A 144,179-nucleotide genomic window follows, 5' to 3' on the forward strand; every position below is an offset into this window, starting at 1 on the left:
TTCATCAAAAGAATCAACATATTAGGCAAGCAGCAGTAATATTATTTGGCGCTGAACAACGAGTTCATTGATTTAGTATAAAAACTAATACTAATACACATACTTTCAACTTGAGCTTAGTTTTTTTCATTTGCACATTGTGTTTGCATTCGTAAATGTTTTACTGACTTAGCAGCTAAGGCGATAGTTGATGTATAGCCTAGACCTAACTAGCTCGCTCTATATAATGTATCCATATTCGTTATCATGTGCCTTTTGTATGTGTATTCGTAAACGTTATACTTCACTTTCTGAACTCAATTGGAAATATGGACTGGAAAAGTGGATAGCGTAAATTTTAATTGTTATCAGCTCCATTAATCTGAAAGTATGTCAGCAAAATTTTCATATTCTCTCTGTATTGTATTCGTAAATGTTTTGTTCTTCTAAGGCCGGCTCAGAGATCTGTGCAGCATCAAATAGCATAACTTTTGGCTCTTTGCCACTCACATTAATCTTCAGTCTTATCAACGGATTCATGACCAGTCACAGACGCGTTTAGCGCTTCATAAACTCATCGCTGATTTAATAATATTAAGTTCAGCGTCATAAAATGCTAGCGTTAATGTTGTTCAGTTAACATTTTTATGCGCGGCCCATAAGACTAAAGTGGCAAACGGGCTAAATTGCTGCCAGCGAGACAACAAAAGGGCAGAAAGAGAGACAGAGATAGAGAGAGAGGGAGCTGGCTGACAGAGTAGATGCCATGGCCCGACTGACATCTGTTGTTTGTAACATAATAATCATTATAATTTATTTTAAAATGCAATTTACGCGACACCGAGTCGAGTCGAACGAGTTGATGTTCTGCATGCTAAGCAGCAGGACATTTAGCCAGGAGCTGCTTATTGTTGTTGTTGTTGCTTTTTTATTTCCATTCAGGCCTTGAGTTAATTAGCGCTGATTTTGTCTTTGTTTTTGGCATTGCGTTGATTACAACTGCAAAATAAATACGACTATTTATTTATTAGGAACACAGGTCACGTCAGCGAGCGCACAAATAATAAAATCGACACCGTAACCGAGACCGGTTAGTGATATAGGAGCAATTCACTAACATTTCGCCATCCTGCCTGGGCTGCAGCAACTTGTATTGCCGCCCTCGCAGCTGGCTGTTGCCCATTTACAATTAGGCCGCGTTGTCGTTTGTTTTGTTGCAAAAACCGAAAAAGGTAAATAACAGGAAACATTTTACACTAATTAGCGACGCACGCAAATGGGAGCTGCTCTATGAGGGCATGGGGCGAGGGGTGAGGGGTGGCGGCTTGGCGCGCCACTTGGCTATAAAAGTCACTGGCATAAGCCTTATTATGTTGTACGAGTTGTCGTCAGAGTTGTTCCAACGAAAACCTCAATTGTAAAAGCGGGGCGAGCAGCTGAAATCTTATGCGTGGCTTTTAGCTCCGGCTTTTTGTGCGGGGGCGGTTGGGCGCTGCTCTGCTTAATTTGCATTAATTGGACTTGTACGCGGATTAGCTTAAGTGGGTCAATTTGTTGAACGCCACTAAAATCAGGTATTTGACTTTTTTTAGCGGTCAAAAAACGCTGTAAGCTCTGCGCACCGTAAACGTTTTGACACTCATTCAAATCTAGTGCACTTTATGAAAATATTTATAGAAAACTGAATTAAATTACACAAGTTAATTTTACGAATTACGCAGTATTATTTAAATTTTTTCAATATTATTATCTCATTTTGCTGTTCAGCATTTAGTGCTATTTTTATGAACAACGCTGTTCACACAAATACATCATATTCATATCACTAAAGATAAGCTTTGTAAGAAGAGTTTGTTTAAGAGTTTTACGAGTAGACATTTCATCTGACTTCAATATTTTATTTTTATTGAAATTATCTTTAACAAGATAAATACAATATAATACAATTTTATATATTTCTTGAAACTATCCTTAGCTAAATAAATTTAATAATTTTATTATTAAAATTAAATTATCTTCAACAAAATAAATTGAACAATTTTATATTTTGAATTGAATTATTTTTAACAAAATAAATGTTATAATTTTATTGAAATTATCCGTAACAAAATTGAATTTATATCAATATTCTTACGTTGTCAAAATAAATAATTATTTTAAGCAATTTAATTGCATTAAATCTACATTAAATAGCAGTCCAACCAAAAATAAAAAAGTAAGAAAATTCCATTGCAGCCGCAATGCAAATCAAACAACATTCAAAAACGAGCAACAAACACATTGCCGCAAAACACAAAATTTGAAAATAAATTAAACAATGCGCCAAAATGAAGACCGCAAAACATGCCAAATTGTTCGCATTACCCAACAAGCAACACGCAACAACAGCAAATAACAAAAACAATTCTTAAAATGTGCAAAAATAAATTGTAATTAAATTGACAAACGTCAATATGGCCGAAGGCAGAATTCCAACTTTCGCGTTGTGCCACAAAATGATTTGCGCGTTAATTATGCCAAATGGCCGAAACACGTGCCATCGTCCGATTGTCCAACTGTCCAAATGTCCCGCTGTCCTATTACCCGATTCTCATACTGCAACTGTCGCTCAATCACGAAAAACTCGAATGCCAGAAATCAATGACAAGAGGCCGGTTTCGAATTGTGGTCTTTTGGCCATTAGAGCGCTGGCCGCCTTAATTTCCAGCTGCAGTAATTTACAAAATTATATAACATTTGTGTTTCAAAGTGGCCACAGTTTGGCAGTCTGGCAACGCTCTGACCTCTGACCCAAATGCTGTTGCTTTGTGCTTGTGGTCTTTGCGTTTGAGCTAACCCGTTTTTGTAATCTGTTTTAATGAACGAAAAAACTTTGACAGTCTAAATCATATATTTTATATTATTAAATCAAATATATTTAACAACAAATAAAAATATGAGTAATATATGTATAATCAAAGTTTTGTATAATCAAATTTAAATTAGACAATATATATTTTAATATATAAGTAAATAGAAATAAATAAAATTTGTCTGATATTTGAATTAAATCTTTAGTCAAAATAGAAATTTGTATTATTCATAAAATATTTAGAAAGTATGTTATTATATAAAAATATATATAACAAATATTTTAATGCTTATTAAAATTATATAACATAAATAAGTTAAATTAAAATTAAATTTTAATATACAAATACTAATATGTAAGAGCGTTGCAGCCAGGCGCAATCGACTTCATTTATTATCCAAAAACATTCAATTTAGAAAATACAAATCTATTTATAGTTAAAAAACTATATTCAGCTTAAAATTTGTTATTTCAGTTGCTGAGAAAGATAAAGTCGCTTCCGATTTGGGTATTACTAAGTTAGTCTCACACTCAAGCCGAAGTCCACGGTAACTTAGCTAACATATTTTGTGTTTCTAGTTGTTAAGCTGTAGAGTATACGGCTTATGTCAAAGTGCCAAGCTCCTGGTGGGTGCAACGAATAAGTCTTAACAGCTTACAAGACTTTTGCAAGTCGCAAGCTTCAAAAGCAGCGAAATGGTTTCATACCATCAATGCACCAAGCCAATATACTCATTTTACTTCGTGATATAAATGTATGCTAAAACATGTCCGTAGACAGTTTGAATATTTTTAAAAATGTAACTTTAAATAAATTTTTATTAAACTATATTTATATTTTCTAACTTAAATTTAAATTTAAGAGAATATGAATTCAGTAAATATAAATTCAGTTATTTAAGAATTAATAATATTATTAATAATAAGCAATTTGTAGAATTTTAACATATTAAAATAAATTAAATAAAATTAAATTAAAAAAAAAAAATAGTTACTTTAAAATAAATAAATAATAAATTAACTTTTCCTTTTAAAAATGTATAATTAAATTTAAAATTGTTCAAACGCTGGAAAAATGTGTGCATATTTTAAACTTTCACAGTTTTCAAAGACTGCCAGCTGAGCTGTCAGCACAGCTATAATAGTTGAACCCAAGGTCCGTATACAGTACTCATTGCAGCTAAACGAATTCCATAAAAGCGCTTATGCGGTATGAGTGCCTGTTCGCTTGTCTATCTCAATGTCCGCCTGTCTGTTCGTCTATTTGTTTGCTTGCCTGCCTGTCTATCTAGCTGACCCTCGACGCAGTTGGGCAATTTAACTAAAATAATCCCCATTGCATAATTTCATAGAGCAGCTCAACAGAGCAATTGCGAACGGAAATATATAAACAAATTTATATATATACATATATATATATATATATATATATATATATATATATATATATAGGTATATATGAATATATACATATATATAGTTGGACCTATGAAACTCTACTCTACAAAGACATAAACATATTTTACGAGTCGAGTGTGGGCGTGGGAGCAAGCGAAGGGCCTGCTTTTTGGACTGCCCCAGAGCCCAACTAGCTGCCACTTTGGTCTGTCATCATGCGTCACTTTGAGCAGCTGTTGCTCCTTACTCTCTCTATGTCGTTCTCTCTGGTTCTCTCATCTTTCTCTATGTGGCTGTGGCTCTGGTAAACTTTATTACCACACGACCTCGAAAAACTGTAAAACGGTGCTGTCATTTCAAATTTATGTGACTTTTGTGTGCAACTTCACACACACACACACACACACACACACTCATGCATGCTATAAGGTTGCTCCAGTTTTTCGCATTTTGCCAGTTTATGATATGGCAATGGCGCAAATACTTAGCTAATTTTTCCTTTTCGGAAATTAGAGCATAAATTTTGCTCTTAAAACTTGCCACCCCAAAAACAGCGCCAAGTAGAAGAAGAAGTAAAAGAAACTGATGTTGAAGTAAGAGTACATATGCCAGCAGCCCCCAGAAACCGCGCACTTAACACTTTTGCATAAGAATCGCAGTTGCAACAAACAAAAAAAAACAGCAAAAATTTATTTGCTTTTGGCAAACTTTTCTGTATGCAGTCCCTGTTCAAACAGCCATATGGGGTATATTGTGTTTTAAAAATCATTTGTATTTTTGTACATTATTTTTTTTATTTTTGGATACATTTATTTTTTTACTTATGTAAAATTTTTTTTTTGTGAAATTTTTTTTATTTAATTATTATTTTGTATTTGTATTTTATAAAGTGTTTTTTTTTTATAAATTAAAAATGCTTTAAGAGCTGAGCTGCAAGTCCAGATTTGGTTCATATTATTCTTTCCCTGTCTGCGCTGAGCTCAATATTTATAAAGTTTATAAAGATTTATAAAATAAGTCATTTAAATATTTTTTTCATTCTTATAAAATCTTTCCATAAACAATTTTTAATACATTTCTAAAACAATTTAAAAATTGTGCTTTGGTTTTTTTAAACAATAAAGTCAATGCATTTGTCATTGTACAAAATTAATAATAATATAATAATAAACAATGATCAGTTCCAGCTAACACTTCAAATTGCAAACATGAAAACTCTTTTAAAGACAATTATATTTATATTCTATTATATTCTTTTATAATTATATATATTTCACTCAATAATTAATGCTAAAACAGAAACCAATTCAAGCAAATATTACATTATTCAGCAGCTGAGTACACATCATTTCAAAGTTGAGCATCCTCTAACGAAATGCAATTTACACTCATTTGGTTTATTATTAATACACACACATATATATATATGCAGACACAAATACCGGGTAACAACTACAGCGTGTTGTAAAGTTTTTCTCTTTTCGGTTTATTGTTGCTCTGCTGCATATCCTGACCTGCCTCCATCGGGCCCAACTTTCCACTATGCTCTTTGCTTCATCTCAAAGTAAAAGTTATGAGTCGCTGGCGAAGTTTATGCTCACAGTTTGGGTTTTCCCATGTTGTTATTGTTGTTGGTTATTTGTTCCTTTTGTTGTTATTGTTGTTCTTGGTGTTGTTGTCTTGCAACTAGCAGGAAGCTTTAATTATAGTTAAGCTTAAAATCATATGCAAACTTTACCAATAAGCCAACTCATAATTGTTATCAATGTCGAGCTGTGGCCAAAAATCCAAATATATATGCAATTTTGTGTGATCTAAAAACTATATAGAAATAAAATGTGCTTTGTATTAAATATATATATACCATATTATAATATAAGCCTAAAAAGAGATCCAGGAAATTCTTTTAGATACACTATACGAAGACTTTAAATTGGCCAAGTAAGTGTAATGAATAAAAAACAAGTTCGAAGTGTCCAAATGTACTAACTAATATAACGAATCAACTGCAGCTGCTGATTCCATCAAATATATATAAACACATAATTTAATTATTTTGTAAAAAAAAGTTTTGACAGCAGCATATTATTTCGTTTACTAAAATAAATGTTAACAAGCTTCAGTCTTGATAGACTATCGATTATATAAAATATTATATTTATTTAATGCAATCTAAGTAAGCTACAATATTGCTAATTGAAAAAAAATATGCACACCTTTAAAATATGGCAAGCATGTGAAATGCATATTATTAACTGAACACACCACAGCAGCAACAGCTACAACAGCAGCTGTTGCAGCAAGGCAAGGCAAGGCTGGCATTCATATTGCGTATACGCCGCGTGCATCATGCAATATTTGCCATATGCATTGACGGAAATTGGGATTTGTGTTACTTTATTATTGTACACTCACACGCACATATATATATATATATACATATTTTTTATTGACACTACGGAAATGTCCGCCGCATATGCAAGTGGTCGCCATTTTTATGCGCCGCAATTCATTTCCGTTCGACTGACGAGCGTGCAAAATAAATTGCAAAACTTCTCGCAACTCAATCAAAATGCGTAAGTCACAATAACAATAACAATAATAGTCATAGTAATAATAACGACAATGAGCAATGAGTTCAGTGCAACAGTTAGTGTCGGCTTGTTATTGGCTTTATAGATGGCTACAATCGCTCACTTGGCTTAAATCGGCAACTTTTTAAACAAAAAGTTTTGGCATACTTTAAACTTTAAACACACTCAATTAGATAGAATAAAATGTTTAGCCAACTTCAGTTTTTTTTTTTGGCCAGGGCACAGCTTGACCCAAGGGTCAAACTTTTTGACTAGCTGCAAAAATGTTGGGCAAAAGTTTTTTTCTGAACATTTTTCCACATTTATCGTTTTTTTTAAACAACTTTCGGCAATTATCTAGTGAGCCACGCTTAGCTCTTAGCCTGCAGCTGCCAAAATGTCAGCAACTGAGCTACTCTTTCCGATGAATGCACAGAGCTAAACAAAACACAAAAAACTAGTTCGAAATATTTTCTAAATATAATGCCACTTGGCCTGCCAAGACTCTGGCCAACTGTGTCAATAATGTGAACCAGTTTTAAGCCTTTAAGTGCGTTTCAAATGCGCTTTGCTCAACGTTTCACTGACACTACTTTATCAAATTCAATTAAATACGCAAGAATGCAAAATGAGTACTAACAATATTTTGGAACGAAAAGACATTGGCAAATGTTATGCGTAAAAAGGAAGCCAACTTGAAGTATATTTGACTAAAAATAAATAAATAAAATGCTTAAGAGCATATTTAAATAGAAACAGAAATATATACATTTCCTTAAGCCTGACAAATTTAATTATTATTCCTTTGAGGCAAAGAATTTTATATTTCTTTTAGACAGATATGTTCGACCAACTAAAAAGGACTTTCCTTTTTAAGACTATTAACATATTAGTTTGCCAAATTTGCTTGCATTATTTAAGAGCTAAATAAATACTTTTGAACATTTTGAATATACGATACGAAATAAATATGAATTTTTTATTGTTTTGTAAATATTCTAGCAAATACATTAATCAGAAAAATTAATTTTTCATGGATAATTGTATTTAAAAATAACTAAATTAAAAAATAAAATATATATTTGTGTTACAATAAATTTTAATATATTATTATTAGTTTATTAATGATTCATAAACTATACTTCTTAAAAATCATGTTCTAGATATTAAAAAATATAATATAAATATTAAAAAAATAGGTCAAACAAAAATGAGCAATATTTAAAAATTAATTAATTAAAAATTAAAAATTTATAAAATAAATAGCTGTAGTTTTCTTATCAATATATGTAACTGTTTATGTATGATATTTTAATGAATTTAATATTTATTTAATTTTAATTCCAATTTATTATTTATATTATTTAAATTAAAATAAGCACAATAATATGTAGCTCGCTAAAATAAGCTATACGCGAAGCCTTAAAAAACCGTTAAAAGTATTCAAATATAGTGAGTGAACTCTGTTCCCTTCGCTCGCATGTCTCTTAAATGAACACTGGAAATTTCCAGTGGTTGCTTAAGAGCAAACGAAAGAGCGCGCAACATATTCAGTTTCGAACATAAACAAGAAGCGACAGGCAGCTAAGTAGCCCGCATATGCTGTCACACACACACACACAAGCACACACACATGCACACACATTGCACTCTATATTGGCTTGCATTACAAAGCATGACCGAAAGGCATTATAAAAACGCCGAAAAGCAAACGCACAACGGCAGCAGGCGGCAGGCGGCATGCGACACAAGTTGCAATAGCAAAGGCAAAAAAATCAAAGCAAAAACAAAATAAAAGAGCAAAAAAAAAATAAAAACAGTCACACACAAAAAGCAAAGCAATGCAGGGAAAACACTTTGCTGATAAAATGGGGTCAACATGGCGTATGCTCGATGTTTGTTTGTCTGTTAAATGAGCCCGTTGAACGTAATGCATCACACATACGCACAGACACGCACACAGATGCTAATCAAAGACAAGTAAATTCAGAGAGATATCAAAATCTTATATATATCTTCGTACATAGCGTGGCACATAAAGTTGCAGCACTTTTTGGCGCATTTGCTTGACTTGGCAGTTTTTAAAAAGTCTGCCAGGGTTGGTTGGCTTATGTTGTCGACTTTTGTCATGCCACAAGAAAAAGAAGTTCTTTGAAGTAGTTGCACAAAATGCATAAAAACTTGTTGAGATTTATCTTGCCGCACGCGCAAAGGACGACGACGCTGCTGCTAGCTGCTAGCTGCTCTCAGTTACTCTGCGGGCTCTGCAACTGCATTAGTGTCTGTCGTGCCGCAATACTTCATGCCGCATATGCCACTTTATTTATGGCGCAAATGTGACTGGCTGCTGCCGCCGCAGTTGGTGTTGAGCATTTAAGCGCCTTAAAGTATGCTACGCATTTCTTTTATGCCACAACATTCTTGACACTTGTTGTTGTGGCACGCGCCGCTCGCCGCTCACCGTCCTCTCTGTCTCTTGTGTTGATATGGCATTATGAAAATCTCTAACCACAATCATGCGCCCAGCAGCGTCCCAGTGCAGCAGCGGGCCATGCATAATTGAAGGACTCGCATTGCTAGCTTAAACATGCAAGTGGGTCGAAAGTTTTTGTTTCCCTTCTTCAGTTTTTGTTTTGTTTTGTTTTTTTCTTCTTTTTTTTGGCAGATGCTGCTTAGTTCAGTGACTCAAAGACAGTTCGGAATTGTTGCAGAAATTATGCTGCACAATTGAGTCAGCTCTTCAAAGCAGTCTGCATGTTAGAGAGATTTGATTAACATATTTTATATATAAATACAATAAGATTCATTCAAGTTAAGTAATTGCTAAGTAAGTAAATAATGCTAAGTAATTAAAGCTGTTTTCTCTGATGCTCGCAGAAGTCTTAAAACGTTTGAAGACACATTTTTACTTGCATTCATAATTCTTTAAGAAGTAAAATTTACTTACCTGTTTATTATTTATTTATTTATTTCTTATTTATAATTTATTATTTATTTATTATTTATTTTAAAATTATTATTTATTTGTTACTTATTATTTATTAAAAATCGATTATTTATTTGGTATTTCATCATTGTTCATTAATTATTTATTTATTATTTATATGTTATTAACTTATCACTTATTTATTATTTATTTATATTTTATTTATTATGAATTCTGCATAAATAAAATAAAATAATAACAATTAAATATTAATAAAAAGTTAAAAAATAATATTTGAAATACTTGAAAATTGATCAAAATCCACGACTTCAGCTTTTTCTTTCTTCAAAGCTGAGGCTGGGAGCCGAAGTTTAAAGACATAACAAAGTGTTCTAACTAGAATAAAGACCCAATTAACATTAATGACTCTTCCAATAACTGGCTGGAGTTTAAAATATATATATACTGGCATACGGGCCCACTCACTTGTTAGGGCTTAGAGCTAACTTTAATGGGAATAACCAAGTCACAAAAAATCAAAAGACATCTACGATGTGAGCTCATATGGCTTTTGGAACTAGTAAGTCTTGATCTTGGTTCATTTTTCTCAAATCGGACCATCTGAAATAACGTTGCAATCATTCGTTGACCACCTCCACGATATTTTGCCATGACAAAACAAGTCACGGTGCGAAAAGCCAAAATTTCTATTCACATCGAGCTTACGAACAATGAATGTGATTTTCTAGCTAAATTATTAATTGAATTTTAAGCTTGTAAACAATACTCAGAACTGTCATTGGGCACATTTATTTATAGGCAGCTGCGACAAAGGCCCAAACTTGGCAGCACGTCAACAGCAAAACCCTGAACAGAAAGATTTTCATGTTAATATATAATTAAATAAAATTATATGCATATTAAGACGATTTCGAGTTCCATTAACGCATTTCATATACTTTACACTTAAATTTCTTCAGTTTTTATAAACTGTTAAGCCAAACGAATTCACATTTCAGTTGTTCCCATTTCATCTTAAGCCCGTCTCCCTGGCTGTCCTCTAATCGCATTTGTGTTTGTCCACTGCGAGAAAACGTGACCATATTGCATCTATTGAATAATTTTATATTTCATTCTTTATTTTTAGTCCGCTGTTGGTGTCCAGCAGCATAGCTGCTGCCTGGTTGGCGCATCCGACGGCATGTTGATAAAAACAATGGACCACAATGTGTGCAAAACAAAATACCAAAATTGTACAAATAAATATACAATGCAGTGCAGCAGCAACAGCAACAGCAACAGCAACAACAAACAACGACAGCAACAACAAAATGAAATGGAACGATAAATTCTGTCGAGTATCGAGCACACAAAATATGCACTCATCGTGGGGTTTTGTCCGGACTTTTACAGATACGGCGTGAAAGCGTGTTCTGAATGCCGTCCATGTTGTTCACCAAGTGCTTGTCTATGGATTAACAAAATGGCATAAGTTTCAATGCAAATGCAATTCAAGCATAGACGAATTTTGAATGATCTAACTAATCGATGCCGTAATCAATTTAATAGAAAATAAAACAAAATAATATATTAAGTTGCGTATATTATTTAATTTTAGTTAATTTTAGAAAATAGATATAAAAATAAAGCAGACAACAATGAAAGAGCCTATCCAAATTGACAAGAAATATGTAATAAAATATTTATATTTTTCCGTTTTTAATTTAAGTATAAAAATTTTAGTATGCTTATGCAGGAGACTCTAAATTAATACAACTTTATATTTATTTATTTCATTTTATATGATTAGAAAATTAGCAGAAATATTTTTATTTAAAATTTTAATAATTAATTTTTTAATTAATTTTAATTTTAATTATATATGTAAATATATAAAATATTTCTATTTGAAAAATATTATGACAACTTTTAAACACTTTTTTGGTATTTTTGATTTTATATTTTACATTTATATTTTAATTTTCATAAAAAATATATATAAGCTTATTTTAATAATACGAAAATTTTTATTCCTTTTTTAAATAAATTAAAGAAAGTTTTAATATAGTAAAACCATTTTTAATTTGTATGTTAGATAATTGTCTAAAAAATATTATATTTAGTTTTTAAATGAAATATATTTTGCTAATCAAAAAATTGTGCAGCTCTTGTGAAATAAACATTTCGTTATAATATATATTTCCAAACTTAATTTATTTTGATTTTAGATTTATTTAATTTCCTTATCACAATCTATATCATTATCAATGAAAAGTCCTTCAAGAATAACTCTCAGCAAATCGTCCTAATCCCTATCTTAGCCCGCAATCGATAGTGCTCAACATAGCAACTTGAAATGGTGAAAGGCACAACCGCTAGAAACAATTGAAATATAACCCAAATATGCAAAAACAGTTTCTGGCACAAGATAAAATGCGGAAAGCGATGCCGCACAATTCGAACCGAACCGATGCGAACCGAACCGAACCAAACAACTGTTGAGTGCTGTCCGGCAAACGCCCAACAATTTGTATTTGTTAGCATTTAAATAACCGGAAGCGCTGGCCCCCCAACTCCCGCCCTTGGCCACTTTCATGGCAAAAAGCAGCGCGAAGGAACAGCTTCGCATAGATCCACAAAAAAGGGAATGAAAGAAAGAAATACAAAAGCGTTTGCAAAAACCAGGCAAATGAAACAAAATACTTGTGCAGAGCGAGAGAGAGTGCCACACGGTCTCTGTGAAGAGTGCGAGTGAGTGGGGGAACAGGAGCAGGAGAGTCGGGCAGAGCAGAGGCTAGAGAACTCAACGCTCAACTATCAATAACACTTAAAAGCTTTTTTAAATATTTTCTGCTCTCGTTGTTGTTGCTTTTGTGTGTGTTGCATATTTATTATTTTCTCTCTTTTTATTTATTAGTGAAAACCATTTTTCTTTCCCCTTCTCCTCGCTTCCCCGCTTTCCCCTTGCCATTTGCCGCATCTATTTAAAAATGCAATATTGCTCGTGTTGAAATGAAAAATGTGCCACATTTGGTGCTTGGGGAAGCAGTTTGCAACTGGTTACTGGGGCAGCCAACAACATGAATTATTTGCCTAGATTCATAAGTATTTCAATATTTATTGATATCTTCTATTTCGTGTATGCATTGCACTGCATTCTCCAAATCTATGAAGCGAGCCGTTTTGCAAAATCCCACAGGTCCCAAACCAAGCGATGACAAGGCTTAAATATATTTTATTACATTGTTTTTACATGAGGAAAATACTTAGGAAATGTCTGTTAGAAAGGCAAGAATTTTATGTGAATTATTGTTGATTTTTGGCAGATGTTCTGAGTGAAAGTAAAGTAATAAATTGTTGTGTGAACTAAATGAAATTGTTATTCATTTTATTATTTGTTTGCATTATCTTTGCTTCTTATTTGAATTTAAAATATTTTTTGTTTTAAATTAATTTTTTTATTTATTTTATTTTTTTTTAACTAATTTTAAAGTTATTTTTTTTTAGTTTAATTAATATATATTATTATATTATATATATTATATATATTATATATATTATATAAGTAGAAGAATGAGCCAAATCTATATATATTTTATTATTATAATATAATTAGGGAAACAAATTGTTCACCTGCTTCATTCAACAATCTAAATCAAGTCAATACGTAGAATAAGCTGAGAAGCTATGATAAGTAGACTGAGTACAGAAGAATGATATTATACAAAGACTAATTTCGTTTTGATACAAAAACTATATTAAATAAAATTAAGAAAACATAAACTTGAAGCAGATTTCGAGCTAGAATTGATACAGCTCACAGTTGAAGTGAAAGGATTAAAGCTGGCATACAGAAAATTCTGAGCAGCTAATCTAATTGTACAAAGCAAACCATATGCAAACTCAATTAGGCCCAAAAGCCGTAGCAGTAGCAGTCGGATCAATAGACGCAGCAACAGCAGCAGCAGCTGCAGCTGTTGAAACAGTTTAGTACAGCATTTACACCAACAATTACCAGGCAAACCAAATGGCAGTCGGTCAACACCTGCTGCACACCATGTAGCAGCAGAGCGAGAGTGCGGGACACGGGGTCAATTCTGTTTAGTCGTGCGTGCGACGGCAGCCTTTGACGAAAAATATTTAGATGCTTGAGAGCGTTCGACAAAAGACGTTGTAAACGATACGAACGAGCCGGGTCAGGGCTTGAACTGGCAATTAACTAAAATGTAGCAGCTTTTTGGCACGTCTACACTGTGTGTGTGTGTGTGGGGGGGTGTGTGCTTTGTCAGCCGTTTCGCTTGAACCAGACGAACATGTTATCTGACCTAGCAGGTCAAGCATCAGTTCATTTTATTGACATAAATGTTTATGTTTATTTGTCTGTGTTTAAGCATTAATGTTTATAGTATTATTGTTGTAACTGCTACTGCTTTTGTTGTTATTGTGCAAACACAAACACAAACAGCAACAACAACAAAAACATTTGCAAAAGTCGAGTATTTTCGTACTACTTATTACAAGTGGCTGCTCGTGTGCGATACTCGCTTTTGGCCTGAATCTCTAATGAGAACATTGCATTGATTTAATTAAATGTTTTTGTTGTCCAAATTAAGCTTCAATATAATTATATTAATTTTGTAAAATGCAAATAACCGCACACATGTGTTCGCATTTTGTTTCAATTATTTAATGGAATTTTGCTTAAAATCAATGCAATGCGAATAATTCATGGAGCCAAGCCAATTAAGTGGATTCAACGAACGCCAAGAGAAACCTGATTTAAAAATAAAAAATTTATTATGTAAAGTAGTACCACAATTTACTAATAATCCTTATCAAATTTATAAACAATATCAAAAAATGCATATATTATATTATATAATTATTATTTTTAAATTTTTCTAATTAACATTTAAGTTTTAGAATAATATTTATTTAATTTATGTCAAAACACAAGTTTCATAGAAGCATTATGCTTAACTAGTGAATTGGATAAACAGCTTAAAGCTTAAGTTTTAGGGGAAAGCTTTTAAAAGTTCAACTGGGTGAGTGCATATGATAAGTATTCTAGCTTTCACCTCTTCTAAATGTATAAGACTTTAGTTATAAGAGCCATAGGCGAAGCAAAGATTTGCAATTCAGAAATAATAAGATTCTATAAATATACATAATATTGGTAAAAATTATGTATTTTAAAATTTATAATAGGTACATTTTAACATATATATTTATATAAATACTTATAACCGTATGAAAAACTTGAAAATCAATCAAATTTAACTTGAAATACATATACAAAAAACATTATTAATTAGAAAATATATATATTTTAAATATATATTTAAATAATATTGAAATAATTTTTTTTTCAAGAATATTTATATTAATTTATTTAAATATGAGGACCTAATAAATTATTTACAAGTTAAAAATAGTAACTATATAATTGTTCATAATTTAAACATTTTCTTTTGAATATTTATTCAACTGAAACCATATTCGCCTTTGGTAAAATTTGCCTAATGAAAAAAACCCATAAGAAAACTTTTATAATGCAGCAAAAGCAGAATATCAAAAGATTTCGCTGGGGAAGTCTCAACAAATTCGACTTTGGTCCAAATTGAAAAGCGCTAATTATGCGCAAATAATAAAGCATACTTAGCGCAGAATCACAGCTCGCAGGACGCAACACGGCACACATACGTGGAAATGGAGAAAAGTGCGAATATTGCAAAAAAGTAAAAGCAATGCGTAAACAAAAGATATGTAGGGAAAATCAGCAGCGAATATGTGTGGCATATTGGGCATAATTAGACAAAGATTGCAGTCTAAACGAAAGGGAGAGTTGCCAAAGAAATTGTTGGCCGCAAACTCTTGCCAGGTGGCAAAGGTTGCCAAAGGCAAATAACAAGAAAAGAAAAATTAAATGGTAAACATTCATATACTCAAGAGAATATGAAAAGAACGTCAGTTGTAGTATGCAAATTTTATAGCTTTGGTAATATTTACTTAGTATTACAAGATTAGACTTTGAATCTAATACTATTTCTTGATAAAAGCTACATTCAAATCTAGTTAACATACTTTTCTATTTTGACATCTATTGCAATTCGACGAGTTTTCTGTTTATAACACTGTTATAATCTACTTCTTAATAGAGTAGATAGAGAATAAATTTGCTTTAGAGATAGTTAATCAAAACAAAGCTTGATTTATATATAATTATTTAAATAAACTTGAATAATTAATAAGCAAACATGAATAAATATAATAAAAATGTAAAATAATATACTAAATTATAATATTTTTATTTGGCTTTTTTTTATAATTTAATAAATTCAATTTATTTTATTTATATTTTTTTTACGCAGTTTAGTTATATTAAATTTGATTTCTTTTAGTCAGTTAAACATATTTAACTTTTGATTGACAGCTCTTTGATCAGAGTTTTTAATTGAAAATACCCAATCTGAGTGGAAAGTGCACGTGCACGTGCCACAAATAGCAACAGCGACGTATATCGCGACACGTGCATATGAAAATGTTACGCTATGCACTTTATGAATGAAACATTTACTATTTTATACCTTTTGGCTGGCCTCCCCGGGGCAGTAGTAGCAGTCGCTGTGGCAGTAGCAACAGCCGGCGTCAACACCTTGGCGACTGCCCGGCGTCGGGCTTCGGGCAGCAGCAGCAGCAAGCAGCAACGTTTGTGGCGCCACTTGGCAGGCTGCAGGACACATGCGCAGCGCCATGGCCAGTGACTCGCAATCGGAGTCGTTCTCGTAGTCGTAGTCGTAGTCGTAGTCAGAGTCGGAGTCGCAGCCAGCGCCTGGCAGTATTTGAATTTTTGAATATGAATTTTGACACTTGATTATCAGCGGCATTTCGCGCAGTTCGCGGCGAGTTGTAACTGTGTGCAGACGCGTCCGGAAGCGACAACTTTTTGGCGAAAGGCGGAAAAAATAAATCCACGATAGTGCAGTGCGGAAACTCTTTGGCCATTTGGCAGTGAAAGTGATAAAGAAAAAACGAAAGAAAGTTTACTTTAGAGTTTGCACTTGAAGTTTGCAGTTCGGTTAATGTGAGCCACAGCGTGGAATATGAAAAAAGTCCTCGTTCATATCCTGTTAATTCTGCAAAATGTGTGGCCAGGCAGCACAACTTTCTCAGAGCTGAATAATTGTGAGTTGAAGTTGAAGTTTAATCTGAAGACTGACTTTAATCTTAGATATAAATTTATATAAATAAATAATTTATATTTTTTTATAGTTGACCAGCCTGCTAACTACACTATTATTTATAAATAATTTTACCAGCTGAAAGAAAAATGTTTTAAAATCAAATTTGAGCAGGAGTTAAAGTTTCGCTTTAGATTTGTATTTTTCTAGCTTTACATTCTTTCATTTAATATGATTTCAAGAGAGATCCAAATAGACAAAATAACTTTAATATTAATTTGTTTTAAATTAAAGTAAAAGCAATAACAGAAAATATATTTAATTTTCTTTCTGCTAATTCAGTTATTTACATAAAGAATAGTCACAACAATAACTAAAAGTCGAAGTCTATTAGTGTTGATGCATGAAATTATTAACTAATATGAGTAATATGAGTTCTTGAGAACCTAGAGAATAATGTAAAGGCAACAAAAGACACAGATAGAGAAGGATTGAAGTAGAATAAAGGAGCGAAATGGGAAGGCGGAGATTAAGGAAGCGAAATAAAGAACAAGAGAGAGACAAAAAGAGAATGATTAAGAAGAGAGAGAAAGATGGATAGAAAGATAGAGACAGAGAGAGTGAAAGAGAAAGAGAGAGCAAGATAGAGACAGAGAGAAATATAGAAAATGATATGAAGTCAGAAAACGAGACAGAGAGAAACAGAGAGCGCTGTAGATACAAAGTGAGAGAAAGAGAGAGAGAGAAAGAGATAAAGTTATAAAATGAGCAATAGAGAGAGCAGCAGCGAAGCAGCTATAGAGTAAGAGAGATAGAGACATAGAGAGAAAGACCAAAAATGAGCAGAGATAGCGATAGAAAGAGATGAAGTCAGAGAATGAGACAGGCCGATAGAGAGATATTGAGAGAGAGAGTCAGTTTATTTTACAATTTACTTTTCAATAAGTCAATAAACTGCAAGCATAAATTTAAAAAAAAAGTTATATTTATATTACTTTTAAATATTTTCTATATACTCCACTTAAAGTGTTTAGAATAGCATTTTTTAACTTATGTTTACTCCTTATTTCCATTCACTGAAAGCCAACATAAACTATAATTCAAAATGCAAAACTTCAATACCAATCAAATCTTGCCGCAACGCCCAGAACACTATATAAATAACTATCTGTGCAGGCTATATAAAAGCATAAACAAGTCTATCTCTAGCATTTTGAGGTGTTTAGCTAATTGAGTACATTTAACTTGGCCGAAAATAGCTAAGCGCAAAGGCCCGCCGAGCGGTACTAACGAGCGGAAGTTCAGCGGTTCCCCTAAGTGAATAAACTGCGGCCAACATATAATGTCGAGAGGGGGCAGAGCGACGGCGACGGAGCAACGACGAGCGACTTCCGTTTGCTGGGACTACAACCCAAATCAAAAATGTGCAAAGAAAAAGGGGAAAATTGTTGAAGAAAAAGAGGAAAAACAATGCAATTTTACTAACGTTGGCCGCAAATATTGATAAACATATCAAAAATTGTTGCTTAAATCAATGTGTCAAGAGCTGGAAAATATTGGCAAGCTCGCCGACGCACGATAAGAGTGAGAAGACGGCACAAACAAAGCGGAAAGGCGACATTATTTTTTTTCCTCTTTTTTCATTCGACTTCCTATGGCACTTTGGTGAAGTTTTCTATTTCGCCCTTCAGTTTTTTGTTGAGCGAGAGAGAGAGAAGTCGGACCAACTGCAGCGTTTTTGGCAGACATTGCGTGCTGGCATATTTCGTTACGCGATTTCCTTGCCTGCATTTCACCAAAATGTCAGACAGTTGGAGTGTCTAACAGACAGGACATTCACTTTCCGTTTCAAGTTCAACGGTATGAGAGGTGTGCAGTCAGCATAACCTGGCCAACCAACTAGTTGTCTGCAACTGTTAGCAACCTGCCGGGGCACTGCCAGCTGTCATATCCACACCATCCCCCTGGGCATTGACAAATCGCACTGCAACAACGTGTAAATAGACTCAAAACTCAAAAATGAAACTGAAAATGGTTTCGGCACTTTCAATATACAGTAAAACCGATCTAGCTGCTATGTTTTCAAATTTAACATGAATGTCAAGCTTAGACAAAGATAAATATAAAATATTATTTAGAGTTCCAGAATTTGAATTTGAAGACTTGCTGAAGCGGAATCTGAAGTAAATGTTGATTTAATTTATATTAAAACATTTTTCAAATATTAAAAAACTGTTTTCCAGGAGAGGTGTGGCTCCTACTCTTATGATACTCTTATAACTATGACACAAATGTTTAAAGCAAAATCAATGTTGGCTTCCTAAATGTTTGATGTGATATTTCATACCTAGCTACAGCTTCAGATTCAACAAAGCTCTACGCCAAAATTCAGTCTGTTATTTTAATATTATTATTTATTATTTAAAAAAAGAAACGAGTGAACAATATCTATATCAAATATTAAATAAAAAAATCGAAAGATCTAAACAGTCTACGACAGATTTTATTGCCATTTTGGCTATTTTACCGCCAGTTATGCGGTTAAATTCAGCTTTAACAGGTACTAGCAAGACTTAGAGCAGTATTTAATAATGAAGTGCCTTTATTTTATCTTTGACAACACCTGAGTCCACTCGAAGCCGTCAGGAGGTGAACGTCAGTAATATGTTCATGCTTGAAATTACATTTTACGATTTTCTCAATGAGTATAGACCTAAATACTTGGGTTATATACTCAAATAAAGAATAAATAAAAAAATGAAAAAAAAAATAAATAAATAAAAAGAAAAAAATAAGCACAAATAAAATAAATTGCAAGTAAATATGAAAAAAATTAAAATAAAATAAATATAAATAAAAATAAATAAAAACAAAATAAAGTTAAAATAAAAATATATAAAAATAAATAAATGAAATAATAGTTATAATTATACCTTTCACATACATTATTTCTAAATAGTTTTATAGTCAGGAAATAAAAGGCTGTTTAACACTTTTAGTAAAGCATCTCTTTCCAAAGAATCTATAAAGGTCTGCTATGAAATATAAAATGCCTGAATCTTAGATTAGAAAACTATATAAAATTATATATATATATATTTCGCGCAAAAACTTTTACAAATTTAATTCCGCTGCTTTTTAAGTCTTTGGCTTTCTTGCTTTCGGCTTAAAAAGCCGAAACCAACAAAACATTTAGTAATCAACCAGACGTGAAGTTACCCTCAAACTTTGCCAGACAAGTGTGTGTGTGTGTGTGAGCTTAGTTGTTCATAAGGTAAAAAGTGTTTAGACGTTGGAATGTTTCAATATGCAAACATGCAATAGCCAAATTGCAATAACAACACAAACCGAAGCGTTCCAAACAATGGGCGACGTTTGCAGCGAACCCAAACATAATCGCAAATTATAGGCTATATATGGCATGGTACATAGGCTCCCTTGAAACTAGTTGGACAACACACACACTCGCACGCACACACACACACACACTTAGGCACACTCTGCAAAATGGGCAAATAAAAAGGTTGCGCCGTATTTTTACATTTTTTCCAGGTATTCTCACTCTCTCTCCCTCTCCCTTTCGCGCTCACTCAGACTCCACCAGTTGTTTTTTTTTGAATTTTTTCGGGTTATTATTTGCTCATAATTGTAATTTAGGTATTTGCTATGTGAGGCGTCGACGAGCCGCAAAATCATGCACTTGTTAGGGCGAAGCGATGTGATTTTTTACGGCCCCCCATTCATTTTTTTTTTTGGGGCGTGATGGTTACCGTTATGGCCGGCAGGGCGACGCCACAGTTTTAAGGGTGTTCAAGCTGTCGCTTCTAACGAGTTGAGCTCGTTGTTTCGGCTACCCTTAAATTATCAGTTAGCCCCAAATGCGATGCCAAAGTTGCATAAAGTTGACGCTCTCAACTTTACATTACAAACAATCAAAATTAGTTTCCAAGAATCAAATGTCATTTATTTGTCTAGTTATTCAACGGAATACAATATAGAGCTGTCAATCAGCTAATAGGTTATACAATTTACATTTTTATTTAATTATATTTAAGTATAATAAAGTTAAAATGGGTTTTAATAAAATATAATAAAATACATAAAAAATAATAATTAAAAAAAGTTATATAAAAAACGGTTAATGAATAAAATTATTTTATTGAATTTAATTATTCAATATTATAAAAATTTATATATATATAAAAATAATTAAATATATAAATATATAAACACATAAATAATTAAATTCATAAGTTCGTATTATATACAAATATTATAAAATAATTTTAGACTATGCTCTCATATCAAAAAAATACATTTTAAATGCAAGTAATTGGATATGTGTTACAAAAATTATTATTTTACAAATATTTACAAATATATAAAAAAAATAAAGAATTTGTTCCACTGAAACAACTCAACAATTTAGGTCAAATTATTTCCGAATAAAATACACAATAATATTATTTTTAAAATACTTTAAAGCTCTTACAGATTAGCTCTAGCCACTTTTTGGCCTAGTCATGACAAAAAAATAATTATAAGCAGCTGTACAAACAAAATATAATATAATTTTCAGCAATGATTCAGACACATCGCCATCTCAACACGCCGCACCACAAATTATGAGCAGCTTATCATTTTTTTGGCTATATAGGTCATTTTGGGTCACCCTAAAAGCTAATTTCACTAATTATTAGATTATTTGCCAGCCTGTTCACAACATCAAATTTATGAGCGTGACAGAAAAAATTTAGACAACAACAAGAACATCATTTGGCTTAGCTCAAAGGGCATCTGGAAAAGTTTAAAGTATTTTCCTTCTCCTTGGGATTTTTGATATTTTGCAGACACTCGCAAAAATGTAAAATAAATAATTATTATCTTGCCTAATTATGGATTAAAAATGAAAAGCTGTGAAAATGAATGTGAATTTCAGAACTAGAGCACAAAAAGTGGACATAAGTTGGATTTATTTATAAATAATATAAAATAGAAAAATCTTGAATATTTCGAATTTAAAATTTAATATTAATATAATAATAAAATGAATATAATAATAAATAAATAAGACAAAAGATTTAAATATTTAAACATATTGAAGAAAATTTAAAAAAATAAAAAAATCAACAAATATTTAAATTTTTAATAAAATATGTAAAATGAAGCATTCTATATATATTTAATTTAATATCCTGTAGAAGATATATAGTACATGTAACACTCATGAGTTAACGAAAAATGGCTACACCGACTCAGCTCGCTGTCTGATCAAGAATATGTATACACTATGGTGTATGACATTTTTAAATAAATAAATAATTTTTGGAAAACAGCTGAGCTTGAAAATCTCGAACAACAAATCGGCCTGAATGAAAGAGTTTCTACCATGATCAAATCGCAATCCAAATATTCAAACAGATTCAATGTCATAATAATCATAATAATTTTATTTTATGCATTTTTAAATAATATTAAATAAAGTTTATTATTTTATATTTTAGTTAATTGCATAATTTTAATAAATTTAAGTTCAATTTTATTTCATTTAGTTCCCTGCCTAATGCAATTCAATTAAATTCATTTGGAAAATATCACAATTTGACATTTGTATGCCTCATCAAAAATTCGCACCGCTACCTTTGCTAAGCGCCGTTAATCGAGCACCATTTAACACCCCTAATGGGGGCTAACATCGTAAATGTCGAGCAATTGTTAAAGTCGGTGTTACTTTTTACTCCCTTTTCGGCAGCGGATCCCAAATTTAGTGGCCCCATAAACAATGTAACGGTGCCCGTGGGACGAGATGCGCTGCTCACGTGCATCGTACACGATCTGGTTAGCTATAAGGTGGCCTGGCTACGCGTCGACACGCAAACCATATTGAGCATACAGAATCACGTTATTACCAAAAATCATCGCATTGGCATCTCGCACACGGAACATCGCATCTGGCAGCTGCGAATACGCGATGTCCACGAATCGGATCGTGGATGGTTAGTAAATAAATATAAAGAAATTATACTATATATATATGGGAAATATTTTATTATATATTAAACCTTAATCACTTCTCTCAAATTCAATTATTCATTTTGCAGGTGATAAGGAAATTTATTTCAGAATAATAATAATTTTTTATATTTAATATTTATTTACCACTTCACTTTTTTAACAACAAAATGCGCTTGATGTCAAATGGAAAAACTTTTACTATAAGAAAATATCATAAATATTTAATATATAATATTTATTATTTAAATATTTATACAGGAGTTGCCTATAAAATCTCTAACTTCCTTTGCTCTTCTTGCCTTACTTTCCCCTTTCCTGTTAAGGTACATGTGCCAGATCAATACGGATCCGATGAAAAGTCAAATGGGTTATTTGGATGTAGTTGTGCCGCCGGACATCGTTGACTACCAGACCAGCCAGGATGTGGTGCGTGCCAGCGGTCAGAATGTGACGCTCACCTGCACAGCGACGGGCGTGCCGTTGCCCACGATCACCTGGCGGCGAGAAGAGAACACGCCAATGCCAATGCTGCTGCCAGCGATGAGCGAAGATGACAATGACAACGAATTACAGCCGAAAGAGATCTACAGCGTGGAGTCTCAAAATCTGACCTTGTGGCAGCTGCAACGCGGCCATATGGGCGCCTATCTGTGCATCGCCTCCAACGGAGTGCCCCCCACGGTCAGCAAGCGGATAATGCTGGTGGTTAATTGTGAGTATGTTAGTTATTTGGAATCTTAGTAGTCTCTAAATCCGTGATATTTGCCGGACAGTTGCGCCGACGATCTGGACGCGTTACGATACTATCTATGTGGGCGTGGGTCAAAAGCTAACGCTCGAGTGCATTACCGAATCGCAGCCGGCCTCCATAAATTTCTGGCTCAAAAATAAGGAACTGTTGCAGGGCGGCAGCTACGATTCCCTGATCGTTGGTCACGTGCATCGGATTGTGATGCGCATCACGCTGCGGCCGTTGACGAAACACGATTTTGGCGAATACAAATGCATTGCAAAGAATGCATTAGGCGAGACAGAGCGCAGCATAACATTACATCGTGAGTAGCGAAAAATATATGTGCATATAATATGGAATATATATATATTTATATATTTAAATCATTTTCAGATAAAGCCAAAAAGCACGTGCAACACTCGCATCAGACATCATCGCGCGACAATCAGTTTATTGTCATCGAAGGTATATATGGAATATATTTATAATTATCCATAATAAACCATATTTTATTTCTAATTCGTCATTTTCAGAGTATATGGCAAATAAGGCTTCTACGGGCTGCCATACAAATATCATCAGCTATATGTGTTTCGTAATTGTGAATTATATAAATAAAGTTTTGAGTTTGTAAGCAATAATTTAAAAAAAAAAAAAAATATATATATATATATATAAATGTATATAAAAGGTTTTATTCTACTTAAACTAACGCATTAAGACTCATACACAGGATAGATTTTTTTTAATCATATATGTTTTCTTACCACACATTTTAATTATTTTTTCTGTATTACAAGTTGCTTGATAAAATATATAATACTCTTTGAAAGGGTATAACAAAGTGATTTTCTCGCATATGAGCACGCACTTTCTCTGCCTCTATCTCTCTCTTCTCTCCCTCTGCTTGTTGAACAAGTGCTGAAGCTTAGACTTGCTTAAAGTAAAATATTAAGCAATTGCGCAATTAAACAATGAAAAAAACACATTTTTTGCTTTTTCTTTTTATTAATGTATGAAATTGCTTAACAAATCTCTTTTGAGCACTCGCAACACACATACATACATAGGACAGTACGCGAAGCCCGTATTTACACTAATGCATTGACAGCTAAGAGAGCGCACATATATAGTGTGTGTGTAGAATTAAGAGCATTACACTCAGTGTTGCTTACGTGATGAAATACCATCCACAAAGCTCGCTCTGTGCCTGCAGACGTAAAAATTACCTTCCGCTCTCACAACATCCACACTGGTTGTGTTCTTCTCAGAGAAGAGTCGGCGCAAATTGTCCAAACGTTTGTTTTATAACTTCTTTTTTACTTAACGGCTTAGTAAAGAGGCAAACCCCTTCACATATTGGTCCCATTCCAAACTGAACTTAAATTTAAATAATTTGAGTAAATTTAAAGCCAGTAACCAATATATAAAAAAATCAAAATGGTATCAAATAAACATAAAACTAAATACAAAAATTGACTCTAGCTCTCAATACTCAGGATAATTTTATAACTGCATTTTGATCATGTTTTTAATAAGATAACAATAACATGGAAATAATTACCGATTATTTAAATTCTGAGATCGACGCGGACAGACATTGATGGACAGGGCTAAATCGACTGAGCTTTTCAAACTGCTCACAAATATTTATGGGGTCTGTCACTGCATTTTAATAAAACATTATACAATAATTTCGCATTTTTAATGGGTTCAGGGTATAAGGACAGCTACAACCAAGAGAGCATACCCATCCACAATTCTCAGTTTTTGTGTCCACACAACGGGATCAAAAACATTTCGACCAATCGCATTTACCAAGTGTACATGTAAATTAGCATCCACAATACACTCTCTGGCATCGATAAAGCAGTATAAAAAATCCTCTCTCTTAGCATCCACAATTCCCCCTCACTGTGTAAGTACACCAGCATTATGCTTGTATAGCATGTAACTACTTCATTTTATATAATGTAAACAATAATTTTTCGTTTTTTTGTTGTCAGTTTTGTAGCATGACTTAACTTATTGTTTTTTTATTATTCTTATAATTTTTTCTTATATAGTTTATAGTTATAGTACATCAAGTGTTTGTCAAGGAAAAGTAAATTTAGGAAATGAATAAAAATTAGATTTGAATTGTTGAATAAAATAGTTTAAGCGTTTTCTTTTGATGCTCGAGACAAGATTCGAGTTGTTAAGTTGTAAATTTTAGCTACAATTTGTTTAAGCTGATTTTCTTTTTATATACAATTATTAATTTTTCTTTGAATCAAGTATTTAGCTAAAGCTTTAACGCTTTTTCTATAATATTTAAACATAAATTGAACTAAGGTGTGTGACAAATGGTGTCAAGTTAGCTACAAATTTAAAGATGTTTAATAAATTAAAATTACAAACATATATGCATATGTACATAAACATTTATGTATATATATGCTAGCTATGAGCGTGTCGAGGTAGGCTGAACAATCTTTGTTAGTTGGATTTGCTTATAAAGTAGGTGGTTGTGTGTGTGTATTGTGGTATTTGCTATGTGAGTGTGTGTGTGAGTAGTATGTGCTAAACCTAAATCTCAAAACTTAAAAACAATTAGAGCGTCACAGTGCATTGGCCTTTCCTTCCTCCCACATCCTTGCAACGTTTTCAACTTGAGCTGCCACGCCCATTGGCCAAATTTGTGGGCGTTGCCGCCATGTTAGGCACTTCAATGGCTGGTGGCGGCGTGGCACCTTTAGCCTTCGCCAGCACCTGACGCTGCTCATAGATCTCGTTGACCAGCTTCTTGACAAACGGATGATTAAATTTGCCCTCGGTTGAATCGAAGAACTCCTGATGCTTCAGCAGGCAATTGTCACGTTTCTCGTACTCGAACGCCTGCATCACCATATCCAAACGATCCAGATCCTTAACAAACTTGGACTCAGCACTCTGTGCATTTTCATATTCCTAGAAAAGCAGATGAAGAATAAGTTGGATTTTAGTTTAAATGTTATCTATATTGTCTCACCTCGAAAAGCTCCATAATGCGCTTGCCACGCGGCTCGATCAGCTTGCATATATCCTCCATGGCCTTAAATTCGAGCACACGTTTGTCCTCCTTGGAGACGCCACAGAAGGGCGTGATATCACCCACTAAGCTCTCGGCCAGATCGTGGACCAGAGCTAGTTCCATGCAGCGTATCTGATTCAGACCTTCGCTGCCGTCTAGCAAAAAGGTCAACATGCTCATCCGATACATATGTCCAGAGATCGATTCACAGTCGTTCACGTCCCTCAATACCCAGCCAGTACGTTTGGTGTGCTATAGACACAGAACAGGAAGAGCAAATAAGTTAAAGTAAATGTTTGTTAATCTGAACTTAGTTCTTAACGTTATAATAGTCAACTTTCGGCTGTCTTATGAAGAGAGAATGGTAACCTATAGACAGAATTAGATTCATATTTAAACAAACTGAACGATATAAAAATTCGAGTTTATTTAGCCAATGTTTAACAGTGTGTTAGTCAGGAATTTTAACATGGAACTTGTTTACAATGCCAGCGATATCAAGTATTTGAAATCTATCCGGATTGCATTACCATATTATATAGTGCTCTGAGAAGCAATGCTAAATAAGCTTTAGCATTTGGCTGTTATCTAACGATATGTTAAAGTATTTATCGAAGGGTTTGTTTTATTTATTTATTTAGGAAATTAACTAGATATAATATATTTTGTATTATTATCATTTATATATTTTCTATTTCTATTTCTGTAGATATAGAGACAGCACTAAAAATGAAAATGTTAGTATTTTGCCTATTTATAAATATTTTTTATTTCTAAAATCTTGATAAAGCCAAAATTAATATTTTCCTATATTTGTTTTAGTATATTTTTTTCTATTTCTTTAAAGACATTAAGGGAATGTTAAGATATATATGAAACCATTGATTTCTCTACGCTCTGAAGCCCTAAAAGTCACCATTTACAAAATCTAATATATATATATATATATATATATATAGTGAGCCCCAACTTTTCAACTACTACATATTAGAAGCTTTAACTAATCTCTTTATCAGACAGCTGCCAACACTATTTTATTAAAGCAAATTCAGTATTAGACAGCAAATAACATAAAACTATATTCATTTAGTCAATCTAGTTTTTGTCTGTATTATCCGTCTTATCTTATATCATATTCGTTGATAACGCACATTGGCCATAACGTGACTTTCACATTGAGTTTTAGATAAACCCCATTCGAGATAAGTCGCTGGGTAAATGTGATCATTGTAATTATTATAATTAAATGGAATGTTGGCAACATCTTTGGGCCTTGTTTGTCGCTTGGCTCTCTATAAATAAAACTGTTTATTGATCAAATAGCAACAGCCGCAGCCCCTATACCTCGCTCTCTCCCCACATGGGTTTAAGTTGAAGGTCTGTGCGGCAGGGGATGACGGCATTGTACGACGATGTCACCGGCTTTGTTGCCACACTCGACCGCACTCACACTCTCACTCTGTCTGTCTCTCTCTCTCGTTCTCTTTCTGTCTTATTCATTTCCTTCTTTTTCACTTTCTTTTATTCTTTTTAATTAGGCAAAGTGCTTGAAACATTCTATGCAAAACAAAGCATTCCCTGACTTGCCTTGATTAAAAGCAGTTCAAATCTTGACAAAATATTTCATTAATATTTTTAAATGATTCCAAGATGAAAAAACGTCGAGGAAGTTATATCAGATATCTACTGTTTTATATATTATATATGAATGCTTGAAGGAGTGCGATTAAATATTGCCAATAAAGGAAAGCAGCATTTTATTGTATTAATAATACCGACAAATTATTATTTTATATACATCCCATTCATTTATTTACTATTATTAATTTTGTTATTCTAAAATGCAGTTATTAAATATTATTATTTTGTTGTAAACATTTATAATTTAATTCTTATTTCTTACTTTTTTATATTAAAATTTTTTATTTTTTTTTATAAGTTATTTCTTACTTTTTACATTTTATATTGCTTATTTTCATTTATTTTCTTGTTTTTAATTTTAGATTTATTTTAACTTTTTTAGATTTATTTTTAATTATTGTCTTGTTTTTATATTTTGTATAATTTTTTTAATATATATTGACTTCTTTAAATATTTTTTTCTATATTTATATTTTTTTATATATTATATATATGCATAGTTAATTGTTATATGTATATTTGCTATAAATAAATTTTTTTTATTTCGCTTTACCGGGTATTTTGCTAGTCTAGTCTTCAAATTAGCTTTGAATTATGTATCTGTATTACACGTAACCCAATATTCTTTCTACTTTTGAGCAATGGAATTCAAACAACGAATCTTAGAGTACAAAAGCTCTGCTTACATATATGTATATATATATATATATATTAATATAGCTTATATAATGTAGGTATATGGCATAAGATGTCTATTGCGTCTACATTTTGAAGGCCAAGATCAAAGTCACAAGTTCGCATTTTCTTATTGCTATTTTCTTCTAAACATTTTCTACGCTCTATATATTTTCTCTTTCTATATAGAAATATATTTTTGTGTATATATAATTTACGATGGGAACATTTAAGTTTCTTTGTGATTTTTTTTGCCGATTTGCCTTGCAAATATTCTATTAACTCTCACGTCAATATACATATATATGAAATTCAGTTTGTCTCAGCTATTTCACAAAAATTTCAACGAAATTCAAATACGAACAAAAAGTAATATATATATATATATATATATATATATCGTTTCTTAGCTCACGTGAGCCATTTTCTGAATCTGTTTAGCAGTCTCACAGAGAATACAAAGTTCGATTAGGGAATTGTTTTCTTATTCGAATGTTTCCAATTACGCACGAACATATAGATAAAGAAATTAGACTTCATATATTTCCGCAGCCCATTTGTCTTATTGAAATTATCAATTATGCTGATTAGATAATGCAAATAAACGTGAGTGTGCACAAGGGGCAGTGGGTACAAAGTGAAATGGTTATCGACTGAACGCGTGCGGCACTCATAATAATATTTAATTGTTGTAAATCGAGGCCCTTAATTGAATATATATTTAAAAATGTATGGCTCCCTTTCTATATAAACAAGCGTATTTATCTTCATGATATCGATACACTCGTACGGTGATCGATCAATTGTAAAATTGCCTTGCATTTTATATAGTTTATATTCTACAAAATGAATGCATAAAAATATTTTAATTTATATATATAGATAGATAGATAGATATATATATATATATATATATATATATATATATATATATATATATATATATATATACATACATATCTATACACACATTCTATTTAAATATTCAACATAATGTTTCAGAGAGTGAGATAAAGAGTACCCAGAGAGGGAGAAATATGGCCTCAGGTATTATACAATATATATAGATATACATATAAATTGCGTTTACTCATAGATACACAAACAAATAACAACAAAAACAAATATGAAAACAAAATAACAGAAAACTAATTTTTTGCAGTTTTTTCGCTTTTCAAATTGTTGCTCAAGAACAAATTTTGTTTATTTTCGGGCAAATAGGATAAATCGGATAAGAAACAGAAATTGACGAACTAAATTTTAATTAAAATTCAAGTTCAACTTTATTTTTAATATATAATTTATATATTATATAAATTTTATGTTTCATATTTTATATTTTGTATTTTGCATTATTTTTATTATTAAATATTATAAAAGAAATTTTGCCAATAAGTTTATAAGTATATATATGAAATTTTATATATTTTTTATTTTTTAAGACTTTGTATATTGTAGATTTCTAAAGATGTATATAAATTTTTTAAATTCTTTTCCCAAAATAAAAGCTTTTCACAGTTTTCTGTCAAAATATTGTAATATATATTTATTTAGTGGGTATTCCCCTTGCAGTTTAGCACTATAGAGTGATACTTGTCTGTCAAATCTAGAATAATATATTTATCATTTCTTTTCGCGTTACTTTTGTTAAATTATTTTTCACTTAGCACAAATTGTGTTAACTAAACTTGTGATCAAATGTTCATATATATATATTGATATACACACATATATAAATATATACAATGAAATATCAGTGTAATTAATAACATAATTAATTAACCTGCTCAGACTAATTAACTAATTAATTAAAAGGCTTTTTCGAAGCTTTAGACACCATTTATAAATAATTCCTTCTACTGGTAATTTTGGCTTTTTTATTCGACTTTCAAACGAAAAACTTTCACGGTCGCAACTTCAAAATTTCAAAAACAATAAAACCTTGTGACAGACATTGAAAATCCGTTACGTCCCCTTCGGTACCCTAAAATTTGGCAGTCGCGTTACGAAACGGAATAAAAAAATATAATAATCTCAGCGTCACGCGATAGCGTGTAGGCGATAAAAACGACAAAAAAAAAATAATATAAACAAAACTGAAACAAAAACAGTGAACGCCAGAGAGAGAAAGATAGAGATAGGGAGAGAGAACGAGAAGGGGAACGAAGAAATCAGAACAGCATAATCAGTTTCTGTAGTTGAAAAATCGATGCGTAAGCATGAAGACACAGCAGGAACTGCTTGCATTGCCAACCAGTTTCTGCTTCATTTTCTGATTTACTTTGCTTTGCACTCACCTTCAGGTTCCCAATGAGCTCCATGAACTGCAGTATGTCGGCAAGGCCTGTGTTGAAGCAGGGCTTCTTTCCCGCACTGGAGGCTGCATCGTGACAGGCGGCGCCTTCGCCAGGTGCAGCCGTGGCAGCTGTTAGACTGCTGCCATCGCTGGTGGAGATTTCCGCTTGGAGAGGTTCGGCTGCCAATGAAGACATTGCAAATTTGGTTGTTGTCTGCTGTTGCTGTTGGTGCTGCTGTTGCGGATGCGAGGATTTAGCGTTATTTCCGTTGCGCTGCGTATGTAGCTGTCGCTGTATGTCCTGGCTGCGCTGCTGCAGTATATTGTGTACAAATTGTTTTGATAAATTGACAAAGTGCGCCGACTCCGATTTCGATTCGCTCGAACAGCAACCGTGCGCTAACGAAGGCGAATTGTGACTGACGTTCTCGCTGAAGTTCAATTCGCTTGACGACTCTTGACTAGATAGATTTTGTATTGCTGTATTTGTAGCTTCAGCTGCTGCTACTACTACTGACGATGACGTCACGCCGCGTGCGCTCACAACGACGCTACTGTTGTTGCTGCTGCTGCTAAATTGCCTAAGGAACTTGTATAAATCAACAGCGCCGCCTACGCCACTGCCAGCTGGTGACGCTGTGGCTGTCGCTTTGATCAGTTGCTGTAGTGAGAACATGGCGTGAGAGTAATTTCGTGAGCGGCGAACTTATTCGTTGGGAGAGCGCACAATATGTTGAGCTACAATATTGTGGTCAATGCAAACACGTGATAAGTATGTGTGCTAAAGAAAGAGAATGAGGAAGAGATCAAGAGAGACATAAAGAGTTATTAGCTTATTTTGTGTGGAGGTTTGTAAGAGCAGAATTGCATTACAGTTTTGCAAGCGCTAATGCTCAGATGTCTGCTAACAGTTTGAACAGCAGTTTATAGCTAGTGTGTTTTTCTTTTTTTTTATTGTGTACATAACGGAGATTCCGTATATTTCTGGTTTACTCAAGTTAAGCATTTCATCGTTTCAACGAATATTTCTGGACTAGTAATTAAGCGTATTCATTTACTGGTTTTCACTAGTAATTTCATTTTTGTTCGTTTTTTTGTCATGGATATGTGTATAAACAATCATATATGTAACATTTCCGTTTTGGCTTTGTCATGAACATAATTAAACGAGGGCTTTTTAAGGAGTTTATACTCCTTTTGACTGTTCTATAAGTTTTCATGTACTGATTATGTAGCTGTTACAATTTTTATTATATAAAATAAGTATAGATATTTAAAAAGAATAATTAAAGTAATTAATTCTTTTCTTTGGGTAATTAAATTTCTCTTGCCTAATTCGCCTCTATTTACATGCATTTACATGCTTCATTATTATTAGCAACTTTTTAAGCAGCCCCCGCTTCTAGAGCATTACACGCAAAATTCTACATTGTTTTGCGTTGTTTACGCAATAATTGAAAATTCGCACAGACACAAAAATTATGCTGATATAAGTAAACAAATAAATATTGTGTTTACCAGCAGATTAAAACACGATTGGAGAGAACTAACGGTTAACATGTTTTTAATGTATGTAATTGTACCTATTTCTTTGCCCATATATTTATAGTTGTTTTATTTTTTTCGGTCAAATTTCTATCACCAACCTTGACACCAACACGGCCCAGCAGCAGCGTCTGCCCCAGACTTGGACTTTGTTGTGGGCGAGACGCAGAGGCGGAATAGGTTAGGAAACGGCGAATCGGCGAATAGGCGACAACCGACTGCGAGGGCTCGCGTGCGCCTTGTGACTACGACAGTGGCACTTCAAGGTGACGACGACGACGCTGCCGTTTTATTTATTTATTTTTTTTTCGGCTGTTTTCGTTGTTGCTGTTAAGTGTGCACGTAGACACGAGCTCTGCGGCTGCTTAGCTGTAAATGTGAACTACTGGCGAATGCGGTCGCCACAGCGGAAATTTGAATTTGACAATGGGGCAGAGACGTCGGCGTCAGCGTCGACGATGTCGATGGCAACAATTAAAAATATCACTAAGCTAATTTAGGCACATACACTACAATACACAACACACACACCCACACATCCATACGTGCATAAACGAATGCTAGCGAAATTCATGCTGCTTCATTATGTTTTGGCTCTTGTTTCTATGCGCTTTGCTTAATATCAAGGCAACTTTGTTAGCTAATTTATATATGGTTGCAGCAGCCTGCGGCTAACGGTAAAAATTATACTTGTATTCGTTTTTTCATTTAGCAATTGCACAACAAAAATGTTTTTGGCAAACTATAACGCGCCGCCGAAGAGTTTCGCGACGCTTGCATTTGACCGATGAAATGTGGTGGCCATTCGATATGTACGCGGTATTGCAGCTGGTATGCTGCTAAAAAAACAAACAAAAATCTTACTAACAATGATAAGGTACGGAACACAAGCGGTATTTAAAATTATATATATTGATTTACAATTTAAAGCATTTCATAAAATTAAAATAATAGCCTATTAAAAGTATAGTTATGTATTATGGATATCAATAATTTATGTATTTATACCTTTTTTAAGCATTCAGCATTTTTTAGCCACTACAAATGACTTAGTAGTTTTTTTGTATTTATCGATAACTCTCGAATCGATTGTGTTGCACATGTTTTGGGTTTTTCGTGTTACGCGGTCTTTTCTTAATAAATTGTAAATTATTAAATTTGTATAATGTTGGCGCCTATAAAACACTTGTTAAACAATTATCGAATAGTTCTGGCAAGCGGCTCGCCACGTCGACAGGAACTAGTACAAATGCTGGTAAGTCCATCAAATTCTAACTGAAAAGTTCAGAAAGTAAAGCTTTTGCTTATTATTTTTAGGGTCTCAGTGCGGAGCTCTGCCCTTCGACATTTGAAGAGAATCTTAATAGGACAGACTTCAAAGACTTCTCCGACTACATAGAGGCGACTGCCTTGGGAAAGGCAGAGGAAGTCTTTCAGCGGTTGAGCAGGGTGGGCCATGGCGATGGCCGTCAACTGATTGTCATAGCGGCTGATACGATGGTTACGTTTGGCAAAGAGGTCTTCGGAAAGCCCAAGGATGCGGACGATGCTGTGCGCATGCTGACAAAGTATTGCCTAATTCATTTATCCGCTTTTAAGTGATTGCATGTTTGCCCTTGCAGGCTCTCCGGCGCCTGCAATCGCGTCTTTACGGGCGTCGTCCTCAAACATTCGAATGCCGTTCGTCAATTTACGGACACGGCGGACGTGTACTTTGGCCAACTGACAGAGGAGCAGATCCAGAGCTATGTGGACAGCGGTGATCCACTGTAAGTAGCAGCAAAAACAGAATTTTAATAGATACTGTAGCTAGATGCATTGATGCTGCTAGATTTCATTATCAAACCAATATTCATAAAAGCCGGCACATATATATACATATATATAAATACATATCTATATATATACTAATACATATAACATACAATCATATACATACACGCCATTATATATATTCCTAATCTAACTTCTGTCTTCTCTGGATGGGCGCCTGGTAGAGATACAAAATGGAATGATATATAAAGAGAGATCGAAAAATATATTTATAGACACAGATATCAAGATAGTTAGATATATTGATTAACTAATCGATCAATTGATTGATAGATAAGAGATATATACACAAATAGTTAGTTATGTGAGCTATGCTCACTGCTCACTTTCTTCTCCATCTTCATTCGCTCATTCACCTGACCTACACTCTAGGCGAGACAGAGCAGTACAGAGTGTACTTGTAATCTTGCTAGACTTGACACTTCATTTGTGATTCAACTTTTCACCTACAGTGATAAGGCTGGCGCCTATGGGGTGCAAGGTCCTGGCGGAGCATTAATACATCGCATCGATGGTGACTTCTACTGTGTGATGGGCCTGCCACTGCACCGTCTGTGCTGCGAGCTAAACAAACTCTTTCTGGAGGATCTCTAGTGCGTAGCAACGAAAGAAAAACAAGAATACAATGAAAAGCAACGAGTTATGCTTATCAAAATCCGAAATTTGTAATCTTGCACGTCATAGGCTACACTTCAAGCGCTATGAGTCTGTATAGTTGATAAGGCGTCGTATTTGTGTTAGTAATAATTGTTCGTTTTTGTTTGTCTATAGACTAATTCAAGAGTACAAATTAAAAAAAAAAAAACAACTAAAGAAAAAAAAGCATTTTTTTGCCCTCCTTTTTACACTTAAAGTCAAATGGTTGTGTTATTTATACTAACTACACAGTGGTTCAGATTCGATATAATATAATTATTATTAATTATTTTTTTTTTGCAAATATTTTATCAAGTATTTCGTCTTTGTAATTGTTTTTAACAAGCTTCAAATATATTGTAAAATATAAATGTGTACAAATAAATAAATAAAATTAATATTAGTTTAAAAACTTTATATTTAATAATGATATATATATATATATATATATGTATATATATATATATATATATATATATATAAATAAATTAAATTTAAATTTAGCAATAAAATGATAAATTCATTGCATTTAATAATACAAAAATGGTATAGTTTGATAAACTGTTGAAATATAACAAAAAATAATTGTTGAATGTTCATTGAAAAAATGAAAAAAAAAATATTTTAATTTTTAAACAATTAGTAAAAATATCTTTAATAACTTAAATTAATAATTGTTACATAAATTTTCGTTTAATGTGCGAAAACAAAAACTAATGAATTTTCTAAATGTAACAACTAATTTGCAACCACTGTGCTTGTAGTGCTCTCTTCCGTGCAGGCAACGGATCACTTTGACTCTATCGCTTAAACAAGCGGCCATAAAATCATATGGAAAAGTAACGCATATTTCCAAAGATAACGCTAAGATTATATAAAGAGAAAAGGAAAAAAACCTAACCGAACACAATAATTTCAAAATATATACACAATTATTAATATTTTTATAGAATTGTACCACACATGCAGCTCGCATTCAGAGCGTGATCGTCAGAGGTGAAGCAACCCAATTCAAGACAAATAAAATGACGCAAAAGCCACAAGCGAAGCAAGAGACTGACAACTGCTATCAGCTGTGGGGTGGACGTTTCAGCGAGCAGCCGCACGCGGCGCTGCAGGAGCTCAATATTAGTCTGCCACACGATGCACGACTCTATGCGGTCGACCTGGATGCCAGCAAGGCGTATGCGGAGGCATTGATGCGTGCGGGTCATTTGAATGCCGTTGAGGGCGATAAGTTGATCAAGAGTTTGGAGCTAATACGCTACGATTGGATCGAACGTCTCATCAAGTTCGAGGCGAGCGACGAGGATGTGCACACGGTTAATGAACGGCTGCTCGTACAGCTGACCGGAGATCTGGGCCAGCGTCTGCATACGGGACGCAGTCGCAACGATCAGGTGGTCACCGACATGAAGCTCTGGCTGCGCAAGGCCATACGCGAAACGTTGGGCCGCCTCCGGCTGGTGATCAAGGCAATTGTCCAGCAGGCCGAAACACATTTGGGCATTCTGATGCCGGGCTATACGCACCTGCAGCGCGCCCAACCCGTTCAGTTCTCGCATTGGCTGCTCGCGCACGCCTTTGCCCTGCGCGAGGACTGCCAGCGGCTCGCCGAGCTGCGTGATCGATCGAATGTCCTGCCCTTGGGCAGTGGCGCCCTAGCAGGCAATCCTTTGGGCATCGATCGCCTGTGGCTGGCCGAACGTCTAGGATTCGCTGGCGTTACGGGCAATAGCATGCATGCCGTGGGCGATCGCGACTTTGTGGGTGAGTGCGAGCTAGAATATAACCTTAGATCTGTGAAAAACCGGGCTGCATCATCTCCAATGTGACTCCCTCTTGCTTTTCAGTTGATTTCATTTATTGCTGTTCGATGGTCAGTCTGCATCTGTCGCGACTTGCCGAGGATCTCATTATCTATAGCACTAAGGAATTTGATTTCATCAAAATCGCTGACAGTTTCTCCAGTGGCAGCAGTTTGATGCCACAGAAACGCAATCCAGATAGCCTGGAACTAATACGCGGCATCTCCGGTCTAATCACGTCCAATCTGACAGGCATCATGATGACCATCAAGGGCACACCCTCCACATATAATAAGGATCTGCAATTCGACAAGCAATATTGCTTCCAGGCCTACGACAAGCTGACGCAATGCTTAAATGTCGCTGTGGGTGTGGTTGAAACCATGCAAGTGCAGCGACATCAAATGGAATCGGCGCTCAGCTCAGACATGTTGGCCACGGACTGGGTGAGTAGAGATTCGAAATAGACAGACGTACATATGTTACATAAATACATACGTACAATCAAATGATATGCATATTTATATCCATATTCATTTAAGAAAATATATTTTTCTTCCACATGTTCCAAATGTTTCCTATCCAAATATTTAAGTGCTTAGTTTTCTTTTGTTTTTCTTAATGTTGTTCATCAATCAGCAAGTCCGTCAGTCAGTCAATCATTCACACAATATTCTTAAGCATTTTGCTCTTCAGACATATTCTGTAAGGTGAAATTACTTGCGCTCTTGCTGCCTACGCTTTATCAATCGATCAATCCGATCTGCACGCTTTTGATCTTAATTTTTTCTTTTCCACCTCTCCAAAGTTCAGCTTGACATGCATCATCAATCAGTCAGTCAATTTTACATAATTATTTAATGTTGTTTGTCTCCGCTTCTTGCATATTGCTTTCACATTTATATAAACGCTGGTCATCAATCAGTCAGTCAGTCAGACTTTCAATCAAGCAACAGGCCATTTAGCGATGCATCTTTCCTTGTAATCCTACTAATGCAAATATTCTCTTCTCTCTAGTTCAAGCAGTTTAGGTCTATTAAGCTTTGATTCGTTCTAGATCTTACAGTTACCTTATCTTATCTCAAGCTTACACTTTTTATTCAGTCAGTCAATCAATCAATAAACATTAATTACATTTTGCTTCTGCTTTCAGGCCTACTACCTGGTGCGCAAAGGGATTCCCTTCCGGCAGGCACATCATCACATCGGCTGCGTCGTCGCCTTGGCAGAGCAACGTGGCGTAGACATTACGGAGGTGCCGCTGGGCGAGCTGCAGCAGATATGCTCAGCGTTCGGAGCCGACATAGCCAGCGTGGCTGACTATGGCTACAATGTGCAGCAGTATGATGCAATCGGTGGCACGTCGACGGCCAGCATAGTCGAGCAGTTGCGGCTGCTTAAGAATTTGGACAAAGAATTGCGACAACAGTCCTAGAACCGATTCGCTTTATTTGACTTTGGCTTTGGCTTTCGTTTAGTTAACAAATTAAATATTTTTTTACATTATTATTTAAGTGTTGTTATTTTTATTAATATAATTGCTTGCTGTTGCCTCAGTTGACGCTGGGACTCTGGGGTGTGTAAGTGTAGGGTTCGTGGGTGCCCAGATCGTTGCTATTCTCCAGCTGCTGATAGCCGCTCATTGCCGAATTGGCTGGCAGTCCCACCTTGCCACCGGAAATGAGGACGCCCAGGCTTTGCTGCAGCTGCCAGCGGCGTGCCTCGCGTATCGACTTGTTGCGACGCAATGTCTTGGCCAGCATAAAGGCACAGAGCACGCCCAGCAGCTGGACGAAGGCGACAGTTGTTGCGCCCGTGGCAATCAGCATTGTGCTCTGCGACATGATGAAATTCATCTTGTTGAAGCAGCCATATTCGTAGGGCTCCAAGCAGTTCACCTCGTTGTTGTCGTTGGGATCCTCGGCGAGGCTGCCGCAGCATGAAATTGGCACCACCACATTATCCGAATCCAGATGGCTCATGTTCTTGTTGGGCGAATAGTATTGCTTCCAGTCATCAGGACTGATAACGCCGCAGCAGCCCAACTAAAAAAGACAAATTTAAAAATATTGAATAAATTATAGCTGCAAATAAAACTTATTTTAAACATTTACATTAAATGGAATCATATTCAATAAATATATTTTTAATTGTAATAATTATTTTTTTAGGGTAAAATTTGCAAGGATATTTAAACTTCTGGATTAGTTAATTTAATTATTGAAAATGATGTACAGAAACTCAAGAAGACTTCATTATATTTAATAATATTTTTACATTTAAAAATGGGTTTAACTGTAAACTAAACTTGAATTATTAATTTAAATATTGTATGTTAAGATATTAGTAATTAAATAAAATATAAATATAATAAGACTTAAATTGAGTTCTTTTATTTAATTAAATGGTTGAGTCAATATACTTACTCCAGATTGCATAAAGTCCACTCCGACAGCCACATTGGCGTCCTTTTCGTATATGGATAATGCCTCGGTCATGGTGCGCCAAAGCATTTCCTTAACCTGCGATTGCATGACAAAAGCGGCAATTGCCGCCGACACTTCCAGTATGAAGACGAGGAACAGGCAAACACCATACTGTCAAATATATATGATATGGCTTTATAAAAGACGGTGCTCATTCATTAGCTCTGCGCCCACTCACCAGGTTGATGACCATAACGCTCTCTTTGACCGCTCCATAGGCACCGAGGGTGGCCACGGCAATAAGGATGAAACCAATGGCAATCAAGAGGGCGGGAGGCGACGAGAAGTGTCCATCGATAAAGAGACTAAAGTCGCCAAAAATTGCCTGAATGGTTGTGCCAACCATGATCAGCAATATAGCTGTCAGCTAGGGGTTACAAAAAAAAAAATAAATAAAAAAAAACCATTATATATATATATAATTGAAACATATACAAGTGAAAAAACAGTAAAAATTTTTAAGTTAACAAATTCAGTTAGCAATCGCACGTCAAATAACGTTTAGGCGACGCTGGGGTTCAGTGTCAGATTTTTCTATTATATTGTTTTGCATCGTCTTGAATAGTTTCTAGTATTTAGAAGCTTCAAGCTTGCATTTAATTAACGATTTGTCCTTCCTTTTATTCAGATGTGAAAATATTACTTTATCATATTTTTTTTTTATTAAATTTCTAACAATATTTTTGAATATTTATTATAAGTTAAAAATATTGAATTAAATTTTTGTTTGCAAAAAATGTATTCAATAAAATATTGAAATTTTTGTTTTAATAAAAACTTAAAGAAATTTGTAAAAGAATTCCAACTTTTTGAAGATTTATAATAATAATTTTTTTACCTTTACATAAACAAAACAAAAAACATATTTTCTGTTGTAAATCGGATGTACAATTTTAGGTTTTCCAAAATTTCCTTTTCCATTCAGCTTCCAGATTTATTTGGCATCTAAATTTTTACATATCTAATCATTTGTTATTTTATTTTCTTTTTTATGTATTTTGTCGATTTCTTTTATTTTTAAATTATTGAATTTTACAATTTGTTTTTATATGTAAATAAATAATTAAGGAGAAACTATACTTTTTTTTACATTTTGTCTGAATATAGTTGGAAAGCAGCAAAGCTGATAAGTGAGTATATTTCATTTAGTAAATGCTTTCGACCAATTTGATGTATAGTTTTTTCGTAAAAAAATCAGGTAAGCAACTGATTATAGATACAGGGAAACAGAAATAGATAAGAAATGAAGCAAACGTTGAGTAACGACCTTTCAGGTTTTTCTTCCCTTTGAAATTCTCTTCAAAGTTTAGAAGTACTTAAGTAGAATAAGTAATATTTAACGCTGTCTGGCAGCTGTTTTTATTGTTTGCGTCAGATAATTATGAGGTGAAAAAAAGTAAAATAAAAAACCTTGGAATATACGCACTTACGAACGCTCTTTTCAAGTTTTATATTGATTATCTTGTCGCGAGCATAAAATATTCAGATGTCATTTCAAACATAGCCTTAGACTGGAAGTAGATGTGGGACAAACTCAAGTAAAACATATATAATATTTCCAAATATAGGTTTTGATTTAGTTTCATGGTTTCAACCGAACACGTCATCACAATCGTCTGTTATCTTTATTGGAAAACAAATAGGCGCGTCCGAACCGTTGCTCTCTTTGCGCCCCTTCTCTGCGCTTCTCAAGCAGCAAGCATTTATACAAAAGTACGCTTTACATATGTATGAGATTCACAAATACCAAAACAATTGCTCAACTACTGATAAGCGCGAAATATCGCGTTATCATCAAAGCTTTGATACAAATATATATATTTATATTTATGTACAAGCAAAATAGGTATATATACAATTATATCTATTCGAAATCAAAATGGCGTCGCTTTTCAACTTATGAATCATGTAGATTACTGTTACTTATTTTTTTAAGATTTGAAAAACTTACCGCAAACATAAAGCTCACTATGATGAGCATATATTTGGCGCAGCGCATTCCGGAATTTAATTCCAGCTCCCGATTCGCCATTTTGTTGAATTCAATATGATTTGCTTCTCGTGTTTTTGTTTTTTTTTTTTAAAGCTGTTTGCTGCAAGTTGTTAATTATAAAAAGTATTTAATTATTATTATTTTTTTTCATTTTAATTTATTTGTTTTTTTTTTTTGTTTTTGTTTTTCTCCGCCCCCACAAAACGTACTTTAACTTTTGCTGGCTACACGTTGACTGAGCTTCAGTGCGGGAACGTTGCCAGTTGCGAACGCCAAACGGTTCTCGGCTCTTGGCCAAGTAGCCACACACATACACACACCCACACACATACACACACTCGTTCGGTCTCTCTTGCTCTCTTCGCCTCTTATCAGTCAATACATGTTCATTTTTTTTACTCAACGTACTAGATAAAAACCAGCGATAAGATTTGACCCTCAATTCATTACGTTTTGCAATAATATATGAAAATAGTTCAGCTTTTTATATATTCGATTTTTTGTTTTCTATGTATGTATAAGAGTCCTTACCGTGTTTCCTTACATTACCCAGCCGAACCGTATAAGGTTTTCCCAAGTGCAAGGTCATTGTTGGGTTTTAGTAGACTGGAGCATGTGTTATCGATTCGACAATATATGAAAGTTCCAAATGAGTCAACTACTATGCTTTATCGATTTTTAAATTGCACTGCACGCAAAACCATTTCAATTATTCACGGACTGTGGTCAAGCATGCGAACTAGACAGATTATATTTGACAGTCGTCCAACAATTAGACTAAGTACTTGGGCAAATATATTTATTCAATTTTTATTTTTGGACTTAGCGTTAAGTTCTATTTTAGCAATCTAGCTAGAGTTATTCAAATTATTAACTTTTCTTAACACTTCGCCTTGCATACTTTTTGGGATCAACATTTTAATCGATTTAAAACAAATTTAACAATCATAATAAATGAAAATTAAATTAAAATGTAGAAAAAAATTGGAAAGATGTGAAAAAAATGTATTTAAGACAGTAAAATATTTTTAAAAATTTTATTTTTAAAAAATTTTATATGATAATTTCAAATCTTAAAAAACTTTTGCCCGGATCATCATTTGTGCGAACTTAATCGGATTTAAGTGCCATTCATTCCAAGATATGCCCCTTCTCCTTAGTCCAACATCTTCAGTTGTATATAGTTCGTTTAAGTTACTGAAATGATCAAAATTTCAATAATCTGTATAATATTAAAGACTTTTGTGTTATTTTTACCAGGAACGGCAATTATTAAACCACCATCCAGATTTATACAGAATCGCACTGCTATTATTAGCTCTGTCATTATCCCGATCTTTTGTTGAAAATTTCATGCCTATATGGTAAATAAGGGAATCTCCAGCATTTCCCGAAAAATCGCCAACCTTTATTATCTTATACGATTCTTCTTCGCTTCCAATAAGGAAATCGCTGTATCGGGCATATCGGGTTTCATTATTGAAGTCCTCTAATTGAATATACAATTCATGCGGCTGCGATTGCGTAAGCAAATGCATCTTCTCCAATCCTATGAAATATTCATGTTGCAAGTCGCCAAAGCCTGCCTTGTATTCCTCCCAGTTTCTGTTGAAGTCTTCAGTCCCATCCATCCTACGTTGAATCACAATCCAACCAGATCCCGCTATCTTGAAGTCGCAGGGCACGAGGAATGGCTCGATGTGTGGCAACTTAATTATAGATGCGATCGATTTGCCTAGGCAGTTAGATCCTTCTAAGATTTTCATATATTCTGTTTGCTTCGTTTGTAGATCATTTATCTTCGCCCCATTTGCAGTACTTTTAAGTTCAAGATCCGATATTCTAAGATCTTTCTCCTTTATCAAAGTCTTAAGTCTTAGTATTTCCTTATCATTTTCATTCTCCATTTCATTCTTCTTAGCCTTGTAGCTATTGATAAGCTCAGTCTGAAGAGCCAATTCCTTATCCCTGACTTCAATTAACTGAAGTTGAGAAGCCAATTGCTTATCTTTGGCTTCAGTCAACTGAAGCTGAAGAGCCAATTGCTTATCCTTTGACTCCAGATTTACATTCACCTGCTTATCTTTGGACTTAAGTAATTCAATCTGAAGAGCCAATTGCTTATCCTTGGCTTCAATTAGTTGAAGCTGAAGAGCAAATTGCTTATCCTTGGTTTCAATCAACTGAAGGTTGGCAGTCAATTCTTTATCTTTAAGCTCAATTTTTTTCTGTTGATCTGCTATAGTATGAATATATTCGTCAACTTTAAGTTCTTTTTCTGCTACAGACTTCTCCTTCCTTCTCCTTCCAAGCTCTTCACTTATCCCAATAAAGAAACCTCGTATTTCGCAGCTTATAGTTTCTAATCATTCTTCCAAACGCCAATTGACGTCAGATGGTGGAGGTAGAGGCGTTATCAAATAGGAACTTCTGACACACGAAATGGACAAAAATTCCCACTTGATATTGCAAGCGGGTCTAAAAGCTAAGCTTATCAAAGTCAGACGCTTTGAATTTAATTGTTTTCGCTAGATCTTTTCTACTCTCAGTGGATTTAATAACTTTCAATTGTATTTCTTCTATAGATGTCTCCTAACCTGTAGCAGTGGGATTCGCATTGGGTATCTAGGTCTCCCTAGATTGTGCTAAGCTGAAATTTACATTTTAATTATAAATTACTTAGAAGAAACAGTAAGAGTCGAAAATCAAGAATATCCAAAAGGAGTATAATCAGGATGCCTATGAAGTGACTCATAGGAGAGGAGTAGGCTTTGAGCGAGGCCTTATAAGCAATAGCATAGCCAGACAAGATAATTCCTACACGGTGCTTAACGATAAGAGACCACAAAATATACTTTTAAGTATGGGAACTGGTCATAGCTATAAATCTCATTGGCACAAACGCATAACCGACTAATTTTAGTTCGGCTAGACTAAGTTACATTGACGCAGCTCACGGGCCTCACACTCAAAGGTCAGGTGTACCACGGTCGGGATATCGGCTGGCATACATAAATACAGCAGCATAGCTGAAGAGGTATCTTCAGGGCGGTGTTATACGAGGGAAACTTAAGTGGAAAAGACATCTATCAAGTATGATATCGGTGGAGTCGAACGACATATAACTGACCAATCAAATTCATGACGCTTAAACTGAGAATAACCTTATCCCTTATTCCCTATTCCTTATCCCTTATCTCGTATTCCTTATCTCTCATGCCTTATCCTTTATTCATTTTCCAGTAACCATTATCCATTATCCATTATCCATTATCCATTATCCATTATCCATTATCCATTATCCATTATCCATTATCCATTATCCATTATCCATTATCCATTATCCATTATCCATTATCCATTATCCATTATCCATTATCCATTATCCATTATCCATTATCCATTATCCATTATCCATTATCCATTATCCATTATCCATTATCCATTATCCATTATCCATTATCCTTTATCCATTATCCATTATCCATTATCCATTATCCATTATCCATTATCCATTATCCATTATCCATTATCCATCATCTATTATCCATTATCCATTATCCATTATCCATTATCCATTATCCATTATCCCTTATCCATTATCAATTATCCATTATCCGTTATCCATTATCCATTATTCATTATCCATTATCCGTTATCCGTTATCCAATGTCCATTATCCATTATCCATTATCCATTATCCATTATCCATTATTCATTATCCATTATCCATTATCCATTATCCATTATCCATTATCCATTATCCATTATCCATTATCCATTATCCATTATCCATTATCCATTATCCATTATCCATTATCCATTATCCATTATCCATTATCCATTATCCATTATCCATTATACATAATCCATTATCCATTATCCCTTATCTCTTATCCCATATTTCTTAAACATAACAAGGCATGGTTGCTTAGCTGTAAATTAGGGGTCAACAATAGAGTATTCTGGCGGAAGCCTTGTTTGGTCATAGCGCATGCAGTGAAGTTTTAAAGGCGGACTTGCCGAAGAAAGACAAAGTGTGTTCATAAGATGCGAATCCTCACGTATAGCAGGACTACCTCAGCCCGGATAATTACTGCGCTCTGTATCAATCATTCGGTGAATCACTCTGCCAATTAGTTAGTCAATTATTCACTCACTCAGTCAATTAATCAGCTGATCGCTCAACCATTTAGTCCATTAGACAGTTATAGAGAGATTAATTGAACTTACTTTTCTTATCAAGAATATATATATATATATATATATTTATTTATATTAAGTTATACATACTCGATACTTCATGCGACGCCATTTGAATGATTGCGTTACTTTTGCCAGGAAAAAGGCGATTAGATTTGTATTTTCGTAAGAGGCCAATGTAAAAGCTAAATTTGTATTTATTCATAAAAATAAAACTAATTATAAGTTTACAAATATATTTTGTATTAAGGCACGGCAAAGCTAGAACAAATGGTGAATTAACTTGAACTTAAGCGTAAGCTTAGATTTGACGAAATTTCATTAAAATAATAGAGTTCATCTATTAACCCATTGCTCTACATGAAGCCTGTGATGCCATTGCGTATTTTAATCTCTCGTGCTATATAGCAGGCAAAGATGACGCCAAAGAACTAGAAAAAAACAACAAACAAAAACAATGAGAATTTTATAATGTATATGCAGATAGAGATACAGAGTACGGTGAACACACCTGTATAACGGCAATGACAACGCCAGCAGCACCCAAACTAACTGCATGATCTGCTATATAATTGGAAAAGCCGGTTAAGCAGCCCTGATTCTTGTTCAGATTAATATTGTTGATATCCGATATGCAGCTAAAGGTGCCCACGGTACCAGGTGGTATTCTGCAGCACGACAATGGCAATTCGTTGTCTTTTAGATGTAAGGACCAGTCGGTGCTATTACCAACGCCACAGCAATCGAAGTTGCGCTGTACATCGTCCCACAGAATCGTGGTTGGATTTTGTGTCTCATTTGAGTAGCTCTTCATTGAATTGTTTAGCGAGTTCCTGATCAAATCATATGCATCGTTGCGCAATACATAGCCGCTGATGCCAGCTGCCAGTTCCAAAATGAAGATGATGAACAGCATTACCGAGAAACTGAGAATCAGGCAATAGTTCTCCTTCAAAGCACCCCAGCAGCCGAAGAACGTGATCACAATGATAAACGATCCGATCACAATCAAAAATGTTGGTATCGAAAAGAATTTGCTGACCAAAAATATCTCATAGCCGTTGTAAACGGCGCCAACGCCAGCACCAACTGCAATTAATATAATGCCAGTGATCTGTCAATAAGAATTAAATGTTAATGTTTATACATTATAAATTTCAAATAATAGTAATAAATTAAATAATGATGAGTTGTAGCTAGTTCAAGAGGACAGCTCTAGATAAGAGAACCTTTTTGGTATTATAAATAAATAAATAATAAAAGTTAAATTATATTTTAAATATTATAAATTCAAATATATTATATTAATTTTTGTACAATCATATTTAATTAATAATTATCATCATAATTTTGTTTAATTTATTTGTCTAGATTCTGAACGTATCTGTGTTATTTAAAGGTCTCTGCAATCCATATATAATGAACGTAAAAAAAAAATATATAATAATTAAATTACATTTGTTTTTAAATTATTAAAATCAAAATTATGTATATATATTTTTTTAAATTTTATAACTTAATTTAATTGTCTTTCCTATAATTGATTATTTTTATCTCAAGAAACAAAAAGGTTTTTATACTTATAGATTTCTTTGTTAAAATTACAAAACTTTGACTCATAAATAATAGATAGCAATAGTTATTTGATAAAATATGTTTTTTATCTTAATGACTTGAACCAAACATTTATCAATGTCTAAACTTATCGGATATAAAAAGTGAATAATAGAAATATGAATATAATATATATGTTGAAGAGTGTAAAAGCAATTTCACAACTTGCAAAATAGAAAAATAAAAAACAAAATAGAAAATTAATATTTTATTGCTTCAAATAACTAAAGCTAGCGCGCTGCCTAGACATTAGCTATATTTTATATTTTTTTTCTTTTTATTTTACGCTTAAGCACTGTCTATCTAATCAGTATATAAATTCTTATATATACATATATGTATATACTATGCAATCTCAGATAGTTGAACTAATTTGCTGTGGGACTTTGAATCAATGTAAATAATATTGTAACTAATGCATTGTGTGATGAGTCAGAAAATTGATGGCTTGTTCTGTGACTTACCAAAAAGATCAGATTAAATCCAAATAGCGTGTACTTCACAGCATTTGCGCTGCCCGTTAGTAGCGACATGTTAGCAGTTCTCTAAGCACTCTGAAAACAATAAGTAAATACAGTGCTTAACAGTTAACAGGAGAAAATAATGTCTATTAGTTATAACTACAATAATTAAGCAAACAAAACAAAAACACAACCGTCGCGTATTGAAGACAAAACGTTAATAAATGGCGTACAATAAGAAACCAAAGGCAGTATTTTTTTCTTTCCATTCTTTCTAATCATATATACACATAAAAATAGAAAAAAAATTGCGTTTTCTTATCGGCAAACGATATGGCAAACACTTTGTTTAAGCCAAATGTGGTCAGCGAGCAAGTGGCTTTTGTTGTTGCTGCCGTTCAGACAAGATAAACCCAATTTGAGTGCGATAAGATTAGGCTACATATATTTCATTTAACAACATAAACTAAGCAAATATTATATATATTTAACATTTATTTTGATGCATTTGTATGCCCTGAGTCTCATAGAAATAGTTTATTCTATATTAAGTATACGCCAGAATGCACAATATTAAGAGAAAATAACAAAGCAAATATTAATTAAGCAGAGTAATATATAAATATATATATATATATATATATATATATATATATATATATATATATATTTATTAATATATTTATTATACACACTGAAGTCCACTTTAGTTACTATTTTTATATGTCATTTTTTTGTAACATATTAATTTTTTCGCTCTTTATTTGTTATATTTTGTTTATTGTTTACTTTATTTTTACATTCATTTTGTTTTTGCTTTTGTTTATTTTGAAACGTCTGTGTAATATTTCGCATATGTTTACAAAATAAATAATATTTTTCTGAGCGCCCACAGTTGCTTATAAAATATGAACAACATTCAGCTATTGAAGTTGTGTATCTAATTGCTCCTGAGATATCTTAAAATTGGAATTGTATTTTATTTAAAATATACTTTTTAATTTTTGAATACTATTTTAGTACAAATATATTGTTTCAAACTTTATAATATAACCGGATTCAAAAATTTAATTTATTTTTTATGTAAAAATAATTTGAAATATTTATACACCTGTCAAAATGTAAACCACTCCATTTATAAATATATTAATCTGTATCATAAAACATTTCGCTGTAAGACGTATTAATGCCTTATCGAGGTTTATTAGTGCAATGCACACCTGAGCAGAATTTCACTTCAAAGATAAGTTCACTGGCGATATTGATGGTATAGTCTTGTATAACGATGTTGTATATATTTTTCTATATTTTGCAATATTGATAATTAACTGATAAAATTGATGACTCATGCCGGCCAAATTAATGAATCACCAAATATTTTGCGTAGACATACATACATATATACAATAAAAACTGATGCGACAGAAATCACATTTTTTATTTTAGGTTTCTTAGTGATATATGGTAATATTTGTAGTTTATTCCGTTGGGTGAACTTCTCGACACACGTTGATATATATATATATAATTACTCACTTCTCTGTCAGCCGGCAAAAAGCTCGGTATAACTGGCGTAAGTAACGACGTTTCGAATACAACTGAGCGGCCCCTTCAGCCTTCACACACTAAAAATAACATTGACGTGTGCCGTTTCAACACCCAGACAGATCTATATGCCACATACTGCCATAGCATATATACATATACATATATACTTGTGTACAGACGTATGTATATGTTTACCTACATATGTAGATGGTCGCAGTGGCGAAAAGATAAAAAACGTTGGCACGAATGGTCGACGTACTTGGTAAAATTATAACTGTAGCATTAAAAGCTTTGTGAAAGTGTTGTGTCGACTTTGAAATATCCTACAGTTGATAATTTACAAATTTTTGTAACAAATATGCTCTTATCGGCTTTGATATGAATGATTATAATAGTTTTGTACATACAATGCTTAAAAATGTACAATTTAATAATAAATTTTATAAAAATATATATATATATATATATATATATATATATATATATATATATAAATATATATATAAATACATATATATATATAAAGTATTTAAACTTATCAGATCTGCAACAACGCATGTGTGCAAATCTTTTCAGCCCGCTAAGTGATAGCATAATACTTTGCACGACTGTGCGGTGCGTATACGTAATATTTACTTTAAAAATGATATATAAATAACAGATTTTCAGCTAAGTAAATATTTTAAATTATGAATTCTCAAAATTCCAAAGTAAATAAACGACTTAAGCTTATAAAAGTTATAAAAGTAAATAATGCAGCAAAATAAAATAGATAAACTGGACAATTAAAATTTAATTTGAAAAATAAACACAATTTTCATTCTGAAAATATTTATTTTTATTTTAAAAAATAATAAATCGAAATGTAGTATAAAAAGACTTTACAAAAAACACAAGCTAATTTTGTTTTTGTTCGTGTGCGAAATAATTTGCTTTTTAAAATTATTGTATAAATGAAATATATTGTCGCATGGGCAAATTATAAAACTTAAAAACTATTAAAGAATATATATGAGTATCATTTGTTATTTTAATATTTATATGAATTGATTTTTTAAGTTTTTCATGTATTTGACTGGGTTAGTTTAAGTAGTCAGGAGTGTCGGAGGTGGAGGCGGACATTGTGGCATAGTTTAATACTTGAATTTTGGTGCTTATGCCGAAAGTTGTATGTGTTTACAGTTGTTTATTTAGTTATAGAAACATATAAAAGGATATGTATATGAATGCGAAAGGAACTGCTTTTGAAAATTGCACGCATCGAATAGTTAAGTTAGTTAGTTAATACATTTCTATGTCATTTTGTAAAATTCATTTGCCAATTGCCAGTAATTTTTTGAAATTTTTGTAAAAACGTGAAAAATTTCAAAAATTACCAGATTTATTCACATAAAATTGGCATCGCATAATGCCTTGTAAAAAAGCATACATATAAATCAGTTAGTTAATTATTAGTTAATTATATTTTTAGTAGTATTTTATTTGTTCTTTCGTTGCTTCGTTCATTCAGCTAGGGCTTAAGGTGATTGTCGGGGTATTCCCACTGCTAATTATTTTCTATCCTTGCCATGGCGATCCCGCTGATGCTTTGTGGCCGCAATCGTCGTCGTGGTCAGGCTATGCACATGATGCTGTGGCGGCTGTCCTCCGTGGTGTTTGCTGCTACTATGCTGCTGGTGCTGGTGTTGGTGCTGGTGATGGTGCTGATGATGGTGATGCTGATGTCCATTCAGTGTGCTTTTACCGTGTCTGCAGTAAGATAGAAAAAACTTGATATTAACGTTATTTAAATATGGATTTTGATATTCAAGTTTAATATGCTTGCTACTTGTTTTTATACATATACAACGTATCCTCTTATAGAGTATATACCAATGTGCTACTTCCACTACGTAGTTCCAGTTTAGTGTTGTTTTGTTTTTGTTTTTTGTCTGGTATATAAGAAAAAATAGAGTAGAGCGAGCGATGTTGATGTTTATTTGTTTGTAGTTCATTTCCAATTTCTTTGATGATAGTTTTTATAGATTGTTTTTTTTTTCATTTTCCAGCAACATGTTCATAGTCAGGTTTTAGAATTGATACTAAAAGTGTGGTTTGAGCGTGCTACTAAAGTGTGAGCTGAGATTTAAGTTTAAAATTAAGAGTTTTAATAAACTATATTTTATTTTAGATTCATGCAGTTTAGTATTTGATTAGAAGATATTCTAAAATTGGAAACACATCTTGTTAAGCTACAATATAGAATACTTTTCAGAAGATCTTTAAGAAATAGTAGTTAACTGCTGTTGAATAAAATTTTTTGCAAAGTGTAACAAAGTTATTATATTTTCTGTTTAATTTTTTTGATTCAAAATTCTTTAGATTTACTAAATTTTGCTTTCACTAAAATGTTTAATATAATTTTAGACTGATTTAAAAATGAGTCTATTTTTCTTAAAATTTTTTCTTATAACACTCAAAAATTCATTGTTTTATTGTGACCTCTTGAAGTATTCTACATAAAAAATATATATATATTTCATATCATAAAATTGAGTTAAAGCGTGAAAGAATTGAGTCATATTAGTTTATTTTAATTTTGTTTTGAAAAGTTAGTCCAACAGAACTACAGAAAGTTTTCCCGGTTAGCTTCTAAGTTCCTAATGCAATCACAACATGCCAACCATTTGCTTAACTAGATAAATAGAAAATGTTTCAAAATTTTGAAAATTTCGCTTACGCTGTGAAAAGTAAAAACAGAACCATGTTCATTCATTGTGTGTTTTGTGTGTGCGGGAATTTTTTTGTTTTATTTTTATATATGTGCAAGGCCGAGTGTACTCCAAAGTAATATATAATACCCGACGCTTCGGCCTACACTCCCTCTCTCTCTCTCTCTCTCTCTCTCCCTGTATCAATCCCTTTTACACTGTCTGTTGCCCGCTCGAATTTTTAAGTAGTATTAGTATGGGGGAGGAACACAGGTTAGATAACTGCGAATCGTTCATTTCGATAAATAATTTGTTTAATATTTCGTGGTGATTTGCGTGCTGCGTTTCGTGAGGTAAATATCAAAGAATGCCCAAAAAATAAATATATATAAAGGTAGAAATATTGTTGGCGTGCAAAGGTTGTTAAACGTGAGCGAAAAACTGTGACTTTGACTGCGACTTCGACTGTGTCAGTGTCTGTTAATTGTGACGAGATCCGGTTTGCGCCCATCCATGTGCGACTTGCTATTTGGTTTTTGGCCTGCTCCAGCGCTGACTATGAACATGTGCAGATGCCGAAGGGCTGGTGCGTTGAGACGCTGCTGCGCACCTGCCGCATGCGCAAACGCTTCGGCCAGCTACCCAGCCGTCCAGCCAGCGGACCACTTCCATTGCCACCAACAATACCGCCGCCACGGCCACTGCTACCAAAAAGCTGGGCATGATCGTTGCTCAAATTGTGTTGATAGGGTCGAAGTTTGCTGCCCGTCAAAGTGGCAGGCGTTGCGTAGAGCAAATAGTTGTCGTAGACATGGCTAACGTTCGAATTGCGCTTGGCTGGCAAATAGGGCAGAAACGCAAAGCTCGAACTGGTCGATTGTGTGCATTTCAGCGATGATTTGCGCGCTGGCTGCTTGCAGCGCAATGTCGATTGATTCGAGTAGCTGGGCGCTTGTGGTATCATTTCCTGCTTAATGCGATGCTCGTAGGCGACAGTGGGCGTGGCTGTGGAACGTATGGGCACGGGCAATAGCGAACGTTTGCGTTTGCGACGCGGTGGCGGCAATGGCAGTGGCAATTGGTGCTCTGTGTGCTTGACTGTTGTTGTTGTTGCTGTTGGTGTTGCCGTTGCAACATCATCATCGATGCTGGCATAGTCGGTTTCCTCGGCGGTTTGTGTATTGGCTAAATTCGTTACGTATACGTACGTCAGTTCGTTGTGCGGTGTTGTTGTGGTTGTTGTTGTTGTGCTGATTGGTGTCGTAGCTGTTGCTGATGTTGCTGCTGTTGCTGGTGCTGTTGCTGTGGTTGATTTGTGCGCTGTTGTGGATTTTGTTGTTGCAATTGCTTTAGCTGTAGTTGTGGCTGCTGCTGTTGTGGACTTTCTGTGTGCGGACATTGCTGTGTCATGATTGTTGCTGCTGCGACTGCTTTTGCTCGACTTGTGCACAGCAGCTGCGCTCGGCTCACTGTGTCTGGAGCGACTGGAGTGACCTGTGTGGAATGGCAAGGGCATCAAATGAGTAGCAATTCAATTTACAAGTGGGCAGAACTATGAACGTTAGAATAATCAGAATTTAGCTTGACTGAGCTACAGACTGTTAGCTGCGGTTTTAGACTAACTGATTGTGGGTGTGTGTGTGTGTATGTGGATCTGTGCTAATATATGCATTGTTGACTGACGTTTGCTACTGGGAAGGAAAGACCTATTTTTGAATGTCAGCAATTTTCTAGCTAATCTAAACTCAATCTATATTTTTATAAAGCAAATAAAATATTATAATTTCACAATATTTTTAAAAGTCCACATGATTTTACTTTTAATTTTTTAACAATTTTTAAAGTCAAAAATAGTATAACTTTTTTTTTAATATTTTTTAGTTTTCTTTAATGTATTTGACATAATCTACAGAAATAAGGTTATGTAAAATACATTAAAAAAAAAAAAACAAAATTTAAAATAAACTTCAAATAATATTAAAATATCTTACACACTTTTTGACTTTAAAAAATGTTTATAAATTATAAAAAAAATCAATCAATGCACATATTTGTAGTTGTATTATTTATATTAATATTTTTGATATTTCATATTATTAATACAAGCGTAAGGTATTTTATTGAATTTTTTTAATTGAATTGATATGTAATTAATATTTTTTAGTTAATTTTTTTTAAATTGGAAATTTTGCACAGAAAGAAGTATAATATAAAATAAATTAATTTATTTTATATATAAAAATATGCCACTAACTAAACTCATTTATGTAATTATTAATCATATATTTTTTAAAATAAATGTATTCTCTATTCATTGTTTCCTTTTTATATTCCAAAAGTTCAACATTTTCAGTATCTATACTGATGAAAATTCTCACATAAATAAGCTATTCTTAAGCTAAGCTAATTGACTTTCAATTGACTTTCATTCCCAGTTCTGCATCTAGGTGTATGAAGGGGGACGTGTGTCGAAATAGCAACAGTTAGCAATAGCCTTGAGTTTTCACTTGATCTAAGCTACTTCGTCAAGTTATGATCTATTGCTTGTGCAGCTTAGTTTTGGTATTGGATGCTGTGTTTGCCACTGGCGGTGGCTCGGGCTAACCTAAAGCGTTTGTTCAGCCGAATCGGCTGTGTGGCACCCATTATGAGCAAGCCCAAAACAAGTAATTCTGCAATAGATACACATGCATATATAGCAAATACATTATGATAAAGCAAAACGCATGTGGGAAATGTGGTTTTCCACTCGTACTGTGGACTTACCACGCGAACGTGTCAGCTCATCTCGGTGCTTCTCAGAGCCGCGGTTACGTTCACGCTCTTTCTCTCGCTCACTTGTGCGCTGTGAGCTGCTGAGGCGTGGGCGACTCTCTTCGGTGACACGCATGGCGCGCAACAGTCGACTGCCCGATGCCGAGCCTGAACTATGTTTGGTCGAGTGTTCGCTGCCGTGCTCCTTCTCACGATGACGACTGTGATGGTGTGTACGCTTGCTCTCAGCTGGCGTCGCACTGGAGCTGCTGCGTACCTTGCTGCTGCTGCTCTGCCTGGATGAACGGTGTTCGGTTGGTTCATGGCGTGTCTTCTCACGCTTGGGCGTGCGCATGCGCAAGCGCTCTACGCGCTGTTTGCTCAATTGCTCATCCGACGAGCCGCCTCCTTGGGTCATCGACTCACGCGAACTGGAGCGCGAACGATCACGTGGACAGCATTCAATCGACGACTGAGACGAGCTGCGTGCACGTGTTGGCGAGGGTGTCGATTGTCGTGAATTGCGTCGTGCCTCTGAGGCGAAGGTGCCGCGAGCGACGCTTAATGCCTTGGCATCGGCCTTGACCTTCTCGTCGATGGTGGCTAAAGGCATGGCGCTGCGCCGCTGCAGCGAGCAGGAACGGCGTCGCTGATCCTTGAAAGCAGCCTCATCGGAGAGGGCCTTGAAAATAGGATAAATTTGGTCAATATATGGCGTTAGTAAATGGAAAAACTGCAACCCACTTTCATTGTCTGATCAGCGTTGCGTGTCATCTCGCTTAGTATCTGCGCATCGCGTTGCAAATCGGTTTTACGCTCGTAGCTGCCCGGTGATGGCGACTTGACCCTAAATGTCGTGGTCAACTCGTTAGCTATGTTCTCATAGCAATGTTCCTCCTCTTGCTCTGCCTCCTCCTCCTCCTCCTCTAGTTCATCGTTGTCGTAAACGTTGCAATCATCGTTGGCCTGTGGACTGTGCCTTAGTAAATCGGGTCGATCGTTTAATAGTTGCCACTTGGTTGTGGTTGTTGTTGTTGCTATTGCTGGTGCATTCGTTGCCTCCTCAGCGTGGCTCTGTTTGTTGCGCGTGGGCAGCGTGCGTCGTGGATTACTGGGCGTGGCATTCAACTTGCTGTTGGTCTGCGTGGGCGTCGGCGAATGTTGTACTCCAAAATAGGAGAGCTCATGCTCGCGTAACTTGCGTGCGCCGCGCGCTTCGCGAACAATCTTTAGAGATTCGCTGCCCGACTCATCTCCATTGTCCGCGTGCTGTGGTTGCATCTGCTTTTGGGGCTGAGGCTGTACGAGCAGCGTACGGGGCTTGGCTACCGGCACAAGCTGCCCAATACGCAGCGTGGGCGGTGTGGGCTTCGGCTTCTGCAGCCGGGGTGCATGCAATGCTATGTTCATCACATTCGACTTGGGCAGATCTGCAAGGGGAACAGAGAAAATATATTAAAATTGGTGCTATAGGCTTTTTAAGCTGCCTGAGCCCTAGACGCTAAGTAAACTCCTCTACCTGAACACGGCAATGAGCCATCCCCTTTACCTGTGCGCTGTAGCGTTTGCTCTTGCGCCTCAATTTTCCAGATGGTGCGCTTGGCCTTCAGTCGGCTACAGCTGCTCGAGTATTCAATACCCTTGGGCACCACATCCTCGGGCGAGGAACTGCACTGGGTACCGCCGCCGCTATCACTGTTGTTATTGTTGTTCTCGCGGAAATAGCGTTTGACCTCCTCATCGGCGCTGTCCTCCTCCTGATCGGCCGCATCATAAAGTCTACGCAGCTGTGTCAGCTGTTGACTCACAGGTATTTGCGTATTGCCCAACAGCTTTAGGCGTGGCGGCGCCAGCGGCGTACGCGGCAGTGAATCGTACAGTGTGCTGCCATATAAATCGCTGCTGGTAATCGATGTGGTCGAGGTGCGACGACTGCTCTCCTCCTGATAGCTATGCGAGCGCAGCATGGGCGTCGGCACCACAATTGTGGGCTGTATCAAAGCGGACTCGATCGAGGCTATGCTCAATCGACGCATGGCCTCATCGAATTCACTTGCCGATCGCATGGTTTTCATTATCAACGATGTTGACTTGAGACCTTCGTCCAGGATGCGCTGATGGGCGCGCAAGTCCTGCAGCAGCAGCTCCTGTGCACTACTGCGACGACGACCTGCATTGGGGAAATGTGCGAGAAAAATGTTGTTGGTGTTTCTTTTTGGTTTTTTCTTTGTATGTATGAATTGCTCTTGGATTAGCAGTCAGTGTTGGGAGGGATTAATTTTGCGATAATCATGACTAAATATTAGAGTTGATTTGTTATTATAAATTGCGTAGACAATTTTATTTATTGATTGAATTAGATTAAAGTGAAAAATTAAATATTTAATAATATTTTAAGATAATTTATATTTTACTAACTTTTTTTATGTTAATAAAACAAAGTCTTCTTAAGATGACTTAAAACTTTTTTTAATCTAAAATATTACTAAAAAAAAGTTTATAAACTCTATAAAAAATACAAAAATATAGTTATCTAAGTTATGCTGTTTAATTAAATTGTTCGGATATATATAAATATATTAAAAAAAAGGTACATTTTTTGAAACTAATAAGAAAATGTAAAAATTTTGTTTTATAATTTTAAAAAGTATTTTTACATTTCTATAAATTATTTCGAAACTGTTAAAATTTATTAAAACATTTAAAAGTATAATTAATTAATTATAAAAATAATAAGTTAAAAATAAGAAAAATTAACTTTAAGTTTAATATAGTTTTAAAATAAATAATACAAGAAAAAAATTGAACTTCTTTAAATTTTTAAAAATTATTACAAAGCTAAGTACTTTTATATCTCATAAAATTCAATTAATTGAATCATAAATATTATTAAGTAAAATAACTATTTTTATTTTAATTTTTATACAAATGTATTTTTTATATTTATTGTTATTATTTAAGTATTTTCTTTTTTGAATATTAACCTTTAAAAGATTTAATTTAATAAATTTAAGTTCAATATGTAATTTAATTAAGTTATAAAAATGTTTGCAATATTAATTAAAGTTTAGTTGAACTAGTTGATTTTTATTTTAAGTACAACCTAAGTATTCAGCCATGATTGATCGTCGAGTCAAATTAGTTTTCGTGTATGAATTGATACTTTCCAACACTGGTTAGCAAATATATTTGTTGTTGTTTGTTTTTTAGGTTAGGTAGTGAGTTAAGAATTGGCTTAGTGCGAAATAGAAGCAGCGACATATAGACATGCATTACGATATCAAGACTAAACAAATTGAGAATCAAGTAGAGGAGTTTACAACAAAACCGCATAGACAAAACAAAATAAAACACAAGATACTAGAAAATACAGGCACAGCAGCAACAGCTAGGCTATACGTAGTTAATCAACGTTTTTCCTCAACTAAATACCAACCTGTTTCGGTCCACTCCTCGGCACCCAGATTCACATTGATCTTTGTCGAATAGCCATTTCCTGCTGGCGATGGCTGCTGGTGCTGCTTCTCGAGCTGCCTCTGCTCCACGATGCGGACTCGTTCCGCTACCGATTTGGTGGTTATTGGTGATTCGCCAGTTGCTGTTAATGAAATTGGAATCAGATCAATTAAAGATATATTACACAAATATTATACACTTTTTTAAACCTAGATTAAAATCTGAAAATTAATTAAATTTAATTCAATTTTTGAGCATATGATTAGAAATCTTTCGAGATTTTTGGCTGATTTATAATAAAACTTTATATACATAAAATTTCTTTTCAAAATTAGTTAAAATGTTCTTTAATTAAGACTATAATCTTTATATGTTTGACTAATTGATGGCAGCAAAAACGTTGAAATTCAATTAAGGTTTGGGCTTATAATTCAGCTGATTGGATAAGTTTTTTTTTTTGAGAGTTTTTTGGATTATTTATAGCACATATTCATAATATATAAAGATAATTGGTACAATTTGCAATCTTTGTTTTTGTCTTTTAATTAAGATTACAATCTTTTTATGTTTGCCTAATTTGAATGTTTATCGATTTTTTCAAATTTAATTTATGGCAACTGATCTAAGCGCTTGGCTAAGATATAACATTTAAAGATTGGTGGATAGTTCTTAATACAAATAGATAGTTGGGCAAATATATAAGAAATATATTTTTCAATTATATTATTAGCTTTATACGATTGTGTTTCTTGAGGCGTATGATTGAGTTTGTATTACTGTGTTGTTTTAAAGGGATTTTAAATACACGTAAACCTGTTTTATTCGAATACTAGCTATTCCCGACATTCATTTAACCGTTTACCTAATTTTTATGAAAAAGTTCCGTAGAATTCCAAATACAGAAATATTTATAAATTTTTAATATATATTATATATTATATTTTTAATATATATTATATTTTTCTTATATAACAAATGGAATTTCAAAGCCAAATTAATTTTCTTTACTCGCATTTTCCACCAGAATACGTGAAATTTAACAAAGTCTTACAAAATTCGAAATCTTTTAGTTCTTTAAGCTTAATCTCTGTATGTAAATGACTTAATGCTCACCATTATCACGAGCTGGCGGACTGTTCTCACGATTCTCACTCTTCATGGTCGCTGGAACGCTCCAGAGCACATCGGCGCTCTCTATATTCTCGCCCAAATGATAGGGTTTCGGCTTGACTGGCTTATTCTTCAATATGCCGCGTATATTGGCCAGTTCGTCTGTTTCATTGTCGGTTGTATCCACACCGCTGGTGGATGTGTAGCTATGCCTCGACGTGGAGCTTGTTGTCTCCAGCAAACTGTAGCGTGGCTCCACTAATGGTTTCGTTATGACAGTTACCTGTGTGCCAGCCACCGGTTGGGTGACCAGCTCTGGTGGCTCCATTAGTGTGGCGCGATAGGCTACTGTGCTGGAGGCAATGGTTTTGGCTCGCACTGTGGGATCGTCGCCAAAGTGGGTGACATTGTTGCTGGAGCTGCTGCTGCTGCTGCTGCTGGTTGTGCTGCTAACGCTGGCCGATTTCACCAGACTCTGCAGCGGTCCACTGGCTGTGCGTCGACGCCGACGAAAGTTTTGCGTGGGTGGCGGTTTGCCATCAGTTTCCACAATATTAACACGGCCCGATTCGGCAGCAAAGTGCACTTCTGTTTTACAGAATTCAACGCGTTTCTGTGCGCTGCTGCGTTGCAGCTGACTTGAGCTGTTGTTATTGCTGCCATTTATGGAATCGCCATTAACATGCACCTGCAAATGCAAATAAAAATCAATAAATTTGCTTGAATATATATAAAATGCGGGTCAACGTAAGCAAACGTTGACTTATCGAAGAAATTTAAATGGATTCCATTTTGTACAATTTATCGATAACTTTACAATGTGAAGTATTTTTGCTATGTCGACTGTGAATACACTGCTGATGTATCGAAGAAATTAAAATATATCGATTGGCATGTGCGCTTACGCAATTTAATTATGATTCATTTAATGTTCAAATATAAGACGAAAGCGAACTTTAAATATAAGACGAAAAATATCAGCAACGAGACAATCATTAGCTAAACTAGGTTTCTTATTAGTCTCCGAGTTGTTGTTGTTCTTACATTTGTCTACCAAGGGCACAGAACTGTTTCCAATTATGCAATATACTCGATACATCGCTTCATAGACAAGTATTTACTATCGATTTTTCTTATTAGTTTAACAGTTTTAGTTCTTCTTCTTCTTACATGTGAAGTTTTCCTTATGTCGCGCCAAGTCTCCTCAACGGCAATCGAATGACGCTTGCTCAACTGCTCCGTTTCGCTGGTATTTGCCGGTTTGCCCACCTGCTGCTGTCGGCCAAAGTGTATAATTGTAGAGCCGGCTCCATTTGCTGCAGCCGCTGCTGTACGCTCCGTGGGCGACCAGTTGCCCAATTGTTCACCCGAACGACCTAAGCCGCTGTCGGTGGAGGCGTCCACACGAAAAATGCTGCGATTTTCGGGCGGTGACATCTTCTCAAAGCCGTACGACTTGCGACGCAAATGCCATTCACTAGAGTTATTGTCCTTTGGCCGTTGACGCGTTTCCAGGCTGTGCGTATTGTGAACGGCACGAAAAGCGGACGGCGGTGGCGCCTCGATTGTGGCTTGCTGCCTGTTGGCTGCGTGATGTGCCACGAAATCCTCCTTGTACAGGCTCTCGTCCGATAGCTTCTTCAATTTTCCGCGTATCTCTTGCAGCGAGGCGGCAGTCAGAAATGTTTCACGTTTTGCCAACTGCGGCTTGCTCGAAGCTGGGGATGCGTTTGCTGCAGCAGTTGTTGCGGCGTTAGCTGTTACTGCTGCTGCTACTGATGCGGCTGTTGTGTTTAGTATGCTGTCCAGAGCTGCCAGATCCACGTGATTGTTGCGCATTGCCGTATTTAGCCTGCGTCCGTTCTCCAGCTCCGCCCTGATGCGCGCTACACTTACCGAACTGCTCGGCAAATCCAATGGCAATGGCCTGGGTCGTGATTGTGCTTTGTTGTGGTAATCCTGCGATTGAAATGAACGACGGAGCTTGCTAACGCGTCGCCAATCGCCGCAGGGCAATTCCTCCTCGCCGGTCTGCTGCTGCCAGCAATCGTTGCTGAGATCATCCGTGGATATGGAACGGGAACGCTGCAAGCTGCCAAAGCTGGTGCTGCTAACTGGCAACGGAGGTGCATAAACGGATTGTGACACCTGTTGGCGACGCTGATGCCGTGCGCTGAGCCTGCAAGCAGGTAAGCAAATAATGCCACAAATTGAAAATGAAAAATTTCAAATTGAATCTTTGGCAGCACTTACCGCAAATCTTCATCGATGGAGGTGGCATCGTCATCGTCATAATGCCGGAAACTTTCCAAATCACGACGCAGCGTTGGCGTCGCCACAGCCGCGACGTCAGCAGCAACGCCCACGCGACTTTTTTGGCTGTTGTTGCTGTTGCTCTGACCATATAAGTCAGCCTGCTCGAGTCGCTGGGGCCAAGTTGATGATGTTGCTGCTGCTGTTGTGGCTGTCTGTCCAACAATTGCATGTAGGCTTATTTTGCCCGCATTTCTGTGGGTGTTGTTGCCAGCTGCTCCACCCGCTCCACCCGCTGCAGTTGTTAAATTTGAATTGTTGCTGCTTTGGCTGGAAATACTCGAACTGCTTTTCTGTAAATGGCGAACAAACAAACAAAGTAAAAAATACAGATTTTGACGCATTAGCACAGTTGAGTGCAGTCAGTGCTGGGGGGCAGAGTGTCATAAGGAAGTTCTTAAAAGAAACTATACAAGTGGATTTCCGCACTATAAGCTCTTAAAATATGATTGATTCTGATTGACAGGGCCTCTTGGAGAGCTAAGCAAATAAATGAAAATGAAATACGCTGATAGTCAAATAATGAGATGATGTGAGTTTTCATAGTATATCTTTTTTTATTTATTAATACATTTAATATATTTTATAGCGAATGTAAAAGAATAACAGAAAGTTCTCAATTTTCTAAACATAAATCATGTGGATATATTTATAAATGGGATTTTTCTGATTGAGAGAGAGAGAGCTGAGCAACAGGAAATAACTAATCTGCTAATATATTAAAACTTAATATTATTTTAAAAATATAATTCGGCATCAATAAATATTCATAAAACTGCATAAGCGTTGTCTCATAATAATTCGTATATTCGAGAAAATTAAAGACATCCTAATTCAAAAGATAAGGTCACACTAAAAAAAATATTTATTTTAAATATTTCTTATTTTAATGGCAGTTTAAAGAAGTAAATAAACAGGAATCACAATGAAGTCTTGCTTGAGAAAATAATGTACATTTAAGCTGAAAATATGTACGCAATTTATGGATTTCCGCATAATAAGCGCTTAAGTCGAGTGCTGGGCGTATGGCCTCTGATTGACAATTGATTGAAGCGTGGGCTGTATGGGAGGAACCGCTTTTGAGATCTACAGAAATTGAACTTAATTCTGAGAAAAGCAAACATTGATTATACAAAAATTATGAATATGTTAATTTTGAAGCAAAATTTGACAACTAACATGCGCAACTTTCAATTACTCTGTAAAGCATAAAATATAGAATATATAAAAATCTATTCTTTGGAAGTTCTATGAGTTATCTTTAAGTAATATGAATATTTAAATATACAACAAATTTTTACATTTTTCTGCAGTGCAATAAAGTGCATTGTGTGAATTCAAATTGAACAGGAACTTTTTAAATTATATAAATTGAAACATTTTTGTGTGAATATATTAAGTTTTCAGAAGCTATTAAATATTTAAGAAAAATCAAGTTTTATATATTTTTGTGTACATTATTAATTTGAATATAGAATCTTTCATATATAAAATCAATTATAACTTTGAGAAGGTGTACAAATCTCGTTTTATTTGTCTTTAACTAGTTATACCACAAAAACAGAAATAGAAAAATAATTTTTATACAGTTTTGGGCAGATTAAGTTGTTGGGAAAGCAATTATAAGAGATTTCCGAAATATGAATTATTGACTAATTTCATTCATTTCATTTGGGTTCTTTTGTTTCATTTGCATAGTGAAAATATTTTTTATTTAATTATTATTAATAGTATTAATATATTTCATATACGAAATATATTTTTACATTTATTTTTAAGTAATAAAATTTTTTCCCCACACTTTGTCCGCATTGCCTTCGTCTTAACGAATTCCCCATAATTTACAATAGAAAGATAGAAATTTTCGTGTCAAGATTGATGGGCATGGCCATGTCTTGTGGGCGTTGTGCTTGGCTCGAGCATCGTCTCGTCTCGTCTCGTCTGTTCTCTTTTCCCCTTTCACTTAATTATACACTTTTTGCTGTTCGTCTAATGACCAAGCCGCGATTCGATTCGTCGCGTCGCATTTTGCCAAGAATTTCCTTTGCAGTCATGACCCAAATGTCTGCTGGCCAAAATGGTTCGATTGCCGTTAATAAATTTGGCTTAAGTGCTAAATGCTTAATTGAGTTTAGCTATTCAAAATAAAATCGTTTGTTGCCAGGCTTCTCATTTCATTTGAATCACATTCGGAGCGTGGTCGTCTGGCTCTGAGCATGATCTAATGATCTATGGCGTCTAACCAATTGCCAACTGAATATGTCAAAAATGTGACTTAGATATATATATACAACTTACCATGTCACATTTTATATATGTATATATTTTCTTTATTAACTGTATGCTGTATGAGCTGTTTCATGTCTATAAGAATATAACTATGTGTGTTTCATATGTGTGTTACTTGTTGTCTATATTTGGTTTAAAATTCGGTTAAAAATATGCAAAGTCTGTCATATATTTTTTAAATTTAAAAATAAAATATTTTTGAGAATTTAAAAAAAAAAATTTTTTAAATTACTCTTACTGTTTGGAAAGCTAATATCTATATTTATAAAATATAATGAAAAATGTCTATCAATATTAATTTAGCTTTTAACAAGACAAATTCAAATTTGTTAATATGTAAAAATTCTTAGGAATTTTTTATCATATGCAGAATTAATTATATATATATATAGAAATTCTAATATCAAAGGAAATAAATCTTGAATTGTCACAGAGTACGTTTAGGTGCAGACATCTGCAATATAATTTTTAAAAACAATTAATAAATCTTTAGCCAAATTCGAGCTTTAGAAAGAAATATTTCTAAAGCTCGAATTTGGCTAAAGATTTATTAATTGTTTTTAAAAATTATTTTTACTCTCAATTTTCGCATTGTTATATAACTATGAATTCTTATCGTACCCTATACCCATTGAAAATGTAAATGATTTGGTTGTTATGTTTTTTAGCTCTCGGCGAATCACCTGCTACTATCTATACAATAAAAAATATATGCTTATTTCCTTATTTGTAAATGAGACGATTTTTTGCTTAGCGATTACCGACGACTTATAAAATATACCCTTTCCATTTCACGTTTATCACTTCTTTTTCATTTTTTGTTGGCTATTTATGTAAAGATCATGATTACAAGAGTAAAAAGTTTTCATGATTTCCTTTACTCGAGTTTTTCTCAAGCCAAAACAGATCGTTAAGCGCCATATTCGGTCATTGCCATGGCCGGGATCGCACAGAAAGAGGAAGCAGAAAGCAAAAAAAAAAGAAAAAAAAATAGAAAAATAGAAAAACAGAAGCAAAACACAAGCCGTAAAGCAAACATCGCCGCATGCTAATGAGCCGCCAAGCAAGCGAATGAAAAATGACGGCCCAAAGCGGCGACAACGACGACGACTACCGCATTTGGTGGAGCCTTGGCCAGGCATGGAGAGATAGGGTCTCTGTTTAGCGGGATGTTGGGGTCTGATGGATAGGTGGCAGGTAGAGTGGGCGGGCGGTTAGGCACAACTTACCATTAGATTGCTCAATTTCAAACTTGGCGCAGTATCGGGTAACAAATTGTGGCCGAGTTTGTGCAAATGACCGTCGTCGTCTCCGTCATCATCGTCGACGTCCGCTTGGCCATTAATCACAACAAAATCAACATGATCATCAACCAGCTCCTGGCCGTGGCCAGCGCTTGGATTCGATGGAGTCGTGCATTCGTGGACGACGCCAGCGTCGCTGCCATTATGTATGCTATACTCATCATCATTATCATGATGTTTGTCATCATCATCGTCATTATCGTCATCTTCGCTTAGCTCACAAATGTCAACGCCTTGGGTGGACCTAGGCGCCCATAGCGCCATTGGCGCTCTGCCGTTGGTTGAGGTGTGCTGCTGTGTGGTTGTGGTGGATGAGGAGGTGGACCAACGGGATGTGGATGATGTCTTTTGTACTGTCTGTGTGCGTATCACCTGCATGGCGCCATTGGCGGTGCGCAGCACCTCCATTTGCTTACGCTGTGTGTGCTGTGTGCCATTCGGCTGTGAGATATTTTGGGAATCGGATATCTAAAATATCGGGCGAGAGATTGGGAGAGAGAGAGAAAGAGACACAGAGTGTTTGGATTTGAGTGATAGCAGGATTATGTGTATGTCGGATATAGTATTTGGATAACAAGGTCTTAATTAATTGTATTATGATCGAGTTTAAATTTAATACTTGATTATTTTAGTTGGTCAGTAAGAGTTTGTGGCATGTTTAGTAGGTGGCACACGTGGCCAATTGGCTCTCCATGAAAAAGTTTAAGTAAAACTTAACTCTATCTATTTAAAAAGTTGAAATGTTCACGAATTAGGCCATCATATATCAATAATTAGACATTTTTGACTTAATGAAAATAGCAGAGAAAGGCCATAAATTGCTTATTTATTGCTTTATGCCTACATTTTACAGTGAAAAGTTTTTTAAATTATATATATATATATATGTTTATTTATATATATATATATAAATATATACATATATATATATATATATATATATATATATATATATATATATATATATATATATATATACATATATATAAAGTATATAAAATATAAAAAAAAAAAACATTATTCAAAAAATCATTTAAAAAAATTTTTTTTTTAAAATTTAAAGCGTCTTATTAAATAAATATTTTTTATATATATTTTTACTTATATTTTTCATATAATAAGTTTTTTTAAATGATTATTTGAATTTTATTTGTCAGCCATAAATCATTCAGGCAACCGATTTTCTTGATAGATCTTTAAGGCTCTTCATATTTTGCAATTTCAAGATGTTTTCAAGTGTCATTTACATAAATGTTAGATCGTAAAATAACAGCAAATAATAGTACATGGGCAAGTTAAACACATATAACAATGTCTTTTAACAGTCAATGTGCAAATGAGGCTGTCAGAAATGTATGCAAGTTTATTAGGTGTGTCCAATGGGGCGTATGCGTGTTGGTGTTGCATGCATGGGTACGTGGGTGTGGGCAGAGGTGGTTGAGGAGGGGGCTTGCCGCTTTGTTAGCCAATATACTTGAACGTCAAGTGTTTGCTTTGGCTCTTATCTCAACAGCTGTGCGCGCCGCTGTGCTGGACACGTGACCAAAAGCGAGCCCCTGTATCTACTGCACCCTTTTCACTGTGTGCAACAATTAACAGTTGCTTTTCAGATCGTGCTGCACACACACACGCACTAGCAGCTATCGGGCTTGAGACTGTGTGGCCCCTAAGATCGATTGTTGCAATCGATTATGTCGATGATTTATGGCATTCGAATTTTTATTAGGGTTCAGTTGGGCATATTCGTGTCAATGACCAAAATCAAATGCATTTTCAATGCTCCACTTCCATGCAAATGCACAACAACAAAAACAATTCTATGAGCAATAGCGAAACATAAAATTTGATTACAACAACAAAAAAGTCGAGAACAAATGTTCTTTGTTACATGAAACCACAGAATAAACCACCATCGATGCTGTCAGTGGCTATTTGTGGGTTGACTCATACACTTTGTTCTCTGACTAACACAAACTCTGTCTATATTGTGGTAATTGTGGTTATTATTGTCGTTATACTTTAACCAGCAATATATTATATTTTCATTTGTAAATTAAGTATTTTTTAAAATTTATATTATAATAAAAACTATTTATTTTATTGTTAGTGAAATATCTTGCAATAAAAAATGTTTCTGAAGAAAAAAAAATTATTTATAATATTTTTCTATATTTTTTTAAATTATTTACAACTAGTTTTGATTTAATAAAATTTATATTACTATTTGTATATATAAAAATAAACATTTTATATAATAGCAAACTAATTTATTTATTTTTTTTTTTAATTTAATTAATGAGTTTTAAGAAAACATGTAATCCTGTGTATTATTAAGCAATTTTTTTAACCATGAACGAAAAATTTTTTTCAAGAATATAAATTTATTTATAAAATAATGTCATAATAATAACTGATAAAAATACTATTTAAGTAACAGAATTGTGTGTTCTTTAATTTGCTAATCAATATAACAAACTTTTGAGCTCAAAAAATATTTTCAAGTAGATACATAAATCTTGTTTAATATCCAGAAATAAGTATTTATATTTTTTGGGCTTAATATAGCGTGAGAACTATTTCTTGTGGACATTTTCTAAGAATTGTGAGCGCGTAAAAATATAATAAATATAACAACTATACCAAATGTCGTCTTTCATCAATTCCACCAGAAAATATTAATCGAATTACTTTTTTAACTTTTGCTGCCTTCAACTTTTTACCAGAATTTGTCCAGTTCTTTCAGGACTTGCTTCAATATGTGATTGACTTTCTGAACCGTTTCGATGCTCTGCTGAATCAGCGCATGTTGGCCACAGGCATCTAATGCAAAGGTTTAATCATTTTGACGGCTCCCTGCAGACACACTCATCCTTGAGCACCAGCCAAGGGTATGTCCAGGTACCAAATACCAAATATCAAGTACCAAGTACTAAGTTAGCTAGTACGAAACACAATTGCGGTGCAGACATAAATTATAAGCCAAGTTTCGAACCCTTGAGGCGATGCACGTTCTGTGCGCTCAGTTTCTCACGCCACAAATGCAGACAACAGAGAAGACTTGTCTTAAATCTCCTTTTGGCCATGTATTACATTCTGTTTGTGTGTGTGTCTATCGATGACCTCTTTTTGGCAGCCAGGCTGGAATGTATGTGTAGGCTGTTGCTATACTGTTTGCCCGCTGGAGCGCTTTATGTGCCCCAACTTGGCCTGGCCTGGTTTCGCTTGGCAGCCGGTCTAATTAAGCTATGCCAATCTGCATGCCTGTTGAAAACTCACACTCCCCCAGGGGTCTGCTCTAATCAAGGCAGCAGCAGCAGCAGCAACAGCAGCTGGCGCAAAACAAAAAAGTTGATATTTATTTCGCTATGGCCAAACAATCAGGGAATCAGTGTCATGATCTCGAACTTGAGCCCCCATGCGGCTGACTAGCTGGCTGGTTGGCTGTTTGGCTGTTTGGCTGATAAAGCCAAGATCCCGCGCCTCGCATAGCCAAATTGAAAAATGCTCAATGGCTTTATGGCCTGCTGTCTGCTGTTGCTTTTGCTTTTGGCTCAAAGTCAAGTTGAAGGTTCAATGAAATGCGGCAGCTGCAAAATGCAGCGGCCCGCGGGCTAAAAGACGTTGCCATGCTCTGAGACGCGCATATATTACAAGTGGATACCCAGAGCCCAAAAGTCGTGATGATGTAGACGTTGTTGCTGCTCGCTGCTGCCCGCCTCTGCTTCATTTGGTCTGGCCTATGCCAAAAAAAATATATATATACATATACATATATATATTTTCGCCCGTTCCATGCTTTAAACGAATTTAATGATGCTGCCCGCAACATCGTCGTCGTCGTGGCTGTCTCTCGCCATAAGATTGACTGTCTATCTCAGCTCATGGCCTGCTCTGTCTATGCTTTCTGGCCGTCTTTCCGTCCGTCCGTTCGTCTGACTGTGTCAGTCTTTGGCCTGCCATATGCTCCATGTCTGCGCATGCATGTCGCCTTTTCTGGCGGCAGGGTTTGCACAGATCGCTGCATAGACATGCCAAAGCGTTGACTCTTTTTATTTTTAGCTGGCACTGACTTTGCCTGCACAGTGGTTATGAAGGGTACAAAAATGTATACAAATTTGAAATATATTTATATAGATTATGAAATTTTATAACCAAATAGGAACTGTCAAAAAATGGTTAGACAATTTAATTTAGAGAATTAAAAATCGCTTGAATTTAATGCATTAAATTTGGTTTTATATTGACTTTATATTAAGAATATTAATATTCATATTCAATTCATGATTAATTAATAGTATTTTTAAATAAAATTTAAAATGGCATTCATTTTTTTTATAATATATTTTTTTATAATAAATTGGAAGTATATATATATTGAAATATAATTTTGCCTATATTTTGGATTGTATTAAAAAATATTTTGAATTTATAGTTTTAATTACTTTAAAATTATTACTTTGAAATATTTTGTGTTTAAAGAAATTTTTAGGTATAAATTGTTTAATATTATTTTGTATATAACATACATTTTATAACATATAATTATATATTTTTATTTTTATATTTCTTTTATTTATATATTATATATATTATAATTTTTATTTTTTTGATTGTAAAACGGGCTCAAAAACTTATTAAGAATAATTTTATTTTACATATTTTTAAGTTTTATTTTTGATTTGAATTGTTTTTCAAATTGATTTATATTTGAAATTATGGAATTTTCCTTAAATTTTAGACCACTGTGCGGCATAGTGCATTTTAAATTGGTTTCTGCCTAACAATGGCCATTTTGTTGGCCATGCTTGGGTCGAAAGCTCTTCGCCTCTTAAACGCTAATAATATACATTTTTATATGCATTATTTCTGTCACGATCTCGTTGGCTTTATATCTCTATAGAGAGCAGCAACAACGTCTATGATCATGTGAGTACCAAGTGCGAGTGCGAGTACAAGTACTTAAAGCTTGTTTGACTATATCAAGTAAATCATATGTGGGCCCTCGCTGTTCATGACCGCTCCATGGCCATGTTGTGGGCAGATGCAGTGTGTTTGTGTGTGTGTGTAAGCTGTGCACCGGAAATTAACAACTGGCGATGCTTAATTGTAGCAATACACGTCAGTTGACATCCTCAATTAGTTGCAATGTAATTTACGAGCCGCTCGCCAGCCGAGCAGCCCAACAAATTCCAACTGAGAGCAAACATCTTCATGGATCTTGTGCGCGGCTGTCTTTGCCTGTTGGCAACCTAGTGACCCACAAAGACTTTGCTTGCCATCGGTTGTTTGATTGTACCGTTATACTGCATTCGGCTTGGCTTTGCCACATGCCACAGCTGCTCCACCTCTCGACTGCAGAAAAAAATGTACATTTTCGTACAAACTATCCATAATGTTAATGAAGACTCGCAGCTCAGTTTCGTCTAACGGTGCTTGGCTGCTGCTCTGGACTGGGCTGCATCTGCCCTGGCACAAATCAAAGATCGCGATCCATTCAATTGAATACCTGTCGGCAAATTTGCCTTTGACTTTGTCGGCAAACAGACACAGCGGGCATAGAATTTGCATTGATATCAATTCCCCTACTCGACAAGCGGCCAATCAAATTTGTGAACTGTGCGACTATTTAAATTGACCATCGAAATGGGCTCAACAACAACTTTAACTTCGACTGGATCTGGATATGGCCAGCTTCATTTGCCTATTTTTCAATGGGATTCATTTGATTGTTTTCGATTCTATCGATTGGGAACAACAGCAGCAGCAGCAGCAGCACCAACAACAGTTGGCAGCAAAGTTCAATCTCGATAAGTTGAGCAAAAGACAACAAGTTTTTGTATACCCTGCAGCCATATGTTGTAATGTAAAGGGCATATAAACTGCGAATTGCCAAAAGCCTTTTATATTTAAAAAAAATAATTTTCGTCAAATGAAAATGTTTATGGCTTTTTAAAAATGTTGTAATAAATATTAAAATTAGCTGAGCTTAAGCGCAGAAAGAACTGAGTTCGTTTATCAAATTTAATATATATTTTAATAGCATATATTATATAAAAAATTTTGTATTTATTTGAGTTTTGTTCAAAATATATCTCAAATTAGTTGTTTTTCTAAAAAATATTTATTTATTTATTTTTGAATATCTTTTCTGCGCCTTTCAAAGGGGATTCCTTCATATATTAAATTAATTTTGCGTGCAGCTGTTATTTTTATATTTTGTTAAAACTTTAACTTTATTTAACTTAACTTTATATATAAATATTATATAGTTTTAAGTTCATATATTTTAGTTATTATTATATTATTATAATTTGTATTATTTGAAAATCTTGTATTAATTTTATTTTTAATTGAAAATAAAGTTTGTTTTTTATTAATGCAAGTAATATATGTTGTTGATTTTAGTTTTTTTTAAATCTTTATATTCTCTTTCAATATATCTAAAATAAAAAGGCCTGCTATAAGACGATGAGACATTTTGGTCGTAACATACATTTTCATGAAGGCAGATAGGAATTTAAAAATAGGTAATAGAAATTTTGCTGCGTGCATGGTAAGAAATTGAAGCATAGCAATACAAATAAATATAAATATTTCCATATAAATTAAGTTGTTCGTTAATTCAACTGAAATATGTCAGAACTTAAATTCTTTTAATTCCAGCTAGCATTAGAATATGCATCACATATGTATATATTATATATATTAGCTAAACATAGTTCAGCACAAGGTCTTATGTAAATGGTTGAAGTCAAGGCTTATAAATAATATGTACTCTCTGTAAACAATACAAACTGAACGTTAATTTATACAATTGAATCCAAATGGACTCAATGCATGCGTTTATATAGAACGTTTAGTCTATATTCTAAATTAGTTTCAATTCGTTTCATTTGACAAGCGGTTCGGAGACTAAACACAACAAGAAAATGTTTAAAAATTTAATTGCATTGAGTTTTTTGCTGCTATCGGCTCTGTATGTGGTCAATTGTGAAAGATTGCCGGTAGGTTTTGATAAATAACTTTTTAACACGCCCACCTAAATACAGTTATTTCAGAAAACCTATCCCAGTCTGGAACGTCAAGTAGCCAGCTTGCAATCCGAGCTGGAGAACAAAGATGAGCTAATAGCTATGCTTAGAATCAAAACGATCAGCGAACAGGAGAGAATTGAGGAACTAGAGAAGAAACTGAGTGAATTGAGGCAATCGAGCAATAAGTGCCAAACCAGCAGCTGTCTATGCAAATCCACGGAGTTGCATGAGCTCAAACTTCCTGGCGCGGCACCCTTTCAAGTGTCCTGCGACTCGAGCTTAGTTGATCCTGGTTGGACCGTCATTTTGCGTCGCATTGATGGCAAAGTTGACTTCAATCGCAATTGGAGGGAGTATCAGCAGGGCTTTGGTGATTTGCGTGGCGAATTCTTCATTGGACTCGATAAACTGAATCAAATAACCAATTCGCAACCCCACGAATTATATATATATTTGCGGAATTCGAATAACGAAACCCGATTTGCACGCTACGATCATTTTCTGATTGCCGATGACAATGATTCGTTTAGAATCAAGTCGTTGGGCACCTATTCAGGAGATGCCGGCGATGCCATGGCTGCTCATCTGAACATGCAGTTCTCCACGCATGATCTGGATAATGATAATAGCAATAGAAATTGCGCTGATGAAAATAGCTCCGGCTGGTGGTTCAACAATTGTTATCAGTGGTAAGTGAGAACGTGGAATTTCTACTTGAAACATAATTTAATATTCTTTCTTTGAATTTATAGCAATTTAAATGGACCTTATAACAGCGGCTTCTATTGGTATAAATGGCAAAGGAATTTGCTTAAATTTGCTCAAGTGATGATTCGGCCAAAGGATCAGTAGAAGAGAGACGCCGAAGGGTCTTGATAGATGGAAAATAAACGTTACTTAAATGATAAAATTGTTTATATAATTTGTATATTTAAACATGAATCAAGACTTATAATTCTTTAACACGTCTCTAAATTGTTGAGAGCTTGCAGCTTAAGATTTGTAAGTGGAGCAAAGAAATTCAATTAAAACAACTTGAAGCTGATTAAAAAGCAATTTAAAAAGTTTCCTATATTTGTTAATTGTTATCAGAACTCCTATTGAGCTGATCTGAAAAAAAGAACTGACTCAGGTTGTTCACATTTGTAAGCTACAAGATGATGTCATTGCATTGGCATGACTTCAAAGATAGCTAAAGAGAGAGTGAGAGAGGTAGAGAGAGAGAGAGAGAGGGAAGAGCTTGCAGAGTTTTATAGGATATATCATAGTAAGACTAGTTCTAGTTGTTGAGCCAGAAACTTGACTTGACCACACGCACGACCGATGGCACCTGGCTCTACACTTCAGTACTCAATGAGCAAGCATAATTTTGTTATTATGGCTGCGTTTGCCATTATAATTAACCGACAAATTCTAGAGCAATCGAACAAAATGTATAAAAGACAAGTGAAATTTGAAGAGCGCGCATTAATTACTAGAGCTCTTGAGAGAGGTGTTTGTTCGTGTGTGTGTGTGTGGAAGGCAAGCAAGCAAATCAAAACAAAAACTTAATAAATACTTGAACAGACTTGGACTTGATGCGAAAGAATTTTTAATTTTCGTTTTTTTTTTTGTGGAAAAGTTGTATCTGGCAAATCGATTAATAAGTGGCACAGCGTGTGTATCTGGCGTGCAGCTTGTGCGTGCGACCGTTTAATTGTGGCCGAGTGAAGATGGTCAAAGCTGATGCAGTTAGACTGACACACAAAAGCTTCCAGCCATCCGAATACAAAATATCTAAGTCCAAGTTAGCTATGCGTAGCTAACGGTTTGAGCCGCATGCCCAGTGGCATCAATAGAATCTTTCGGCTTAGATAATTGCCATAAAGCTTAAAACTGTAAAATCTTAATTGTAATCAACTTAAGCGAGTTGTTAGCCAAGTTGTCCAACTACTTTCTGATTCTGTGAACAGTTCGAGCGTTTAAATTCTTTTAAATAATAATTGAAATTCTTTACAAATATATATAATTAAAATTTATAAACTACATCTCTCTCTAAATTTTTCGATTTAATATTCAACATTACTTACTTTACTTACTTGAAATCATACAAAACTATTTAGTACACTTAACTCTTTCATGGGTTTTATTGGAGGCTGGCCCAGCATCATCCGCTTTGATAGCTAAATAATCTATTAACTGATTAAAATCGAAAGGGGCAGCCAAGCCAAAACTGTGCAATCAAGCTCAATCACTCAGATAGGCCAGCCCGCTGCGGAGTGCACTAAATTAGTAGACGCCTCTACATTTATAGTGCTACAGCCTGAAGCGTGCCTTTCAATTTCGTTTAAATGCCTCTTTGCCCATTCTTAACTAAAAGCCAACAGCGCGGACTGTAAACAAAAGTTACAGGAATTAAGCCTTCAACTAGGCATCAATCAGCGCTCGAGTAACGCACTATGCACTGCGAGAAAATTGTGTAATAATTGGAGAACGAAAATTGAATATTTTTACTGATTTGAACGGTAATCCAATATGGTAAAAGTATAGCTTATATTATTAAAATTTGTTTAAAAGAAAAATAAATATATATAAAAATAAATATATTTTTTTAAGTATAATTTTCTATACTTCGAGAAAAACCATATTAACCTTTTCATTTTAATTTTTATGTTCTATAACATAAAATACAATTTTTAAAATATAGTATATGTCCAAATCTGCCTTCTATGGCCAAGGATTTAAAAACTTAAAAGATTTTTATATATGAAATATATAATATAAAATTAACATTTTATATATTTAAAGATATTTTTTTTAAAAGCGTAAAAAAAACTTATTTCAAAAGTATCTTCCTCCAATTATCAAATGATGCCTTTTTTTAATTATAAAAAAGTCAACTGAAAAGTTGAGCTTTGTCACCTTCATTAGATATGAAAATAAATTTCTACAGCTGCTAGAAAAATAATTGAAGACTTATTTAAAGATTTAATTTAATAAATCCGACACATTGATTGACATTCTGTAAAGGTTTTTTTATAGAACTCAGCCGAAGACTTCTGGTTCTTTGACCAAACTTAATGAAAGCAATGGCATTTTATTTTTGTGTATTTTCGTTTTTCTTTTTGGTTGAGTTTGGTAGTTTTATGCTCTTACCTTGCCATAGCTGTTCAGTGGTCCATTTATCCAGCGATCTGCCTCCAAGCGTCCGCTGAACAGCGCGCCAGTGTCCGGATCGATGCGTTGCCATTCACGCACCTCGCGCTGAAATGGTGAACGGGAACCGCCGACGCTGCTGACGCTGTTGCCACTGCCGACAGCACCACCACTTAGATGATTATGATGATGATGATGATGATGATGGCTCTGACTGTGATTGTTTGTTGTTGCCACTTCCATGTTGTTGTTGTTTGTCGTCTGTGGTTGTTGTTGCTGTTTCTGCTCCTTTCGTGCTACTGTGCGCTTTTAATTTGCACACTCGACGCGCTCGAGCTGCTCTTGGCTGAGAGTTGTTTATGGTATGCTTTGTGGTTGGAGGGCAGCTCTAGCTGCTGTTGCTGCTGCTGCCTCTGCTGCACTGGCTCCAGTTCTCCAGCTCCAGTTGAGGCCCCTCTGTCTATTCGCTTTTACCTATTTCAAATTATTATTTATTGTTATTATGCTACCGTCTGGCTCTAGCTGCCTGCTACAGCCGTTTTCGTTACTAAATTAATGGCAACTTTAATTTATTATCGTCATAATCATTTTCTCGACGTTCTAGCCTAGAAGCTACTGTGCGCCCCGCCCCCAGCCGCAGCCCCCTCAGCTTCCATGCTAACTATGATAATTTTCTTTGCTTTTCCTTTTCTTTTTTGCACGCTTTGCTGACTGTTTGCTTTTATTTTTTATTATTTTTAGTTTGAGTTGCTGCTGCTGTGTGTGTGTGTATTTTCTGAAATGACAAGAGCAGAGTAGAAAGAAATTTTCGTTAGTTAATTATATTGCATAGTGTGAAAATGTATATTATTTTTTCTTTCTGATTTCTGTTATGCTGTGCCGGAAACCGAGTGCCTTGAACTAACAAACGCCTCAAGTCGAGAGCCGTGCAGATTTCTAATTAAATTTGCGGCCAGCGTCCAGCGGATGTGTTAGATCCAGAGGCGCACGTTGATCTCAAGCATGACTGTCAGTTGAAGCTGTCAGCACTCGGCGGATGTCACAGTCTATTTCCGCTTATAAACTACTTGTACTTATCTCCTTCTCTCTTTCCCTATCTGTATATGTCTGCCTCCCTCTATCTGCCTGTGTTTATTTAAGGTACTTAATTGAATTGGTTTTTGTTTGTTGGACAGTCAGCCGAAGCATCGCCTGTCCAAAATACCAACACATGTCGCAATGACAGCACAAATCCATTTATTATTGTCAGACTTGCGCAAGAATTTCATTTTTTTAATGTGGTCAACGACATCGTCAGGCCTCATGGGTGTGCACATACAATAACAGTGATTTAACTAGTGATTAAATGTATTGTAAAATTGTTGAACAAATTTAATGTGAATGGGGAAATATAATACAATACAAAATATATAAAAATAATATAATATAGAAATATAATTTTGGGTATTCCCTTTAAATGAAGTTTTTTTTTAACTTTTCCTATAAAATAAAAAATATAATAAAATTGAATTTCTTTAAAATTTTTGAAAATAATTTTTAGGCTGTATTTTATTTTGGTAGATTCTTTTTTTATTTTCATTTCTTTTGTTATAATTTTATTTTTTACTTCTTAATTTTTTTTGTTGTTAAATGGCTTGAAGAAGTATTTTGTATATTTGATGATAATTTGAAACTTATATCTTTATTTACACAATAGTTATTTTTTGTTATTAAAATTATTTTCTCTATTTAGGAATATATGTATAATTATTCTTTTTTTTTAATCTTAGCTACAGCTGTGTACTTATTTATTTGATGTCGAGTTACTCATGCTTCATCCCACTGTGCGCTGGCACTGTGAAAACAAGTGTTCAGGTGGCATTAACACTGAAACGCCAGTTTGACTAAATAATAAACCGAATTTAGCACAGAAACCGACTAGGCGCTGCACTCCCAGACCCACTTTGAACACCAGTTGCGCGCCCCTCGCTCCCCTTCCCGATTTTCCGCTGGTCAAGTTTAAAGAAAAGCAATTTTACTGCATATTTTATGGGAGAGGCAAAGACGACGATGCCGATGCCGATGCCGATGCCGATGCCAATGCCGGTCCGCTAAATAGTAACTGTTATTTAGTTTTTCTTTTGGTTTTCATCTCGCTGATCTTTGCGTGTGGAGCGACTGAATCGGTGCTCAGGCATTAACTTCCTCATATATGACGCGAGTTGGCCAACACAAATAAAATGGGAATAGAAATAAAATAAATTGGAAATAAAATAAAATGTGAAACTCGTTTTCGCCGCTGAACTTGCACTCGTTTCGGTTTTTGGCCAAATGCGTTGTGCTCTAGTCTCTTACTTTAACACCTAAAGCCGAGAAATAAAAGTTGTTCGCTAAGAAAATGCTTGGAAATGTTTTTTATTTCGCATTGCACTACTTCGTTGGCGCACGCAACTTGGCCAAAAGACATTCACATTCACATTCGCGGAGTGGACACGTTTTGCCGGTTTTATGTTGTGAGCCGAGTGCGAGCAGCTCTTGATTGTGTTAATTAAATTTTAATTATGCGCAATTATGTATAATTAGATCGCATACGCCGCATGCTGCTGTGCACCACTGCGTTGCCAATTTATTTATTTCCCGTTGTCTGATGCCCAGCTAATCGCTGGATATTCATTTCTCAACCTTATCGCCGCTGAACTTGTCAGCGCGAGAAAAGGTTACAGCCAGCTCAAACATTATTTAAACGAATTGTATGCATTAGTTAGCCGAACGTGTATTAATTTGGTTGCCTGTCACCTGGATGCCCAGACTATTTAGCTAAATGATAGGGGCCGGCTGAAACGAATGTGATGTGGGTAAGTGTCTGTGAGTGACTGTGTGTGTATGGGGCCACATTCTAAAATATGTATATTTTGTTAAACTCATAACTTTTTCACTCAGTACTTTTATCTGCAATCTTTGCTTGAACTATTCAACTCGAATATAGTGAAAGAAATTTGATCTAAAAATAGCCAGGGAAGGTTGTATATACTGAGAAAAGTTAACGAGACTTTAATTCAAGCATTAAAATAAATTTATAAATGTGTCGTATTGAAGTGCTGTTTGCGATTTATTTTCTTAGAATGTCTAATACGTTTTATTTGCAAACTGATCAAAATCTTTAAGATTCCCTCTTTGTTCAATAAATGCAGTAGTTTTTCATGGAAGAATAAGCCGAAGATACAAATTTTCGAAAAATCAATTTTGGCAAAATATCTGCTTGAGCTTGATGACCGTATATTAAATTATTTCATGCAATTTTTTGTATATTGCTCCCTCTTATTTTCTGTCTATGTATATACATATATATTTTAAATTTGATTGTAATAAATATTTTTTATTTTATATATTTAAATATATTTATTGATAATAATATTTTTTTCTAATATATATATTTGTGATGAAGTTCATTTTTTTCAGTATTTGTTTTGTCTTTTCATTGGCTTATAAAATTGTTTTACAAACTTATATTTTGATATATATACTAATTTACTTACTATTCTTCCGTATATGTCATATATCATATTTTGCAGTATACGTAGAACAAATAACTTCTGACTAAACCACACCAGGCGGAGATAGAGGTGAGAGAGGGAGAGAGAGCGACTCGTGTAACCCATAAAAAACTTCCCAGTTATGTGGCTGTTAGTTCTGGGCTATGCGACCACAAAACCACATTGCCAGCTGGGAACCACTGGCAAACGTGAGACGTTCAAGTCTAGTTGGTAAACATAGCTAGCGGACCTTTTATGAACATGTGCCGCAGCTATTGCGAAGGTCAGTGCGAAAAATAATCATAATAATATTGCGATGAATTTCTTTCTCTTTGTTATACTTACATATTTACATTATTATTTTTACAGTTTGCTAGAGACCGCAAAACAATAAAAAAAATTAATTTTTTATGAAAGTTGCTTTGGGTGAGAGACTTTTTTATATATATGTGTATATAAATATATATTTATAAATATGTATATTATTGATATTTGCATTTGCATACCAAATGCGTTGAGTACTTGTGATTCAATTGAAAATTTTGACTCAAAATATTGTTATTTATGTAGGTTAATCCGTATTTTTGGGGTTTTTTTAACATTTGACAAATGAAAACATAAAAAAGTTGCATGTACATATATATATTTATAGTGATTGCTTTATTTGTTTGTTTAAAAATAGCATTACAGCGTGGGCTGGCTCTTGGCCATTTTTACTTTTATACGCAGGCGTCTGACGCTGGCATTGAAAGTGCGTAAAAAAATGTTTAACAAAAATAATTAAAAAGTAGCAAAAGTAAAAAAATTGTCTATAAAAGAATCTGATTTCGTACCAATTTATACATTTTTTTTTGCTATTTTAAGCGCATGCTCCACAAAAAAAGCAAAGAAGTCGTGCAACAATTGACCGATATGCAAATCTCGTTTTGTTTGCAGTTCACTTGTTGGACTCAAAGATTTGCATAATTGGCGCGCACATTCGTGTGTTCTTATTCGAATGTTGAAACAGAAGCACGCGCGTGTCGGACCATACGTCAGTTTGACAGCTACCATAAATACTAACGACTTAGGCAACAAACTTGATCGCAAGTGTGAAAAGAGAAAAAAAATAAACATGTGGCAACATGCAAGGCGACAGCAATCACAACTGGATACATAACCATATATCAATATTTGCTCAAGATTTGTGCATTTGATAGTTCGAATATTTTAATTGCATTTGTGAAATGTTTGACTTGTTTCTCTATAGGCTTCTGATTCTTATTGAAGTTATTGAGTAATGGCAATTCTGATATAATAGTGTATAAAGTTACAAGCAGGCAAGGCAACTAGCTTTGTCTATCTATTTTCTAGATATTCTCTTTAGGCATGTAAATATGTGGAGTTAACTTTTAATTCATTTGTCTACTCTCCTTGACTCGCTAAAACCCATTCTTACAATCTGCTTTTTTTTTATTTTTTATATAAATGTTTTTTTCTTTAAAACACTTCGTTTCTAATGTGCAATAGATAATTTTTTCTTCAAAATTTCGCAATTAAGATTTTTTAAAAATCTGCTTATATCATTTGAATAAAATCTTTCAGCAAAGAATTATTCACTTCCTTGCTCAAGCCACTTTTTACTTTGCCGCTTATCTGTTCTGCTTTCAGCATTAATCTTTGACTTCAAACATTGGCCGATTTATATACATTTATTTCAACAATATACTGGCACATGTCTCAATTTTCAATATCTAAAATCTATGTGATGTTTGGCTCAAGCTTTCAGCACAACTATTGCAACAATTCAATTATAAATACTTTTTGATTAAAGTGCCGCACACAAAAAGGTAACCAACGCCCCGCATTAAAAATGATATATATATATATATATATAAATATATATATATCTAGCGTCAGACTATATATCTGTATGTGCTTTCTATATATATAAACCACAAGCTTGTTGGCAATTTGTGTGTGCTTTGTGCTTCCGTCTGCGTCATTTTATCCATATTATAAATCTAACTCGATACGAGAGGCTGTGCCTCCGTTGTGTTTGTTGCTTTTGCTAAGATGTTTTGTTTGCGACTTTTATTTTTGTATTGAATAGAGTATATTGGTTTTGAATAATGAATGACTTCTGAGACCGTGCAGCTGTTTAAATGGAAGTTGTAGACTTGAAATTTGAAATATATATACTCATGTTTATGCTTGTTTCATGAAGTTATATGATTTTTTGGGATATGCCAATTGACATCATAAGGAATCGAGTATTACCACAAAGACATCATATAATTCAGCTCAATATGATATCTATATATCTTTATCCGAAATTATTGAATATAATTCAGCTCTTTTTAACCTTGAACGAGCATCATGCAGCTTGCTAAGCCCCACTGCAAAACTCTTGCTTGTTTTCTATTCGAAAATAAATTCATTTTTAATATATTTGGTTGTAGCTCTGTTTTTTTACATTCAGTTCAACTATTTTGTGGTCGAAGCATACCGCAATGTTTTCGTTTAGCGTCTGTTATTAGACACACGCAAATGTGTCGATTCAAGTCGACTTCCGCATGGGGTGGGGGTAAAGGGACTACAGGCTAGATAAATGCGCAAATCTTTTAATTATAATGTAGATGACATGACTCGACCTGTTGAGCACCCGCACTTGCTGCGCCTGTGGGCGTTCCACATGTAATTTGCATTGATTAATTAGTTAAATGAGTCGATTGCAATTTAATTAAGCGACACAAATTTATGACTTTTTTAATGTAATGTGCTGTTAGCTGACTGTAAAATGAATGCCAACTGGTTTGCATGCAGTTCTCTGCATTTCCATATATATGAATTCGTTTTTTTTTCTGCTCGCTTTTTGTTTAGCCAAACTGCAGACAAAATTACATAATTGGAGTTGAGACAAAGTTTTCAACTTTCAGACATTCACACTCTGCCCACAAGTGCGGCGAAAACTGGTAAATGTTGTATTAATATTTATCCGCGTTGCTGTTGTGACAAAAGTAACAGATATATTTAAATGTATATAGACAGCATTATATCTTCCGTCTAATGAAAATTATATTTTATGATTTCCTGCAAGGCCCACCAGCACTGAGTGTGTGTGTATCTGTATGTGGTGTCTATTTCCCATACACTTAACACTCGTGTCGTATGCGTAATTTCACCAAGCCGTTGCGTATGCGTAATGTATCATGAAATTTGAGACGTCTCTTGTGTAATTTACCTCTCGGGTAAAAGTGCGTTACGACGCGAAAGTTTTTCCTCATGAAAATCATCGTCTACAAATTTGTTGGCAATTTATCTTAATATTTCATCACATTCACCGTTACTTCTTAACACTTGACTTCATTTTATGGCAAATATTTGCGATTTTGATTAGCAGCAAAGTCGAACAAAGACTCAAATGACAGCCAAGTGTGAGAGAGCTTTTGTTGTTCGTTTTTCTGTGTGCCCATTCAATCAGTCTGCAAATTTTGTTGTTATTGTTTGTTATTGATGACAGAACATGTGGACATTATATTAATGGGTTTGAATGCAATATATTTGATCAATTTGGAATGAAATTTGATATATGATATTTAAATTTATTTTATATTTTATATATAAATATATTTATATTATATTTTATAATTTATATTTTACTCATTTTCTGTTTAATATATTTTTCATAAATATCATTTTGCACACTCTCTATAACTTTTATAAATTTTACTACATATATGCAGACAGTGCTACGTGTGCTCCTACTTTCACAAATTAAGCAGCTACTCTTCCACAACTGCGCACTAATTTCATAATTGTATTCATAATATGCTCTGCTCAACATGTTAATAAAGCCACGGGCAGCAGCCCAGCTGCTGTGATTATTTCCGCATGCAACTGAAAAATTGCACTGAAATGCGAAACAAAGAATGAAAATTCAAAATTATTCGACCGTCACAAAACAGAATAAACAAAGAACTGAAGAAAAAACCCAAAACAATTTAAGCTGTCAAAAGGCTGACAGACTGACGAATTGCCTGACAGTTTGTTTTCTCGTGATTTTTTATAAAATACTTCAACTTTGGTTCCTTAACTTTTGAAATGCATTAAAAAATTGCGCGCAACCTTGTTTCGGGTTTCTTGTTAAAATTTTGTTTTATGTCAAACAGACGTACAATTAAATTAACCGTTAAGTTGTGTAATTTCGGCCAGGCTAACGGCACCAAACAATATTTTGAGGTAGTCATTTGGGCTTTATTAACACACACAGATCTTCCACACTTCTGGTACAAGCTAAATGCCTGATTAAACAAAAGACTTAAGCACCAAACTTGCTGTAAATGGGCACACCAAAAAAAAAGAAGTCTGGCCGACTGACAGAATAAGCCCAACTTGTTAACCTGGCAAAAACCCTTACGATTTCTTTTATGTTTTCTACAGAATTTGTCTTAATAAGCGTGAGTCATGGCGCAAAAGCCGAGCAGTATTTCATGACGAAATGCAAAACGCACTTCGAACCTCGCCTATAGCGAGAATATATAATATATTTAATATATATATATAAATTTATTTTTTTAATTAGCATGCGAATGTCAGGCATGAGACAACGGCAGACGGCCGACTTGGCCCGTTGTGAAACGCCCACGCTTAAGGTATACACACAAATATATAGACATATGTATATCTGTATATAAGTACGATTTATGCAGCAGCTTTTTCGAGCTGCCTTCTGGGGGACGAGACTACAATTAAATGGCCATCATGCTTAGCTACAGCTACACTTGCACTTTAATAACTGGTTCCGAGCGCAGCTACGAGATTTCATATGTATCTGTATCTGTGTCTGTGTATCTGAATATCTGTACATCTGTCCGCCCTGCGTATGCAAACTGACATCGAGTGTCATAACGTGAGCTGCGCTCGAAAAACTAAGACTGGAACGCCTTCAAAGTCAAGTTCAATGACGTACTTGCCATCAGGTACTTTAAATGGTTGTGTATTTTAGTGTTTGCCCGTTTTGGATTGCCAAGCGATAAGATTAGAGATACGTATTTGTACATACAAGCTAAACACATATATAAAGAAAGAGAGACAAAGAGAGAGAGAGAGAGATAGAGAGATAGAGAAAGAAAAGAAGAGACACGAAATAACAGGCAACTTGTTAGCTAATTTATGTGTTAGGGTTGATTGCAAACTGTGTTTCGATTTGCATATCTAATAGGCCATAACTGCTGCTGTTGCATATAATTATAGCTCAGATATAGGTTTAAATAAACATTTCTAGATTACGTGAACTCTTGATGTCACAAATCTAAACAAGCAGCTGTTGACCAGAAGTTGTTGTAATAGCTAGATAAGATTTATTGATTTAGTTGGGCAGCAAAGTCAACATTTGCTAGAGCTTAAGCGATTTTTGTGCTTATAATTATAATTTTTGTATTATATTTTATATTTATATGTTCTATTTTGTACGATGAAGAAACCATTAAAGTTTCACTGGCAGAAAGATATAATGTGAGTTAGTTACTGAAATGGTAAGAATCTGTCAGACTTTGAATGAATAAAAAGCCAAGCTTATGTTTAATTTTGTATGGCTATATAATAGATACGTAGTTTTTATTTGTTTAGATTCTGGGTATTCTCGATGGTCTTTTTATTTCATGTGCATGTCGAAGCTGTGGCAATTTGGCCATGTTTCATTTTAACGTTTTGCTTTTACAGTGGTGCTGAATACCGAAATCCCGGTGTTGTGCTGTCATTCAAAATTTGAGTTTACAGTAGACGAAGAAAATGCGTCCATTTACAGTCATAACGACGACTCAGTAACACCTATGGATTACGTTGTGATATCTTAACAATTTCTCTCACGAAATAAGAATTATAGGTTATAAGCCATAAAAGAGAAAGGAGTCACTAGGACTTAAACCCATTTGTATAATATTTTTACAACAATACAAGCTCTCAGCCACTCACGAAGACTACTGCAGCAGTAGAAGACAATCATGAAATAAATAAAATTGGGAGCCTTGGGAAAGAGACTCCACCATCAGCTCCACATTATCACATCATCAAACTTCCATCAAAGTTATTGCTAGATTAGAATCCGCTCATTCCTTAGTGTCTATATAAACCATTTTTTAGCGCTGTACAAGTTGAATTCATAATAAAACAATGAAATATTATTTGAATATCAATAAAATTAACTTAATTGGATAGAAAATATTATGAAATTAATTTTGAAATATAATTTCATTTCATTTCATTTCAAGGTTGGTGCAAACTGAAACAACCATTTTCACAATCAAAGCTAGTTTGATAAATAAAGTTTTGTTTAACTAAACACACTTGATATAAAGAAGAACAAATTTCGTTTATTCCTACTAGGTAAATGTATGTCACCTAATGTTTAGGAATTCATTTTGCAGATCTACAGAAATCTTTTAAATGCATATCGTTTGCTTAAAGACACCCTATTTATGCAGTTAAGCCAGCAGCTGCTTTGAAATTTGTCTGTCTCTTGATCTACTTTCCATGACGATGCTTTTCCCTCGTCCAACTGCTGTCCATCAACTGTCGTTAAGTGCTGCCAATTTGGGCGTTTACCGCCCATTTTTGTTGTTTTTTCTTCTTGTACTTTTCTTTTTCATGCCGCTTATTGATGCCACACTTTCATTTGTATTGTGCTGTAGAACAGTTGAATAATGTGCGAAATTTGCTTTTATTTTATTTGGCCATTTGCCAGCTGTTGACAATAGACCCAACAAATCTGCTCAACTTTCTTCACTTGAGCAACGCACAGACACGAGTGGAGACTTGGACTTTCATGCATATAATTATGTGTACAGCACCCAATACGAGTACACGACTTTGCCTCACTTTGATTAAGTTGCTGCCATTGCCCATTGTGTGACTGGCAATTGAGATCAGACTCTCATAGAATTGTAGAATGTGTCATAAAATGGCGCAAAATCTGTCAGAGATTTGTCTCACAGCACAGAAACGTAGGTGAAAGTTGTTTTTATTTCGTTCTGTTTCTGTTATTTATGTTACTTCTGTTTTTCTTCTTCTTCTTAATGAGAGTAAGTAGTGGGCAGTTTGTAGTACTTGTAGATACTTAGTGAATGATATTTGCGTGAGAGAAGTTGGGCTCTTGGATTGTCTTGAAAGTTTCACTAAGTGTGTGGGTGTGTTACGAAATATGTTAGCAAAGAAAATAAATATCGCATAAATATAGAAATGTGAAGAAATATGTTGGGAGTGCGGAATAGATGATTTGAAGGTTTCAATACCTTAACCAATTTCCAACGCTGCTTCCTTGAGTCTTTTTTCTTAAATATTGCTTTTGCTTTCAAATATCATTCAGATTTAATAACACATAGTTTGTTGTTAGATTTATTTGCATCAAATATCCTCAATAACTCATATTATATGTATATATTGAAGATTTCGGCTATATCTTCAAGCTAAACAAGCCATTTTCAAGCTAGAATTAACAGCATATCTGCCTCAATCGAATTGATTTACACTCACAGGCGCCTGCTTTGTCATATCCTGCTAATAAAGTTTACAGCGTTTAGACCGCCTTCAGGCTGACTGCCAAAATGGTAACTGGGCCATAAATAAAGTCAGCAAACGGCACTTATCAGACGCAAAAAATCCAGCCGACATACGTTACACAGGCACAGCCACAGCCACAGTCACAGCCACACCCCCTTTGAAACGCCCACACGCTTGCGCATAAAATGTGACAAAATATAAATGAACCGCAATGAACGAAAGAAAAATTTGCCTGCACTTAAGCAACGTATTCAGGAACTGCATATTAAATGAAGCGTAACGAGCAGAGGCGAAAAAACATGACCACATAGTAGAAGCATGTGTGGAGGGGCGAGGGGAGTTTTGTTACCCTGCTCATAGGGCCAAAAGTTAATTACATGCGACGCCTACAACGGAAATGCCAGCGACTTGTTAAGGTTTCTGTGTGTGGTCAACAAGTCTTGGCCTGTGCGCCTTAATTTTACTTTTTTCTTTTTTTTGAAAGTGAAATATGAGCTGATTTATCTGTGGTCAGTTGGCAAAAATTGTGCATATACTCCGTAGATGACAATGGATGGGTATATGAAGCGTGGAGTTGGGTGAACAGTTTAGATGAGCTGAAGATATGAAGTTAGGTGAAATATTAGGAATTATCATGCGATTAAAATGTTTAAGAATTTTTTTAATATTTTTTATAATATGATGCTAAAATATATTTAAAAGTAAAGCTTAAATGCCACACCATTTTAATAAAATTTTTTTTATAATAAATTAAAATACATAAAAGGTTTCTGTGCCCGACAAAAGTATTATGAATACATTTTTACTCAGGTAAAATAATGTAGTAGATCTATAAATTATAATATTCCTAAATATATATTGTTTTTGAAAGGTGCCATAACATTTTACAAGCTTTACCTAATAACTGAAAGCTTATAAAGGAAATTTAAGACGAATATCAGAAGGCTTTATTGTAACTTTTGAAACTTGTGTCAGCTCAAAATTTGTCTTACTTTCAGTTAAATATATTTTGAGTTTTTATTTGCTTACCAGCTGTTTTGGAGCTATTTTTAAATTAGATTTAATTGCTGCTTAGAAACGGCTCAGCTTGGACTGACAAATCATTAAAATTAATTGCCGTTGACCCAAATTCTAAATGTCTAAAACAAAAAGCAAAAATGAAAGTATCTACACACAGCTACCACTGAATTTATGTCTCAAGGTTCAAGCGTCTGCCACATCATTGTGAAGTATAAGGTATGCGATAGTTGGGCTCCCTTGACATCCGCATTCTTAATGATTTTTATGGTATTGGCAACATACAATTTAACACTTTTACTTTTGGGTTTTTGCACAGCTGACAATAAGAAATTATAATTTACATAATAATTTAGCGGCATTTGCTGATTGATTTCTGTTGCTCAGCCTTGAAATGCGACCCAAAAAACTTTGTTGGCGCGTTTGTCGCCTGGGTCTTTTGTATGCCCTTAATTGGATATAGCAAAAAAAAAGAGAGAGAGAAAAATTGAAAACATGCAAAACATTGAACAGCTACATAAAGTAGATAGCCCAATTTGCATATGAAGTTGGCGGAATTTGCATGAAATCTGCGCAAAAACTCTTTTTTTTTGCTTTAATGCTGGGTGGCAGCTGCTTAGATACCCATAGTCAGATTATATGTCGAACAAGCGGATTTACATAAACGGGTACGCATTTATCACTATTTGAAGGCAGGCAAAAGGATGGCACTGCTGATTTGGCAAATATATGCTCATAGTGGGCAGCTAACTGCCCATCAATTCATCTAATTGGGTTAAAGATGAGAGACTAGTGAATAGTTGATTTAGATACGATATATATACACATGGACAAGTGTAGAGCAAAAGCTTTTATAGACAAATACAGACAGAAATAACAAAAAAAATAAAGATTTAAAATATAGCAAAAATATATATATGAAGTAGTTAAATATATACATAAAACATTTAACAATCAAATTTCCGGATATATTTTATATATTATATAAATTTAGAAAGTCTTGTTAGTCTCTAAATATAATTACGCAATTTTACTATAATTTAAAGCTTCTATTTGAATTGGTAATCAAATTTTTTTTTTAATTTTGAATATAGAATCAATCTCTTGTTTAGGTCTTCCAAAGAGATATTCCACAAAAACAACTGTTGAGGTCAAATTCATAGTCAACTTTATTCCTCCAACATTTTTATTTTATATTTATTATTTATTTTTCAATGAAATATAAATAAAGAATCATTCGCAAAAAATTTCTGAAATGATATAAAATTATAAGAATTTTATAGAATTTTCAAATTATTATTATTATTTAATATTTTATTAAGGCACAATATGTTCTGAGTCTCTTTGTTTGAGTCTATGATGGACTTTTAATAATTCATTATTTGTTCAGCCTTGAAAATATTTAATTTAATATGCTCTAGTGCCGAGCATTTTTTTTTTAATAATATATATTTTATTTATATATATGCATATTTTTTTTAAATGTATTTATTTTATTTTATTTATTTATTTATTTACTTTTTCAATTGATTCTCATAACATTTCAAGCATAATAAAATTATTTTATAGCATCAATTAAAGTTCGGTTCGCAGCATCTTCCTGTTCGAAAAAAACTCGCTTCTTTTTGCACACCGAACGCATTAGAACTCTTCAGTAACTGGAAACGTTGTCTGTAGACTTAAGCTTGTTGTGACAGCTCAATGCTACAAGCTCACAGACATATTCCAACAAATATCTTTCTTATATTGTACAGTTTCGTTATTATTTTAGTATAATTCTGTAGCCCACCACGTTAATAACTCATTAAGATAACGCCAACGAAATTAGGTATTCTAAGTGCGTGTGTGTGATATTTTTGGGTTTGTTTTTGTTTGACAACCCTCATATATTTTGATATTGGCAACCTTTTTTGCTTAAGCACAGCAAAATCTGGTTAATTTACATATCGATTGTCAATTTGCTGTTCTTCCATGGCGTTGACCTGTAGCAGACTCGTTTCACAATAACCGCTTGATGTGGATTCCCATCAGCCTCTTTCATCTCCGATTGAGTAAGGTTAGGTAGCGACTTTGCTGACTGACTGATGTATGCCAGTCAACGAACGAAACGGGCTCGAGAGCTCAAATTACCTAATGCCACGTTCGTTCTATGCGGATCACCAGCCCCCAGCTTACTTCGATTTGGAACTCTGCGAGCTCTGTGATCTAAGCGTGGGCGGCCATTCGATGATGACAAATTTGTTTCAGTCGCACACGTGTGCCCAGATCAAAAAAGAACCGTCGGCATTGCGTCATATTTGTGTTGGTCAATTGAATTGGTGGGCCATACGTTGTTTGGGTCATAAAACTGCATTTTATGGTCGCTTTGCTTGTTATACAATATAAAAAGAAAATAACCATATGTATATATATATTATATGTATATTGAGGAACTGGGACTGACGCAAACATGGAAATGACCAAAAACTTAAATGCACGTCTTCGGCTGGGCCATAAAGATTTGGATCTTTATGGTCAAGCGATGGCGGAGATGGCTTGCATTGCAGATGCTTTAGTTCTATAGACGCTGTTTTTTTTTATTTTTTTTTTGGGTAAAAACAATGCCAATTGTGAGATACACATAGAGCAAATAGTTTTTAGATGGCTGGCATTTGATTAGCGCTGACACTTTGCCCATAAATAACCAACTAAAACATGTGGTCCCAGAAGGCAGCGCCTGTCGAGCCCGCTGCCTGACACGCAAAAGTACTTAACAATGACCAAAGAGTACTTAAAAAGCTAAAAATGGTCAACGACAAACTAGAAATGGCCAGAGACAGGCCGCAGAGGCTAACAAGCCAACACAAGTCTTGGCAGCCTGCCTAGCTGATGCTGATGCTGCTGCTGCTGGTGCTGCTTCTTCTTCACCGCTTACCTTGGCCAAGACAAAAGGATGCTGCCGTGGCAGCTGCTTAGAATTTTTATTCTGCAGCAAAGGCAGCAGCTAGCAGCAGCAGGAAATAAGCTGCAACTCCTTTTAAAGCTAACCAAGGCCTTTAAAAAAAGGAAAACAAACAAGCAAATGGCAAAGGGAGGCGCATAGAGCTGGGGGAGCTTACTTTTTTTGTTTTGCTGCAGAATCTCAGTCTCAGGGACTGCGACGTGCCTCCTAAGTGCTGCAGCTTGTTAGGCTTGGCTAAAATTGTCTATCTCAGTCTTTTACTTTCTCTCTGTCTCTGTTGCGCTGTGTGAGAAATCATTTTCAGTTGTCTTATTTTATACCCAGCTTAAAAATAAATTCAATTCAAGGTCTATATTGAAAAAGAGTATGTTTTTGTAACATTTTAAAAAAGAGAAATTTAAAATTATATAAGATATAAATAATATAGTTAATAAATGAATACTGAAGCATTCATTATTATAACAAATATTTTTTTTTAATTTAATGTGATAAAATAATATAATGTTAGTAAATAATTATAGTTCCAAAACAATTCAAATTATCATTTCGAAATACTGTACACAATCGTAGAGACTGAAATATGTACTCAATTTTTTGTATCGCATATACCGACGAGTATATTAAAAGTTCTTACATTTAGCATTCAAAATTTTTAAAATTTGATTTAATATTAAAATATTTCTAAAATATTTTATGTCTTCTGTATTTTATAAAGGATCACATATTATAATTGAGCGTATTAAATGATTAAAAATGTAAAAATGTTTTTAGCATTTTTCTTACAAAGGAACAGGGTATCTTGTAGTTAGGCATTAAAATTGCAAATTTTCATTAAATATAGTTCATAAGCCTTTCAACATTTGAAAATGAAAATTGAATCCCTGCACACACATAGATAGAGTATCTTTTAGTCTGCCATTCACACACACTATGTGCTAGCTGCTGTTGCTGCTGTTATTTCGCTTGTTCCTTTGTAGCTGTCTTTAAAAATAGTTTATCGCCCGATCGCGCATTTATTTCGTTTGTCTCTGTCGAAGTGTGGCCGCCTTGCCTGCCCGCCCTCCCCTGCGCCCATTGTCCCACCGCCCCTGCTGAAGCTACGCTTGCAACAAAGTAAATGCTGTCAAGATTGCAAAAAGGAAATCAATGCGAACTGCTGTTGCTGTTGTAGTTGCTGCTCTAAGGGCTTTTATGTGAACCACATGATAAATGCATGGCAATGCCATAACAACACTCTAAACAGCCGCTCGAACAGCTGCTGCAACAGGAAATGGAAATGCATTGAAAGGGAGTCAAGTCCCTCATCCACCTCCACCTCCAGCTCCACTCTATTTGCTGTTTGCATTCGACTTGAGCAAAATATTCTAAATTGCTGATTAACACGCTGGCCAACGCCAGCGGCTTGTGACTTGAGCCCAACAATACGAGTTGGCTTAGTCATGCAGCTCGTTTGGCGCTTTCAAAAAGCAGCAAACTTTTGTCTGAACGGCAGGAACCTGCATTGCATTGCCTCCCTTTGAGTCTTAATGAGATGTTTTCTTATTTATCATGCGTTGTTAAATAGATGATATCATTATGTACAGAGGGAATATGCATTGGAAGAGCTTCACATTTCTTTAAGCTTTGTGTATTATATTCTAATATTAAAAATATATAATTTACAAAATTTGTATAAATAAATTACATAAGTAAAAATTTTTGACTTCGACTTCCTTTTTCTCTCTAAAGTTCTTTGCTTATCGTTAATCAACCTAAATTAGTCTTAACAAACTGTTCTCTATACACAAAATATACAAAATTGTACAACATGAGTTAAAATGCTTTCGCTGTGGCTCATTTATCCCCACATCTTTCACCTTAGAGCCACAACTGGAGCACCCATAAAAATTGAACTATCTAAAAGACATGCTCATTGACAAGTCGAATGATTTTTTAATGGTGTTTGTCTTTAAAAATAACAAAAATAAAGCGCAAAAAATTAATTATGACAAATGGCAAAGCGAAAACTTTTCATTTCGACAGACAGAAAAGAGACATATAGAGAGAGGGAGTGAGAGAGAGGGAGGGAGATGGAGAGAGGGAAATGAAATGCGAATAGATTGTAGCAAAAACTCCAATGAAATGAGCTAAAATCACATCGTCAATGGGCAATAATCAATACGAATGAGTTGTAAGGAAAAGTGAGCAGCGAAACGGAAAAGTGAAAGCGACAAAAGCAGCGGGCAGAATGAAAACAAGGCAAAAAATAAAGAAAAAAAAACGCAATGTTGTTTTCCATTTGTTGTTATTATAAAGAAAATTACGTTTATTGTCTCAGCGAGCAGCCAGCCAGACGACTATTTGGCCAGTCTTGCATATGAAAAATCTATAAAATTATATTGCAGTTCCGCAATTTTTGGACACAGCTACCGAGATTAGGTAACATTGCTTATGAAAAGTCCAAAATGCTTTAGGCCTGCAGCACACACACATACAGATAGCTGGTTTGGCTGCCAATCCCCCGAAAAATAAAAAAGTTTCGATTGGGACTTTTTCAACCTGCATTGAACCTGGCCCGTGTCTCATTAGCAGCATGACTAAACAAGTAATAACAGCATAAACGATGTAGGTACTCGACCAACCAAACACATCGAAGTCAATTAATTTTGAAGGTCAGGGCATGTCTATTAACAGGCAAACACTAGCAGCTCCAAAAATATATAATATTGTGTTTACCCAGTTCTCTCACCTCAATGCCCAATACTCAATATTCGATACTTCGACACTTGATAGCGGCCGATTCTAGGTCAACATTTGACTTCACGTGTGCCGCCGCAATTTACATATTTCACACTCTGTGGCCCATTATATAATTCCCAATTAGCCCGCATTATTAACTTTAAACTTGAACTTCTTTCGTGGTCGACAAAAACAATTTCATTGGCAATTGGCATGGAAATTATTATCTGAGACATTGAATTTCGAAGCGCTTTAAAACGCGCCAAAAGCGCATTCAATTCGCATGATTTGCCAATTTTTTCCTTTTAATTTTGGGCGTTATTATACTTATTAATATTTTCAGTTCACTTTAAAGGTCAAGTTTAAGCATAAGTATGTTAATTAAGCTTTTGAATATGATTAACATTTGTTCAGTATTATTTTTCACTGTTGTTCATATTTTACATTTGTTTTTAGCTTCAAGCTGCTATTAAGAATTATAAAAATATATCGTAAATTATATATTTAATATTGGAAAATATATTAAAGTATTTATTCTAAAATAACCTATATATATCCATATTTAAAAAAATATACAACGGTTTTGTTTTTACATGTTATTTATAAACGTTTTAACAATTGTCTTATATCTTATGGAACTTGTTTGAAATTTATTATAATATATATATTTATATTTAATTTTTATTTTAATATTTTATTCTCAAATTAATTTTGTTTTACATAAATATTTTCTGAATATTAATAATTTTAAAATAAAAATTTAAGTCTTGTTAAACTAATTAATTTTTTAGCCTATTTAAATTAATATTATAATTATTTTTGGGTATTACTCAAAAACAGTTGCTATCTTATGCCATATCTAATCTAAGAGGTCAGATGTTATTATATCCTAAAAATACTGAATAGTTCATTGTTTCTAATTTTTATGTATATTTTTATATTTTTGACATTGAATTTATTAGTTCTGCATGTGAATATCGTTCCAAAAAGATTTTTAAAATCTTTTTTATTGTGTATAAAAACTTTTATTATTAACACATTAATTTTTTATTATTTTCAACTGTATTTTGTTTATTAAAAATCTTAATTATGTTCTCCATTGCCCAGTTATGTTTTGTTCGTGCTACATGCAATTTGTCAGTTTTGTTTACTTTGTTTCTTAATTATTAATTAATCATTAGCGTGTCAAAATTTTAATTGCCAGCATACAAATTAATGCTGCAGTTGATTTTTTATTTAGACAAATACCTGTTGCCTAATATTGTATTGCTGTTGTTGTTGATGTTCCTAATTATTTAATGAATATGTTCGGAGCTGCAGCATAATGAAATGTTCAGCTGCTGTACGGCTGTCGATTAAAGCTGAAACATTGAATAACTGGGTTACCGGGTAAAAATCCACGTCTACTGTAGTCTGGAGTCAGTATTATTGCTGTTTTCTTTTTAGAAATCGTGTAAAAGCTTAATTGCATTTTGCGGCTTAAGTTAATTGAAAAATTGATTGTCTATTGTGTTTAGCTACCGATTATTAAACATTTATTGATTTATTGAATCGCCAGATACAGAAAGCGCAAGTGAAAACAGAGATACGAAGATATTTAATTAAAAAAATATATATGAATGTGATTTAAAACATGATTAAGAGAAGTTATTGAGTTAATTAGTGAAGTATTAAGTTAGTTATAAAACAAGCTTATTTGAATAATTGTTTATGCTAATTCTAAGAAAAAATATCTTGTTAAATATTTTTTTTAAATAAATAAATACTTAATTTTGAAGTCAGTTTAAAAAAAAAAAATATTTTTAGTATTTATCAGCCATATAAATAATTACTTTATTTTTGTTAAATACTTGCATAAGTAACTAAATATATTATTGGTATTTTTTTATCTTATAAATAATTGCTCATCTTTCTAATTCTTGAGGAAAAAACATTTTTTTTGTAAAAAAATAGGTAAAAATATATTTTTTTTAAACACAAATTAAGCACTGAATCCTTTTCACTAATTTATTTAATTTTCATCTTAGCATTATCTGGGATCCAAGCCTAAATATCTAACCAATCCCAATACAATTTTCATTGCCACTGAAACGTTTTGCAAGCCCATCGACTCAAGAGCGTGAAATGTAAAAGCCACGAGCTCTCGAAAAAATCATATATAATATACATCAATATATATATATATAAATATATACTACAATACTGAAAAAAAATAATTGTGCGCCATGGTAAAAGCTTAACAAAAAGCAAGGTAAAAAAACCAAAACAACGAAACAAATTAAAGCATGAAAAACAAGTCGTAAAATAAAAAATGCCGAAACTATAATAATGACAACAACTTGAAGAGCTCCGACTAAGACAAAAATGTTACAAATTTTCTAGATATTGTTGTTGCTGTTGTCGGCTGCTGATTGCGCAGTCAAAGACCTTCATGCTGGTAATTGGCAGCACAGTTGAAATTCAACTTCTCGCCGCCAAATAAAAGAGAATTCTGCACATAATTATGCAAAAAAATAATAAAAAATCAGCGACAGCAACAGGCAGGCAGGAGCTGCTCGCTGTAGTTGACCCGCGCGAACTTGGACCCTATCTAATGGGATTGCCATGGTTAGTTTGGCTGGCTCGCTGTTTTTCGGGCCATTTGATAGGCTTTAGACATTGCAAATATTTCGCCAAAAAAACAAAAAAAATTGTCTTCAATGAGACCGAAACCGGACAAGACAATGGGCCGCAGTACAAAAGCTCAGCGCTGCTTGGCTCTTTATAGCCATTGTAATTGTTTGCAATTATAACAATTCGCACAGCCTCCGTCTCTGTCGCACAGCGGGTGGCAAATGGGCATGAGGATGGAGCTCGAGTTGGCCCGACTTTGGCCTGGCCTGCCAATTTTCTCCACAACACATTTAGCTCGCTTTTTTGCTTCTTTTTTCCGCTGATTTCATCAAATGACGTCAATAAACACATTTTCGTTAATTTTTTTTTGCTGCTGCTATTGCTGTTGCTATTTTCTGGCTGTTTTTATGACACTCTCTGGTAGGCTTTAGACGCACACTCACAGATAGAGAGAGAATAATAATTGCCATTTGGTATTGCCGACTTGTCATCAATCCTGAGCGGTTTGCCGTTGTCAGTTGTAAGGCGATCGCCGCTGATTTGTGTGACTGCAGCCATAAACTATAAGTTTTTGTGCCTTTTTGCTAAGCGGCTTTGATCTACTGAATGTTGTTAACTTATCTAGCTATCTGATTGCTATTGGCCTGACTAGCTGTTGCTGCCGCTAGTTGGTTCAATGACATGGCCGGGGTGCTGATTTTGATTACTCATTTAAATTGTGTGTGTGTGTGTGTGCGTCCGGCGAGTGATGTGTGACGACGTTTTGATATTTGGACAATTGGCTTTATAATTTATATCAGCTTTCACCTGACTTCAGCTTAAGTAATGCAAGATTTGCCAGTTTCAAAGCTTCAAATAAGTAATTAAAGTTTTCGTTTGGCAAGTTTGTGTCTCAAATGTTTCGTTTTTTATGTTAGCAGTTTATGATTGGGATGTGCAGAGAGTTTTTAAAGCTGCTTAAAGTTGATATATTAAATAATAAAAATAGGTAAATTTATTTGAAATTATTTGTACTGTTTCCTTCTTGGCATATATGAGATCATAGATTGAATCATTGGCTTGTAATTGTAGATGATTCTAGTTTTTTAAATGTTTTATTTTTTGGCGTGTATTTTGTATAAGTTTTCGTTTTTTTTATATTAATTCTGTTATTTAAAAATATATTTTTGTATTTTGAAAGCACTTTTTCTGTAACTTTTTTATGAATTAAATAAATAAATTGGAAAGCCCTCGTCAAAGGAAGACATATTAATGAATAGGAGTGCAATAATAATAATAGGATAATAGCATTTTGTTCTATTTTAGGAGATAATAGAATTGTTATTTTCCCCAGTTATAAATTCAATTTGATTTAAAATAATAATATATTTAGCATATTTGCTCAACTTAATTGAAATCTCAAAAAATCTCTTAAAAGAGCACCCTATAAAAATCGCATAATATTATTTGATTAGCATCTTAAAATTATAATCAACATTCAATTCCAGTTTGAATTCATGCAAATTTGCAATGCAAATAAAGTGGAAATGGTGCTACGTTTTGTCAGATTCTGCCCCCCTGGCGCTGCTGATAACTGGGCAATCAATTCGCTTACATATTATTTTATGACTCAAAGAAATTTACATTTTATGGCCCAAAACAGAGCCAACACCCACAACATTGCACAGCATTGCATCGCACACCCGCACGCCTCTTGCTCCATTTAAAGCCTGCGCAGCATGCATATCGAATGAAGCTATAAAATGCTTAATTGCCAACCAAGCGCTGTGTGTGGCTGCCTGAACAGAAACTTGGGCATTAAGATATATACATGAATTTCTGCCCAGCTGCTGTAGCTGTACAAATTTGATGCATGGCCCGGCACTTCGGCAATAAAATTGTAATTTCCATTTCTAATATACATTCACGCATACAAGAAAAAAAAACATATTATATATATTTTTATATTTATGTAAGCTTCGCTTGGCAATTGAGTTGCTAAAGAGCTGTTTAAAGCTAGAGACAATGCAGCAGATTGTTTTAGTTTGTTGCTGTTCATATGTCTGGTTTCACATCTCTTACACAACAACAATGCGCTGAACTGAACAAAAAGCCTAATTGAAGGTAATTTAAATTGATTAGCCTAAACGTAAGCCCACCACATCTGACAAAAAACTTGTCCTAGGTTGGGCTACAAATCCATTTTTCGAGTGTTGACTGCCAACTGTTAACTGTGGAGGTGTAGCTGCTGCATTTTATTTTTCGAGCTGCTCTTTCAATTGGCATTGTCAAAAAAAATATATATATATGTGGAAAATAAATCGTGTGGGTCGCTTGTCATATGGGTGGCAATATGGTTGAATATGGTAGCGTGTTTTGAGGTGTTTATGCTTTAATTAAACATGATGAAAACAACAAAAACAACTAAGCGAAAATGAAAGGCGCTCAGGTCGAACAATGCCACAGAAGCATTGTCAAAAAAAAAGACTTAAGACACAAACTTGACTCGAACTATGGTTAATTAGGAACACGGCTGTAATTAAGTTTCGATGCAAGATTGAAACAACTCATGTGCAAAGAAAATACAAAAGCCTTGAAGCTAGCTCAGTCCCTGATGTCATCCGTAACCATTTTTGTGTTTGTTTATATCCTGTCTGCAGCTGAGAATTAATGCGCGAAACCAACCCAAAAGCTAGCGTTAAAAATATTTCAACTCTTGTCGAATGCAAAAACAAATTGGCGTCTGCCAAAGTTCATCGGAATTTGGAATTTTTCTATGCAAAGCGCAGCTAGCTCATGATTTATAAAGAATTCGTTTTTTTTTTGTTTTTCTCCTTTTTTCGGGTCTTTGCTGTGCGAGAAATAGCAATGTGCAGACCATAAAAGGCAAAGCTAATAATTATGACTTTGAAACGTTTGAATATGTTGGGTAATTTCTTTGTTTTTTTTGTGCACTTTTTTTATTTTTTTTTCTTCTGATTTTGCGCTAATTTTCTAAAGCATTGACAAACAATGCAAAATCAGAAAAAAAAGATTTTTTGCCAGATATTCGAATAAAGTTTCAGTGCAAAATGCAAATGCTGTGCTTGGGCGTGGTGTCAAAAACACCATTAAATTATTGATTAAACAAAACAAAATGCTGTTTATTTGGTCAGCAATCACATTAGACCTTTTTAGTGCGCCGAAAACCCAAGCGATTCGCTGTGACAGAATATTAAGGAGACTCTATATATGAAATTAAGAAAAATAAGTGGTGAACGACTGACAGATACTCTGTAATTTTGGTGATTGTATCTAAAGATTAGCTTATGTTATTTATGTCATTTAACTTGGCTTAGCTCAAATTCTAATAAGCTATAATATAAATTTGCAACAAAATTGAAGGTATACTCTTCGGAATTAAGCAAATTTTTTGTATTACTATTATTTTTATGATTAATTTCCTTCGAATAGTATAATTAGTCAGATATTCTTCTGTATATAATAGTTATATTTTAAAAAATATGTATATATAATATATTCAATTATTTGCTTGTGAGATAAATATAAAAAATCTATCTTATAAAAAATATACTTGGCTATAAAAAATATATATGTAAAGAACAGCTAGCACAATATATAAGGAGGACACATTTTGATCAAATCAATAATAATTATAAACAACTCTGTGATAGAGCCCCAATAATGTTGGCCAATAAGAAAATTCATTTTTTATATAGCTTCGTCGTTAAATGTGCTTAAGAAAGAGTTGTTATATCTTTGATAAACATAACTAAGAATATATACACTTTCCGAGCATCTGCTTTGTTAATACATTTTTAAGACGAATACATGAGCCCACTCAAGACGACAAGATATTCATTTCTGTTTCAAAAATTGATTGCTAGAACAACCGATGAAACTTTAATAATTAAGAAGATATTGCTCGTTTGAAACTTGAAACAATAGAAAACAAGTTCTATAAATTAGTATAATAAATAATTTTATATATATATATATATATATATATATATATAAATTATATATATATATATATATATATATATATATATATATATAATTTTTTTTTTCTACAAGCTTTGTTCATGAAAATAATGGTGCAACTGAGCATGTTGGACAACAAAATTTAGTGATAAGCTCAATATTTTGAAAAGAATTTGAAACGCAGATTATATTTAGCATATTTTTTTTAATTAGGAAGGTTTTGTTTGTTCCACCTTAGGGCTAGAAAAATTACAAAATGTAATCCTTCACAACTTCTTCTCTGTTGCTGCTTACTACACCCATGAAAAGATCCAGAATTCACAATTGTAACTTCTCAGAAATCTGGCACGTGCTGCTCGATGACTTTTGTCAATAAGTGCTTTTAGTGATTGCAGTGTTGAAATGCGCTTAATGTCACCAACGAACCGTCAGACAAACAGATAGACATACAGCCAGACAGCTCTGTGCATGACATTCAAGCAGCTGATAAATTGACAAAAAATACAAAAATAAAAAGGCGCGTGGCAATAAAAATTATCGTAGGCTATGACGCGGCACAAGGTAATGCAATATGGCTGGGGACTTTGGGTGCTGCGAATTGCGACTCGAGCTAGAATTCCGCACCTAGTTTTTTTTTGTTTTGTGATATCTTTGGAGGTGACAATTGGGGCCAACACCTTTTGCCAATGGTAATTTGCGCTAATGTACGCCACAAAGTTCTTTATGTGACACGGTGCATGAACTCTAAGCCATATCAGGGGCATAAGACATAAAGTCATAAATATGAGCGTTTTCATATATTGGTAAGTCAATCGAGAACTGATTTTGGATTACCCCATTTATTAGCGGCTCTCTTAAATATATAGCCATATTTATGGCTGAAAAAAGCCACTACAACTATTTGCATATGGTAAACGAATGACTAATGTCCAGCGTCTGGGCAAATTGTGAACTCATGCGCAAGCTAGAATCATTGAACTTTAATTGTGAGCAAAAGATTTCATTTTATTTCTTATGATTCATGGCGAATTGAGCAAATGTCTATATATATATATATATATATATATATATATATATATGTTTGTTCAAGTTTGTTGCCTAAGTCTTTTGTTTTAGCATTGCGCAAAAATGAAAAAATAAACGAAATAAGAAATGCTGAAAATTACAACTCACGCTGCCTGAGAAAAATCTTTAGCTAATGAACGTCGAGTGGGTGAGAAGTAAAAATGTAAATGTTGTGTAAGACTTAGCTGCCGGAAGTAATGAACAGATAAACAGAGTCTGTGAACGTTAAGAGGATAAACGCAATTATGACAAACATTTAAGAGTGGTCTGAACTATGAATTCTTTTATAGAAAAAAATAAAAACAATTTCAAAATTGTTCTATTGCTACTCTGAGATAAAATGTAACAAGCGAGGGTTGCTGGAGAAGTAAGGAAGTGAGCTTATCGAGACAGAGACAACAATTTGTGAGCACTCAAAATATGGAACTAGTGAGTCTTCTGTCTTACAGCTCTGATTTGGCAGCTAATGATTTATTTTTGTTGCCAAATATCCCAAAATGAACGCCAAGAAGTTGCTTAAGCCTATTTGAAGACTCGGCATGGAGCTACACAGTTTTGAGTTTAAGCCAAAGCATTTGTTTTCCGACTTCTAAGAAGAATATTTTATTAAATAATAAAGGCATTTTTACTATTATTTCACTATGTTATCGACCCTCAACCCTCTTAGAGCAATAATTATGGGAACGCATAGTTGAGCTAATTAACGCAGACAAAGAACGAAGAATGCAAATTGTTAGAATAACTAGAAAAAACAAGTGTCTCAGCTTGCATTAAGCTTTGTTGTAATTTGTAAAACTTTTCGCTATTAAAATTAAACTTAAAGAAATGTAAATTAAAAAAAAAAAACATTTTGGCAAAGCTTATCCTTATGTCTCTATTATAATAAGTCAGAAAACTTTGATTGAGCGTTGGCTATAAAATATTTTTGGCAAAACAGCTTACTTATTTATTATGCATATATCAGATATGTGAGTTTATATATAAAATTGATTGCCTTTTGTGCTGGCAATGGACAAAACGGTAAATATATATTTGTGCATATATAAATCAAAAGACGAATTGCACGTACCTGGCGAGCGATAGTCAGACGTTGATAGCGCTTTTTAGCATGTGCCTTACATTCGAGCCGCTGTTCACTGAAGGCGTTTTAGGCTTATGCTTAAGCTGTTTGTTGCCTCAAACTCCGGACAGCAACAACAACAATAACATAACCAAATGCACTGGCGATTGGCATCAATGTCGCTTGGTCGCTTTTTAAGCTGCGCGATATATATATTTTTTTCGTATATTTTATTTTCTTATTACGTTTTTTTTATCAAGACACACACATACACACACACAGAGAGACAAGCAGGCAAAACAGAAAACGCGTGGTATAGAAAAAATATATAAAAACGTGTAGTCAGCAAAGCATTGGCATCAAAATTATTGAATAAAATACACACAAATATATATACACATATATAAATATGCAATAAATATATATATTTTATGTATTTATAATAAAAAATTAATTTTCAATGATTTTTGATGCCAGAGCAAGTGGGCGAAGCGCAGCAAAAGAAACTTTAAATATGTGTATATAAACAGCTGTTGCTCGTGGGCATATGGAAGCTGGCTGAAAACTTCTGAGCGGCTGCACTTGGCAAGCAGAAAATACAGAGCCATGCAAAACTCAGCTCAAAACCTTTCCCTTTTTAATTTTTTCGCTAGGCCAACTTGTCGCGTTTCGTCTTTCACTTTCTTTACAATTGTGAATTTAACTTTTGCTGCTTAGTCTGTGTGACTAAATATACATAAATATATATATCTGTGTACATTTATATATATATGTATATATCTAAAGTAAAAACGCGGCACTTGGCTTCGCTTATTTTGCGTTTCACACTGAACGCTTGGCTACACTTCAATTCACGTTGAGTTCAACTAGGCTACTGGCAACTGACATCAGCCGGAGCTAAGGCTCTGCGTACAACTGTTAAATGTTTATTTATTTATTTAATTTTGCATTGTTTTCTTTATATTATTTATTACTTTTATTTGTTGTTGTTTGAAATGTTCTTGTTCGCACTAGTTCAACGCCTGCGCTAAATGTGCTTATATCGTATGTATATTAATTGCTCGGAACTCGAACTCGTTTTTGGTTGTTGTTTTTTCTTATATTTTGTTGTTGCTTTAGCTTGTCAAGTACTTTGTGTATCTTGTGCTCAACCGAACCGTCTGTCTCGCACGCCAACGCTATACTAAAAGAGTTTTCAGCTTGGCCCGCGCGTTAAATAAGCTGCCGTCTGACAGCTGGCCCGACTACTAACTTGGCCCGTAGCCTGAGCGCTGCCTTCTGGCCATTGGATGATGTCAGCTTTTTGCCAACAGAGAGTGCCCAGGGAGAGAGCGAGAGTATGAAAGAGCAGCGAATGCTGCTTAAAGAGCAAATTGTTCATTCTACTCTTTACTCTTGGCTTGGCTTAGTATCTACTCGTATTGATCTGCACCCACTGTGCTGCAGCAAATGACACCAGATAACTAATTGCTTATTACAATCTATATCTATCTATATATATAAGCTTGTATATAAATACATGTACGCAAAGCAACAAAAGCTTTGTAATAAAAGTTGATTTATTGTTGGCATCCCTAAAAAGGAGTGAGCAATTCCAAGTAATTCCAATGAAGTCATAACTTCTTATAGAAAACTAGCAACAACTATCCTCCAGATATAAAGAGATTTGTGAAAGGAACACAGCGTGCGCCTCAATTTTATATTTTATTTTTTTCTTTGTTATTTAATAATTATTTTTCATTTATTAATTATTATTATTATTACTTGCTTGAATTATGTATTGTAAATTGTATTTCAAATTAAATATATTTACACTCTTAAATTACATATTATAATTGTGTTTTGTTGATATAAAATATAATATAATAACAAAAATATAAAATATTATTAATACATTTTAGCATACTTAACTTTAATACTTTATTTATCTTATAACATATACAATATATACAATATTTCTTTTATTTATTCTTAAAATATATTTTCTATAATAAATTCGCAAAAATTACATAAATATTATAGCAATTTTATGCATAAAATAAATTAAATTTGACATCGAAAATATCAGAAACTATATATGTAGAATATATATTAATATGGTTACATATGGTTAAAGAATACCCTGGGCATACTTTTATTATACTTTTTGCTTCATATTATTTGTAATATATTTCTTTTTTAATTTATATCAAATATTTTATATTTTTTTAAAACTTTTTCATTTGTTTTTAATCTATATATTTTAAAATTTTCAGTTTTTATTCTGTATATATTTTCTCTTATTTAAATATGAATGTTTACTATTTGTTAAATATTTATAAATACATTATGTTATTTTATACTTCATTTCAAATTCCATCAATTCTCTCAATGCAAAGCTCGACAACTCTGTCAGTCGCTCTTAAGATTTGCGCTCTCTACGCTCTTGGCCGGCATTTATTTTGCTTTGTATATGCTAAGCTCTCACACATAGACAACAACAAACCGGCATTTGAGACCGGCGTGCGCGCGTATATAAATAACGTAACATCACGTAACGTAACGTGACCTGACGTAAGGCAATGGGGCTCAGCCAAGCTAAAGCTGTTGAATTTATTTTTATATTCATGTCGTATGCAATGCCATTGAACTAAAAGTTATATATATGTATATATCAACGAAATAAATATTTTACGAGCGGGCTGCTAAAAATTTGGCTAATCATAAAAAAATATACTTTTTAAAGTGAAGTATATGTAAATAATAAAAACAAAAACAGCAGGTGTCTGCCGACTGATACAATTAAAATGCGTCAGCACATTTCTTAATTAATTTTTACATCTTTTGGCCATAAGTCAAAATGGATGGCGCAACCATTGCCAATCGATTCCATTGACGCTACAGAATTAAGCCATTAATTAGAACATAGAAAACAAAAGCAAATCAAAACACAAACGCATTTGATATGCCCCAATGCTGCACGTAGGCTGTGCTCCAATGCAGTTTACAATTCGCCTCTAGTCTAGACTGGAGACTAGGCTACCTACTCGCTGGTAGGTAGGCAGGTAGGTAGCTAGGTAGCTAGGTATATATGGGTACGTACAGCCCCCTGCGAGCATTTACTCACACTTAATACACGCACTGGCATAACAAAATGCATGTCAAGTTCATGCCAAGTAACGCTCGGCGTCTCAATAGGTGGAAGGTCTATTGCGGCACTCGGGCGTGAAGATCGAACCGAGAACAGATACAAATGGCCCTTTTCGCATTTATCTACTGTATCTATAAAGGCAATTGCAATGCCAATTGCATTTGTATTTAGCTGTATCTGTGTAGTTATGGTCGTTACGCTTACAGCAGGGCCATCACGAACGAGGGCTGTTACGTGAATTAGTTATAGTAAGGTAAGTGAAATAAAACTTGGTATATTTTTTAAATAACAGGAAGTTGTCTGTAGACAAAAGTAGTAAAAATAGAGCCAACATTTAACATCCAATTTATGAACAGTACTCGAAACACATTTGTTTATAAAGCTGAGTAGCAGTGCTCTGCTATAGAGTACTATTGAGTACTTAGTAGTCAGTTTACCTTGTAGTAGGAGAGAATTGTTAGAGCTAGTCTATGAATTAGTGTTTAGATAAAAATAAGGTCTTTACTGATGGCACTTAGACTAACAGCATACAATGTCATCACATAGAGTAGTTAGTCTTTTTGAGTAGTAGAAGATAGATAACGTGGAACATGCACGGAGAAAGGGAGCATTAAAGTCAGGAAAAGCTGTGGATAATATTGAATGTGGATACTATTTTATAAGCTTTAATGCTAATAACGAAACCTAAAATAAAGCTTTGATTAGGAAGAGTTGCTTCTTAAATATTCTATTTTAGTTTACGTTTGAACTCATCTTAAATTCTAATATGAAATAGTTCACGTAACCTATAAACATCTACAATTATTTGGAATTCCCTGCCAAAGTCTCTCGACAAACAATGACCTGCTTTTCACTCTTTATTACTTTTGTTACATGCAAAATTTATGATTACTCACGTTCCGCCCTCGCTGTTATAGCTTTCGGCCTGGCCCTGTCAATATCTGTGCGCCTGTGGATTGGCTTTCGCTACACGCGCCACTTGACCCTTTGGGGCTTTGGGTTCAAAACGTGTCGCTAGCGGTGGCTGTTTCGTATTGGCTCTGTTACCAATTGGCGGCTGGGGAGGGTCTTGGGGTATACGTATTTGGTTACGGCTTTGGTTATTGAAACAGCAGCGCCAACCATTCAAGCATGGCTAAAATAAAAATGTTGTCACGCCGTTTGGAAATACTCGCAAATGTTTTTTCTCCTTTTTTTGGGCTACAAATTTTTGAACAAATCGCATTTGAAAGTTATGCCCCTCTCATGCTGTATTTATTGCTAACTTTTGTGTTCCTTTTTCCTCTTCTTCTTCTTCGTTTTATTTGCTGGCCGAGTGTGAGGGCAACAAATTGCGGGAAACTTTTGTTTTTCTTTGGTATTGTTTTTGGCTAAATGATTTGTTGCGATTGTCTGTTGTTTATAGATATGGAAATTGTGTCCTTTTTTGCCTGACAATTGTTGTTAATGGGTGAAGCCCAATTTCGGTTTTATGTGGGTGGTAAAATGCATAAATTACCACGCTAATAAATTACGGTCAGGCTGGTCTTCAATAGAGAAGAAAACTCTATTTCTTTAGCAAAAATATTATTTTATATTACTTTTCCTCTTTATGAAATTAAGGAATAAACATTTATAACATTTTTAATAATACAAGTTTCATGCCATTTTCTTTTGTAAATTACACAGATAGTATTTACAATTAAAATATGTATAAATATATTAATCAGAAAATGTATTTTAAATATATTCGGTCAAAAGAAACAACATGATGTAATCAAATATATAACTACATTATAAAATATTTATATTTAAAATGATGCCAGGAAATTCATATTAAAAATCTTCGATGATAAAAACAAGCTATGGAAACTAAAAAAGAAAATATGAAACATATAAACTGATAAAATAAATACCTTATAATAGAATACAAATTTACTTAAGATAATTTACACACCATATTTCTTAATCAACAAATTCATATTAAGAGATTTGAAAGCAAAAAAAAATTAATGATTTGATTTCCGAACATATTTTGATATTTATTTAAATATATTATAAAGTTTGCTTTATCTTCATATTCTTATACTAATTATAATCAAGGAAGTTCTGTTCAGATGTTACTTGACTTCTAAGCTAAGTATAATTAATCTATGTGCAGCTACCGAGAGCTACTATTCTTTTCCTGTATTCAGCTGGAATTTGCGTATTGTTAGAAAGAGCTTGAACTGCTAATGAGAGCTATGGCTGAGTAAATTTTAAGCAAAGTTCAAGAGTCAATAGCATCGCACTTAACGCAACAACAGCCAACAAAATTGCTAACAAATGAGGCATCTACACATCATTTACCACACGTGCTGTACACTATTTTGTTTATGATGCGTTTTGTTAGCTAAAACACAAATCACGTTTCACAAAAAACATGCATTTTGTAAGCAAATACTTGTTGTGTTTGTTGTTTTGTTACGTTTGCTTCCTCAATATTTGCTTAAAGTTTTTTTTTTTCAAAATTGTTTTTGTTGTGTGATTTATTTGTTGTCTGCACGGCAGCGCCCAAAAAGTCGGGCCTGCATGCTTGACTAATTGCTGAAAACATATCGTGGCACTAAATTAGCCGCATCAAAACAAAAGCCAAATTTATTTGTTGGATTTGTGCCCCGCCTTTCCATTCGGCCAAAAAGGTTCAACAGTCGTCGTCTACCTTTTGCTTCCGGCTTCAGGGCGCCAGCTGCAGGTGAACAAATTTGTTGTTTGTTTCATCTTGTTGAATCGCTTATTCGTTGTCTCCCTATGCGTTGACATGTGCGCTGTGGTGTCATCTGTGCAGCTTTTATATGCCTGTCAAAATGGTTATTATACAAGTTCTTGAGCACATAATGCCATAAAAAATAAAAGAAAAAACTACCGCTGCTTAAGTACTCGCTTGTATAATTGTTTTTATTAAAGTAGATGTCTGACTACAATTAACAAATACAGAAAATGTGTAGACAGTTCATAATATAAATTCAAAGCTGATTATAGTCTTGACTTATAGAGTTATTTCAATTATTTATAATTTTATTCAGATTTAGCGCATAAAACAAATACTAGAATTTACCGAGTTTAAAAATGCGATATGCATCAGGTAGTTAAATATATATAAAAAATATTTATGTGTGGGCTAGAAATGTTGATGGCTTCTGGGATGATTAATTGGCTTAAGCTGACATTATATCTTCCAAACTGTTTTGGACATGCTTCAATGCAATTCTGACAAGACATAATTTCTATGTATACTAATTTTTCATTAAGATTATATAAAATAATATTATTTATTATTCGAAAAATTTGAAAAAAAGTTGACTATATAAATATAGTAAATTATTAGTTAGTTGACATAAATTTATTTATTTATTATTTTGTTGACTTTAATCAATTTTAATAAATCGATCCCAGCCAATATGTGTATATCTTAGAGAATATATGTCAGCAAGTTTCAGTTTCACATTCGATGTGATACTGCAGAAAATTAAATGTTACATTTGACGCACTGCCAATCAAGTCTAGGCAGCGATAATCAGGCTCTTATTAGGCCACCATCCACTAGACTTTATCTGCCACTCATTTCAATTGTGTTAGCTCAATATTATTTATCAATAATATATCTAAGTTTAAGCAGTTGAAGAATCACAGAATTTTAATTACAACATTCCCCATTCAAGCTTAATATTAAACTTATGCCTTCTATAGTTCAGTCGTGGGCGTCTGCAAGAACTCAAACAAGCAAACACTTTTCATATGTATTTACAGTGCCGGCGACATGTGTTTAATGTCTGCGATCCATTGTGGACACATATTTTATGATTGATTTACGTCTCATTTGCATTTGTTTATGTTTACGTGCCCTTTTTGTCTCCAAATAGTCGTATTTATGCGACATTTATGGTGGGAATATGCTTTGAATTTATAATGTGCCTGGCCTTAGGCACGCGTGTTTCTCGCCCTCTCTCTTTCATTCCCTTTGGCAAGGTATTAGAGGGGCGTGTGTAATATGAATTACAATTTTAAATAATAAAAATGTTAAATATTATTTATGTTCATTTAATTAATAGTCAAAGGCATGCGTACCATAATAAGTACATCGTTTCTTTGCCACATACTCGGCACAAATTGAGTCATTTTTGTTGTTGTGGCATTTTGGTGCCTCATGTTGTTGTCGTTGTTGTTGTCGCTGCAGCGGCACGTTTAGCCGCTTAAACTTTGGCCTAAGCTAATCAATGTGCATCTTGAAGTCTAATGTGTGGCGCAGTGCCAAATGGTTGGGCACAGCCAATGTGTCTAATGCCAGGAGGCAAATCAAAAGACTTAGGCAACAAACTTGGCGCACATGTATTATAAAAACAAAACAAAAAAGTTACAAACTACATACATAGCTGCACACATAACACTCTGTTGACCCAATTGCGACTGGCTGTCTGTTTAAAACTCGGCCGCGCTTAGCTGAACCTTTTAAAGAGCTATTACATGTTTAAGCCACAAAGATTTTTTGTAGTATGTAGTACGTTGGGCCTGCCGCTTTGGCACCTATAAAACCGGGCTGACAACAAACAAGTAGCAAATTTTCTGCGTTGTCTTGCGGCTGACTGACGCGGTGTGATACCAAAAGAAAAGCAAAAAAAAAAGAGAAACATCTGCAAATCACTTGGAACGCATGTTGACAAGCACCCAGCCTCAGTTACAGTGGCCAAATTGCTAGAGAAGGTGACTACATAAGCACAGTCGGCTCGTGAGAAGATCATTTTCTAAGCAAACACAAAGTGGAAATTTATACTCAAGGAAATCCTGCTTCAAATGGCTGTGAAAGTAAATAAAGCGTTTGTAAATAATGAACATTAATTATTTGAGATCTTTAAAAAAATCGTTTATATATAATAGATTAATTTTGTTTCTTAATAGAGAATATATATATTTTTAATAAAGATTACGTTTATTTTTAAAATTTTTTAACACATTTATTTATATAGATATATATGGAAACTGATATATTTATATTTATAATCTTTATTTAATACTTTAGTTATGACATTAAAATATAAATTATATGCTTAAAATTTAATTTTATATATTTAAAATTATATAATATTATTTATTATTATTTTAAAACTTCTTTTTGTTCTGTAAAATATATTTTTATAAGTTTTCCTTGTGATAACAAAAATATTCCGATTTTTTTTATTATATTTATGATAATATTAATTTAATTTAAACTCTTCTGAACATATTTTACTGTTGCAACTATCGGTTAATTTTGCAATCGATTACTCTTATCGATTGGATCACGGCATCCAAGCAATCCATAGCACTCTATGTTTGCTTTGGTAAAAATATTTTCTTGTCGCAATCCTTGCTCGAACGGGCGCTGAAACAAGAAAACCGCATTTAACCATAAAAATGTAAACATATCTTTTTTTCATGACCATTTTTGGAGCCTAAATGAATAACTGACTTGGTAACGGACTGCCTGACTGCCTGCCTGACTGACTGACTGACTGACTATGTTGCAGAAGTTGGCACAAACTGTCTCACAGCTAATATAATATAAAAAGACTAAAACAATTCGCATCGCGTAACTGGAAGCTTTGAGAAAAGTTATCGTAATGGGCATAAATTAAGGCTGACTGCCTCAATGAAAAGCAAAACTGAACAAAAAGTATATAAATTAAAAATACAAAATAGCTTGGGCAACAAACTGGATGCAATAAAATGTTGTTATATAGAAATCACGGCCTAACTACCCACTGCATTTAGCATAATTTTAACACCTAATATTTATGGCCAAAATGACAGCCCACTCTATCGAGTGCCAGCAATGAGTATGTGCATGTGTGTTTGTAGGTAATACATATTTATGTGCTCGTTTGTATGCCAACAACTGTCATTTGGGCACAGCCCGCGACTGCTATAACAATTACTTTGCTCAACACTTCAAACAGACAGTCGACTTTGATGCCAAATCTTTGACTCTGTTTTTTTTTCCTAATTGTATTTTGTCGTCTGGGCCGATTAATTGATTTATGAAGAAGTGTCAGCTGCTGGATACTGTATGCATGTCGTTTGCTGTGAGGCATCCAAAATGCAACACTTCGAAAATGTTCAATGAAATCGTTTAGCAATGAACTGGAACGCATTAGATTATTTGAGTAGCGAGGGCAGTTTGTAGAATTATTAGCAAATGTTAATTTCAATTTTAATATATTGAGAAATAAACTTACAAACATAAAATTAGTTAGTCAGAAACAAAGACAAGGAATGCTATAAAACTGAATATAAATTAAAAATATTAAGATGACTGTTCTAATGTGTTGAGTAGGATATATCTCATGTATCATGTGAATTTGAATTCCAAATAATATAATATAAAAGAGATAAACAACAAGGAAGTTTTTTACACTTCTTTCTTTCTTAGTTTCAAAATGTTTTACCAATGCAATTTTTTTTACAAATTTATTTTATTAATGTGTTTTGAAGACATTTATATCTCACTTCTATCAGGACACTTTATACTAATTCCATAATAAATATTAAAATTAAATATTCTTCAATATAAATATTAATTTCATTCTTATTTTCTGCTGAACTGCATTTGGTTTATATAAAAATATAAACATTTACTTTTTAAATACAAAAACATATTAAAATTGTATACAACAAACTACCCTCGACGCAGAGTAACGTAACGTGCACACAGCAAAATTATACTACGAGCGTATTGATTAATTGCTGACATGATAAATACGTTGCGCCTAAATGTGACACAAGTCGATAGACAAAACAGACAGAGACCGTGCGCAGTGTTAGAGTGAGAGAGGTGGTAGAAAAAAGCCCCACAATAGCACACAACCACAAGCAGATCTAACCATAACAAATCATTTGTAATTAACACGCGTGGGTCTGCGACGCAAAGCGAAACACAGAGACGCGATTCATATAGATTCCGAGTTCTGAGTTCAGTTTTCGCCACATGGTCCAGCCAGCCATATAGGGCGGCTCGACTGGCAGCCCATCGGTTAAAGACGCGGCGAGCTTTAAATATTTCTGTTATATATATCTAAACGAGAATTCAATAAATTATATAGAAATGTATATAAATATATTTATTTATGTATTTTTATATATTTGCGCGCACCATTTTTGAGAAACTTGTCTAAATTTGTTAGCTTGATTTATTTTTTTTTTATTTATATATAAGTATCTAATTTTTTTTGTTCTTCATGGCATTTACATGCTATGTAAATTGGCTGACTGTGTACGGCGCGCTATTTATTTAATTATTTATTTATAATTAAATTGTTTATTTACCTAGCGATGTTGTTTTGACCATTTCGGTTGGTTTGTTAAACAGGAAGCTAATTAGTTTGGCCATATACGGCTTAAACTATGCGAGATGATGATGGCTGGCTAGTTGGGCGCCTGTTTGGTAGCATCTCTCAGCAATTTGCATGTTATCCCCACAGATGTATTTATCGCCTGGTTGACAATGCACAGAAAAATCAAGCTACGTATGGCAATGATCGTGCTGCGTAGGAAATGGCTAATGGTTCAGCTGAAGAGACACAGGCATAGAGTTAATTAAATGTTTAAAGATAAGCCGGGAAATACACACACGCCAAGCATAAAAATATGTCTGCCTCATATGAATATGAACTTGAGCTTGTCAGATAGACATCTATTTTTTCATGCTGTTGCCGTGAAGGACAGGAAGAGCGTTGACAACTTTCAATTTCTGCTGAAAAAAAAAACATGTTTGGGTATGTATAACTCAATCAATGTATTTGCGCGCGTGTTATTGCCTAACAAGACACCGCACCTCGCACACACTCGCACACACACTCTCGGTTTTATGGCTTAAAAGCCTTTCCATCTAATGAATTATAGCTATAAGCTTTAGCTGACTGAACATAGCCCCCCGTCACGCCCATTTCAAATGAGGGATTTGATTTAGCCATTCACTAGCCCATTTCACGACATTGATATGACACTCAAGCCTGACTGCTGTATTCAAATATATTTTGCAGCCAACAAATCATAGCTAGAGAGGCTTAAACTAAGACTGTATCGCTAACCACAATCAGTCAATCAAATCAGGCAAAACTAGAAAAATTTCCAAAATAAATTACATTAATTTAATTAAATATTTCTGTTTATATTTAAAAAATAAATGTAACATTACTTAAAACTTTATTTTTGTTGTAACGGAATCGGGGTTTTGTCATTCCTAGCTTGACACCTTTTTTGTAGAACAATTTTGTATTTTAATTAAGTTTTGATTTGGACACATTTTTGTAATCTTTCGACTGATTCAATTATGAAAGTCATGAATTAATTTGAAAATTCTGTGTTTTCTGAAATCTGATATACTTTATACATATATATGTATTTATAGCAATATAAATATTATTTTCGCAATTTGAATTTTATGTTTTATTTTATAACAAATATATTAAAAACGGATTATGAAAGTGTCAACACTCTATCAACTCCATCAAACTTTGTTTAGAGACTGATAAATATGTGTTCAAGGTTTTAACAGCTCTACCTCAACATGACATACTTTTTCTAGAATACAAAATTTTTTTCGATTATTAAAGCTTATAAATTTTCTTTTTAATTATTTTTGAGTTAAAATTTCTAAATTTTGTTTGATTTTTGTATCAAAATTAGCTTTAAAAACTATTATGTATATCCAAAACAACGCAGATGATTAATTTGACTTTAAAAATGATTTTCCATAGACAAAACAACTCTTTTATTTAATAACATAATCAGCAAAATAACAATATAATGCACTGAAAAGCATTTGGCTAGCCCAAGCCATACAATTAGGTGTTTTTTCTTTTTTGGGTTATAAAACTTTTGCCATATGAGGAAATTTGTTAAAAATGTAATTAAATGCTTTATGATTTTTTGGCTTTTTGTTAACTACAAATATGCAGTGTATAATTAAATGTTATTGTAAAATAGCCAATGGAAAAAGAAACAAAACTTAAAGCCGAACTGAGGGCAGCCAAGTAGGCGTTAGCTTTTGTTTGTTTGAACTGTCTCCCTCTCTCTCATACTCTCTTTCTATTTTGGTTGTCTGTGGCGCATTGCACAATGCGTGCGAGGCCTCTGGCTGCCCTGTCAAGTGCCACAATTGCGCACTCGTTATGTGCCACAAGTCGCAGCAGTTGCCTCCTAATTGTCTGTCAACCCAAAAGAGCAACAACAACAGCAACATCAAGAGCGTCTTGAGCATTGCCCACATTAGTTAATTATGCGCCCATTAAGCATCAACGCGCTGAGCTGGTGAATTGGTGAATTGATGAGTTGGTGAGTGTGTCAGCAGTGCGAAGCTTCAAGTTGGCGGATCATTGAGAAATACGCAGAGGCTGCCAAGCGCCAAACAATAGTGTGTGTGCGTGAGCGTGTCTGTGTGCCCAAAGACTCGACTCGCTTTTCATTTATTAGATTTCTTTATTACCGCTGTCTGACTTTTGCCACACCTCCTCCGGCTACAGCTCCTCCAGCTTGCGCATGCTCCTCTTACAACTCATCAGATCTCAATTGTGTTTCATTGTTTTTTTTTTATTCTCCTCCTTCTACATCTTGTTTTTTTGTCGTCTGCTGTTGATGGCATCATTTCAGCAGCTGAGAGTACGTGCAACAGCCTATGTGTATTTGTAGTTTTGTAATGTGGCTGCGCTTGTGGGAAGTTGCGGCTGCTCCCTCAATACTCGCATAAAGTTCGTCGCTTAAGTCTTTCGTTTGAACTGTACCCTGTTGTTTGGGGCACAACTAGGTGAAGTGGGTATAATAAAAAAATTATATAAGTAAATGTAACGGGCATTTGGAAGGCAACTCCGTTTGCACATAAACATATTTTATGAAGGCAAACTCTATAAACCCTCTGATCTCAGCGACTACTAAAGTACATATTAAAAAATGTTTTGACGTCCTTTTAAAAATCAAACATATTTTTGAGCTTTAAAATTCTAAAATTAAGTTTTGGGCCATAGAAAAACAACATACTTATTTTTTTAACAAATTTAAATTCTTAATTAATTAAATATTAAATTTTGATATAATTAAATATTATTTTTTTTAACGTTGCCAAGCATTAAACTGCTTATATTGTATATTATTTTACTTTATAAATATTACTATTTTTTTAATAACTGAAACAGCAAGTTCTCAATTTGTACTCCATTTTATTAAGAGACAACATAAAAGCCTTCCAACAACAGGGTATTTATTAGTCTACCAAAGCTCATCCCTTATACTTTGACTTCGTTTTTCTCTTCTGCAGTATTTAATTATTCATTCATTTGTGTTAATTGAATGCGTGCCACGCTGCATCGTAGTCGATGCAGACATAATGGCAGCATTTGGCTGCGTTGGCGTTGTTGTTGCTGTAATTGCTATTATTATTAGTGTTATTATTGCAGTTGCTGCTGTTGTTGTCGTTGCATTGCATCCATGGCACGACCAATAAAAATGAGAATTAATTTTCGAAAGATGCTAATGATTGATTGCGTTTGCATTTTGATTTGCTGTTTTTGGCAAATGTCAAAAAACATTGCGTAAAGTTTTTATTTTACTTGCTTGGAAAATGTACTTTGTTTTCAAATTTATCTAAATATATAATTATTTATTTTTTTGGGCGCAGCAATGCAGCGTGGGGTGTTTAGGCCTTGTTTGCAAGTGAAGAAACTTTTGACATGCACATGAAAAATTAATTAAAATTGCAGAGCTTGGCTCATACTGAGAGGCTACCTAAGAAACTAATAAAATTATTTAGATTCTTATGATAGATTATGAAGTAGAATACGTCCAACACCATTTCATTCATAGCTCAAAATTCCGTTTTGTTATCTTCATTATAATATAAGCCATCTCTGTTTTGACAGCTCAATAACAAAATTCTGTCTATTTACAATCTTTAGTTCATCAATATTCGAGCAATCCATAAGCTCTGGTCAATGTCAATATGCCTGCCACACCAATTCCGCAAATAATCCATTTATGATGTGCCCAACAACAACGAGAGCAACACCAAAATCCGTTGGTTTATGGCTTAGACAGAAAGTTCCCGTGTGTAAATTAAATTAAACTTTGGCGGTTACCAAAGAAACATTTTTAGGCTATGCCCTATTGCGAAATTAGCCTCAACATAAAATGAGTGCGCTAAGAGTGCCCTAGTGGGCAATGACTGACTAGTAAATACTCAGAATTTAAATTAATTAATCGTGAAACGGAGGAAGGCAATTCGACGTCTTTGGGTTAAGCTTGATTTGCATAAATATTATCGATATAAAATATGATTTTCATTGCTGCCGTTACGGCCTCATTCACTAAGTTCTTCAACCGAATCAATAACATATATAATATATTGGCAGTACCTTCAACATCGTACCTTTATTTCTGCACAACTAATATGCTCCTTTCGTTGATTCAAGGTATCAAAAAACAAAAGAGAAAGCAATAAAAAGTAGAACCAGAAACGGGAACTTCAAACAGGCAAATACGCCCAACACTAGCAATTGTCATAAAACTAAAGCAAAAAAAGAACCGAACATTTGATGACTGCGCTGCCATAAAGATCAGAATTTTATAGACAGTTTTTAGAGCCTGATCATTTCTGGGAAATCTCAGCAGCAGCAGGCGGCGGCAGCAGCATCAGCATCTTAGGCTACATCGCCGCTTGGCACCAGTTTGTCTGCCAACGCGCAGACGCTTGACGACTACGCACACATATAGCGTACGACATGACAACATCCGATGATTGATGGCCAATAGCGACTCATAACGGTTTGGTTTTTGTCTGCATTCGTTTATAGTTGTACAAGTCTTGCTTAACTGAAACGAGCAACGCTGCACATCAGGCACATCAATCATACGCCCCCACAGCCTGCCACGACACGAGCCAAGCGAACAAATGCACCTCGAATCCAGACTCAGGGCTTGCAATTGATGCTTTTTTTGTTATATTTCTGTTACAACAATGCGAGTTTCGAGTGTTGTTTAATACAATCGGAGGTTGGTTCAAAACGGTTCAAAAGGTTTTTAAACTCCGTCTTCAAGGGCAGCTAATGAAGGCAGTTGCCTTTGCTGATTGATCAAAGTTGGGAATGTTATGAAATTATGTCCAGTTGAGATGTACTTGTTATATCAATATATATGTATTGCATAAATTGTTATAAATACTGAATATAATTTCACAAATAACAGTAATGGAGTGTGCTCTGGTAGGGAGGTTTCTCCAGCTCTTATGCTCTTCAAGCTATGCTTTAACAACTTAATATTGAAGGATAGACTTTTATCGGTATTTTTTATGAAATATGCATAAATGTATGCTTCAGTCTGTATTTATTAAAGTTGCATCGAATTTCATCATCATTTGGACTGACTGAGTAACATCTATAGATGAAGAATATATACATATTGAAAGTTGCTCTGCGAGTTTTTCTTATCTACCAATACTCGAAGGTTACTGGACTTCAGTCAAATGGCAGTTTTCGTTGTAGAGAGATTTTTATTTGTAGAGTTAGTTCTCTGTGGTTCATTAAGCAGATCTGTTTGCAAATCATTTATAAGTGCCCAAACCCTACCTATCTTTGAATCTCGAAAGGTGCCTAATTTTATATCTTGCTTTGCCTTGTTCTGCATATGATAATTATTGTCTATCAATGCGTATAAATTTCTTATTCTTATTCTTAAACATTTCATCTCAGCTTAAACTCTAACATTTCGACTGACATTCGATAGTCCAAACACAATCAAATTTAATTTTCCCATAAATTTGTTAGCAATTTATTTCGATTAAATTTCTTGTTCCAAACATCAATGCCCTAGAAGGCAAATTGCAATTAGAATTTAAAAACCTTAAAGCAACCTGAATTGTTGGTTATTTTTAAACTTTCGTAACCGCCCTCGCAATAAGTGTTCAAATCATGTCCAACAAAATATTACGTATACGAGACGTTTAACACGTTAGATAGGCAAATGCTAAACTATTATTGTTGCTGTTGCCAAGCGCTTTGATTACTTTTAATTTATTTGCTTTAATTTGTCAAATTCGCTGGTTCAGTTTGGCAGCTGGCTTAATGTCAATTACCTTGTTTTGGCCATAAACAGACATAGAATCTGAGCTGAGCCAAGTGAGATGCTGCTGCTGCTGCCAAATGTTAATTGGCTATAAATCAAACTGCTTTTAACATTTATATTTGCATGCATTCACTTAAGCCCGTTTAAGTTCCCAATCGAACCTTTGTCTTTGCACTAATTTTTTGTCTCTTGCAATTTAATTACAAAATTTATGACTCAACCTTTAATTTGTGGCCAAAAACGAGAAGAAAAACGAAGTTAAGCTGCACAATCAGCACTTACCTTGACCACAAAACTGTGGCCCAAGTGGACTTGACTTCAGCTTCAAGTAAACTTTTTTTTTATTTTTTTCTTGTCATTTGTGTTGAGGGTGCCGCCGATTAAAACCTATTTATGAAATCTTTTATATACATTTTTGTTTGTTTGTAATTAAATGAGCCAATGGCTGCTATGGCTACAATTGACAAACTCTGAGTTCAGCTGAGATCATTAACTAACAAAAGCATCCATTCAATTGGCGAACTGCATGTGAATCGAACTCTTTGTTCAGCTCCACGTAGTTTTTGTTTGTGTAAATTCTATAAAAAATTTATAGCTTGATTATTAATTTGATCGCCTACATTTTCGTTCGTGTTGTAATTGATGGCATCTCTCGCTCATAGTTGACAGCCGAAGCTCGTTTTATGCCCCAACACCAAATCGACTGTTAATCGATTAATTGGGGGAAACTTTTGCTGCTCTCTTCTATCTCGAAAGCCCTCTAACTAACGTCATAAATCAGCATATTTGTTTTTACTTGAAATAGCGCCAGAACTAATATCCATAATTATGCTAAATAGTTGGGCTGCCTCTACGGACACGACACGAAATTCTCTTGCCTAATGAACATGATGAGCCGCTTCGATTGCTCAACAAATCACAGACATTTGCGGAACTTGAGCAATTCTTGAACAGAGATTTCCTGCACACTTCTTAACGAACTGCGAATTGTGCCCTGTCATTGCTTTAATCAGCAATTATTCGTAGTACATATATAATGAGCAATGCTTTGATTAAACGTATAGATGAATTGACTTTCAGTTTCTAACAAGTCATAAAATACAATTTATATATATATATATATATAAATATACGATTTTTTATTGATGTCCAATGGAAACATCTAATAAATAAAATAAATACTCATTAAATTGAAAAATAACAATCAGAATATTATATAATTTATCAAATTTAAATTTCAAATCCCAAAAAAAAAGTAAATTGCTCTTCATATAAGAAAATATTAATAGTTTTAAAGTATTGGTAGATTTTTAAATTTTTGAAATTTTATATTTATATGGATATTTAATAATATGATATGATTTGAACCTATTGATAATCAAGATAGTACATCTTGATCAAGCACAAAGTTTGCGCTATAAATATATGTATATGAACTAATAATACTTATACTAATATTATTATTTATTAATTACATATGTACATAAAATAAGTATTTAGTAAGATGGTTTTCCTCATAAAAAACATAATTCAGAAGAAATGCATCGATTCGGAACACGGTTTTGGCAACATTTTATTAGCAACATCTTCTTAGCAACATATTCGTTAGCAACATTAAGCAGACTTTTGAAATATGATGTAACATGTAACTTTTACTATGATATCAACTCCAATACATTATGTACCTATGCTTGCATATAGTGAGTTCAAGTATATAATAAATTCAATTATACAATAAATTTGAAGTACTCAAAATGAATTCTTAAATAAATTTTCATGACACAAATTTTATTTTTAATTTTATTCATAACTTTATATATCCAAAACATATAAAAATTCCAATATCTTTTGAATCTCTTATTAATTAATCAATAAATGAACACTAAATGAACCATGAATTGTTGTGTGTCAAATTCAAAGGAATTCTTTATTTATGACTCTTCGTTTCTGTTACGCATAAACTAATTGCAATTCTTTGCATTGTCTTCATTAATTTATTAACTAAACATTAATATTTTTTATGGATTTTTTATTATTGATGCTTATGCTGCGTTGCTTCCCTTATGTTTGTTTTGTGCAAATCATGGAGCAACGGCTACAGCTGGCTTCAGGCCAGGCGATTTACGAGCTTTATAGTAATTCTGATTCAGCTTCATTTCGTTTTTTTTTTTGCTTTGTTTTCGGCCTTTAAAAACACATTTATTTGCATGATTTGACAGTTCTTTAAGGCGATCGTAAAACTGGTCGTAAAAAAAGAGAATGAAAAAATGGCAATGCCTGTGCTGATGCTATTTAGCCAACATTTCAATTGCTATTTTTTCAAGTGAGAATATATTAAGTAATAATTGTTAGAGCAGGGCGAAGTGGAGTTCGAGTCCATTTTTAATTACGTTAAGGCGGCCGTAATGAAGCGAGTGAAAACACTGGCGTCGAGTTCTTAAGCATAATTATCTTATCGTGTGAGTTCATTAAGCGCCACGCACACTCCAGTCCCAGTCAGGCTCGAGCTGGGGCAAGTGTCGTGGTTGTCTCTTGTTTTGCTGTGTGCCACACCCGCGCGATACGCGTGGAAGAGTATAAAACCGGACTCGCATAGATGCTGGATACTTAAGCTGATGAATTTCAGCTGCTGTTGATGGCGTTCGGGCTGGCAAGGGCCTTCAACTTGACACTTTAACTCCAGCTCGAGTGTGGTCAGTCACGTTTCTTCATTTAGCTAGATAAATAATGTAAAGTACTTGAACAGCCTTAAGAGCTTACATATATTCTTTTCAATTGTCATTAACTCGGCTATTCACTTCCTCATGAATGATTCCCTGCGTGTGGGTGTAAATGTAATTTACATTATTATTGTTTTTTCTGCTTCATCTGGAGCTATTGTTGGGCTGATTGTGTGAACAGGACGTGACTGGAAATTGACATATTGAATTAGCTTGATCAGATCAAGGAAGAACTTTATATCATAAAAGCGAACAGTCAGACAAATGATGAATGGCTTTGCTTTAGACAATTAACGATCTTTTAACAGCTTTTGGATTGACTAACAATCAGCAAGCAGTTGTTGTCCATCAACTGCTTTGCAAGCAGTGTAATTTCAGTTGCTGCTAAAATTGGATTTGAATTTTTGGATTTAACTCTAACAAATACGTTCTAGGAATAAATATATTAATTTTGTTGATTCTTTAAACATTTTATGTAATTGAAATAAACTAATATGTTTATAAGAATGAATGCATTATGCATTATGTAATTTAGTATATTGCATTTTACTCCCTACTCATTGCAAAAATTAAAGTAACATATATATATTTTAATTAACTTTTATGCGTATAATAATTGTTTATTATATTTAATTTTATTTTATGTGCTGCTTAAATAGTGAATATTGGGTATTTACTTAGGGTACATTGTTAGGTACATTTCGGCGACTTAGCCTATGCACAATCCAATTTGACGATTGTTGCAGCGTCACTTAACGAAAGTAGCAACATAACTTAACGAAATTCGTTTACTGTGTTTCACAACCATAAGTCATTCTATACAGTTGCCAACACTGTCATCTAGATGGCGCTGCTTACAGGTCACATAAGTTGAGGTTTGTATCCGAGCTATTGGTGCATTTATGTGCTAAATTGAATTCAGTTTCAATTTAATTTCTGTTAACTTTATAAAAAGAAACTAAGCTAAGAAACACAAGAATAAATTGGAAATTTTTAAAAATTTTTAAAATATATTAAACTAAAGTCAGCTAGTTATTAAAATGTTAATTAACAAAGTGCCAACTGATGGCAACAAATCAAATTTTGCTGATCCTTTAAAATTTCACTTTGAATTTGTTTTTGGACACTTTCTTAGATGTCATTATTAAAGACCAAACACTCAACGCTCTCTGACCGGTTTTTTGGCTTTTCAAAATCAACGCTCGTTGTTAACAGTCGCTGTCACTGACGTTGTTGTTGGCGTCGCCTCCGACGTCGACGTATTCAGGTGTCAATGTACGTGTTGGGCAATTCTAATTAATTAATAAATTAAGAATGACAAATGATTTTCAAATGCCTTAATTAATCATTTTTAACGCACCAGCGACAGGCCACAAACGTGCGTTGCGCAGGTGACGCCAAAAATGAAAAAAAAAATATATATAAAAAACTTCGTCGAAGTTGCCAACGAAAATGTTTTTCTCTCTCGCAACATTTTCTGCTGGGACTGAGGAACTTCCTGCTGTTCATATTAATAGCAATATATATATATAAATAAAATAAATTGTAAATATTTTATTTTAAATAATATAAATAATAAAATACAAGTCTGGCTCATTTTCTAACATTTTAAATATTCTATTAAAGCGAAAATAAATTAAAAGTTTACAAAAATTTTATTTTATGTAAATTATATTAAAGTACATGAAAATATAGCTTATAAACATATATATATACATAGATATAATTATTATTTTTTGCTTTATTACTTAAATATAAAAATATTAGATTTGGAAAAAAAAATTATAATAATAATATTTTCTTTGTAAGTATTGTATTTAATATTTACCACAAAAGTTATATTTTTATTGTATATTAATACATATATTAAATGATTTTTTAAAATAGTCGAAATATTTAATTATGTGTTATACATAAGCATATTATAAGACTTATGATTTGTTTAATTTTATTTATTTAGTATACTATATGTAGTGATTTAGTAATGCTAGCATATCTTAATGAATAAGAAATTAGGTGCAGTCAGATCTAATTAATTTTTAAATAAATCTCAAAAAGTAGCTCGTAAATTAGTTAAAAGTTATAAATTGTTAACTCGCTTCTCGGTCTCATTCGCATTGAATTTGAATAATATTTTTAAAACAAGCTGATCTGATTTATGAAGCAGGCTAGAGAGCTATATATAGATATTTATATATGAGCACAAGTCTTTGATTGCTTTGCGTTACATACACAGTAAACAAAAATGTATTTGACTTTTAATCCGTTTGGTCAGCCGTTTAATTAGCTGACAATGGAGGGCACACTTCGAGCTGCTTTTTAAGACAAATGACACATAACTCTCAATCTCAATCTGAGTCTCGATATCAATATCAATTTCAATTTCGATTGAGATCAGAAAGTTATACAAAATGTATGTCAAATGTGGCTGTGGAATGTCGCCAATGATCGATTGAACACCCAAATACCCTGTATCAAATGCTTGACAATGCAATTGACACTATTTTGCTCTGAATGTTGATTAATTAGATTAGTGGAAATTGATTGAGTAAAGGGCAGAGCCTGGCCATGGACAGTTTCGGAGATTAGCGCATCTCGAGTGTCGCTCTCTGTTGTTTTCTTCCACTTTTCTCAGTTATCAGATAGAAATAGGGTTTTTTCTGCTTAGTTTTATTTTAAATAGATGTAAGATATATATATATATATATATGTGTAGCATGATTGCTGCGTCTCAACGGAGCTGAACAAAATACAAATATCATGCGTCGGCGAAGCGCATTTGATCCGGCATGACTTGCAGCTCGGGATTGGGTCGTTGTTGTTGTTGGGGGCTGATGTGAAATATGCTGACTGTTTGTATCGATCGCCAAACACTTTTTGGAGTAATTTCAATTTCTTAATTCGTTGCGCTAATCTCGTGTTTCTCATGACGCTGACGCTGTGATCAATGTCTGGATCTTAGCGCAGCGATGATGCACTGACTCAGCTTCAGCTACAGCATCTTTGGCTTTAGCTCCATATCCATTTCCATTTCCATTTCTCTCTCCTCGTGGCATTTTGTGCCGCATCATTCAACTGGAGCTCGTCGCCTGATTGGTAGTACATAAACACGCGCAAAACCCTTTTTGTTTTTGTTTTTTTCTTTTTTTTTTTGGCCAGGCCCTTTGAAGATGCAATGCGGCTGCTGCGACTGTTTGTCTGCTGACTGTGGGCCAATCATCTAATAGAACTTTTTTCTTTGGTTTACAATTGTTTAAATGCACTGCAGTTGAGTCTTTACGCATTAGCTGACATTTGAAGTGTGTGTGTTAATGGACAAAGCAACAAAATCAAGTTGAAGGCCAAAGAAGTCTGAAAATTAATTAAATAAAAATATAAAATTTCAAAGTGTTAATATGAATTATATTTATTTTTATTTATTTTGTTTTTTTCAATTTAATACTATAAAAATGTATAAATACATATATGATTTTTAGACTATTTTTTAAATTATTTACTAAATATATAAATTTATAGTAAATCTTTTATTATATTTTCATTAAGCTTTAACATATATGATTTTTTATTACACTTTTTTTTAAATTTATTTTTTAATCAATAATCAACATTTGATGCACTTATTATTAAGGTATTTTAATACTTTTCTTGGCTTTAAAGGTTTTTTCCCTACAAGCTGCTAAGCTATTAAATTGTTGATAAAGGAAAGATTTTATTTATTTATAAGTAAAGCGAATGTATGAGTGAGCGCCAGAGACTTACAGTGGAATACACTACGCTACTGACTGAGTAGCTTTTCTAAAAACAAATACTTGAGCAAATTATATATACATATATAAATAAATAATTCATATATAATTTGTAAAAATAAATTTATAAATACTGCAAGCAATTTAATTAAATTTATTTTTAAAAGTTTTATAACTTAAAAATAAATGTAATAAATAAAAATTCATAATAATACAAAAAATGATTCTTATTAAATAAATTTTTTCGTTCTCTTACAGTGTATTTACTCGCCGTTGATTGCTTTCTATTGCCTTAGTTGTGAGACTTTCCATTTTCCATTTTTTTTCTCTGTTTGTTCTGAATTTCCCCGTCGGCTGCCTTTTTGGTGTCTAAGTCCTTCCGTTGCCTTTATCAATAAGGCTGTGAGATAAACTTGGACAGGGACTGACTTCACTTCCTTAGCTTGGCAGCTGTTTTGCATAAATGACAACCACACATACACGCGAACACACACATGTAGCACTCACACATACACACACACACACACTCATTCATATTGTAGACAATCAAACGTTGTCTCGCGTTAGCCAGCGAAGGTGAAGGTGAGGCAAAGAGTTTTCCAACCGCATGAGGAGGCGTCTGTTCGTCTATGCTTCCCAATGTGTGAGAATTGTGGGCGTGGGCGTTGCTTTGCTAGTAGCATTGTTGTAGCTGTTGTTGCTGCTGTTGCTTGACTGCGTATTTGGCGCTTCCTTCTTATGCATACATGAATACGTAATTGAATTTTGCGGCGTGTTGTCAATTTTGTTCTTTCCCGCCTGCATTTGAGTCTCCTTCTTTTTTAGACTTTTTTCTCTCATTTGTTATTGTTGTTTTTGTTGTTGCTGATGCTGTTGCGCTTTTTCTACGCGCTTTCCTTCACATCCACTTAATTTCAATATATTTACATGTTCTTCAGTTCTGAGATATGTTGAGCTGTGCTACCATTTTTTTTGTGCTTCGGCTGAAGGAAGCTGACTTGTTGCTTGTTGAATGTATTTCAATTAAAGTTGGAGCGCAGTGAAAGTTTTATACAAATAATATATATTGTAAGATAAATATATATGAACATGGCAGCAACAAATGTACTTAATATAAATTTGATTTAAATAAAGTTTTTGTGACTTCAATGTTCATGAACTAATACAAATCTAAACTTATTTAACATTAGAATACGTTAAGAAAGGGTTTCCATTCATGTATTTTTATGTCTTTTATAAATTTATGATATTTATAAATTTTAAACAATTTAAAAGCTGGAAATCCACCCTCTATTTTATATATTATTTTTAAAAAAGAAGCTTTTTCAGTTTGACTTCTATTATTTGTCTACTTAAACTTGCACTTGGCTTACCTAAATGCCACAAGTTACCTTTCATTAGATCGAACAATCAGTGAATGTTGATTCAAAGTCGTCTTACTGTGCGCTTTAAGTGTAGCTTGACAGCCAGTCGATTGTTGGTGCGTTTCTTTTGCTCAGCTGCTCTTAACTTGTACTTTTGCAAGGATTACTAGTGTCATTTCGCTTGTCACTTGACTTAATTGCAATTGGCATAGAGTGAGACGATAACAGAGACAGAAAAAGAGAGAGAGAGAGAGAAGAGAAATGCCAGTGCAGAATGCTGTCGACGGATTGTTGATGTGTGTGAGCAGCACTTAAAGTGGCAAGAGCCGGAGCAAGAGCTGAAGCAAGAATTTTTAACTAGCAACGCATGTCGCCTCTAATGCAACACGCATAATAATTATCAGCAGCATCCGTCGAGGTCGTGGGTAGCTCGAAAAGTTTTTTAAGCAGGCAATTTATTTATTATTATTTTCTATGTTTACAAATTTAATCTTAATATATGAATACTTTATTTTAATATAAATATAAAATATTGTTATAGATATTTTTATCAATATATTATATGTTAAACTGATTGTTATTTTATGATATATTTTTAGAACATTTCTCAATCTAAAAACCTAGTGTTGGCCACCTAACTCATCCACCCACCCAGCGCTGATTGTGACATGAAGTTGAAATTAAATTGAAGAAAATATTTTTTAACAGCCACCGCAACGATGACAACAACAGCAACAACTACAGCAGCAGCGGCGGCAGTAACCCAACTCATAACGACGTGCTTGGTATGTTTAATTATATAGGATGATATTCAAAAACGGATAAAATGAGATGAGTAAAAATACCGATTTTTATATGCGATGGCCGTTTAATAAAAACCAAAATTAGCGGCGCATATGTGAGAAGGAGTGAGAGAGAGAGAGAGGGAAGCTGTGGCTGAGTATGAGAATCGAGGTAGACAGTGAGACGTCATCTCGGAGATGAATTTTGAGCCATGATTCGACTTATCGGCGGCATTTATCGCTGCCAGCTGCGAGATTTCTAACACGCGATAAGACTACATTTAATTGCAGTCCAGAATGGATGATGGCCTGGTAATGGGCTCATAGTTGCGCTAGGGTATGTTTATTTGTGGATACTGTTTGGCTGCCCTGCCCTGCCCTGTACTTGGCTTGATTATGATTGCAGTTGCAGTTGGGCAACGTGGAACGTTGATTGCGCGTGCAATTAGAGCGATGTATGCCTCTACCACGCATCATCACTCACAATTTTTTAACACTTTTTCGGTTTTGGCTTTTCTGAACTGAATTTTTCGGTTGCAAGTGAGACTGGGTCTGAGACTGGCCGGTGGCTTAATGGCAGTTCATCAATCAGTTTGGCAGCGTTAATCATTGCCGAGAACTATTTTCCATGCCGTGTCATATTTCTCAGCTCTCAGCTTCAGCTAAAAATGCAGACGAGTATTGAGCGTCATTATTTCATCATTTACTTGCCTCATTTATCAGCATTTTTTTTTCCTCTCTCTCTTTGCATTTTGCCGTCGTTTAGCTCTGACTCCTTCACACTCATTCCTCTCCCTCTCTTTCTGTCTGTTTCTATCACCACTTTTTTGTAAACTCGCGCCCACAACTCTGATTGCTAGCCGCAATCTCTATTAGAAGAACGTTGAAGCCCATTTCTACCAAAAATCTTGACGTGTTTATTATATGATTTTCTTTTGGGGTTTCTCTTCTGTAATTTAGACATTTATCTAAATGTCGGGCGCAACTGTTTGAGTTTTTCGTGTGGCTTGAAATAAGTATTTTGAAACAAGGAATAGAGTTTTTTCTTAAATTCCACTATAAATTAATGCTATGAAAAGTAATATAACGAAAAAGCATACCAATTTTATGTGGCATAAAAAAGTAAAAATAAATACAAATTAAAATAAAAGAATATATTATATAAATTTAAAAAAAAATGTCAATAATAAAATTTAAATTGAAAACAATTGGAATAATAAAATTAAAATTAAAATAAATATAACAAATACAATAAAATATATTTTTTAAATTTTCATAACATAATAATATATCTCAAAAATATTTTATACTTTTACATTTAATATTAAAAATAAAAAATTATATTAAGCTCAATTTTTTTTGGGTTTTCATAATCTTCCAATATTTAATAAAAATACTAAAATTGTGTATAAAAGTATATTCTATATACCCGGAAATTGTTTTATATACTGTGTACAGCCCTCATTTCTGGGAATTAAGTTAAGCTTCTAGAGATCTAGACGAATACCATTGAAAACTATGCACAGCTGTTCATAATTTGTGCTTAGTTGCCACAATAGAAAAAATATATAAAAATAGATAAAACTCTATAAATCAGCGCTAAAAAACGAGCACGAGTTCACAAAGATTTAGCGCTAAATTGAATCTGACACTAAAATCAAGTGAAATATCGATGAACGGCTTTTGGGGGTCATTTTATGGCATTAGCCTCTCATGAGCCGCTCAAATTAACGCACGTAGCTCTTGGAGTAATGCCAGTAACGCCGTAAAAAATGACAAGTGCAAGCGAGCACAGCCCAGCAAACGGAAGAGAAACCTCTGGCAAAGGGTGCATAAATTTAACAAAAATGTAACGCAACGATTTCTAGTCTAGGCTAAAGGGCAAGCAACCCCAGCAGTGTGGCAAACTGGCGAGGGTTGTCCACGGAGTTGGTTGGGCTGGGTTTCGGTTACGGTTTTTGGTTTTTGGTTTTTTTGGTTTTGGGTCGCTGCAAGTGTGCAGAGTGTGGGAGTTAGATATATGTGTCTATGTGGGTCGTTACCAAGTGCTTATGGGTTTGACTTTTCATTTGATTTAATTTGCTATGGATCGAGGGGAGAGCACTGCCTGCCTGCCCTGGCCCCCGAGATTAACTGTTAACTTTTGCCACACTCATCAGAAACAATAAAATCAAATAAAAATTCTTTACGCCTACTTAGATTTTATGTCTTGTGCCAGTTCGCACTCAATCAGCAATGCAGAGGGTAGTTTTGCACAACATATAGTTTGGTTATAAATGTAAAAAATTACTATGAAAATTTGTGGACTATTTTAAATATGGAAAAAACATATTGCACTTGACAATAATATGCGTTGAAAACTTTTTTATACTATACAAGTCAGCTATTAAATTGTGGAATTAATATAAATATACACAATGTTTTCCGATTTTCATGTAGCAATACCTTTATATCATGAGCTCCTTCATATGGCAGACCCAGCTTAATGCTTAATAGAACATTTTGTAGTACTTGTCCAAATATAATAAAATAAGAATACCATAAGTAACATTTTGGCTATGCTTTAATTGTTTGCGATTGACGTACTATTACTATTGTATTATTGTACTTAGTGCTCCTGCGTCCAGGCCTTTTGTCTCTGCAATACTTTTCGATGGACTCAAGTAACTTTTAGTCTTTATACATTTCCTCTATAGAGTCTATTAGTTTCTTCATTATTATTATTTTATTTGCATTACTTTAACAAATTTGATTATTGTCTAGTATAAAACAGATTGCAAATAAAAACTGCAATTAAAAAAATTAAATAAAATAAAAAATTGGCATTACTTGAATCGTTTGAAATATTAGTTTTAATATTTCCATTTTGGTATATTTTTAATATTTTAGATTAATATTTATATATTAATATTATATTTTTAAAGAATATTGTTTTAATTATTTAAAGAATTTTCAATTCAACATATACCACGCTTTCTCTTATGGGCTTTCCTAAATATAAATTGAAATGTACAAATAACCTAGACTAAGCTTTCACCCAAGTTAGAGTCACATTTATCTCTTTATCAGCTATGCATGCATAGTGCCTGTAAAACATAAATATACGCCCACGCTTTGAGCTCTGTACCATTGGTAGCTGTGGCTCAGTTAGCCTGGCCGCAATTTGCAATCTGTTGTTTGTTTTGCTTATATATTTTTTTATATTTTGGCAAATAAGTTCATGTGGTTGCTAAATTGAGGTTTTTTTTTGCATATGTCGAGGCCAAGCTAAAAAAAGGAATCTTGTAAAACCGCAAAACCTTTTTGCCTGCTGTGCCAATTCATTTGAGTATAATTTGCGGTTGGCAGCAGCAGCGGCACTTGTTGACCTGCAGGATCACAGAAACGGCACCGATTTTGATTTAAAAGTCTAGGAGTTGGTTTACTGCATAGTCATTACAAAGTGATTTGATGGCTGCCACCGTTTGCTGTTGTTTGTGGTCTATAGACCAAAAAGCCAGCTGCTGTTGCTTTGTCACATTTGCCATGCGGTCGACAATCGACTCGCAACACGAATCGACTTTCGTGCCAATCACGCTAATAACTGTGTCACTGGCGTAGTAGCACGCAAAAAGCGTCACTAAGCTGCTGTTGCTGTTGCTGCTACTGCTGCTGCTGGTATATGGCTACAATGCCAAAGACCTTGGAAGATGTCAGTTGGGCCAATTAGAGCGCGTATAGAACTGCAAACAGTTTGACTTACTTTCTCCGCCCAATCGAACAATGACAAATTTCTGTTTGCAAGTTTATTTTATATATTTTTTCTTTTTTTGGCAACTTAATTTGTGATTATTTTGCCAGCCTCCGTTACGGTCGTGTTTCCATCATCTAAGCGGCTTATAGCCGCCACTTCACCTAGACAGCCGGACGACCGCACGGCGGCTTTAATTAACAGCTCATCAAGATGAAGTTGTTCAACATTAATTACACACTCGTATGCCGCGAGTGGCGGCAACGGTAGTGCCGCAGCCTCACATTCACATCAAAATGCCATTTTGAAGTTCGAGCTAAACAGCACTGGACTAGACATGAGATTGAGAGAGACAGAGACAGCTAGAGAGAGGAGAAGGGTGCATAAAGTCCAATCAATGCGCAGATGAGACTTCGGCATGCGAATCATCTATCTATCCATTCAAATCATAGCGTAAAACGAAAGACTTAGGCAACGAACTTGGACCGGCATGTCTATATGTATATGAAGATGTGTGCTTGTGTGTGTGTATGTGTAGATGGCTTGACAGTTATGGCAAGAGAGACGGAGAGAGAGAGCCAGTGAGAGAGTCATCCCAATAAGCAATTCGCATTTAAATTTGTTTTGAAAATTACATTATAGCTTGGGTAGTTCCAATTGTTGGGCAATGTACAGGATTTTTTGCATAATATATATAAATATTTAATAATCCATTCAAGAGTTGATAGCTGTTTGTATTTTGTTTTATCTTGACATTTTATTATAAAGAGAAACGTTTGTCAATTGAATCACAGTTTTAATCAAAATTTTGTTGCAAAGTTCCAGATCTGCACAGAAAATATATATTTTTTTGTATAAAATTTTATTTTAATAAAATTGTATCAATTTTTCATGCTTCTCTGCTTTTAAATTCATTTAAAATTCATTTATCCATACTACATATATGAATTCATAGCAAGTGCATAGTCGCTATTCAGATTGCTTATCTGGCGTTTACATCTAAAGCTTTCAGTTTACATACCGCCCTCGCAAACCACTTGTTTTGCTCTTCTCACACACACCCACACCTGCACACACACACTTATATGTAAAGACAACAATGTGTAAATCGATTCATCGTTTGATGCGAACGATCTCGAAATGCGGCTGCTTCGTTGCTGTTGCTGCTGCTGCTGCTGTTGATGATAATGATGATGATGATGATTTGGTGATTTTCTTTATTATTATTACTGTTTTTAACCAACTTCTTATTACAGCGAGTTGTGTTTTTCTCTCCCTCTCTCTCGCTCTCTATCTCTGGCAAGACACTCGAAAGGTGTTGAAGACTTGGCGGTGCCAGATAAAAGGCGCTACAGAAATTGCTGGCGGCCCCACCAAAAAAATGTATATATGAAATCAGAAAAAAAAATAAAAACAGGCCAACAGCTCACTCAGAGCTGGCGTCTCGCTGACTCCAGCTGACGCGGAATATTTAAAAAGAAAAACACGCAGTAAACTACCGTTCGATGTGGCTTAAAAAAGACGCAGAAAGAGAGCGAGAGAGAGGTAGAGTGTGTTTGAGAGAGATGTGAAAAAAAAGTAGGCAGTAAAGCGTTAATTGCTCATTATTGGGCACACTTCATGTCACACAGCCAAACGCAGAAGCAGACGCAGATGCAGATGGAGATAGAGTTGGAGATGTAAAGAGACTGACTGCAAGGAGGCGTATGCTGATTGAGCTGTCCATATGAAGCCTAAGGCGATGACGCGCTCGACTCAGTTTTGCCCCGTCCACGGACGCGCACTTGAAGCCAAGTGCTAAATTACATAGTTTTTCAAGTGGAAAAACTCAAGAAATTAAGTTTAGGCTGCTGCTCGCTGCTCGCTGCTGCTGCTGTTAATTGTAGGTTGAAGCTGGGTGTGTGTGTGTGTAGCTGTTGCATTTTAGATGGACAGCACGTCCGGGCTGGTTTTTAGCCAGGCTTACCAGGTCCACTACGGTCCGCATGGGTGCGCAGCTGCTGCTGTTGCTGCTGCGACGTCGGCGAAAAATCTAAGCACAGCGCTGACTTGAGTTTGACTTTAATTGCTCTTGACAGTCATCACTGTCAGCCGCCAACTGGTGCTGGGGCATGCGGCATGTGGCATGGGGCATTGCGGTATGCCGTTTGCCAATCTCGCAGCTCCAATCAACATGCGCTTGTCCAGGCCATGGCCAGAGCCAACTGCCTGACTGGTTGGCTGACTCTTGCCTAATACGGACGCCATTTTGCAGCGTCATTTGCGTTAATGGCGGCAACGAAGCCGTCTTCAATTTTTTCTCTTTTTGCCATTTGATTTGCTCTGGCTACGAGCCACTGCCTGCCGTTTGTTTCTCGGCCATATAATTAAAAGAAAATTAAGTTAGGCCATCGCCGATACGTTCCACAGAACAGCTACTGATAGTTGATCAGTTTGGATTATGTATATATATTTTGTTATATAAAGTGTTACAAGTCAGCAATCGAAGTTGAGCATATTACTCTATCACATCCTTCTTCATTTAGGTAACATTTATAATCGTTCTCTCCCATCTAATATACTCTTAAGGCTAGTAATTTACTCATTTTAAAGAGCCAAGAATTTAAGTTAAGTTAACTTCTCAAATTTCCTTATGGCTATTCCACATAACAACGCCTCTCTTTTGCATTAAAAATTCCATATAAACTTCTCGTTGAATGTTTAATTTCAAACTTCTCGAGCTGCCCTCTCTATATTCAGATTTGGCGCCATGTCAACGCAGCTGTTAACGTGCTAATAATGTCACCCGAAAGCCACACAGCGGCACTAAAGTTTTGACAAAAACAAACGTTTCCATATCCACATAATGCTGCTAATATGCTAATTTTATTTTTTATTTTCATTTTTTTTTCGAGCAACAACAACTGAAATCTAACCGTGAGGCAGTGCCCGATGACTATCAAAGCATATTTTAATGATCATAATTTTTTAAACCAGCTGTCCAGCTGTCCAGCAAAGCGATTCGCTACGCCTCGGCTCGCTTTGGTTTATTGAACAAGTTCAGTGAGGCTTGCTTCATATTTGTTTTTCCTTTTTTGTGTTTCAATATGAATACCCTTATAATAGGTATTAGAAATTTGTCAACAAATGTGGTAGGTCTTTGAAGAGGGTATTGTGTGTAGGTTTGCTATAATTTGGCACATAATTCATATTCAAATAGCAACGAACTCTATCAAAATTAATATATTTAATTTAATTTAATATTAATATTTTAATAAATTTGAAATAATTTCAAATTTAAACCTTTTAGGAGTTATCCATAAAATGCTTAAAATCCATTTTCTCTCATACAAAAACTTCTGAAATATATATAAGGGCATTTAAGCTTCGACATAGTCTTTTGCTTCCATATATTTCACCCATTTTTTGTACATTTATCTCATTGTTTAAAGTTAGTTGTAAAACAAGGCTCAGCGACAACAAATGAGCGCACATTAATTACGAACAGAAACCGGCAATTTTTTGAAAGCGCATAAAAAAATTTATAAATATATATATATTGTTTTTATTATAATAAAAGTATATATATATTTTCGCATATGCGCATTATAATTATTGTCACTAAAAACAAAACTGTAACGGTTTGTGAAAAAACATAAATTATGAAGAATGTGCATAAATTCGATTAAAAATGATTAAAAATTTCATAAATTAACGAGTTGCCAAACGGCATGTACATAAATAAAACTATTCAATAAGCCAACGAGGGAGGTTAACAAAGTAGCATTAATATCTTGCATTTATTATAGAAATGAGTTTAAATAAATTAAAAAGAATTTGACAAATTTGCAAACATTAAATTAAATCATAGGCTTTAAAAATATTTTCGTATTTTTGTGCGTCATCGGCGCAAATTTAAATATTTGTTGTTGGGGCTTTTTAGTTTTGGCCAAGCGAAAGACCCGTTTTAGCTGGCCTCCGGTGCTTTTGGACAGATGATCTTGTAATAATATGTATTTATTAGCAACGGCTTGGTCCCCATTAACTTTATCTCGCACAATTTGTCAACATCAGCGCCAAAATTGGCTCGTTTGTCAAAAGCCACTTGGTACTGCTTATGCTACTGCTGCTTCTTCTCTATCTTATCAATGGTAGCGCTTTAGATTTAATGAGCTCCATTGATATCTGGTAACGGTTATTGATTTTTGGCTAAGCGCATATTTTGGCTTAGCTATTGTTAATGCCAATTTGCACACCTTCAAAATGTTTTCATTTTAAATATTCGAATTAATCATTGTCGTTAATAATCGTTTTGATTATTATCAATTAAAAATATGTTTTATAAAAATAAGTATTTAAGTTATTTTGATATCATGTGTGGATATATAAGTATATAAATTATATTAAAATTAGGAAAAAGAAAACAGAATAATATAATATAATAAAATTTGTTTTTCAAATAAAGTTATTAAATTTATAAAAATATAGCTATAAAATATGAAAAGAATTAAGAAAATAATAATAATAAATATTTTGGTATTTTTATTTTAAGTAAACATTTATAAAAATAAAAAATTGTAAGTAAAAATATTGCAAATATTTTTAATTACAATTGTTTTAAATATTTTTAATTTATATGATATTAAAAGATTACTAAGCAAAAGCATGCGAAAGTTACTTTTGTTAAAGATATCAAAATATTTATATTCAATTAAATTTGATCATAATATTTTGCATTTTTTCTCTATGTAAAAAATATATATATATTTTTGAATTGATGTTAAATTATTTTATTGTTATTTTTCTACTTATGAAATATTTATATTGAAATTAATTATAAAATTAATCTTATAAAAAATGATTAACAAGTATTTATTTATTTTTATTATTTATAATGATAATTATTAGTTATTTCAAGTTAAGCATATACATATTTGAAAATATTTGCGGCACTACAAACAGTTTGCTTTCCGTTTTATATTTATAAATTATATGCCGATCTCATAGAAAACCTTTTATTCAAGTCAACTTTTCTTCCGTCTCTATTTTAAAATACGAACAGAGCCGTTGATTATTGCTTTAGCACTCACTAAATTCAGGGGCAGCAAAACTAACAGTGAATAAATAAAAATGGTCTATCATAAGAGCATAAATAAGAAGAAGAAGCAGAAATTATCTCTTTAAAATTCGAAAAAGTTCAAACAAATTTTCAAACATTAGTCGCTGTCAGTATTTTTCTCAGCCGTGGGGGCAACCTCCTCCCGTTGCCCATTTTTTTCTCTCTTTATTTTTGTGACAAAAATTGTAAATGCGCATACGAAATTATTCAAATGCGTTAAGTTATGAAGTTATCACGATGGCACTGGGACAGACCCTGACAATGGGTATATATATATGTGTATTCCTGCTGCTATCTATGGCTCATGTCTCTGACGGTGGGTCAGGGGTCGGGGTCCATTGGGTGCCCGGTCGGTCCAAGCGCGTGTATCCATTTTCAATGGAGTATTTGTTTTTGTGCGCTACAGTTTCGTTGACCGACTGCTAAACATTTATTTATGAGGTATTAGACAGCCTGTGGCGCGACTGCGACGACTACTCCTCCTCCCGTCAACGACTTAGACTTCGACTTTGACTTTGGTGCCTATTTTGACAGCAACAAGTTGGATAGCAAATATATGAACGGACAGCCTATTAACTGTCGCGCTATTGCCGCTGGCCGCTTGCCGCCTGCCGCTTCGTTTTGGTACATATTTCATCGATTAATTTGAAAGATGAAGTTATGAAGAACGCTGAAAGGCATCGCATTTGAATATTTGATTGGGTCGCAGGTCTCTTCCATATGCACAATCCATAAATTTGTGGATTGTTTGAATTGCTTTTAAATGCGGCGTGAAACGGTTTGTGACTTCGAAAGTGTTAAAAAAAATAAAACAAACTTTTGAATAGGTTTCGCCAGCTGCCAATTGGCAATCAAAAGACCCGTGCCAGTGCCCATGCCAGCCAAAACAAGCTACGTGACATTAGCAGGTGTTCAATATTTCTCATTCATTTTTGGATAGCACGTTTACCAAAACGGAAACAACCAAAGTAGTCAAAAATATGTCTACATACGAGTACATATCATAAATATAATTTTCATTTTTAAGGTCTCGGTCAAGGGTATGAGCAGAGTTCGACTACTTAGTTTGGTTGCCAGAGGTAATGGTAAGGCGTGAATGGGGGCTCATTGCAGAGCATATATCAGTGTAACTATGATAATGAATATAGTATATATACAATGAAAAAATTGACTGTCTTGCTTACTTATCTTGTCTGTCAGGCACTTCTGAGTGACTATACCCAGCTATTAGTGTTTATGATTAAGAATGGATCTATTGGGAATAAACATAATATAAAAAAATTGTTACTTTGGTTACTATTCCTACAATAATATTAATACAAGAAATGATATACATAATATAATAAAGCTAGAAGATAAATTAAAGCTGCTTTCAAGAAATGATATACATAATATAATAAAGCTAGAAGATAAATTAAAGCTGCTTTCAAGCATTTTACTGCTTACTTTAATACAATTTCGAGTCAGTATCGCCAACCTGTCGCTTAGCGATAAGATTTTACTGAATTTTCTTTTGTGATTTCCACACTAACTTTATGCATCGTTTCTTATTATCTTACAGGTGCTGGAAGTGCCATGTGAAACCCGCACGCATGCATCAGTTAAAGTTTAGCCTGAAACTTGTCAACAGGTAAGATAGAAAAGGGCTTAAACAACTCTCTAATTCACACTAAATGCACATTACAGTCGGCTGGCTAAGAATTCCACTGATTAACTATTGACATACTATATAGACATATATATCGACTGATCTGTTAACTCTAGGCACAATCAATGCACACAGCATTAAGACATAAATAACTTTGATGGCCACTTTTAATGTAGCTTATCAGATTTGTGGAGAATTCTTTGGCTCAACAAGCGACAACAACTTAATTTTCTCGCCTCGACATCAAAACTTGGCACTCTTTATGGCTGCATATAAATCAATGCCAGACATCGTGGCGTTCCAATCATGATGAAAGCCACAGCGCATGGGTCAAAGGCAACAGATCATAGAAGCTAACTGTAAAAGGTAGAACGGAGTGAGAAGCAGAGAGAGAGAGGGAGGGAGAGCAAGTGTGTGTGATGCTTGCTTAATTTAAATTTACAAGAGGCTTGCCCCTCCAGCATCAACTACTTAACGCAGCCATTACACGATCGGGTTCCATTTCCAAGCGGCGATCGTTTGTGTTTGGCTTTTTTCTCTTTTTGTAACTTCATTACCGCACTCCACGTCCAGGCCGAGCCGAGCAACTCATCTCATCTACTGCTCAAAGTCAAGTCGAGTCTGCGACTCAGTTGAACCCGTTTCTGTTTTTTTTTTTTGTTTTTGGCTTCGGTTTCGTTTCATTTTTCGAGCACTCGTGCACTAATGACACTTTAATAAATCATTCGAAAGGTGAGACATCGAGTGCAAGTTAAAGTTGATGATGGGCCACGCAGCAGCTCTCTGCATAAAGAAGTCGAGAAACCGAAACAAAAATACTAAAACAAAAACCAAAAAAACAAATCAACCAAATGAGAAATGTGGTTAGCTTTGTGCCCAGTGGACGACAGTACAAATAGTTGTTAACTCTCTATCGTCTGATATTTTATGGCTAGTGCGAGAATCTCCAGACCTGACATGACACTAGAAGAAACCTTTATATATCCATACACATCTATGCATATATGTGTGTGTAAGTCTCTTATGTAAATCAGCTAAAAATGTATTATTGATTTATTTCTCAACAGAATGCAAATGTCATCCTCATGGAAATATTGAAGATTTCTTAACAGTTTTTTATAAATATGTGAAAAGCATAAAGAATAATTGAATCTTTAAAAGAAAATTTTGTATGCAACGTTTTGTAAATGCAAATTTACGAATTTACTAGGCTCTTATTTAAAGTTGGGAAGAATTAGGGAAAAATAATTGCATAAGGAAACGAGGAAAATTCTATAGCGCGATAACAGAGTTTTGATTGATTTATAATCTTTCCTGATAAAGCCTTTCCACTTATGAATCAATCTGCTTGGCAGAAGCACAATGTAAATATCAATAATATTTTACAAATATTTAATATATTATTTAATTGTTGAACATTTTTTCGAAAAATTGTAATAAATACCTTGTTTTTGCTTCTCATTTCTAAAAACTCTATGCTTGCAAAAGCATTTGTGTGCAAGTTTCTGTAATTTCAAGATCTTCTAAAATGAGTTTTCACTCAGGTTGAAAGGAAGTCTTCAGTCCTCAGTCTCGATATGATTTGAAGTATTCATGTTCATATTGCATATACTGCGGGAATATAGTAAAGAAGACATAGTTTGAGAGTACCGATAAAAAGCAAAGGCAAGAATGGAACTCCGGCTTTGAAGCCTACTTCCTGAAGGTCGTATTAAGGTGGAAGGCATTTGTGTATAAATGTAAAACGTATTCAGCTATCACAGTTATATATACATATTCTATAACAAAACTAAGTCAATTGCTAAATGAATATCATATCGTAAAAGCAAAGCTGTCGAGTCAGCAAGAAAACACAAAAGTAGAGATCCGTGTTGAAAATCATGTAGGCAAAGGCCACTTATTAACATTTTCTCGTTGACGTCTTATTAATACTTCACACCTTTTTCTTCGATCTTAAAATCGATCGTTATTTTATGAAAATTAGTCGACGCGCCGCCAAAAGAGACTAAAAAGGCAAAGACAACCAAAATGTGAAGCTGATAAAGCGAGTTCGAGAATATAAACCGGAACGCAGAACAAAACTTAACTTCAATATATATATCTATATATATGTGTGTGTGTATGCATGTATGTGTGACATCTGTCAGGGGCACTGGAGCAGGGTCGGGACGTGACAGATGCGCCCCGAAAATTAGACAGCCATTAGCTGGTTGGCTTATTGAATCTTTATGAGTTGTATGTCTGCAGAGCCGGCCAACTCGTTTGTTTCAATATTAATTAGTAAATGTGCTTTGTTGGCTTATTAAAGATGCGAAAGATCAATATAAATACAAATTTAAATTACGGCAGCACAATTTACTGCGATTTTAATATATTCATCACATTGAGTTGATGCTGTGAAAACAGAATATTATGCATGAGCCACATGTAGAAGACGGCCTCATATGCCACATATTAAAAGCAGGCATAAAATGTATTATGAATTGCATATAAATTCTGAAATAATCTTTATTTATATATGTGCTCCATGGCTTAATATTTGTCAATATCAATAGGTGTGTCCGCTGAAAGAGAGTTTCTTAACCAGAAATTTCTATGGAGTTTGTGAATGAATTTCTAATTCTAATTCTTTGATTTTTTTGCTGTGGGCCAGATTTTGAAAAATTTTTAAAATGAATATTCGTATTAATTATTTAAATATAAAAAATATATTATACATTTTAAAGATGTATACAAATTTATTTTATTTAAATAAAAGACATGTTAATATAATAAATGTCTATGTAAATTAAATATTTATAAACATGTATATGATTAATATATATTTAAATAAATACATATCAATTTAAATATACCTAACTTGTTCAATAAAAACACATTTTGTTGAATTTAATAAAAAATTATTCCTAACATTTTCAATTCCACTTAGCCAAAAAACTTAAATATATATTTATATATAATAATAAAAAATATTTAAAAAAATAAACAAGCAAATTTGAAAAAAAAAGTAAAAAAAAAATAACTAAAAAAATGTATGTAAGAAATTTCAAATGTCTCTTAAAATTAAAGCTATTTAAATTCATATATAATTATGAATATTTATAAATAGATTTCCCGACCCAGAACAATTATTTGTCAACATAAATCTAAACAATAAACTTAACCAGCCGACACATGTCGAGCTTAGCTTAAAAAAACACAGGACACGTTCCGTTTGTCTGCACAGCGCAAAGCAGCCTTTTGGCAATGGACTCATAAATCAGCTTTATAAATATACTTTAACTAGATGATTCGACATATTTGCGCTCATTATTTGGGAGCTCTTTAAATGGCCATGACTGTCGAAAAGAGAAAAAACATTTGTCATATAAGCACAGGATGGTCGCGATGCCTGCCTCCCAAATTACCATGCAAAATGCTGTATCATGCCACTAGCAGGAGTTGGGAGTGGGCACAAGGAGGAGTAGCAGACGACGACGTCTAACTGCCTGGCTCGTTAATGTCCTCGTCCTTGTCCTTTTCCTGTGCCTGCTGCCTGTTGCCTGTTGCCTGTTTGCCTGTTTGGCTGCTTGCCGTCTCTGAGTCTGTGCATGTGACTAATGCGAACACCTGAAACGTCACAGGATGCGCACAGGTGTTGGCTCGCTGGCTTCCAGGCAACCAAAACAGCGGGGCCGCCAGTAGGCAATAGAAGGTTGTCGGGACAGGGTCCCGGCCACATTAACGCCATTCTGCCAGGCTGTCTGCAAACGAACTGATCGATATATGGCTATTAATCAGACGACATTGACGCTCTACGGCCACATGCCGTGCCGAAGGTGTGAAAATTTTCACGATTCCCTTTGCAGTTTCTGCCGAAATTGCACACAGGGGAGTTGGGGTGTCTCAGCCAATGCGAATGCCTGGAATGCAGATGCCCTGTAGCTGGGATCGCTTTGCGTTGTGTGTGTCCAGGTCCTGGAACCCAAGCCTAGAGCAGCCACACAGCTGATGTGGGAAAGTGCCTCAGGCAGTGTCCGTTCACAGTTATTTTATTTTTATGAAAATATATGGGAGTTGTAGAAATTCAGAGGGAATATCAAGTAATTAAAAATTTTATAGAGTATTTATAAATTTACATTGCTTCAGAAATAATTCTATTACAATCTTACATATATAATGCTGTTTTATCTTCTTTCAATATCTTGTGTGTGTCTCAAGAAAATAAAGTTGGTTTCAGATAATATCGATCTTTAAATAAGTATAGGGGTTTTCTATCTTAATCTATGTTAGATGATTAGTTCTACATGTAGTCTTGGATTAGAGATTCTGTCTTGTTTTAAATTTATTAAATTTTATATTTTATTAGATTGACAATATTATTTTTATTCAGTTAGTATTCAAGCTTTGAAATTATATAATATATGTATAATATTATATATTGGTATTGCAGCTGCTATGTGTACATGGCTGTTGTGGCATTAGAAATGATTAAAGCTAATTTAGAATTCAGGATAGCCCAACACTGTCGACTAGAGCACTCACTCATATAATTACTTACGTTTTTTTATCTAAGGTATATTTAACAAATAGATTTTTTTCCAGAACATAGTTTCTTTCACACATTAAAGAGTTGCTCTTGATAGTAGAACTTTTTGCTTTGTTAAGGCTGCTTTATCTTTAGTTTCGCGGGTTGTATGTGTTTAATGAGCATATTTTATTTTCTTTCTTTATTTACAATCGACTCATTTAACTATTTAATCAGATTTCTATTTTCAGTTAGTTTAAGCAAGAGTTTGGAATGTTGTTGAGAACTCTTCTGAGATCTTTAAACTGAAATGAGTGACTTCGCAACTAATTTCACAGGAATTCACACCTGTTATAATGTTTTCATCCATTTCAGTATGTGTTTTCTGTAGTTACTTTTGTGACTTATCACAATTTTAATGCATTGAACTATTTTGTGGTTACTTATAAACTTCCCCTGCATCCTTTCAATATGTGTTTCATAGTCAAACATAATTAAATATAGCTGAATGTATTTATATACAATTATTTTTTGCTAATCTTTTCGATTTGCTGCATTTCTGCAAATTCTGTTCCATAACTAACTGGCTGACAGTGGCTGCTGCTGTTGCTGCTGCTGATGTTACTGCGGCTGTGGGTCTTTCTAGCCCTGGGTTGATGTTGATTTAAGCCGCTGGACAGTTGACATTATGAGCGGCCAGTGGCGAGAGGCGAAACCACGCACATTGGCAACTGACAGATGCTGTCAGCCACAACACACACACACACTCACACACATATATATATAAGCAAATACACATGCATAGACAGGCATTTGGTGCCATTAATATGGGTTGCAGCCATGTAGACAGTCGAAGCAGAGAGAGGGGGAGGGATAAATTGTGTTGGTGGCTTTGGCACATGCATTTTGCACACGACTCTGGCGAATGCTCATTAATTATGAAGGTATTAATATTCGACCAAAACGCACACACACACACACGCATGCAAACATACATATATATGGGCATAAATTTTGAGCAAACATAATTTATAACAACACACATTTGTTGTTGCTGCTGCTGCTGTTGTTGTTGCTCTGCCTGCTGCTGGCGGTTTGTTTATTTTAACGCTCACAACTCGCATGGGCTGCACACAGAAAAAATGTGTAAATATTTATAAATAAATGTTTGAGTGTGCGGCGTATGTGTGTGTGTATGTTGGGGTCAGCGCACTGCTGGCAACTGCTGCAAGCGCGCGTCGCCATTTTGTTGACCAACCAGCCGCCATTTTGTCAACAAATATTTAAATTTACAAGAATAAAAAGTTGAAAGAATGTTAGCTGCAAGCATTTTTGTGCAATATTTAAAATGCCTTTACAATCATATTTTTATAAAACTAATGTGTTGACTAAACTGTTTTGTTTTCTTAACTAATTTTATTTCTTTAAATATTTTGCTATTAATTTTTCATTTTATTAAAAACAGTTTAATTTCATATATAAATATATATATATATAAATATATATATATATATATATATATATATATATATATTATATTTATATATATATATATATATATATATTTAATTAAATATGATTTATTTTATTTATTATTATATGTAACATCTTAATCATTTTCATTATTTTAATTGTATTTTTGCCAATATTTTAAAGAAAAATATAGAATAAAAAATAAATAAATTTTATTTAAAAATGAAAACAATTAATGCTTTTCCTTAACATATATGCCCCTAAATAATATTTGCAATATTTTAAAAACTTAATATTTTAATTGAATGTATTTATCAAATAAAATTTGAATTTTTGAATAAATTTAAATAGATAAATATGTTTTCAAACTTTTCAAAAATATAATTCTATTTTTTTATTGATCTATAACTGTGTATAGCAATATTATATAATTAAGATTATTTTATTTTGATTTACCATTTGATTGTGCTGTGCAGCTGCTGTCAACATGAATTTAATAAGTGACTTCAAGTGCCCTCTCAATGGAAGCCCTAACAAAATTGTCATTTCAATTTTCTTATTTAATTAAAAAATATAGATAATATGTTTTTGAAATAGAAAAAATAAATATGAAAAGGGGTCGGGACTCCAGGTGGCTGTCCTACACGCTCAGTCCGTTCAGTCTTGACAATTATCTGGAGTCGGCTTTTGGAGTGGTTTAAGCCGCTTGCACTTAATGTGCGTCCTCGTCTACTGTGCGCTACAGTCGTCCTCGTCGCCTGATGAGGTCACCTTCTTTGTGCGCCTAAATCGTGAATGATAACTCGCGCTCAATCATTGCGCTGAAAGGAAATGAAAGCGGCTGCAGCACAATAATCGAATAAGCCGCGCATTCATTGGTCGCAAGTGAAAGAAATAAATCCGCACATGTTCTCGAACAA

At 34.1% G+C, this 144,179-nt stretch overlaps 9 protein-coding genes and 1 long non-coding RNA gene across 19 annotated transcripts; 4 read left to right on the top strand and 6 right to left on the bottom strand.

The window, feature by feature from the left end:
- The first annotated feature begins 16,830 nt into the window (after positions 1 to 16,830).
- On the top strand, positions 16,831 to 25,489 carry LOC111600328 (neurotrimin). Its single transcript, XM_023316392.2, has 6 exons — positions 16,831 to 16,912; positions 22,661 to 22,904; positions 23,247 to 23,635; positions 23,697 to 23,978; positions 24,050 to 24,121; positions 25,374 to 25,489. The coding sequence occupies exons 1-6, from the start codon at positions 16,831 to 16,833 to the stop codon at positions 25,487 to 25,489; spliced, it is 1,185 nt and encodes a 394-aa protein (XP_023172160.2).
- Positions 25,490 to 25,971: 482 nt separating this feature from the next.
- On the bottom strand, positions 25,972 to 33,666 carry LOC111600421. Of its 2 annotated transcripts, none has more exons than XM_023316503.2 (4): positions 33,397 to 33,666; positions 31,322 to 32,101; positions 26,667 to 26,960; positions 25,972 to 26,605 (listed from the first exon to the last, which is right to left on the bottom strand). In XM_023316503.2, exons 2-4 carry the CDS (start codon positions 31,994 to 31,996, stop codon positions 26,303 to 26,305), a joined length of 1,272 nt encoding a protein of 423 aa, XP_023172271.2. In that variant the 5' UTR covers positions 31,997 to 32,101; positions 33,397 to 33,666; the 3' UTR covers positions 25,972 to 26,302. The 2 variants fall into 2 exon arrangements, with proteins under 2 accessions (XP_023172271.2, XP_023172270.2); XM_023316502.2 differs by having other exon boundaries at positions 32,967 to 33,666.
- Positions 33,667 to 33,928: 262 nt separating this feature from the next.
- Positions 33,929 to 35,577, top strand: LOC111600385 (dTTP/UTP pyrophosphatase). The gene is made up of 4 exons (XM_023316462.2): positions 33,929 to 34,120; positions 34,183 to 34,433; positions 34,488 to 34,634; positions 35,151 to 35,577. Exons 1-4 carry the CDS (start codon positions 34,031 to 34,033, stop codon positions 35,290 to 35,292), a joined length of 630 nt encoding a protein of 209 aa, XP_023172230.2. The 5' UTR covers positions 33,929 to 34,030; the 3' UTR covers positions 35,293 to 35,577.
- Positions 34,556 to 38,640, top strand: LOC111600383 (argininosuccinate lyase). The gene is made up of 4 exons (XM_023316460.2): positions 34,556 to 34,634; positions 36,285 to 37,104; positions 37,188 to 37,588; positions 38,296 to 38,640. The coding sequence occupies exons 2-4, from the start codon at positions 36,360 to 36,362 to the stop codon at positions 38,575 to 38,577; spliced, it is 1,428 nt and encodes a 475-aa protein (XP_023172228.1). The 5' UTR covers positions 34,556 to 34,634; positions 36,285 to 36,359; the 3' UTR covers positions 38,578 to 38,640.
- LOC111600386 lies at positions 34,562 to 35,202 on the bottom strand. Of its 2 annotated transcripts, none has more exons than XR_002751479.1 (3): positions 35,149 to 35,202; positions 34,805 to 34,855; positions 34,562 to 34,632 (listed from the first exon to the last, which is right to left on the bottom strand). It is a non-coding gene; the product is annotated as an uncharacterized LOC111600386 (long non-coding RNA). The 2 variants fall into 2 exon arrangements; XR_002751480.1 differs by lacking the exon at positions 35,149 to 35,202 and adding an exon at positions 35,025 to 35,124.
- LOC111600384 (tetraspanin-7) lies at positions 38,633 to 41,896 on the bottom strand. Its single transcript, XM_023316461.1, has 5 exons — positions 41,831 to 41,896; positions 41,580 to 41,721; positions 39,807 to 39,995; positions 39,569 to 39,739; positions 38,633 to 39,187 (listed from the first exon to the last, which is right to left on the bottom strand). The coding sequence occupies exons 2-5, from the start codon at positions 41,658 to 41,660 to the stop codon at positions 38,696 to 38,698; spliced, it is 933 nt and encodes a 310-aa protein (XP_023172229.1). The 5' UTR covers positions 41,661 to 41,721; positions 41,831 to 41,896; the 3' UTR covers positions 38,633 to 38,695.
- Positions 41,897 to 42,694: 798 nt separating this feature from the next.
- On the bottom strand, positions 42,695 to 44,648 carry LOC111600330 (fibrinogen-like protein 1). The gene is made up of 3 exons (XM_030225171.1): positions 44,564 to 44,648; positions 42,879 to 43,857; positions 42,695 to 42,818 (listed from the first exon to the last, which is right to left on the bottom strand). The coding sequence occupies exons 1-3, from the start codon at positions 44,646 to 44,648 to the stop codon at positions 42,695 to 42,697; spliced, it is 1,188 nt and encodes a 395-aa protein (XP_030081031.1).
- Positions 44,649 to 46,046: 1,398 nt separating this feature from the next.
- On the bottom strand, positions 46,047 to 49,513 carry LOC111600390 (CD63 antigen). 3 transcript variants are annotated; one of them, XM_023316467.2, is made up of 4 exons: positions 49,436 to 49,513; positions 47,903 to 47,992; positions 46,336 to 46,938; positions 46,047 to 46,255 (listed from the first exon to the last, which is right to left on the bottom strand). In XM_023316467.2, the coding sequence occupies exons 2-4, from the start codon at positions 47,969 to 47,971 to the stop codon at positions 46,181 to 46,183; spliced, it is 747 nt and encodes a 248-aa protein (XP_023172235.2). In that variant the 5' UTR covers positions 47,972 to 47,992; positions 49,436 to 49,513; the 3' UTR covers positions 46,047 to 46,180. The 3 variants fall into 3 exon arrangements, with proteins under 3 accessions (XP_023172235.2, XP_023172236.2, XP_023172234.2); XM_023316468.2 differs by lacking the exon at positions 49,436 to 49,513 and adding an exon at positions 48,094 to 48,112; XM_023316466.2 differs by lacking the exon at positions 49,436 to 49,513 and having other exon boundaries at positions 47,903 to 48,124.
- Positions 49,514 to 50,896: 1,383 nt separating this feature from the next.
- On the bottom strand, positions 50,897 to 103,168 carry LOC111600450 (pneumococcal serine-rich repeat protein). Of its 6 annotated transcripts, none has more exons than XM_023316549.2 (11): positions 102,935 to 103,151; positions 75,533 to 76,006; positions 65,289 to 65,831; positions 61,711 to 62,063; positions 60,628 to 61,636; positions 59,461 to 60,145; positions 58,328 to 58,489; positions 55,636 to 56,321; positions 54,904 to 55,573; positions 53,346 to 53,631; positions 50,897 to 51,196 (listed from the first exon to the last, which is right to left on the bottom strand). In XM_023316549.2, exons 2-11 carry the CDS (start codon positions 75,773 to 75,775, stop codon positions 50,998 to 51,000), a joined length of 4,836 nt encoding a protein of 1,611 aa, XP_023172317.2. In that variant the 5' UTR covers positions 75,776 to 76,006; positions 102,935 to 103,151; the 3' UTR covers positions 50,897 to 50,997. The 6 variants fall into 6 exon arrangements, with proteins under 6 accessions (XP_023172317.2, XP_023172321.2, XP_023172316.2 ...); XM_023316552.2 differs by lacking the exon at positions 50,897 to 51,196 and adding an exon at positions 54,743 to 54,809 and having other exon boundaries at positions 53,550 to 53,631; XM_023316553.2 differs by lacking the exon at positions 53,346 to 53,631 and having other exon boundaries at positions 51,088 to 51,196.
- Positions 72,252 to 73,444, top strand: LOC111600451 (fibrinogen-like protein 1). The gene is made up of 3 exons (XM_023316554.2): positions 72,252 to 72,367; positions 72,422 to 73,086; positions 73,150 to 73,444. Exons 1-3 carry the CDS (start codon positions 72,293 to 72,295, stop codon positions 73,247 to 73,249), a joined length of 840 nt encoding a protein of 279 aa, XP_023172322.2. The 5' UTR covers positions 72,252 to 72,292; the 3' UTR covers positions 73,250 to 73,444.
- Positions 103,169 to 144,179: the final 41,011 nt, after the last annotated feature.

Source organism: Drosophila hydei, unplaced genomic scaffold (assembly GCF_003285905.1).
Source record: "Drosophila hydei strain 15085-1641.00,03,60 unplaced genomic scaffold, DhydRS2 tig00008124-arrow-arrow-pilon, whole genome shotgun sequence".
Lineage (NCBI taxonomy): Eukaryota > Metazoa > Arthropoda > Insecta > Diptera > Drosophilidae > Drosophila > Drosophila hydei.

Coding starts and splice junctions, on each gene's coding strand:
- LOC111600328 (XM_023316392.2), top strand. CDS start 16,831: ATGAAAAAAGTCCTCGTTCATATCCTGTTAATTCTGCAAAATGTGTGG. Junction 16,913..22,660: donor TTTCTCAGAGCTGAATAATT/GTGAGTTGAAGT, acceptor CCTTTTCGGCAG/CGGATCCCAAATTTAGTGGC. Junction 24,122..25,373: donor TCAGTTTATTGTCATCGAAG/GTATATATGGAA, acceptor TAATGGGTTCAG/GGTATAAGGACAGCTACAAC.
- LOC111600451 (XM_023316554.2), top strand. CDS start 72,293: ATGTTTAAAAATTTAATTGCATTGAGTTTTTTGCTGCTATCGGCTCTG. Junction 72,368..72,421: donor TCAATTGTGAAAGATTGCCG/GTAGGTTTTGAT, acceptor CAGTTATTTCAG/AAAACCTATCCCAGTCTGGA. Junction 73,087..73,149: donor TTCAACAATTGTTATCAGTG/GTAAGTGAGAAC, acceptor TTGAATTTATAG/CAATTTAAATGGACCTTATA.
- LOC111600385 (XM_023316462.2), top strand. CDS start 34,031: ATGTTGGCGCCTATAAAACACTTGTTAAACAATTATCGAATAGTTCTG. Junction 34,434..34,487: donor GCTGTGCGCATGCTGACAAA/GTATTGCCTAAT, acceptor TTGCCCTTGCAG/GCTCTCCGGCGCCTGCAATC. Junction 34,635..35,150: donor GTGGACAGCGGTGATCCACT/GTAAGTAGCAGC, acceptor TTTCACCTACAG/TGATAAGGCTGGCGCCTATG.
- LOC111600390 (XM_023316467.2), bottom strand. CDS start 47,971: ATGTCGCTACTAACGGGCAGCGCAAATGCTGTGAAGTACACGCTATTT. Junction 46,939..47,902: donor GATTTAATCTGATCTTTTTG/GTAAGTCACAGA, acceptor TCTTATTGACAG/ATCACTGGCATTATATTAAT. Junction 46,256..46,335: donor TTGTCATTGCCGTTATACAG/GTGTGTTCACCG, acceptor GTTTTTTTCTAG/TTCTTTGGCGTCATCTTTGC.
- LOC111600383 (XM_023316460.2), top strand. CDS start 36,360: ATGACGCAAAAGCCACAAGCGAAGCAAGAGACTGACAACTGCTATCAG. Junction 37,105..37,187: donor GGGCGATCGCGACTTTGTGG/GTGAGTGCGAGC, acceptor CTTGCTTTTCAG/TTGATTTCATTTATTGCTGT. Junction 37,589..38,295: donor ACATGTTGGCCACGGACTGG/GTGAGTAGAGAT, acceptor TTCTGCTTTCAG/GCCTACTACCTGGTGCGCAA.
- LOC111600330 (XM_030225171.1), bottom strand. CDS start 44,648: ATGCTGCTGTATTTATGTATGCCAGCCGATATCCCGACCGTGGTACAC. Junction 43,858..44,563: donor GGCCCGTGAGCTGCGTCAAT/GTAACTTAGTCT, acceptor ATACTATAGCAG/ATCAACAGAAAAAAATTGAG. Junction 42,819..42,878: donor TTTAATAATTGCCGTTCCTG/GTAAAAATAACA, acceptor TGATCATTTCAG/TAACTTAAACGAACTATATA.
- LOC111600384 (XM_023316461.1), bottom strand. CDS start 41,660: ATGGCGAATCGGGAGCTGGAATTAAATTCCGGAATGCGCTGCGCCAAA. Junction 39,996..41,579: donor TAGTGAGCTTTATGTTTGCG/GTAAGTTTTTCA, acceptor TGTAACCCCTAG/CTGACAGCTATATTGCTGAT. Junction 39,740..39,806: donor GCGTTATGGTCATCAACCTG/GTGAGTGGGCGC, acceptor TATATTTGACAG/TATGGTGTTTGCCTGTTCCT.
- LOC111600450 (XM_023316548.2), bottom strand. CDS start 75,775: ATGGAAGTGGCAACAACAAACAATCACAGTCAGAGCCATCATCATCAT. Junction 65,832..75,532: donor CACTGAACAGCTATGGCAAG/GTAAGAGCATAA, acceptor CCGATATTTTAG/ATATCCGATTCCCAAAATAT. Junction 56,322..58,327: donor CGAGGAGTGGACCGAAACAG/GTTGGTATTTAG, acceptor TTCCCCTTGCAG/ATCTGCCCAAGTCGAATGTG.
- LOC111600421 (XM_023316503.2), bottom strand. CDS start 31,996: ATGTTCTCACTACAGCAACTGATCAAAGCGACAGCCACAGCGTCACCA. Junction 26,961..31,321: donor AGCTCATTGGGAACCTGAAG/GTGAGTGCAAAG, acceptor CTGTGTCTATAG/CACACCAAACGTACTGGCTG. Junction 26,606..26,666: donor GCATTATGGAGCTTTTCGAG/GTGAGACAATAT, acceptor CTGCTTTTCTAG/GAATATGAAAATGCACAGAG.